This window comes from Triticum aestivum, chromosome 5D (assembly GCF_018294505.1).
Source record: "Triticum aestivum cultivar Chinese Spring chromosome 5D, IWGSC CS RefSeq v2.1, whole genome shotgun sequence".
NCBI classification, from domain to species: Eukaryota; Viridiplantae; Streptophyta; class Magnoliopsida; order Poales; family Poaceae; genus Triticum; species Triticum aestivum.
In genome coordinates this window covers 500,238,017-500,382,195 of record NC_057808.1, presented here as the reverse complement: position 1 = coordinate 500,382,195, position 144,179 = coordinate 500,238,017, and the positions used below count along the sequence as shown (strand labels likewise).

Sequence of the window (144,179 nt, the reverse complement as noted above, 5' to 3'; positions counted from 1 at the left end):
GTCTCAAGTGATTCAAAATCAAGTGAGTCCAAACGATCCATCTGCATGGAGTTTCTTCATGCATATATACCAATAGACATGGCTCGCATGTCTCAATCTTTTCAAAACGAGTGAGTCCAAAGATCCATCTACATGGAGCTTCTTCATGCGTTCTATACCAATATGACTCAAATGGCAGTGCCACAAGTATGTGGTACTATCATTACTATTTTGTATCTTTTTGGCATGAACATGTGTATCACTACGATCGAGATTTATTTTAGGTGCAAGACCATTGAAGGTATTATTCAAATAAACAAAGTAACCATTATTCTCCTTAAATGAATAACCGTATTGCGATAAACATAATCCAATCATGTTTATGCTCAACGCAGACGCCAAATAACAATTATTTAGGTTTAACACCAATCTCGATGGTAGAGGGAGCATGCGATGCTTGATCACATCAACCTTGGAAACACTTCCAACACATATCGTCATCTCACCTTTAGCTAGTCTCCATTTATTCCGCAGCTTTTATTTCGTGTTACTAACACTTAGCAACCGAACAGGTATCTAATACCCTGGTGCTACTAGGAGTACTAGTAAAGTACACATTCATATAATGTATATCCAATATACTTCTGTCGACCTTGCCTACCTTCTCATCTACCAAGTATCTAGGGTAGTTCTACTTTAGTGACCGTTCCCCTCATTACAGAAGCACTTAGTCTCGGGTTTGGGTTCAACCTTTGGATTCTTCACTAGAGCAGCAAATGATTTGCTGTTTCATGAAGTATCCCTTTGCCCTTGCCCTTCTAGAAACTAGTGGTTTTACTAACCATCAACAATTGATGCTCCTACTTGATTTCTACTTTCGCGGTGTCAAACATCGCGAGTTGCTCAAGGATCATCATGTCTATCCCTGATATGTTATAGTTCATCACGAAGCTCTAATAGCTTGGTGGCAGTGACTATGGAGAACCATCACTATCTCATCTGGAAGATTAACTCCCACTCGATTCAAGCGATTGTGGTACTCAGACAATCTGAGCACATGCTCAATGATTGAGCTTTTCTCCCTTAGTCTGCAGGCTTAAGAAACTTGTCAGAGGTCTCATACCTCTGGACGTGGGCACTAGTCTGAAATCCCAATTTCAGTCTTCGGAACATCTCATATGTTCTGCGACGTTTCAAAACCGTCTTTGGTGCCACAATTCTAAACCGTTAGCATTACGCACTGAACTATCATGTAGTCATCAAAACGTGTATGTCAGATGTTTCGCAACATCTACAGACGACGCTGAGGTTCAGCACACCGAGCGGTGCATTAAGGACATAAGCCTTCTGTGCAGTAATGAGGACAATCCTCAGTTTACGGACCCAGTCCGCATAATTGCTACTATCAACTTTCAACTAAATTTTCTCTAGGAACATATCTTAAACAGTAGAACTAAAGCGTAAGCTATGACATAATTTGCAAAGACCTTTAGACTATGTTCATGATAATTAAGTTCATCTGATTATTTAATGAACTCCCACTCAGATAGACATCCCTCTAGTCATCTAAGTGATACATGATCCGAGTCAAACTAGGCCGTGTCCGATCATCACGTGCGACGGACTAGTCATCATCGGTGAACATCTCCATGTTGATCGCATATACTATACGACTCATGTTCGACCTTTCGATCTCTTGTGTTCCGAGGCCACGTCTGTACATGCTAGGCTCGTCAAGTCAACCTAAGTGTTTCGCATGTGTTCCGAGGCCATGTCTGTACATGCTAGGCTCGTCAACACCCGTTGTATTCGAACGTTAGAATCTATCACACCCGATCATCACGTGGTGCTTCGAAACAACGAACCTTCGCAACGGTGCACAGTTAGGGGGAACACGTCTCTTGAAATTTTAGTGAGGGATCATCTTATTTATGCTACCGTCGTTCTAAGCAAATAAGATGTAAACATGACAAACATCACATCCAAATCATAAAGTGACGTGATATGGCCAATATCATCTTGCGCCTTTGATCTCCATCTTTGAGGCGCGGCATGATCACCTTCGTCACCGGCATGACACCATGATCTCCATCATCATGATCTCCATCATCATGTCTTCATGAAGTTGTCTCGCCAACTATTACTTCTACTACTATGGCTAACGGTTAGCAATAAAGTAAAGTAATTACATGGCGTTTTCTTTGACACGCAGGTCATACCATAAATTAAGACAACTCCTATGGCTCCTGCCAGTTGTCATACTCATCGACATGCAAGTCGTGATTCCTATTACAAGAACATGATCAATCTCATACATCACATATATCATTCATCACATCCTTTTGGCCATATCACATCACATAGCATACCCTGCAAAAACAAGTTAGACGTCCTCTAATTGTTGTTGCATGTTTTACGTGGCTGCTATGGGATTCTAGCAAGAACGTTTCTTACCTACGCAAAAGCCACAACGTGATATGCCAATTTCTATTTACCCTTCATAAGGACCCTTTTCATCGAATCCGATCCGACTAAAGTGGGAGAGACAGACACCCGCTAGCCACCTTATGCAACTAGTGCATGTCAGTCGGTGGAACCTGTCTCACGTAAGTGTATGTGTAAGGTCGGTCCGGGCCGCTTCATCCCACGATGCCGCCGAATCAAGATAAGACTAGTAACGGCAAGTAAATTGACAACATTGATGCCCACAACTACTTTGTGTTCTACTCGTGCATAGAAACTACGCATAGACCTAGCTCATGATGCCACTGTTGGGTAACGTAGCAGAAATTCAAAATTTTCTACGCATCACCAAGATCAATCTATGGAGTAATCTAGCAACGAGGGAAGGGGAGTGCATCTACATACCATTGTAGATCGCTAAGCGGAAGCGTTGCAAGAACGCGGATGAAGGAGTCGTACTCGTAGCGATTCAGATCGCGGTTGGTTCCGATCTAAGCGCCGAACCACGGCGCCTCCGCGTTCAACACACGTGCAGCCTGGTGACGTCTCCCACGCCTTGATCCAGCAAGGAGAGAGGGAGAGGTTGGGGAAGACTCCGTCCAGCAAAAGCACAACGGCATGGTGGTGATGGAGGAGTGTGGCACTCCAGCAGGGCTTCGCCAAGCACTGCGAGAGACGAGGAGGGAGAGGGGTAGGCCTGTGCCAAAGAGAGAGGAAGTCTCATGTCTATGGCAGCCCCAAAACCCCCACTATATATAGGGGAGGGGGAGGGCGGCGCCCCCATCTATGGTTCCCCCCAAGGGGTGCGGCCAGCCCTAGATGGGACTTGGAGGGGCGGCCAAGGGGGGACAGAGGGGGGCGCACCATTAGGTGGGCCTTAGGCCCATCTGAGCCTAGGGTTTCCCCCTTCCCCCTTTCCCTGCGCCTTGGGCCCCTTTGTGGGAGGCGCACCAGCCCACCTAGGGGCTGGTCCCTTCCCACACTTGGCCCATGCAGCCCTCTGGGGCCGGTAGCCCCACCTGGTGGACCCCCGGGACCCTCCCGGTGGTCCCGGTACGTTACCGATAGCACCCGAAACTTTTTCGGTGACCAAAACAGGACTTCCCATATATAAATCTTTACCTCTGGACCATTCCGGAACTCCTCGTGATGTCTGGGATCTCATCCGGGACTCCGAACAACATACGGTAACCACGTATATCTATTCCCTATAACCCTAGCATCATCGAACCTTAAGTGTGTACACCCTACGGGTTCGGGAACCATGCAGACATGACCGAGACGTTCTCCGGCCAATAACCAACAGCGGGATCTGGATACCCATGTTGGCTCCCACATGTTCCATGATGATCTCATCGGATGAACCACGATGTCAAGGATTCAATCAATCCCGTATACAATTCCCTTTGTCTACCGGTATAGTACTTGCCCGAGATTCGATCGTCGGTATCCCGATACCTTGTTCAATCTCGTTACCGGCAAGTCTCTTTACTCGTTCCGTAACACATCATCCCGTGATCAACTCCTTGGTCACATTGTGCACATTATGATGATGTCCTACCAAGTGGGCCCAGAGATACCTCTCCGTTTACACGGAGTGACAAATCCCAGTCTCGATTCGTGCCAACCCAACAGACACTTTCGGAGATACCTGTAGTGCACCTTTATAGCCACCCAGTTACGTTGTGACATTTGGTACACCCAAAGCATTCCTACGGTATCCGGGAGTTGCACAATCTCATGGTCTAAGGAAATGATACTTGACATTAGAAAAGCTCTTAGCAAACGAACTACACGATCTTGTGCTAGGCTTAGGATTGGGTCTTGTCCATCACATCATTCTCCTAATGATGTGATCCCGTTATCAACGACATCCAATGTCCATGGTCAGGAAACCGTAACCATCTATTGATCAACGAGCTAGTCAACTAGAGGCTTACTAGGGACATGGTGTTGTCTATGTATCCACACATGTATCTGAGTTTCCTATCAATACAATTTTAGCATGGATAATAAACGATTATCATGAACAAGGAAATATAATAATAACCAATTTATTATTGCCTCTAGGGCATATTTCTAACAGCGAGGCCACGGGTGACTGGCGCGTGGGCGTGGCTGCGGCGGCCTTGCGCGGCAGCAATAGCAGCAGCGACTATCGCTGGGAGCAACACCAGCAACGGTAAACGGCGAGCAGGGCGACGGTGGGGCTGCCGGTCGGGATGGACGGTAGCGAGGCCATTGCGAGCGGACGGTGCGAGCGCCTCGGGGCCCGGGGCTAACAGGGGTGGCCGGGAGCGGGGCAACGCGTTCGGTCGAGGCGCGACCCGGCACGGGCAGAGTTCTACGGCGCTAGATATGGAGGAGTAGGAGGAGGGGGAGCACGTGGTGCTCACCGGGAGCCGGTAGTGGTGCAAAGCCAGCTCAGGGAGGGCTTGAGGTGGCCGGATTCGATGGAGCTCGCCAGCGAACATAGTGGAATAAGATGGCAATCCAGCGATGGAGAGGCGATGGGCTTGCGGTCTTTGGTGTAGGCGAAGCAGTGGACGCCGGCGGTTCTACTTGACGAGGTCGCAGGCGGTGGGGAGCTCGGTGGGCGCGGGATCGAGCGTGGCCATGGCAACGGAGTTTTCGAGCATCGCAAAACTGAGAGGCAGAGAGGGGAACGAGGGGGAATGGGCGTTAGGGTTCGGGGGCGTCCTGAGTGTATTAGTAGGGCGCCAGGGGTGACGTGGCCTCATTAGCAGAGAATTCACCAGTAACACCTATGAATTATTTGCCCGAGTTTGCACATTTTAGTTTTGACTTTTGACAAATTTATTTTTGACTTTACTTTTAAATTTGAATTCGAACTGTTTTGAATCTAGACGAGATTAGCAACAGTAACAGCGGTGACGTGGCCTCATTAGCAGAGAATTACTGTAGCTTAATTATCCAGGCGTCACAATAGTCAAGATTATTTGAAGTTCTATCAATTGCCCAACAGTAATTTGTTCACCCACCGTTTGCTATTTTTCTCGAGAGAAGCCACTAGTGAAACTACGACCCCCGGGTCTCTTCTTTATTATATTTGCCTTTGCGATCTATTCTTATTTGCTTTTATTTTCAGATCTATAAAATCAAAAATACAAAAATACCTTGCTGCACTTTATTTTATTTGGCGACCCATCTATCAATTTATTACAACTTTCTCACGTCCATTTGCCAATTTCTGGCGTCGTTGCACGAAAGGGATTGAAAACCCCTTTAATACGTCGGGTTGTGAGTATTTGTTATTTGTGTGCAGGTACCGTTCACGTAGTGTTGCGTGGTTCTCCTATTGGTTCGATAATCTTGGTCTCATCACCAAGGGAAATACCTATTGTTACTGTGGTGCATCATCCCTTCCTCTTTGGGGAAATACCGACGTAGTTCTAGCAGACATCAAAAGAAATTTCTGGCGCTGTTGCTGGGGAGACATAATCAACATCTACCAGGTTCCTAATCACAAATCTCATCTCCTTGCAATTTACATTATTTGCCATTTGCCTCTCATTTTCCTCTCCCCCACTTCACAAAAATTTGCCATTTATTAAGGATAAGTTCGACCGCTGTCATATTATCCGTTTGCCGTTTTCTTGCCGGATCTGTTTTTGAGTGCAATCTTGTTGCGTAGTCACAATGACTAAAGAGAACACCAAGTTGTGTGATTTCTCCAATACCAACAACAATGATTTTATTAGCACTCCGATTGCTCCTCCCGCCACTAGTGCGGAGTGATACGTCTCCAACGTATCTATAATTTTTTATTGTTCCATGCTATTATATCATCTATTTCGGATGTTTAATGGGCTTTAATATGCTCTTTTTTATATTATTTTTGCGACTAACCTATTAACCGAAGGCCCAGTGCCAATTCCTGTTTTTTTTTGCCTATTTCAGTGTTTTGCAGAAAAGGAATACCAAACGGAATCCAAACGGAATGAAACCTTTGCGATGATCTTTCTTGGAACAAACGCAATCTAGAGGACTTGGAGTGGAAGTATGGAACTCCGCGAGGCGGCCACGAGGCAGGAGGGCGCGCCCAGGGGGGTAGGCGCGCCCCACCCTCATGGTGAAGGAAATATGCCCTAGAGGCAATAATAAAGTTATTATTTATTTCCTTATATCATGATAAATGTTTATTATTCATGCTAGAATTGTATTAACTGGAAACATAATACTTATGTGAATACCTAGACAAACAGAGTGTCACTAGTATGCCTCTACTTGACTAGCTCGTTGTTCAAAGATGGTTATGTTTCCTAGCCATTGACATGACTTGTCATTTGATTAACGGGATCACATCATTAGGAGAATGATGTGATTGACTTGACCCATTCCGTTAGCTTAGCACTCGATCGTTTAGTATTCTGCTATTGCTTTCTTCATGACTTATACATGTTCCTATGACTATGAGATTATGCAACTCCCGTTTACTGGAGGAACACTTTGTGTGCTACCAAACGTCACAACGTAACTGGGTGATTATAAAGGTGCTCTACAGGTGTCTCCGAAGGTACTTGTTGGGTTGGCGTATTTCAAGATTAGGATTTGTCACTCCGATTGTCGGAGAGGTATCTCTGGGCCCACTCGGTAATGCACATCACTATAAGCCTTGCAAGCATTGGAACTAATGAGTTAGTTGCAGGATGATGTATTACAGAACGAGTAAAGAGACTTGCCAGTAACGAGATTGAATTAGGTATTAAGATACCGACGATCGAATCTCGGGCAAGTAACATACCGATGACAAAGAGAACAACGTATGTTGTTATGCGGTTTGACCGATAAAGATCTTCGTAGAATATGTAGGAACCAATATGAGCATCCAGGTTCCGCTATTGGTTATTGACCGGAGACGTGTCTCGGTCATGTCTACATAGTTCTCGAACCCGTAGGGTCCGCACGCTTAAAGTTCGATGACGGTTATATTATGAGTTTATGTGTTTTGATGTACCGAAGATAGTTCGGAGTCCCGGATGTGATCAGGGACATGACGAGGAGTCTCGAAATGGTCGAGACATAAAGATTGATATATTGGAAGCCTATATTTGGATATCGGAAGTGTTCCGGGTGAAATCGGGATTTTACCGGAGTACCGGGGGTTACCGGAGCCCCCCGGGGGTTTAATGGGCCAAGATGGGCCTTAGTGGAGAAGAGGAGGGGCAGCCAGGGCAGGCCGCGCACCCCCTCCCCCTCTAGTCCGAATTGGACAAGGAGGAGGGCGGCGCCCCCCTTTCCTTCCTCTCTCCCTCCTCCTTCCACCTTCTTCAACTCCAACTAGGAAAGGAGGGAGTCCTACTCCCGGTGGGAGTAGGACTCCTCCCTGGCGCGCCTCCTCCTGGCCGGCCGCCTCTCCCCCCTTGCTCCTTTATATACGGGGGCAGGGGCACCTCTAGACACAACAATTGATCTCTTGATCTCTTAGCCGTGTGCGGTGCCCCCCTCCACCATAATCCACCTCGATAATATCGTAGCGGTGCTTAGGCCAAGCCCTGCATCGGTAGAACATCATCATCACCATGCCGTCGTGCTGACAGAACTCCCCCTCAAAGCTCAGCTGGATCGGAGTTCGAGGGACGTCATCGAGCTGAACGTGTGCTGAACTCGGAGGTGTCGTACGTTCGGTACTTGATCGGTCGGATCGTGAAGACGTAGGACTACATCAACCGCGTTGTGCTAATGCTTCCGCTTTCGGTCTATGAGGGTACGTGGACAACACTCTCCCCCCTCGTTGCTATGCATCACCATGATCCTGTGTGTGCGTAGGAATTTTTTCGAAATTACTACGTTCCCCAACAGTGGCATCCGAGCCTGGTTTTTATGCGTAGATGTTATATGCACGAGTAGAACACAAGTGAGTTGTGGGCGATATAAGTCATACTGCTTACCCGCATGTCATACTTTGGTTCGGTGGTATTGTTGGATGAAGCAGCCCGGACCGACATTACGCGTACGCTTACGCGAGACTGGTTCTACCGACGTGCTTTGCACACAGGTGGCTGGCGGGTGTCAGTTTCTCCAACTTTAGTTGAACCGAGTGTGGCTACGCCCGATCCTTAAGAAGGTTAAAACAGCACTAACTTGACAAACTATCGTTGTGGTTTTGATGCGTAGGTAAGAACGGTTCTTGCTCAGCCCGTAGCAGCCACGTAAAACTTGCAACAACAAAGTAGAGGACGTCTAACTTGTTTTTGCAGGGCATGTTGTGATGTGATATGGTCAAGGCATGATGCTATATTTTATTGTATGACATGATCATGTTTTGTAACCGAGTTATCGGCAACTGGTAGGAGCCATATGGCTGTCGCTTTATTGTATGCAATGCAAACGCCCTGTAATGCTTTACTTTATCACTAAGCGGTAGCGATAGTCGTAGAAGCATAAGTTGGCGAGACGACAATGATGCTACGATGGAGATCAAGGTGTCGCGCCGGTGACGATGGTGATCATGATGGTGCTTCGGAGATGGAGATCACAAGCACAAGATGATGGTGGCCATATCATATCACTTATATTGATTGCATGTGATGTTTATCTTTTATGCATCTTATCTTGCTTTGATTGACGGTAGCATTATAAGATGATCTCTCACTAAATTATCAAGGTATAAGTGTTCTCCCTGAGTATGCACCGTTGCGAAAGTTCTTCGTGCTGAGACACCACGTGATGATCGGGTGTGATAGGCTCTACGTTCAAATACAATGGGTGCAAAACAGTTGCACACGCGGAATACTCAGGTTAAACTTGACGAGCCTAGCATATGCAGATATGGCCTCGGAACATTGAGACCGAAACGTCGAGCGTGAATCATATAGTAGATATGATCAACATAGTGATGTTCACCAATGAAACAACTCCATCTTACGTGATGATCGAACATGGTTTAGTTGATTTTGATCATGTGATCACTTAGAGGATTAGAGGGATGTCTGTCTAAGTGGGAGTTCTTAAGTAATTTGATTAATTGAACTTAAATTTATCATGAACTTAGTACCTGATAGTAGATAGATGGCCCGTGTTGTTGTTCCGTTGAATTTTAATTCGTTCCTTGAGAAAGCAAAGTTGAAAGATAATGGTAGCAATTACACGGACCGGGTCCGTAACTTGAGGATTATCCTCATTGCTGCACAGAAGAATTACGTCCTGGAAGCACCGCTAGGTGCCAGACCTGCTGCAGGAGCAACAGCAGATGTTATGAACGTCTGGCAGAGCAAAGCTGATGACTACTCGATAGTTCAGTGTGCCATGCTTTACGGCTTAGAACCGGGACTTCAACGACGTTTTGAACGTCATGGAGCATATGAGATGTTCCAGGAGTTGAAGTTAATATTTCAAGCAAATGCCCGGATTAAGAGATATGAAGTCTCTAATAAGTTCTACAGCTGTAAGATGGAGGAGAATAGTTCTGTCAGTGAGCATATACTCAGAATGTCTGGGTATAACAATCACTTGATTCAACTGGGATTTAATCTTCCGGATGATAGCGTCATTGACAGAATTCTTCAATCACTGCCACCAAGCTACAAAAGCTTCGTGATGAACTATAACATGCAAGGGATGGATAAGACGATTCCCGAGCTCTTCGCAATGCTAAAGGCTGCGGAGGTTGAAATCAAGAAGGAGCATCAAGTGTTGATGGTCAATAAGACCACCAGTTTCAAGAAAAAGGGCAAAGGGAAGAAGAAGGGGAACTTCAAGAAGAACAGCAAACAAGTTGCTGCTCAGGAGAAGAAACCCAAGTCTGGACCTAAGCCTGAGACTGAGTGCTTCTACTGCAAACAGACTGGTCATTGGAAGCGGAACTGCCCCAAGTTTTTGGCGGATAAGAAGGAAGGCAAGGTGAACAAAGGTATATGTGATATACATGTTATTGATGTGTACCTTACTAATGCTCGCAGTAGCACCTGGGTATTTGATACTGGTTCTGTTGCTAATATTTGCAACTCGAAACAGGGACTAAGGATTAAGCTAAGATTGGCTAAGGATGAGGTGACGATGCGCGTGGGAAATGGTTCCAAAGTTGATGTGATCGCGGTCGGCACGCTACCTCTACATCTACCTTCGGGATTAGTTTTAGACATAAATAATTGTTATTTGGTGCCAGTGTTGAGCATGAACATTATATCTGGATCTTGTTTGATGCGAGACGGTTATTCATTTAAATCAGAGAATAATGGTTGTTCTATTTATATGAGTAATATCTTTTATGGTCATGCACCCTTGAAGAGTGGTCTATTTTTATTGAATCTCGATAGTAGTGATACACATATTCATAATATTGAAGCCAAAAGATGCAGAGTTGATAATGATAGTGCAACTTATTCGTGGCACTGCCGTTTAGGTCATATTGGTGTAAAGCGCATGAAGAAACTCCATACTGATGGACTTTTGGAACCACTTGATTATGAATCACTTGGTACTTGCGAACCATGCCTCATGGGCAAGATGACTAAAACGCCGTTCTCCGGAACTATGGAGCGAGCAATAGATTTGTTGGAAATCATACATACAGATGTGGTCCGATGAATGTTGAGGCTCGCGGCAGGTATCATTATTTTCTCACCTTCACAGATGATTTAAGCAGATATGGGTATATCTACTTAATGAAACATAAGTCTGAAACATTTGAAAAGTTCAAAGAATTTCAGAGTGAAGTAGAAAATCATCGTAACAAGAAAATAAAGTTTCTACGATCTGATCGTGGAGGAGAATATTTGAGTTACGAGTTTGGTCTTCATTTGAAACGATGCGGAATAGTTTCGCAACTCACGCCACCCGGAACACCACAGCATAATGGTGTGTCCGAACGTCGTAATCGTACTTTACTAGATATGGTGCGATCTATGATGTCTCTTACTGATTACCGCTATCGTTTTGGGGTTATGCTTTAGAGACGGCTGCATTCACGTTAAATAGGGCACCATCAAAATCCGTTGAGATGACACCTTATGAACTGTGGTTTGGCAAGAAACCAAAGTTGTCGTTTCTTAAAGTTTGGGGCTGCGATGCTTATGTGAAAAAGCTTCAACCTGATAAGCTCGAACCCAAATTGGAGAAATGTGTCTTCATAGGATACCCAAAGGAAACTGTTGGGTACACCTTCTATCACAGATCTGAAGGCAAGACTTTTGTTGCTAAACTTGGATCCTTTCTAGAGAAGGAGTTTCTCTCGAAAGAAGTGAGTGGGAGGAAAGTAGAACTTGATGAGGTAAATGTACCTGCTCCCTTATTGGAAAGTAATTCATCACTGAAACCAGTTCCTGTGACACCTACACCAATTAGTGAGGAAGTTAATGATGATGATCATGAAACTTTAGATCAAGTTGTTACTGAACCTCGTAGGTCAACCAGAGTAAGATCCGCACCAGAGTGGTACGGTAATCCTGTTCTGGAGGTTATGTTACTAGACCATGACGAACCTACGAACTATGAAGAAGCGATGGTGAGCCCAGATTCCGCAAAATGGCTTGAGGCCATGAAATCTGAGATGGGATCCATGTATGAGAACAAAGTATGGACTTTGGTTGACTTGCCCGATGATAGGCAAGCCATTGAGAATAAATGGATCTTCAAGAAGAAGACTGACGCTGACGGTAATGTTACTGTCTATAAAGCTCGACTTGTTGCTAAAGGTTTTCGACAAGTTCAAGGGATTGACTACTATGAGACTTTCTCACCCGTAGCGATGCTTAAGTCTGTCTGAATCCTGTTAGCAATTGCCGCATTTTATGATTATGAAATTTGGCAAATGGATGTAAAAAGTGCATTCCTGAATGGATTTCTGGAAGAAGAGTTATATATGATGCAGCCAGAAGGTTTTGTCGATCCAAAGGGACCTAACAAAGTGTGCAAGCTCCAGCGATCCATTTATGGACTGGTGCAAGCCTCTCGGATTTGGAATAAACGCTTTGATAGTGTGATCAAAGCATATGGTTTTATACAGACTTTTGGAGAATCCTGTATTTACAAGAAAGTGAGTGAGAGCTCTGTAGCATTTCTGATATTATATGTGGATGACATATTGCTGACTGGAAATGACATAGAATTTTTGGTCCCCCATACCACAGCGCGAGCTCACGCCACGTGGTGGGCCTTTAGTGGCGGTTCGTGCCGAACCGGTACTAAAGGGGGGGGGCTTTAGTCTCCACTCTTTAGTGCCGGTTGGTTACAATGATGTGGTGAAGTTGAAATTATTTCCGTTTTCTTTGCGAGATCGTGCAAAAATTTGGTTTTCTTCTTTGCCTCGCAATAGTATCGATTCTTGGGATAAGTGCAAGGATGCTTTCATTACTAAGTATTTTCCGCCCGCAAAAATTATTTCCCTTAGAACCCAGATCATGAATTTCAAGCAACTTGAACATGAGCATGTTGCACAGTCTTGGGAAAGGATGAAATTGATGCTAAGGAATTGCCCAACTCATGGGTTAAATCTTTGGATGATCATACAAAAAATTTATGCGGGGTTGAATTTCGTTTCTCGTAATCTTTTAGATTCCGCCGCGGGTGGTACTTTTGTGGAAATTACTTTGGGTGAAGCCACCAAATTGCTTGATAATATCATGGCAAATTATTCACAATGGCGTACCGAAAGAGCTCCTACTAGTAAAAAGGTTAATTCGATTGAAGAAATTTCTTCTTGGAGTGAAAAAGTGGATGCTCTTATGAAATCGGTTGCTCATAAAAGTGCTCCTATTGATTTTAATGATGTGCCTTTGTCTACTTTGATTGAGCAAAATAGTGATGCCATAGATGCGAATTTTATCTCTCGAAATAATTTCAATAATAATGCTTAGAGGGGTACTTTTAATCCTAGGCATTTTCATAGTAATTCGACTAATAATTATGGTAATTCCTATGGTAATCCTTCTTATAATAATTTCTAGAGGTCTGAAGGGGTCGGCGATGGGGACGACTGCGGGGATGAGGCAGGGGCAAATACTTGATTTCTGCATAAACAAAATATATTCTATCCACATGTATCCACTACTAGGAAAAACCCTAGTAGTAGCGCGGGTTTAATGCCCACTAGTAGCGCGGGACACCGCGCTACTAATAAGACGCTACAGCTATTACTTAGCAGTAGTGCGAGCGACACGCGCTATTTCTAAGACACATAGCCGCAGCGTTTGTTCTCTCCCGCCCTGCTGCTAATCTAGCTAGTAGTAGCGTGTTTACTATCCATCGCTACTAGTATTCTTTTTTTTATTTTTTTTATTTTGAGTGTATTTATACGCCGTTATACAAATTTTGGTACAATACCAATTATGAGGTTTATATCATTATGTCCATAACAGTGTGTCAAATGAAGGTGGATTAGGTTCAAGTGGAGGCAATATGTGGTGCATGTCAAAAGTATACTACTAATCCAAACTTGATCTAGTTTGGACTAGTAGTACTTTCGATGTGCACCACATGTTGCCTCCACTTGAATCTAATCTGCCAACACAAGCTATTTAATCATCATCATAGTCATTACCACCAACAGTAGTTATTTAATCATCATAGTCATAGTGTAGCACATCATCATCTTCAAACTCATTCTAGCTAGCTAATCACCACCAACACTAGCTGCAGTAGCTATCTAATCACCACCAACACTAGCTAATAATAATCATCATAGTCATTACCACCAACACTAGCTATTTAATCATCATAGTCATAGTGTAGCACATCATCATCTTCAAACTCATTTCTAGCTAGCTAATCACTCCCCCTGCTCTCTCAGGTAAAATAACATAAAACATGTGTAGCACTCCTGCTTCATCAAGTTGGAGCATGCAGATGAACCTGTCTCCTAATCATGGACTGCGCTTCTCATTACTGCCCCCTAGTACTTCTCTGCGATCGTTCACAATTTTGCTCCAGTCTTTCACTATTAAGTATTCCTCGCTATTAGAAATCCTGAATGCACTAAAGTGCATTGTAGGATATCTTGGTCGTAAGCTAACAATTCTCATGCGACCTTTAGTATCGATCCAATGAGGCACAACATTCATCGGGAGTCCCTGTTGAAGATAAACATCGTATAGTAACATACTTAGCAATGAAGTTTAGCTTAAAAAATAATGTATGCAAAATATGCACTGAGGACAAATTGTAAAAATCTTACCATCTTTCCTAAATAGATGTGACCGTAGTTCAGTACGAACACTATTGGTCGCATGTTTTGAGTTCTAAGATTTTTAAGTCCAGAAAATTAATTTGTCTTGACAGTATGAAGATCCTCAAGCCATGAAACATAATGACTTATCTCCTCGCAGTTTAGTTCAGCCCCGGGACAGTAGTAGGTCCTGTCTACCAAGCGCTGGACATGTTTGCTTGAATGGAAATAAGCTGTCAATAGAAATTAGTTGTCAACTATTTTTGAATAAACAATATCAAAGACATAAATATGGTTGAGAAACTCACATAATGGTATAACTGGAGGCGTCTGCACATCGACCCAGATGTCGATATTACCTTCAATATCATCTTCCGGACGAATATCAAAGGTGATACCATATCAGGCTCAAATGCATAAGTCTTGCATAGTGCTTGCCAAGTTTTGCATCCAAAATAGGTGTAGGTGTCTGCGTTGTATAATTTTGCGTGGAAAATACAACCATGCTCGGTCTTCAAGTAAACTCTCTTTACCTCCATAGTAGTTTTCATAGGACTGAAACCTATCTTATCCAAGACAAAAACTCTTGCATGGCAGGGGATACGCTAGTAGAATAGTAAAAAATTAAATTATAAGTTGAAGCAAATGAAGCAGATGTCATGCTTAATTACGAAAAAAGACTTGTCGTTGTGACTTACTGTATCCACTTTGAAGTTCTCGTCTAGCTTGATGCTGAAGCGCCTATCATCATCTAGGAAGATTCTGTCGCACAGGCCGCGCTCGTCTTCGCAGTATTTGCAAATACCGAAATCCTTTTCGTCGTCAGACATTTCCTATGTTCATAGTTGAAACATTAATTGAAAATCGATCGAAGACAACTACCAGGATACTCAACACACAAATCCGGGGCACTCGATATTTCCTACATATTCTGGCACAAGTCATGCCAAAATTCACGGAAAAATCCGGCATGACCTTTGCTAAAATAGGACATATCGAGCGCCTGAAATTTGCCGGAACGGAAATGAATCAACACTCCGGCAAAACATAGGCCACTCGGAGGTGTAACCTGCAAACATGACCGGCCACTTGGGCAAGCACATATCCTATTTGAGCAACACAAGATATACATTTCAAAATATCTTATAGGACTCATATTGACATGAGCATTCAATAAGAAAAACCAAATCATAAAATAAATAAGTATTCAAATTAGCATGCATTCAATAAGCAAAAGTAAATCATCTCATGCATCCGTACATCGTCGAATATTATCACTAATACATCCCGAATAGTATCATACATATAACATCACTAATACAACTAAAACCCTAGCGCACGACGGGTATCGGCGCGGGCGGTGGACACCCAAACAGAAGGAACCATCACAGGATCATAGCTCCAGTGAGATCCCTGGAGAACCTGTGCTCCAACGCAAACGAGTAGTGACGGACGTGCGCGTCCTCCTCGCTGACACGATGACGTACCACCTCCACGGGGTCCTCAAGCCTCTGCACCGTCACTGGCCCACGCGACCGCCACCAAAGAAGGTTTGGGTCAACGATGGGCTGGCTCCTCACCAAGCTGCGCCCCCGGTAGGTAGCGCCTCCCAGTACCAGCCCGGCGGAGCCCAGTCTCGGACATGGCCCATCTGGTCAAGCAGGTGTCCTCCGCCGAGTCGACGACGAGGATGCGGGATAGGCATCGTCGACGTTGATGCGAGAAAATTTGCTTTAACTAAAAAATAACAACAAATGTGACATGTTCAACTAGTTCTATTAATTCAACTAGTTCTTACTAAAAATAAACTTACTATAAATAAAAATAAACTAGTACCTAATTAGTACCTAGTTCTTACTAACTAATTAGTACCTAGGAACTACTGGCCTAATTACCATCTAATTTGATGAACCTAGGGGTGGAAAGTGGTAGCGAATATTCCAATTATCCAATTTAAAGTGAAATAAGTTGTCAAATTTTACTCGTTTTATTATGCATTACAATAGTGTTTATTCATCATCTAAGAAAACATCCAAGCCGCATCCATATCCGATAACATCCGCATCCGATTCGTTTCCACCCATAGATGAACCCTAACTAATTTGATGCAACTAAAATTTGAAGAACCCTAGGCAGAGGTAGGGGAGGGGGAGGAGCAGGCGTGCTCACCTTGGGTGCCTGCGGCGAGGGAGGGGCAGGCGGAGTCGAGGTCAGGGTCGGGGCTCGTGCGCGCTGCGAAGGGCGGCGTCGAGGTCGGGGTCGGGGGTGGCGTCGAGGTCGGGGGCGGCGTCGAGGTCGGGGTCGGGGGCGGCGGCGAATCTGGGGTCGGGGGCGGCGTCGAGGGTGTGCGGAGAGCGACGGGAGAGCGAGTGGCGGCCGACGGCGGAGTTGTTGGATTTGGGGGAAGTGGCCGTGGGGAAGAACGAACCGCGCGGTTAAGTCAGAAGTAGAAGTAGCGCGTTCCAGGAAGTGCTCTACTGCTAAGCTAGCTACAGCGCGTTCCTCGATACGCGCTACTGCTATTCCTTTCTCTTTTCCCCCTTTTTCATTTATTTTTCTTTACATTTTATTTTTTCCTTTCACCTTTTTCTATTTCTTTCATTTTCATTTACTTTTCTATTTGCTTTCCATTTAATTTTATTTCCTTTAGCAGTAGCGCCTTTCATCGTAAACGCGCTGCTACAAAGCAAGTAGCGGTAGCGCGGTTCTACGTAGATCGCTACTACTATGTGTAGCCTATCGGCTAAGCCGTGGGAATTTTAGTAGTAGTGCTTTTACCGTAAGGCACGCTACTGCTACAACTGTATCTGTAGCGCGGTTTACACCAGCGCACTATTGCTACTTAGCACCAGCGTGCTTTTTTAACATGCGCTACTGCTAAAGTTCTGTGTATAAGGTTTTCCCTAGTAGTGATCTGAGTAGTATTAACAAATAACATGATATTTTTTCATGTTATTAGTGTTTAAAAGTATCTTTTGTTGTACTAGCTGATAATCTTGTTGGTGGCTATCAAATACATATGCACCTATGCTTTAAGTTGATGTGGTGTTCCTATAAGATGTTGTTGAGAGCATGGAAACTGAAATTGACCAAAGTGATTTAAGTTAATGTGGTGTCACCAAACACAAGTTGTTATGTAAACTTACAAACCATCATAGTTGACCAAAGTGATTTGATAAATATGTATACTTCTACAAAATTGGGGAGGAACAATATTTAAACTTTCAACCATCAATTTTCCAGTCTTTAATCACTTATGTTCTGAAGCATTTTGTTTTCTTCAAGTTACAAAATTTAATAAAATATTGTTAAGTGGGGGGGGGGGAGGAGGTAGGAGGAGTGGTGGCCAGAGGTGGTAGGAGGGAGGAGGGAGAAGGAGGGAGGAGGGGCGACGGATGGAGGAGGGAGAAGGAGGGAGGAGGGGTGGCGGCCAAAGGAAGGAGGCGGAGGGAGGAGGAGTGGAGGCTGGAGGTGGTAGGAGGGAGGAGGGAGAAGGAGGGAGGAGGGAGGAGGGGCGGCGGATGGAGGAGGGAGAAGGATAGAGGAGGGAGGAGGAGGATGGGGAGGCTTACCGGCGGCGGCAATGGCGCGACAACGGAGGTGGCAATGGGCGACGGTTCGTGAGAGAGAGTGAGGGCCAGGAAGAGCGGCGGGCCTTGAGGATAAGGCTTAATATATAGTAGCGCCGTACCAAAGAAACGCGCTACTACTAGCTCCTTAACAGTAGCGCGGTTAGCAGAAAGGCGCTACTACTAAACCTAGCCTGTCGGCAACGGTGTGACAATTATAGTAGTAGCGCGTTCTATGCTGACCCGCTACTGCTAAGTTGGTAGCAGTAGCGCCCTTACTGGATAGGCGCTACTGCTAATTAGCAGTAGCGCACCCATTTAAAACGCGCTACTGATAAGCTTCTGTGTATAAGATTTTTCCTAGTAGTGGACGGGCCGTGTCAATCAATGGAACAACAATCCTCCGCGTGGAGTGCCACTTAACGAGTATGATGCGTACATCCAAGAGCTATATAAAGCATAGGGACATAAGAAATGCGAACAAGGCATTCACTTTGCACCATTATTTTGCAAGGCCCAAGGGAAAAATGGGAAGTGTGCGAAGATAAATTATGAAACAACACCGACGATGTCAAGATTGAGCATCTCCGGCTCCATTGATCACAAAGATGAAGTTGATGAAGATGGGGGAAGCCCCACTCCTACCTCTCGTAGGATGGGAGAATTCAAGAGAATGAGAGGAATAAGAATGTTGGAATGGGTGCATACAAAGGGTAATTCAACGGAATGATCGAGACGAATAAGGAGCTGGCGAACAACCGCGAGCAAGGGAAGATGGCGAGAGGTGGATGGAGCTCGAGCGACTTGGGATGAGAGGTTGAGGGTGAAGTCCATGGCCAAGGCACACTTGTTGGAGGTTGAGGGCAGGAAGGCATGTGAGGAGGAGTGTAGCCTTACTATCGGGGAGCATCGGTCGAAGATTGAGGTCAAGGCAGATATGAACGCATGTACAATTCTCGGTGAGATCGGCGTATGCTGGCCGGTTTTGGGGACGTGAAGTTGTGCCAACGTTAAAGCTGACTTGGAAATGTCAGGCGCCTTTGCAGTGCCGCTTCTTTGCTTGGTTGGCCCTAAGGAACCGGTGTTGGACTTTGGATCGCCTGGCCAGGACAGGTTTACCACATCAAGACACATGTTCGTTTTGTGACCAGGAGGAAGAAACAATAAACCATGTTCCGCTCACGTGCGTGTTCGCTAGGATGATGTGGACAACGGTTGGAGAGGCCTTTGGCAAGTGGGACTGAACGCCGAGCCAGCAAGATTCCCTTGGGGCTTGGCTATGTAGCAAGAGTGGAGATACCTCGCTCGGCACCAAGGACCTGCATACCATATTGCTTCTCGTCTTGTGGGAGCTATGGAAGCATCGTAATGCCATCGAATACGACGGCGCTTCGTCCTCGATCGAGAGGCTCATCGCCAAGGTGAGGTCAGAGATAAAGTGTGGGCTTCGGCAGGGCTGCTCAAAGTGGAGTTGGACGATTTTCTAGGTGGATTGCATAGGTGAGCTGGCTGGGAGTAGAGTCTATTCATGTACGTGGAGTGTGTACGGGAGTAACGGTCGTATGGAGTTGTATGTGTAACTTGTGGTGGAGGCATTCTTTGCCTTACTTCTTTAATATATGATATGCACACTCATGCATATTCGAGAAAAAAAAGGCGGATATGAACAAGAGGAGAGAGCAATAGTTTTTTTTTGCGGGAAAGCAATAGCTAATGATCACATCCATTGATTGGAAATGGTTGGATGAAACCACAAAAGAATATTGGGAGCTCACTCATGGATAGATTGTGGCTTCCACTATGGTAGTGAAGTGGTAATGGTAGTGTAAATGTGGGTGCTTGATTCATGTTGGTTTGATGAACTATGTTGTATGTGGTATTTGGTGGCCTTTTGTGAACTATGATGCGCATGGTGGCTTTTGGATGCTCTATGTTGATGTTTTTTGTTGTTGAATTGTTGTTTAAATTTGTGTATTTTGAAATGTTTGAAGCGTTGTTGAAAGGTATGAATTGTCTAGTGTTGAAATGTATCAGTATCGTATAAATAGCAATTGATAAAGTATAAGGAGTTAAGTTTAGGAGAAGAACAAAATCCATATAAACTCAACTTCTCAAAATTTAGAGAGTTTATTTTAGGGACATTTTTTCAGAAAGGTGGCATAAAGGGTTAAATCCCCCCGCCCCCGAAAAAAAAACTCGAAGAAGCAGCGCCGGCACACTCTCCTGGCACGTACAGGATAACCGCGGCCACCCCCTAGAAAACACACACACAAAACCGCGGCCACCGGCCACCGTCATTTTTGTCGGCGCTGGCGTGCCGTCGGTTGGCCGTTCACATGAGGCATTGCGACTCCGACCTTCTCGGCGTGGGCCGTTGGAGTACTGCAAGCACGGCAGTAGGCAGCGGATCGGCGGCCACACCTCGTCATGTCCCCGTGACAAAGCGAGCGCGCATAGGTGTTCGGGGAAATGCCGCAGCAGAGGGTGGTGGTTACTGTTTCTTCCCAGAAGGGCGGAGTGAGGTGTGCACGTCAAGGCTCAGGTACGACAAGGGCGTGTTTGGTTACCTGCATCGTTTTTTGCCCTTTTGCATACTTGTCCCAGTTGGGCCTGGCTGAGCAAATGCAGGCCAAAAACCAACATCTGCACTTAGTTTGGTTGTCTGCATGTCGTCTCCCTGCATCGTAATGCTGCCTCTATGCACCACGTTTGGTTGCTCGCATTGCATGTGATCAGATGAGTGCATGTTGTTTGGTTGCTTGCACAAAATATGATTAAGACTTAATAGCTACCCATAACACACAATGTTACACTAGAGTGCCTCGCGACAACGGTAGGCGGTGGTTGCGGCGCCGCGTCCCACACGACGAGCATGGAGTCGCGAGTGAGCGACCTCATCGGCGGCGCAGTGAACTATTTGCTAGCGCCATCGCCGCAGAGAAAGTCTGTATGGACTAACAAATATAAGGGCGTTGAGGCAGAGGATGATGAAGGAAAAAATATAGTGTGCCCGCCATGGCGGCTTCAGTGTAGTAGGACGGGGAGGAGGAGGCCGAAAAGAATGGCCATGATGACGGGGCCAGTGTAGTAGGACGCGGGGAAGGAGGCCGAGAAGAACGGCGATGACGACAACGCCATTGTAGTAGGACGTGAGCGAGAAGGTCGAGAGGAACGACGTCAATGATGGCTTCAGTGTAGCAGAACATGGGAGACGACACAGAGAGGAATGACAACCGAGCGAGTGTAGTAGGACGTGGGAGAGGAGGTTGAGAGGAACGACGCTAACGATGGCGTTAATGCAACAACACGCGGGAGGGAACAACGATGGCGACGACACCATTGTAGTAGGACGCGAGCGCGGAGGCTGAGAGGAACGACGCCGGTGATGGCTTCAGTGTAGTAGGACATGGGAGAGAATGCAGAGAGGAACGACGACCGCGCGGGTGTAGTTGGACATGGGAGAGGAGGTTGAGAGGAACGACGCCGGCGGTGGCGCTAGTGTAACAGCACGCGGGAGAGGAGGTTGAGAGGAACGACGCCGGCGGTGGCGCTAGTGTAACAGCACGCGGGAGAGGAGGTTGAGAGGAACGACGCCGGCGGTGGCGCTAGTGTAACAGCACGCGGGAGAGGAGGCCGAGAGGAGCGACGCCGGCGGTGATGCCGGTGTAGCAGGACACGGGAGAGGAGACCAAGCTTAAGGAGTGTCATTAAGACAAATCACGAGGAAGAAGTCAGATTTAATCGTCTACGATCCTCGAAACAGAAAATGTGCAACACAAAAGTCGTGTGAAACTGTAAGATGAAGCTACTGATCAAAGAAGAATTCAAACGGTCGACCGTGCGCAAGGAATCTGACAAAATTCATCCAAAACAGCTCCAAACATGAACACGAAATTAAACATTTACGGTCGACGAGACTGCGAACTAATCACAAAAATGGAACCATAACATCAGTGCGCATCTTTTTCATGTAGAGCTTATCTCAAATTGATGCACCGTTGTGTGGATTAGAAGAGACCTAAGAAAGAAGATTAGACAAGAAGCTTACCAGACGTGGAAGAAGAAACAAAGTACATGGTGTATAGGCTCGCATGGTCTGGTGCAAGAGGGGCCACCATGTGCGCTTGAAGTTAGCACGCCTCAGCCTGGCCCGGTAAAAACGGCCGATTTAAGCATTTCTCTAGATACAGGCTAAGAGGTGCTTTGAGTTCCGTGCGGGCCAACTTTACCATGCAACCCAGGTATCCAAACAGGCAGGAAATATCCCGTGCGGGCCTGGCTGGGCCTAATGTAGGCTACCAAACACCTCCAAGTGTCTGCCAAAATGACGCATCCACTGGGCTCCGATTTTTTCTGATGATTTACGTCATCTTGGATTGGGTGAAGTACATCAGCCATGCATGTTCTCTACGCAGGCACTCAGCTCTGTTGCAAGCAACCAAGATCGCTCTGTGGAACGGCATGGAATTGGATAGGCTGCCACTGTCGTGCAGCTGGTCGGGGTGCGCGCACAGGTGGACTCGTCTCACTGATGCGCGGACGGTTCATCGGAATACTGAGGAGCGCCAGCAGCTTGTGTGCCATGTGTGGCGATGATCGCTGGCCTTCTACAACACGTGCCCAGCTTGTTTGCTCTTAGGATCCTACAACTTTATTTGTTCAAACAAGTAATGTCCCAACGGCCACATTGTGGTAAATGAAGTACTTCACCTAAGGAAAACCATACATAGGAGATTACTGAATCGGTTTTATCGAAACACACAAGAATGTCAGCTTAGATTTGTTTCAGAAAATAATGCAGACTGGTATGTTGAGTCATCTATTTTGGAACGGAGGAAGTACTTGTTTGCAAAGATGACATAAGTTTTACTTGTTCTGCTATTCTCGGTTCAAAACACATCACCGTTATTCGCAGTCACAACCTTACATAATTTGCAGATCATGTGATACCTGACACGAATGATGCACCTGAGTAAATCTTCTCCAGCAGTGACTAGTCTCTACCGTAAGACTGCATCTTCCTCCTGCTTCTCCTCTGCTGCGGCTGCTCTGCGCTTATTCTCAGTGAAACTAGGTCTTTTTGGGACTGGTAACTTTTCCTTGCCAAATGGAACCCAATCTAGCCGCCGTGACGCTCCTGCAAAGTGCAAATCAACTAACCATTCATTAGAACATGTCGATCCCAGTGATCAAACCCGAATGGATGGACGGATATCCTCGCATCCACCACTACGCCACAGTACTATTCGTAGGTTAACTATATAATCGATAATTATCAGCGGAAACGTACCCTTGATTATCTCGGACAAGGTTTCATTGGGCATATACTCTTCAACCACCATATCCCCCGGGCCATAGAGGCAATATCCCAGAGTTGTAACCACGTTTTCATGCTGGAGCCATAGTGGGAAACCAATAGCACATTCACCACGAGCTCTCTTGATGGGAACCTTGCGCCCGTAGGGTAATACACCCTGAGAAGCTCACACAAGTAGTTAAATCACACATTCCTCTTAATTAGAAGATTGAGAAGGCAGTTTTATAGTTTTATAAGGGTTAATGTTGTAATGATTAGCAAACCGAGCATATATGGAGTACCTTGTAGACGGTAAAAAGGCTATCTTCTCCAATCAAGTTCTGTTCTGAAAAGTAATTTGTAGCGGCCTCAATCCGGATGAATTTGTTGCCGATTCAAAGAATAGGGGTATATGAGACAGCTTCAACATACGAGAGGATGATTTTTTGTGTGATACGTGATTGGCCACTGCATCGATCCGGTCCATGACACGGAGCAAAAGGGCGCAACATTTTGGGCCAACATTCATACTTGGTTTCATGAGCACAATAATTTCGAGCCCTACCGTGACGAACTCATCCGCAGCCGAGAGACAAAGTCGCTCAACCATCGATGATACATCATCCAAGAGGCGTGTGCAAGTATTGTGGCCATTTCAAACTACTAATCGGTCGGTGGTCCAGTGGTGCGCAAATCACCGAGCAAGTAAGTTGTTATATGTGTTGGTCATTTGGCCGGATATGTTCTATGTGTTGGTCATTTGGCCAAATATGCAAGTTGTTCACAATGTTTTTCTTTGTAGCCCATGCGTGTAACTTGTTCTAGAAGGTGAAGAAGAGGACCTTCGTCCTCTCGCATTTTTGATTGAAGTTGAGTGGGCAACTCAAGGTGCAGAAGAGAAAATGACCAAGCTCGAAGAGAAGAGGTTGAGATCGCGGTCGCTTTGAAGGATTCGAAGATGTTGACCTTGAAGATAGAGGAGTTGGATGGCGATGCAAAAATGATCGTGCAAACCATCCATCTTAGGACGTTGAAGCGCTTGAAATAGCACCTGGAGACGAGGGAGAAGGAGGTGGCCGAGAAGGAAGCGGATGGCGAGGATGAGCCGGCGACAGAGTGAGCATGGAGGCTCGGATACCCGGTCCGACATGGACTGCCAGACTGTGATACTTTTGTGATCGGGCATGTAAAAACTATGAACATCGGCTTTTTTTGGTTGTGATCGGGCGCTATATGATCACGCGCTATGCATTTGAAATTCAAATTGACTTGGTCTGGACAAACATTTAGGGGATGCAGTTGGATGGCGGCTCCTTCATCCATGTCCGTGGGCTAATCTGGACCAGTTTACGGACAAATAATGTGACCGGGTCAGCATTGAAGAGGCCCTAACCACCATACGCCCACACACCATAACAGTAGGACTATTGCGTTGTTCGGTATCGCTCTGCTCCACAACTCGGGGAACGGAGTTGGCGGAGTTGCAGTTTCTCCGCTCCGCAGATTCCGGAAGTGGGTGATTACCGAACATGGCCTATATATTGATTAGTAGGGTTTTGAGCTGATTTTTTTTGGTAGCGAGGCACAAACAAGTACCTTACTCAACATAACTATATATTCATCCATAAGCACCGCACGTACATCAATACAAGTTACAATATATTTTTTGCGCGGATTAATACAACTTACATGGATCGTAATAATATCCATAGCCAGTGTTAACATCTTATCAAAGTCGACTGTGATCATCACAGCTCAATTATTTATTCAATATATATACGCTGCTACGTACACGTACGTATAGCTTAGTATGGGCTCTGCCCCAAGAGGTTGCCCGGCGGGTTGTAGCTGCAGATGATGAAGACGCCGAAGCCGCTGGCACACACGACGCGGGCGCAACCGATGGCTGTCGACTCGCGCCACACCACCTGCGTGTAGGTCAAGCACGACTTGAGCGGCGGCGCCGAGCAGGTGTTGCTGTCGTGGTCGTAGTACTGCCTGTTCGACACCCACAGCGTCACGGCGTCCGCCGCTGTCCAGTCGGTCCCACTCCCACTGCCTCTGAAGAGGTTCTCCCCGTACGGATGGCCCGCCGGAGAAGTTTTCAGCCGGCAGTCGCCGCGGCGCTGCCTCGCGTACGCCTGCGCGTATGCGGCCACCGTCTCGTTCCAGATCACCGGCCCGACGCCCACGTCTGCGCGCGCCGCGTTGTGGGCTTCCACGAAGTCGTCCGGCGAGTTCTGGGCCGTGACCACCATGACGGACGCGAGGGCTAAGAGCAGTACCGCTGATAGCTTCGGCGAGTACTCCATCGCTAAGCTTCACAAAATTAAGGGTGGGAAGATGTATATGCGAATGTATCTGTAAGGATGATATAGGCTGCCACAGTGAGCTGTGTATTTATACTGCCTGAACAACATCAATGGCTTCTCTAACTCTAAGCTAAGTTTGTAAACTCTGATAATAGAATTTTTCTTTCAGATAACTTAAAATTTGCAAACCGTGGCGGAATAATTCAAGCTGATGGAACAGAATGCATTTTATCTGCAGTTAGTCAGTCATCGTGACACCTGTAACGCGTTATTTCTTCTGAGATATGATTGTTCCAAAACGCATTTTATCTGCAGCTGTCCAGCTCACCGAGTTAGTCGGTCATCTTTTTTAGAGTAGCGAAGATACTCCTCTAAGAGCATCTTCAATAGATGGTCCAAAATTTGGCGGTTCAAAACCGGAGATGTAAAATTTGGACCGTCAAAAAATGCGTTTTGGAGCTCCGGAAAAAATTCATCTGCAACAGATGGTCCAAAAGAGCAACTCCAATAGATGGTCCAAAATGAAAATGTAAAACGACATACTACTAGTCCATTCAACATAGTTCAAACATCAAATTCAACATAGTTTCATACGTCAACTTCAACTACTACTTATTCAAACCACTAGATAAACTACTCCTCATCGGAGCTACGGAACTGCTCCCAGAACTCCTCCTTCGTCGGGTCGTCGCACCCCTCCTCCTCCTCCTCCTCCGAGAAGTCTGCCCAGTCCTCCTCAGAAGAGGACTCGATGGGGATCAGCGTCGAGGGACCGGCCTCATCCTCCTTCTTCGGCCCCTTCTTCTTCTGCTTCGCCTCACGCTTCCAGTAGTACTCCAGCTCGGCCTGGACGTACTCCGGATGCTCCCAAGCAAACCTCGCCATCGCCTCCTCATCGGTCTCGCCAGCACTGACGACAACCGACGGCTTCTTCTTCTTCTTCTTTGTCGTGATCTCCTTCATGTTGATGCCCTGCGGCACAAGCATCTCCGCTTCCGCCCGACTCTCGATCTCTGGAAAGTTGAGGTGCGACCGAGGCCTCTCGGCACGCCACACCGCCGCGTCGTAGGCACGCGCGGCCTCGTGGGCGGAGGGGTACGTGTCGATCCACCAACGCCTTCCGGCGTCGGAGAACTCCACACCCCAGTTGCCGAAGGGCTTCTGCCTCACGCCGAAGAAGCCCGACTTGCCCTTCGGCGTCTTCTTCGGCGCCATCGGGAGCGGCGTACGGCCGGGGCGGTGGCGGACGGAGCCGGGCGGGGCGGTGCTGCGGGGCGGCGGTGGCGGGCGGGGCGGTGGCGGACGGAGCCGGGCGGGGCGGATCTGCGGGGCGGCGGCGGCGTGCAGGGCGTTCCTGCGGGGCGGCGGTCGGCGGGCTGCGGGGCGGAGCTGCGGGGCGGGCGGGCGGCGACGCGGCGTGGAAACAGCGGCGGGCGGCGGGGCCGAATCCGCGGCGGGCGGGCGGCGGGGCGGCGTGGAAACAACGGCGGGGGGCGGGGCGGCGCCGGATCTGATGCGGGCGGCGTGCGGCGGGGCGGCGGCGGGGTGTGGAGGCGGCAGGGAGACGGCGGACGGGCGGGAGGTCGCGGGCGGGCGGGCGGGAACGGAAATGAAGTGGCGGTTGGGCGTTCGCGAGCGGCGGCTGGTTTTGGACCAGATGCATCTCGTGATGTATATTTGCATCGCGAGGTGTTGCATTTTACATCACGAGGAGTCCGCGGTCCATTTTTTTTGCATATGGACCGTCTGTTGGAGCAGCGTTTTTTACCCCAAACGGTCCAAAAGTTAGTTATTTTTATATTTGAACCATCTATTGGAGATGCTCTAAAGGATACTAGATGGTTTACTCATCTAAATTATAGGGAATCGGTTAAGGATGCTCTTATGCACATTAGTCAAACCAGCCAGGAGAATCCTTAAATTATCCTGGATTAAATCTACATTGATCACTTCTAACGGCCTTCTGTGGATAATCAAAATTTAGTGGCGGCTTTTAAGGTCTCCTAGTTAAATATCTTCGCCTAATTTAGATGATGATGCACTATGGATTGCTGCCATTCTATGAAATTATCTTCCAATCAGACGAATCATATGGCATCATCTATGGAGACAAAAAAATTAATTTAGATGATGATGCACTAACGACATTTGTTGCACTTTGCTTACATCTAACGGGTGATCTTGAGGTGACTACATTATTATCTGAATGTGGTGATCAATTTCTCTTTGAGAAACATCACTCCATAGCCTACATCAATCAAAGTTTAGGGGAAAAGAAACTATAAAATTAGGGCAAATAATAATACTGCCCCTTCCTAGGCTATAAGACGAGTAGAGGGACAATGTGCTCTCGTTATCTTCAATCTAGACTTCGATCGCCGGCCTCTGTAAATGGCCAATCTGCTCTTGCCGTCTTGCCACCGCAACGGGAGAGCCGAGAAGGAGACGGGAGATTGAGAGAGTTGCCAAGTTAGCAGGGAAACAAATCGGGAAACAAGAGGCGTGCGGCGTGTCACCTCTTTTTTTACATCGTGCGGCATGTCACGCCCTTGGGGGAGGGGGCGATGGTGAGCTTAGTGAGGGCCGGGAAAGCAGAACGACGAGGATAGCGAGGTGGACGTGTCATTGGCCGGAGCTCGAGATGTAGTGGACGAAGGCGAGGTGGAGGATGCAACCTATGCATTGTTGTCTCCTGGGCGGACCAAGCCAATGTCAGGGAATAGAGGGACATGGTCGCACGTCCTGGGTTCACCGATGACGCGTCCTCCTCATCGGTGTTGCTCATCCCGACATGGTCACCATCGTCACCGCTCGCCGTGAAGACGTATAGCAAGTGTTCGACGGACTGTATGAGCCAAATGTAAGTTTCAGGGAGTTAAGTTTAGGGGTTAGGTTAGAAACCACACTTTTTTAGAGGATTAAATGTACTCCTCTAAAGGATACTCGGGAGTTTAATCATTTAAATTATAGAGGATTAGATAGAGATGCTCTTATGCACATTTTCACGGTACTCAAGCCAACCACCACAATCCTTAAACTACTCTGGTTTAAGTCTATGTTGATCTGTTCCAGCGCCCTTCCGTGGATAATCAAAGTTTAACAGTGGTTTGTAAGGTATCATAGTTCAATATCTTCGCCTAACTTAATCTTGCTTCCACTAATAGGGAAAAACCTAGCAGTAGCGCGGGTATTTAGTGTATCAGTAGCGTGGGGTCCCGCGCTACTAATACGGCGCTACAGTTAACATGTATCAGTAGCAATTTCTGCCCCACGCTACTGCTATACATGGCTAGCAGCAGCGAGCTTTAGTTCAACGCGCTACTGCTAATAGCTGCAACGCTTTTAACTTGGGCGCGCTATTGGTAAGAGCACGCTGGTGCTAACTTTTTCCCCCTCGCTAATGTTAGTTTTATTAGTTTTTTTTCTACATATTTGTTTTGTATTAGAACATGCTTTATACAATAATCTTTAGCATATCATACACATACAAAAGTAATCATACCATCAAATCATGTCATCATCATAATCATCATCCAACAGAAAGTGGTCTCTCGTCATCATCTCGTTACGAAAATAACGATACAAGTCTCGATTACTTGCAACTACATCGTCATCCATCTAAACAATGATTTACGCGAGAAGAGCTATCACTATGAGTGAGAGCAGAACTATGCAGTACATGAGTTCGTATCCCTCTCTCGCATTAGCGTGAACCTAAACTAACTACTGGCTGTCGATCGGAAACCGGTACACTTGGGCCTGACACTTCGGCCACTCATCGTATACTCCTGGCGTTGCACTTCTTCGTCATTGATGATCTATGCACCTGCATCGTCACATGAGTCGATGATATGCAACATACATAGTTGAGCAACAGAAAGAGACAGACTTGGCAAAAAAAGCAACATATCATAAGCATAAATAACAAAGTTCATCGTACCCAAAATGCCCTAACCAGAGTGATCTTCGCTAGTTGAGGAGGACGGTTTAATTACATCACAAATAAAGTTTCGTCGTGCATAACTCAAAGTTTCGTCATTCAGAAAGAATGGACCAAACGAACACATTGTCAATCACTCCAACATGTCGTTCCATCCATCCAAGTTAGGGAGATAGTCCCCGAGCTTAGTGAAAGGCTTCAGGTCGAAACGCTGAGCAACTACGCGTGTTCGGACGTCTTCCCGCGACATTTGCCCTTCCTCGTAGAATAGACCTGTGTTACCTCTTGAGCACTGCGTTGGTTTTCCCTTGAAGAGGAAAGGATGATGCAGCAAAGTAGCGTAAGTATTTCCCTCAGTTTTTGAGAACCAAGGTATCAATCCAGTAGGAGGCCACACGCAAGTCCCTCGTACCTACACAAACAAATAAGAACCTTGCAACCAACGCGATAAAGGGGTTGTCAATCCCTTCACGGCCACTTGCAAAAGTGAGATCTCATAGACACTAGTGCAGAACAGGCCTTTATCACCGGTTCGTAAGGGCCTTTAGTGCCGGTTCTGCAACCGGCACTATGGAGTGGAGACTAAAGGCCCCCCCCCCTTAGTACCGGTTCGCCACGAACCGGCGCTAAACTGCCACCACGTGGCACGAGCCAGGCCCGGGTGCTGGTAGACAATTAGTACCGGTTGGTAGCACCAGCCGGTACTAAATGTTTGGGGGGCTTTTGGTTTTTATTTTTATTTTTCCATTAATTTTGTGTTTTCCATTTAATTCTTTTTTGTTTGCTGGTATTTTACGATACTACATATTGTACACGTTATGCATATATATAAATAGATTTTCTCGTAGAATCGATTATATATATATATAATCGAATGTCTCACAACCACCATTAATTATTCACACATACACATGTATATATATACAATTTCTCCTACATGTTGCCTTGGTGCCTTCGGAGCACGATGACAAGTGGTTCATGGGGGCGGTAGCGGGTAATAGTATTCTTCTTTGGGATTTATGACCTGGTCGAGCAAAAATCCCGCTATTTCCTCCTGAAGTGCTCGTATGCGCTCCTCTGATAGGAGCTTGTCCCGCACCTCTTTGAACTGTTAAGAAGGAGATCAATATGCATGTGTATTAGTTGTGTGACTAGATATCGACAATCATATAAGATTTGTGAATAGTATTCTGGCAAACGTACCCAGTCCTGTCTATCAGATCTGCTCCTTTCGGACGCCATCATGCGAATGTTCTCGCAAACGTAGTATGCACACACTTCAGTCCCCGGTGCCTGCTTTAGGGTCTTTACGACAATAGAATTTAATCAGATAATAATTAATCAAGCATGTTAATTAATTAATGGTATTGAAACAAGAATTAAAGAGATGGTAGCTAGCTAGCTAGTACTACTTAATTACTTACCTTGGGTCGATACCAACTTAGCTTTTGTCGCCATTTTCCTGGAGTCACTTTGATGTACTTTGCCCAAGCCCTACCCGCCGGCAAAGAAAATTAATAAAGGAGTTATTAAAAATAGTTCATATCAGGAAATGACGAACTAAATAGGCCGAGATATAGTTAATAATGATTGAAATAACATGTCGACTATCCCCTTCACGATACTGTAGTCACTATTTTTTTAAGTAGTGAGTCCAGTATTTCAACTTTTTCTTCATCAACTTTAATGTCTAACAAGATCCAGTGGAAGCTGCATGCGCATACGTTTGCATGTATAAATTAAGCGGGCATGTGCATAACACTAATCAACTATAATCCTAAACCCTATACACTTATTAACATCTAGCTAGTAAGCAAAAACAGAATTTGTAGTACAAAGACAGTGTGACTCACTCGAAGTTCTAAGGAAGTAGTATATCTTCATTGCTATTGAGGCGCTTCAAGAACTCTAGCATGCATTTCTCTACATCTTGTCTACATCATTCCAATTTCCATGTGTATTCATTAACGGTATTTGGGTCAATGAACCCAATGCCATAGCGTCCAGCTTTTTTCATTTCATACATCTTCATGCTGCATAATACCACAGAAAAGAATATATAGTGAGGATATATAATTACAGGTAATTAATGATCAATCAATGAGCACTAGAGCTAGCTTGAGACTTAAATTACAGAAAGAAATCACTTACAGACAATAGCAACTGATGACAGATTTGTCGAGTGCATCTTGATTGAATAACTGAAATAGTTCTGAATACTCAACGGCCAGAGCTTTCTTATGGAAGTAATGATCTTCCTCGACTTGCACCATGAGGGACTCTCGATTGGAAATCTTGGTAATTTTCATGTACCAATCATGCAATTCATACATTCTCGTTGGGAGGTTCTTGACCTCCTCGGGCTCGACCAAAGGTTGGCCCCGGACATATTTTCGTTTTATTTCCTCCTCTCTAAGCAGAGACATGGGCTCGATCTCGAGGAGTTGTCCAACAGTGATCTTGAGCATTTCAGCCTGCATTATATGCTCCTCGGTTATTACCACATCGCCCAGCTCGGGAACGTAAACGGTTTCCCCACAATAATATTGGGCGCGCGTACTCTCATGTGTTGTTGGCACAACAAGCGGGGGGGTCGATTGCGCCGCCTGTTCTCCCAGCTGGGGAACGGTTTTCCCGCATTTTTTGACAGCTGCTTGTTGGCTCGAGCTCGAGCTCGCTTCTTTCTGTAGTCGTGCTCGATGTGCCTTCCTGATTTGGCGCTCATAGTCTGAGTCAACAGGCTTGGGAGCTGGTGGTCTAGCCATACGAATGAAGTGGTCAATCTTTTCCTCAGGCACTTTCTCCCTCGGCGGCGTTGCCGGTTTTGGTCGAAAATGAGTGTCCACTTCGGCCCGCACTATTGCATCGTTTTGCTCCTCGTTCATGTCGTAAGGCCTCTGAGGAAGAGGAACGAGGCTGCTTGGACCGTGTTTAGGTTCTGGAACTTTTTCTCTGCCATGTTTATTATTCCCTTTATATTCGACGAGAAGCCAGACGGTACCTTAATACTGAGCAGGCATTCAAAGAAGATTTCCTTCTCTTCTGGTAAGAGCGTAGCTGGCATGACCCTGATGTATGCCGTCTTTTCCATCCATACGTTGCTAGTCCTCCCGTGCCTCAGGTGTATCTTTTGTCTTCCCATACACGCCCAAGAAGCCAAGCAGGGTCACGCGAAGATTCTTCGTCACGTGCATCACGTCGATTGCAGAGCGGACCTCTAGATCTTTCCAATAGGGCAGGTCCCAAAATATAGATTTCTTCTTCCACATGGGTGCGCGTCCGTCAGCGTCATTCGGAACAGGTTGTCCGCCAGGACCCTTTCCAAAGACTACCTTCAAATCCTTGACCATATCATGTACATCAGCACCAGTACGGTGGCGAGGCTTCGTCCGGTGATCCGCCTCACCTTTGAAATGCTTGCCTTTCTTTCTTACGGGATGCCTGCTCGGAAGAAATCGACGATGTCCCAGGTACACATTCTTCCTACAATTGTCCAAATATATACTGTCAGTATCATCCAAACAGTGCATGCATGCGCGGTATCCCTTGTTTGTCTGACCTGAAAGGTTACTGAGAGCAGGCCAATCATTGATGGTCACGAACAGCAAGGCCTTTAGGTCAAATTCTTCCCCCATGTGCTCATCCCACGCACGTACACCTGTTCCATTCCATAGCTGTAAGAGTTCTTCAACTAATGGCCTTAGGTACACATCAATGTCGTTGCCGGGTTGCTTAGGGCCTTGGATGAGCACTGGCATCATAATGAACGTCCGCTTCATGCACAACCAAGGAGGAAGGTTATACAAACATAGAGTCACAGGCCAGGTGCTATGGTTGCTGCTCTGCTCCCCAAAAGGATTAATGCCATCCGCGCTTAGACCAAACCATACGTTCCTTGCGTCATCTGCAAACTCCTTCCCATACTTTCTCTCAATTTTTCTCCACTACGACCCGTCAGCGGGTACTCTCAACTTTCCGTCTTTCTTATGGTCTTCTCTGTGCCATCGCATCGCCTTGGCATGCTCTTTGTTTTGGAACAAACATTTCAACCGTGGTATTATAGGAGCATACCACATCACCTTGGCAGGAATCTTCTTCCTGGGGCGCTCGCCCTCGACATCACCAGGGTCATCGCGCCTGATCTTATAGCGCAATGCACCGCATACCGGGCAAGCGTTCAAATCCGCGTACTCACCGCGGTAGAGGATGCAGTCATTAGGGCATGCATGTATCTTCTGCACCTCTAACCCTAGAGGGCAGACAGCCTTCTTTGATTCGTACGTACTCTCGGGCAATTCGTTGTCCTTTGGAAGCATATTCTTTATCATTACCAGCAACTTTCCAAATCCCTTGTCAGATACACCATTCTTTGCCTTCCATTGCAGCAATTCTAGTGTGGTGCCCAACTTTTTCTTGTCAGCTTCGCAATTCGGGTACAACAATTTCTTGTGATCCTCTAACATGCGCTGCAACTTCTTCTTCTCCAAATCACTTGCGCAGTTTCTCTTTGCATCGGCAATGGCCCGACCTAGATCATCAGCGGGCTCATCTGATGCCTCTTCTTCAGCTTCTTCCCGCATTGCCGGCTCAGCTTCTTCCCCCATTGTTGTATCATTGTATTCAGGGAACCCATGGCCAGGATAGTTGTCGTCGTCCTCTTCTTCTTCATTGTCTTCCATCATAACCCCTCTTTCTCCGTGCTTGGTCCAAACATTATAGTGGGGCATGAAACCGGACTTAAACAGGTGGACGTGAATGGTTCTTGACGTAGAGTAATTGTGATCATTCTTACAGACTAAACATGGACAAGGCATAAAACCATCCGCCCGCTTGTTTGCCTCAGCCGCAAGCAGAAAAGTTTGCACGCCATTAATGAACTCGGGAGAGCATCGGTCATCGTACATCCATTCTCGGCTCATCTTCATTACACAACACTGAATAGACCAAATTAATACAAGTTCATACATAAAGTTCATACAAGGCTTAAATGCAACAAACAAATAACTCTCTAACTAAAGAATTTAAATGCAACAACAAATGCGATCAAGATCGCAACTAAGGTAACAATTGATCCAACAGCAGAATGATACCAAGCCTCACTATCAATGGCATATTTTCTAATCTTTCTAATCTTCAAGCGCATTTTCTCCATCTTGATCTTGTGATCATCGACGACATCGGCAACATGCAACTCCAATTCCATCTTCTCCCCCTCAATTCTTTTCAATTTTTCTTTCAAATACTCGTTTTCTCTTTCAACTAAATTTAACCTCTCGACAATAGGGTCGGTTGGAATTTCCGGTTCACAAACCTCCTAGACAAAAATATCTATGTCAACTTGATGGGCATAATTTGTCATAAACACGAAATGCAACAACTAGTTTTAAAAGAGAATATACCACATCCGAATCATAACAAGGACGAGGGCCGACGGGGACGGATATCAAAACCATGGCACTATGTATAACAAACAACGTACAGGTAAGATAATTATACGAGTAACTATATATCCAAATCACACAAACATCAATTTGGTAATGTAAAACATTCATGAACAAGAGGCTCACCACAAGGTGGTGCCGGCGACGGAACGGTGCGGGCGATCGACTGTGGTTACGACGGAGATTTAGAAGGCACTAAGTAAACCACACCTACATATGCAAACTAAGTGTTAGTTTTGACCACAAATTGCATATAAATCAAATACTAGCACACATATTTTCTACCAAATTACTAAACTCATAAATTAATCACTATACAAAGCATTGCAAGAGCTAATCTAGCAATGAGAGATGAAAGGACAAAGTTGCTAACCTTTGTGATCATTTGAATGGATGGGGGCCTTCAAATCTTGACAAATTTTGGGCAAAATGTGTGATGAGCTCGAGAGGAAGAGGGGAAGAACAGAGAGGAGAGGGGAAAGGGGAAGAACAGAGCGAGCTCGGGTGGACGAAGGGCTTATGTAGGACAACCTTTAGCACCGGTTCGTGCCATGAACCGGTACTAAAGGTGCTGGAGGGGCCCCGGACTGACAACATCCTGCCACCACTCACTTTAGTACCGGTCCGTGGCACGAACCGGTGCTAAAGGTCGGCCACGAACCGGTACTAATGAAAGCGGCTGGCTAGCCGTTGGAACCGGCACTAATGCACACATTAGTGCCGGCTCAAAAGAAAACCGGCACTAATGTGCTTGACATTTGACCCTTTTTCTACTAGTGAGAGATGATAAGATAATATTTTTGGTATTTTTATGATAAAGACTAAAAGTAAAGATTGCAAGGTAAACGGTAATAGAAATAGCTTGTTGACGGAAGATTAATATGATGGAAAATAGACCCGGGGGCCATAGGTTTCACTAGTGGCTTCTATCAAGATAGCATAAGTATTACGGTGGGTAAACGAATTACTATCAAGCAATTGATAGAATTGAGCATAGTTACGAGAATATCTAGGTATGATCATGTATATAGGCATCACGTCCGTGACAAGTAGACCGACTCCTGCCTGCATCTACTACTATTACTCCACACATCGACCGCTATCCAGCATGCATCTAGAGTATTAAGTTCATAAGAACATAATAACGCTTTAAGCAAGATGACATGATGTCGAGGGATAAACTCATGCAATAAGATATAAACCCCATCTTGTTATCCTCGATGGCAACAATACAATACGTGTCATTTCACCTACTGTCACTGGGATCAAGCACCGCAAGATTGAACCCAGAGCTAAGCACTTCTCCCATTGCAAGAAAGATCAATCTAGTAGGCCAAACCAAACTGATAATTCGAAGAGACTTGCAAAGATAACCAATCATACATAAAAGAATTCAGAGGAGATTCAAATATTGTTCATAGATAATCTTGACAATTCATCGGATCTCGACAAACACACCGCAAAAGAAGAGTTACATCAAATAGATCTCCAAGAGAATCGAGGAGAACTTTGTATTGAGATCCAAAGAGAGAGAAGAAGCCATCTAGCTAATAACTATGGACCCGAAGGTCTGAGGTAAACTACTCACACATCATCGGAGGCTATGGTGTTGATGTACAAGCCCTCCGTGATCAATGCCCCCTCCGACGGAGCGCCGGAAAAGGCCCCAAGGTGGGATCTCACGGGTACAGAAGGTTGCGGCGGTGGAAATAGGGTTTTGGCTCCGTGTCTGATGGTTTGGGGGTACGTAGGTATATATAGGAGGAAGAAGTAGGTCGGTGGAGCCACGAGGGGCCCGCGAGGGTGGAGGGTGCGCCCAGGGGGGCTAGGCGTGCCCCCCTGCCTCGTGGCCTCCTCGGTGATTTCTTGACGTCCATTCCAAGTCCTCTGGATCACGTTTGTTCCAAAAATAACTCTCCCGAAGGTTTCATTCCGTTTGGACTCCGTTTGATATTCCTTTTCTGCGAAACACTGAAATAGGCAAAAAACAGCAATTCGGGCTGGGCCTCCGGTTAGTAGTTTAGTGCCAAAAATAATATAAAAGTGTATAATAAAGCCCATTAAACATTCAAAACAGAATATATAATAGCATGGAACAATAAAAAATTATAGATACGTTGGAGACGTATCAAGCATCCCCAAGCTTAATTCCTGCTCGTCCTCGAGTAGGTAAATGATAAAAACAGAATTTTTGATGTGGAATGCTACTTAGCATAATTTTCAATGTAATTCTCCTATTTGTGGTATGAATATTCAGATCCGAAAGATTCAAGATAAAAGTTTAATATTGACATAAAAGTAATAATACTTCAGGCATACTAATAAAGTAATCATGTCTTCTCAAAATAACATGGCCAAAGAGAGTTATCCCTACAAAATCATATAGTCTGGCTATGCTCTATCTTCACCACACAAAATATTTAAATCATGCACAACCCCGATGACAAGCCAAGCAATTGTTTCATACTTTTGATGTTCTCAAACTTTTTCAATTTTCACGCAATACATGAGCATGAGCCATGGATATAGCACTATAGGTCGAATAGAATGGTGGTTGCGGAGAAGACAAAAAGGAGAAGATAGTCTCACATCAACTAGGCGTATCAACGGGCTATGGAGATGCCCATTAATAGATATCAATCTGAGTGAGTAGGGATTGCCATGCAACAGATGCACTAGAGCTATAGGTGTATGAAAGCTCAATAATGAAAACTAAGTGGGTGTGCATCCAACTCGCTTGCTCACGAAGACCTAGGGCATTTTGAGGAAGCCTATCATCGGAATATACAAGCCAAGTTCTATAATGAAAAATTCCCACTAGTATATGAAAATGACAACATAGGAGACTCTCTATCATGAAGATCATGGTGCTACTTTGAAGCACAAGTGTGGAAAAAGGATAGCAACATTGTCCCTTCTCTCTTTTTCTCTCATTTTTTTTATTTTTTTATTTTTGGTGGGCTTCTTTGGCCTCTCTTTTTTATTTGGGCTTCTTTGGCGTCTTTTATTTTTCATCCAGAGTCTCATCCCGACTTGTGTGGGAATCATAGTCTCCATCATTCTTTCCTCACATGGGACAATGGGCTATGGAGATGCCCATCAATAGATATCAATGTGAGTGAGTAGGGATTGCCATGCAACAGATGCACTAGAGCTATAAGTATATGAAAGCTCAACAAAAGAAACTAAGTGGGTGTGCATCCAACTTGCTTGCTCACGAAGACCTAGGGCATTTTGAGGAAGCCCATCATTGGAATATACAAGCCAAGTTCTATAATGAAAGATTCCCACTAGTATATGAAAGTGACAACATAAGAGACTCTCTATCATGAAGATCATGGTGCTACTTTGAAGCACAAGTGTGGAAAAAGGATAGTAGCATTGTCCCTTCTCTCTTTTCTCTCATTTTTTTGGTTGGGCCTTTTTTTTATGGCCTCTTTTTTTTCTTAGTCCGGAGTCTCATCCCTTCTTGTGGGGGAATCATAGTTTCCATCATCCTTTCCTCACTTGGGACAATTCTCTAATAATGATGATCACCACACTTTTATTTACTTACAACTCAAGTATTACAACTCAATACTTAGAACAAAATATGACTCTATATGAATGCCTCCGGCGGTGTACCGGGATATGCAATGAATCAAGAGTGACACGTATGAAGATAATAAACGGTGGCTTTGCCACAAATACGATGTCAACTACATGATCATGCAAAGCAATATGACAATGATGGAGCGTGTCATAGTAAACGGAACGGTGGTAAGTTGCATGGCAATATATCTCGGAATGGCTATGGAAATGCCATGATAGGTAGGTATGGTGGCTATTTTGAGGAAGGCATATGGTTGGTGTATGATACCGGCGGAAAGTGCGCAGTATTAGAGAGGCTAGCAATGGTGGAAGGATAAGAGTGCATATAATCCATGGACTCAACATTAGTCATAAAGAACTCATATACTTGTTGCAAAAATCTATTAGTTATCAAAACAAAGTATTACGCGCATGCTCCTAGGGGGATAGATTGGTAGGCAAAGACCATCGCTCGTCCCCGACCGCCACTCATAAGGAAGACAATCAATAAATAAATCATGCTCCGACTTCATCACATAACGGTTCACCATACGTGCATGCTACGGGAATCACAAACTTTAACACAAGTATTTCTCAAATTCATAACCACTCAATTAGCATGACTCTAATATCAGCATCTTCATATCTCTAAACAATTATCAACCATCAAACTTCTCTTAGTATTCAACACACTTATAAGAAAGTTTTTACTAATCTTGGATGCCTATCATATTAGGACTAGTTTCACAATTAAAGAAAATTACCATGTTGTTTTGTAGGACTCTCAAAATAATATAAGTGAAGCATGAGAGAACAATAGTTTCTATAAAACAAACCACCGCCGTGCTCTAAAAGATATAAGTGAAGCACTAGAGCAAAAACTATATAGCTCAAAAGATATAAGTGAAGCACATAGAGTATTCTAATAAATTCCGAATCATGTGTGTCTCTCTCAAAAGTGTATTCAGCGAGGATTATTGTGGTAAACTAAAAGCAAAGACTCAAACTATACAAGACGCTCCAAGCAAAACACTTATCACGTGGTGAATAAAAATATAGCTCCAAGTAAAGTTACCGATGGACGAAGACGAAAGAGGGGATGCCTTCCGGGGCATCCCCAAGCTTTGGCTTTTTGGTGTCCTTGGATTTACCTTGGGGTGCCTTGAGCATCCCCAAGCTTAGGCTCTTGCCACTCCTTGTTCCATAATCCATCAAATCTTCACCCAAAACTTGAAAACTTCACAACACAAAAGTTAACAGAAAATCTCGTGAGCTCCGTTAGCGAAAGAAAACAAAACACCACTTCAAGGTACTATAATGAACTCATTCTTTATTTATATTGGTGTTAAAATTACTGTATTCCAACTTCTCTATGGTTTATAAACTATTTTACTAGCCATATATTCATCAAAATAAGCAAACAACACACGAAAAACAGAATCTGTAAAAAAAAACAGAACAGTCTGTAGTAATCTGTCACTAACGCAAACTTCTGGAACTCCAAAACTTCTACCAGCATAGGAAGACCTAAATAATTTGTTTATTGATCTACTGCAATTGGAATCAGTATTTTATCACGTTCTGGTGATTTTTAACAATTGTTTTCGTGAACATAAAGTTTCTGGAATTTTCAGCAAGATCAAATAACTATTATCCAAGAAGATCCTATAGGTTTCACTTGGCACAAACACTAATTAAAACACACAAACAAATCTAACCAGAGGATAGATCAAAGATTTATTCCTAAACAGGAGCAAAAAGCAAAAAACTAAAATAAAGTTGGGGTGGCTCCCAACAAGCGCTATCGTTTAACGCCCTTAGCTAGGCATAAAAACAAGGATAGATCTAGGTATTGCCATCTTTAGTTGGCAATCCATAAGTGGCTCTCATAATAGATTCATAAGGTAATTTTATTTTCTTTCTAGGAAAGTGTTCCATGCCTTTCCTTAACGGAAATTGGAATCTAATATTTCCTTTCTTCATATCAATAACTGCACCAATCGTTCTAAGGAAAGGTCTACCAAGAATAATAGGACATGAAGGATTGCAATCTATATCAAGAACAATGAACTACGGGCACATAGTTCCTATTTGCAACAATAAGAACATCATTAATTCTTCCCATAGGTTTCTTTATAGTGGAATCTGCAAGATGCAAGTTTAGAGAACAATCATCAAATTCGCGAAAACCTACCAAGTCACACAAGGTTTTTGGAATCGTGGAAACACTAGCACCCAAATCACACAAAGCATAGCATTCATGGTCTTTAATTTTAATTTTAATAGTAGGTTCCCACTCATCATAAAGTTTTCTAGGGATAGAAACTTCCAACTCAAGTTTTTCTTCATAAGATTGCATTAAAGCATCAACGATATATTTGGTAAAAGCTTTATTTTGACTATAAGCATGGGGAGAATTTAGCATGGATTGCAACAAGGAAATACACTCTATCAAAGAGCAATTATCATAATTAAATTCCTTGAAATCCAAAATAGTGGGTTCATTGATATCTAAAGTTTTGACCTCTTCAATCCCACCTTTACCAATTTTAGCATCAAGATCTAAAAACTCCGAATTTTTGGGACGCCTTCTAACTAAAGTTGACTCATCTCCAGTCCCATCATTATCAAGATTCATATTGCAAAACAAAGATTTAATAGGAGACACATCAATAACTTTTAGATCTTCATCTTTATTCTCATAAAAACTAGAAGAACACGCTTTCACAAAGCAATCTTTCTTAGCACGCATCCTAGCGGTTCTTTCTTTGCACTCATCAATGAAAGTTCTCATGGATTTGAGAGACTCATTGATATCATGATTAGGTGAAGTAGATCTAAGTTTCAAAGAATCAACATCAAGAGAAATTATATCCACGTTCCTAGCAAATTCATCAATCTTAGGCAATTTTTCTTCAAGCAAAGCATTGAAATTCTTTTGGGAAATCATAAATTCTTTAACACTAGTCTCAAAATCAGAGGGCATATTATTAAAATTTCCATAAGAGTTGTTGTAGGAATTGCCATAATTATTAGAGGAATAACTAGGATACGACGTAGAATTAAAGTTTCCTCTATAAGCGTTGTTACCAAAATTGTTCCTATCAACAAAGTTCACATCCATAGATTCATCATTATTCTCAATCAAGGTAGACAAAGGCATATCATTAGGATCGGAAGAAACACTCTTATTACCAAATAATTTCATAAGTTCATCCATCTTTCCACTCAAAACATCAATTTCTTCTATCGCATGCACTTTTTTACTAGTAGATCTTTCAGTGTGCCATTGAGAATAATTAACCATAATATTATCTAGGAGTTTGGTAGCTTCTCCTAACGTGATTTCCATAAAAGTGCCTCCCGCGGCCGAATCTAAAAGATTTCTAGAAGCAAAATTCAATCCGGCATAAAAAAATTGTATAATCATCCACAAATTCAAACCATGAGTAGGGCAATTACGTATCATTAGTTTCATCCTCTCCCAAGCTTGTGCAACATGTTCGTGATCAAGTTGCTTAAAATTCATAATATCGTTTCTAAGGGAGATGATTTTAGCGGGAGGAAAATACTTAGAGATAAAAGCATCTTTGCACTTATTCCAATAATCAATACTATTTTTAGGCAAAGACGAAAACCAAGTTTTAGCACGATCTCTAAGTGAAAAAGGAAACAACTTCAATTTAACAATATCATTATCCACATCTTTCTTCTTTTGCATATCACGCAAATCAACAAAGCTATTTAGATGGGTAGCGACATCTTCGCTAGGAAGGCCGGCGACTTGATCTTTCATGACAAGATTCAGCAAAGCAGCATTAATTTAACAAGATTCAGCATCGGTAAGAGGAGCAATCAGAGTGCTAAGAAAATCATTGTTGTTGGTATTGGCAAAGTCACACAATTTAGTATTGTCTTGAGCCATCGTGACAAGCAAGCAATCCAACACACAAGCAAACAAGAGGCAAGCGAAAAAGAGGTGAACGGAAAAAGAGGGCGAATAAAACGGCAAGGGTGAAGTGGGGAAGAGGAAAACAAGAGGCAAATGGCAAATAATGTAATGAGAGGGATAAGAGTTTGTGATGGGTACTTGGTATGTCTTGACTTGTGCGTAGACTCCTCGGCAACGGCGCCAGAAATCCTTCTTGCTACCTCTTGAGCACTGCGTTGGTTTTCCCTTGAAGAGGAAAGGGTGATGCAGCAAAGTAGCGTAAGTATTTCCCTCAGTTTTTGAGAACCAAGGTATCAATCCAGTAGGAGGCCACACGCAAGTCCCTCGTACCTACACAAACAAATAAGAACCTCGCAACCAATGCGATAAAGGGGTTGTCAATCCCTTCACGACCACTTGCAAAAGTGAGATCTGATAGAGATGACAAGATAATATTTTTGGTATTTTTATGATAAAGACTAAAGGTAAAGATTGCAAGGTAAACGGTAATAGAAATAGCTTGTTGACGGAAGATTAATATGATGGAAAATAGACCCGGGGGCCATAGGTTTCACTAGTGGCTTCTCTCAAGATAGCATAAGTATTACGGTGGGTAAACGAATTACTATTGAGCAATTGATAGAATTGAGCATAGTTATGAGAATATCTAGGTATGATCATGTATATAGGCATCACGTCCGTGACAAGTAGACCGACTCCTGCCTGCATCTACTACTATTACACCACACATCGACCGCTATCCAGCATGCATCTAGAGTATTAAGTTCATAAGAACAGAGTAACGCTTTAAGCAAGATGACATGATGTAGAGGGATAAACTCATGCAATATGATATAAACCCCATCTTGTTATCCTCGATGGCAACAATACAATACGTGTCATTTCCCCTACTGTCACTGGGATCGAGCACCGCAAGATTGAACCCAAAGCTAAGCACTTCTCCCATTGCAAGAAAGATCAATCTAGTAGGCCAAACCAAACTGATAATTCGAAGAGACTTGCAAAGATAACCAATCATACATAAAAGAATTCAGAGGAGATTCAAATATTGTTCATAGATAATCTTGGCAATTCATCGGATCTCGACAAACACACCGCAAAAGAAGAGTTACATCAAATAGATCTCCAAGAGAATCGAGGAGAACTTTGTATTGAGATCCAAAGAGAGAGAAGAAGCCATCTAGCTAATAACTATGGACCCGAAGGTCTGAGGTAAACTACTCACACATCATCGGAGAGGCTATGGTGTTGATGTAGAAGCCCTCCATGATCAATGCCCCCTCTGGTGGAGCGCCGGAAAAGGCCCCAAGATGGGATCTCACGGGTACAGAAGGTTGCGGTGGTGGAAATAGGGTTTTGGCTCCGTGTCTGATGGTTGGGGGGTACGTAGGTATATATAGGAGGAAGAAGTAGGTCGGTGGAGCCACGAGGGGACCACGAGGGTGGAGGGCGCGCCCAGGGGGGTAGGCGCGCCCCCCTGCCTCGTGGCCTCCTTGGTGATTTTTTGACGTCCACTCCAAGTCCTTTGGATCATGTTTGTTCCAAAAATAACTCTCCCGAAGGTTTCATTCCGTTTGGACTCCGTTTGATATTCCTTTTCTGCGAAAGACTGAAATAGGCAAAAAACAACAATTCGGGCTGGGCCTCCAGTTAATAGGTTAGTCCCAAAAATAATATAAAAGTGTATAATAAAGCCCATTAAACATCCAAAACAGAATATATAATAGCATGGAACAATCAAAAATTATAGATACGTTGGAGACGTATCAACCTGCTTTGTCGAGGACCTCCTTCATGATGACTTGGGCAAGTTCACGTTGGATGTGATAGAACTCACCTCAAAGTAAATGATTCGGGATATCTCCTACGTTCTTTGCCCATTGCAGAATATGGGCATAGCCGGATTTAGGTAACATGCGAAGGTTCTGCTGATCCCGTCTGTACTCCAGTATGTGGTGTAGGACATAGAATCCATCGCTAAGAGTATCACTCGGTTGCTGGATGCAGCAGAAGTCGGTCTTATGGCTGAAGGCGGGCCTGCCGTCCCTTTTCTTCTTGTCCTTGACCTCTCCACTCTGTGCGCCATAATAAAACATAGCACTGTCGAGAACAGACTTGATGTGGGTGTAATCTTTTTGTTCATGTTCTTCGACGAGTCCAAGTAAAGAGCGTGGGAGTATCGAGGGTAGAGGATGATGAGGACGGCGCGCACGCCGCTGCGCAATATAAGTACACCTCAAATTAATTAGCCTCCACCGTGCGAATGAATGATTGAAATCGAAAGAAGGATATCCGCATGGATGACTTACACAGGATGATAAGGCACGAGAATCGTCTCCTTGTCCTTATTGGCGACCATGAAATTGGTGATGTAGTCCCTCGCGTATTCACGGTGCTCTGTGCAGACTGCCAAGAAGCTCTTGTGCATGAAGTGTTGGAAATATGCCCTAGAGGCAATAATAAAATGGTTATTATTGTATTTCCTTGTTCATGATAATTGTCTATTGTTCATGCTATAATTGTATTAACTGGAAACCGTAATACATGTGTGAATACATAGACCACAACATGTCCCTAGTAAGCCTCTAGTTGACTAGCTCGTTGATCAATAGATGGTTATTGTTTCCTGACCATGGACATTGGATGTCATTGATAACGGGATCACATCATTAGGAGAATGATGTGATGGACAAGACCCAATCCTAAGCATAGCACAAGATCGTGTAGTTCGTTTGCTAAGAGCTTTTCTAATGTCAAGTATCGTTTCCTTAGACCATGAGATTGTGCAACTCCCGGATACCGTAGGAATGCTTTGGGTGTACCAAACGTCACAACGTAACTGGGTGGCTATAAAGGTGCACTACAGGTATCTCCGAAAGTGTCTGTTGGGTTGGCACGAATCGAGACTGGGATTTGTCACTCCGTATGACGGAGAGGTATCTCTGGGCCCACTCGGTAATGCATCATCATAATGAGCTCAATGTGACTAATGAGTTAGCCACGGGATCATGCGCTACGGAACGAGTAAAGAGACTTGCCGGTAATAAGATTGAACGAGGTATGGGGATACCGACGATCGAATCTCGGGCAAGTAACATACCGATAGACAGAGGGAATTGAATACGGGATTGATTGAATCCCCGACATCGTGGTTCATCCGATGAGATCATCGTGGAACATGTGGGAGCCAATATGGGTATCCAGATCCCGCTATTGGTTATTGGCCGGAGAGGTGTCTCGGTCATGTCTGCATGGTTCCCGAACCCATAGGGTCTACACACTTAAGGTTCGGTGACGCTAGAGTTGTTATGGGAAATAGTATGTGGTTACCGAAGGTTGTTCAGAGTCCCGGATGAGATCCCGGACATGACGAGGAGCTCCAGAATGGTCCGGAAGTGAAGATCGGTATATTGGACGAAGGGTATTGGAGTCCGGAATTGTTCCGGGGGTACCAGGCTATGTCCAGCATGTCCGAAAGGGGTTTCGGAGGCCCCGACAAGCGTTGGGGGGCCTTATGGGCCAAGGGGAAGGGGCAAACCAGCCCACTAAGGGGTTGTGCGCCCCTCCCAACCCCTCTCACGTAACCAGGAGAGGTGGGGGCGCCACCCCTAGGCCAGCCGCCCCTCCCGGCTTGGGGGGCAAGTTTCCTAGGGGGTGGGGGCGCCCAAACCCATCTAGGGATTCCCCTGGCCGCCGCCTCCTCCTCTAGATCCATCTAGAGGGGCAGGCCCCCTCTCCCCTTCCCCCTATATATAGTGAGGGGGTGGGAGGGCAGCCACACCCTTCCCTTGGCGCAGCCCTCTCCTCCTCCAACTCCTCCTCCTCCTCCGTAGTGCTTAGCGAAGCTCTGCCGGAGAACCACGAGCTCCATTGCCACCATGCCGCCGTCATGCTGGAGTTCTCCCTCAACTTCTCCACTCCCCTTGCTGGATCAAGAAGGAGGAGACGTCCCCGGGCTGTACGTGTGTTGAACGCGGAGGCGACGTCCGTTCAGCGCTAGATCGGATCCTCCGCGATTTGAATCGCCGCGAGTACGACTCCATCAACCGCGTTCTTGTAACGCTTCTGCTTAGCAATCTTCAAGGGTATGAAGATGCACTCCCTCTCTCTCGTTGCTAGCATCTCCTAGATTGATCTTGGTGACACGTAGGAAAATTTTGAATTATTACTACGTTCCCCAACAGTGGCATCATGAGCTAGGTCTATGCGTAGATTCTATGCACGAGTAGAACACAAAGTAGTTGCGGGCGATGATTTGTTCAATTTGCTTACCGTTACTAGTCTTATCTTGATTCTGCGGCATTGTGGGATGAAGCGGCCCGGACCGACCTTACACGTACTCTTACATGAGATAGGTTCCACCGACTGACATGCACTTGATGCATAAGGTGGCTAGCGGGTATCTGTCTCTCCCACTTTAGTAGGATCGGATTCGATGAAGAGGGTCCTTATGAAGGGTAAATAGCAATTGGCATATCACCGTTGTGGCTTTTGCGTAGGTAAGAAACGTTCTTGCTAGAAACCCATAGCAGCCACGTAAAACATGCAACAACAATTAGAGGACGTCTAACTTGTTTTTGCAGGGTATGCTATGTGATGTGATATGGCCAAAAGGATGTGATGAATTATATATATGTGATGTATGAGATTGATCATGTTCTTGTAATAGGAATCACGACTTGCATGTCGATGATTATGACAACCGGCAGGAGCCATAGGAGTTGTCTTAATTTATTGTATGACCTGCGTGTCAATGAAAAACGCCATGTAATTACTTTACTTTATTGCTAATCGTTAGCCATAGTAGTAGAAGTAATAGTTGGCGAGACAACTTCATGAGACACGATGATGGAGATCATGATGATGGAGATCATGGTGTCATGCCGGTGACGAAGGTGATCATGCCGCGCCTCGAAGATGGAGATCAAAAGGCGCAAGATGATATTGGCCATATCATGTCACTTTATGATTTGCATGTGATGTTTGTCATGTTTACATCTTATTTGCTTAGAACGACGGTAGCATAAATAAGATGATCCCTCACTAAAATTTCAAGAGATGTGTTCCCCCTAACTGTGCACCGTTGCGAAGGTTCGTTGTTTCGAAGCACCACGTGATGATCGGGTGTGATAGATTCTAACGTTCGCATACAACGGGTGTAAGCCAGATTTACACATGCGAAACACTTAGGTTGACTTGACGAGCCTAGCATGTACAGACATGGCCTCGGAACACAAGAGACCGAAAGGTCGAACATGAGTCATATAGTAGATACGATCAACATGGAGATGTTCACCGATGATGACTAGTCCGTCTCACGTGATGATCGAACACGGCCTAGTTGACTCGGATCATGTATCACTTAGATGACTAGAGGGATGTCTATCTAAGTGGGAGTTCATTAAATAATTTGATTAGATGAACTTAATTATCATGAACATAGTCAAAAGGTCATTGCAAATTATGTCATAGCTTACGCTTTAGTTCTACTAAGATATGTTCCTAGAGAAAATTTAGTTGAAAGTTGATAGTAGCAATTATGCGGACTGGGTCCGTAAACTGAGGATTGTCCTCATTGCAGCACAGAAGGCTTATGTCCTTAATGCACCGCTCGGTGTGCTGAACCTCGAGCGTCGTTTGTGGATGTTGCGAACATCTGACATACACATTTTGATGACTACGTGATAGTTCAGTGCGTAATGTTAAACGGTTTAAAATTGAGGCACCGAAGACATTTTGAAACGTCGCGGAACATATGAGATGTTCCAAGAGCTGAAATTGGGATTTTAGGCTCGTGCCCACGTCAAGAGGTGTGAGACCTCCGACAAGTTTCTTAAGCCTGCAAACTAAGGGAGAAAAGCTCAATCGTTGAGCATGTGCTCGGATTGTCTGAGTACTACAATCGCTTGAATCGAGTGGGAGTTGTCTTCCAGATGAGATAGTGATGGTTCTCCAAAGTCACTGCCACCAAGCTACTAGAGCTTCGTGATGAACTATAACATATCAGGGATAGATATGATGATCCTTGAGCTATTCGCGATGTTTGACACCGCGAAAGTAGAAATCAAGTAGGAGCATCAATTGTTGATGGTTAGTAAAACCACTAGTTTCAAGAAGGGCAAGGGCAAGAAGGGATACTTCATGAAACGGCAAATCAGTTGCTGCTCTAGTGAAGAAACCCAAGGTAGAACCCAAACCCGAGACTAAGTGCTTCTGTAATGAGGGGAACGGTCACTGAAGCAGAACTACCCTAGATACTTGGTAGATGAGAAGGCTGGTAAGGTCGACAGAAGTATATTGGATATACATTATATTAATGTGTACTTTACTAGTACTCCTAGTAGCACCAGGGTATTAGATACCGGTTCGGTTGCTAAGTGTTGGTAACTCGAAATAAAAAGCTACGGAATAATGGAGACTAACTAAAGGTGAGATGAGGATATGTGTTGGAAGTGTTTCCAAGGTTGATGTGATCAAGCATCGCATGCTCCCTCTACCATCGAGATTGTTGTTAAACCTAAATAATTGTTATTTGGTGTTTGCATTGAGCATAGACATGATTGGATTATGTTTATCGCAATATGGTTATTCACTTAAGGAGAATAATGGTTACTCTGTTTATTTGAATAATACCTTCAATGGTCTTGCACCTAAAATGAATGGTTTATTGAATCTCGATCGTAGTGATACACATGATCATGCCAAAAGATATAAGATAGTAATGATAGTACCACATACTTGTGGCACTGCCATTTGAGTCATATTGGTATAAAACGCATGAAGAAGCTCCATGTAGATGGATCTTTGGACTCACTCGTTTTTGAAAGGATTGAGACATGCGAACCATGTCTATTGGTATATATGCATGAAGAAACTCCATGCAGATGGATCGTTTGGATTCACTTGATTTTGAATCACTGGAGACATGCAAATCATACCACATGGGCAAGATGATTGAAAGGCCTCGTTTTCAGTGAGATGGAACAAAAGAGCAACTTGTTGGAAGTAATACATTTGATGTGTGCAATCCAATGAGTGCTGAGGCACGCAGTGAATATCATTATGCTCTTACTTCACAGATGATTTGAGTAGATTCTAAGTATATTTACTTGATGAAATACAAGTCTGAAGTAATTTCAGAGTGAAGTAGAAGATCTTCGTGACAAGAGGATAAGATGTCTATGATATGATCATAGATATGAATATCTGAGTTACGAGTTTGGTACACAATTAAGACATTGTGGAAATTGTTTCACAACTAATACCGCCTGGAACACCATAGTGTGATGGTGTGTCCGAACATCATAAATGCACCCTATTGGATATGGTGCATACCATGATGTCTCTTATCGAATTACCACTATCGTTTATGGGTTAGGCATTAGAGACAACCGCATTCACTTTAATAGGGCACCACGTAATTCCGTTGAGATGACACCGTATGAAATATGGTTTAGAGAAACCTAAGCTGTCGTTTATTAAAAGTTTGGGGTTGCGACGCTTATGTGAAAAAGTTTTAGGCTGATAAGCTCGAACCCAAAGCGGATAAATGCATCTGCATAGAATACCCAAAACAGTTGGGTATACCTCCTATTTCAGATCTGGAAGCAAAAGTGATTGTTTCTAGAAACGGGTCCTTTCTCGAGGAAAAGTTTCTCTCGAAAGAATTGAGTGGGAGGATGGTGGAGACTTGATGAGGTTATTGAACCGTCACTTCAACTAGTGTGTAGCAGGGCACAAGAAGTTGTTCCTGTGGCACCTACACCAATTGAAGTGGAAGCTTATGATAGTATCATGAAACTTCGGATCAAGTCACTACCAAACCTCGTAGGACGACAAGGATGCGTACTACTTCAGAGTGGTACGTAATCCTGTCTTGGAAGTCATGTTGCTAGACAACAATGAACCTACGAGCTATGGAGAAGCGATGGTGGGCCTAGATTCCGACGAATGGCTCGAGGCCATAAAATCCGAGAGAGGATCCATGTATAAAAACAAAGTATAGACTTTGGAAGAAGGGACAATTGCATTTTTGCCCCTAGTTGATTCCTACCCACGGGTTTTGCCCTTACTTTTCGAGCTTGCTCAGTTTTGCCCTTACTTTTTCCGTCGTGGTCCCTCGAATGCCCTTTGACCGTTTGACCAAAACTTTGAAAATTCATAACTAATTCATATGAACTCAGAAAAATGCAAATAAGATATTAAAATGTTCAGATAAACATTACCTTTATGTGCATATCATTTGCATTCAGGACAAAAGCACCCTTTAAACTACCTAAGGTAATTAATGTTATTAACATTATTAAAAAAGGTATAAACAATATTTTTTTCATGAGTAAAAATTACATGCAAATGTAAGTGATGTTTTCTGAACATCCAGATATCTTATTTTCATTTTTCTGAGTTCATATCATCATGTTATGAATGTTCTAACGACTTTGACCATTATTTGTAAACTTCATAACAAGTTGATACGAACTCAGAAAAATGCAAATAAGATATCAGGATGTTCAGAAAACATCACCTACATTTGCATGTAATTTTTATTCATGAAAAAAATATTGTCTATACCTTTTTATTTTTAATAATGTTAATAACATTAACTACCTCAGGTAGTTTAAACGATGCTTTTGTCCTGAATGCAAATGATATGCACATAAAGGTAATGTTTATCTGAACATTCTGATATCTTATTTGCATTTTTCTGTGTTCATATGAATTAGTTATGAATTTTCAAAGTTTTGGTCAAACGGTCAAAGGGCATTCGAGGGACCTCGACGAAAAAGTAAGGGCAAAACTGAGCAAGCTCGAAAAGTAAGGGCAAAACCCGTGGGTAGGAACCAACTAGGGGTAAAAATGCAATTATCCCTTGGAAGAACTACTTGATGGTCGTAAGGCTGTTGGGTGCATATGGATTTTAAAAGGAAGACGGATAATGATGGTAAGTGTCACCATTAAGAAAGCTCGACTTGTCGTTAAGATGTTTTCCGACAAGTTCAAGGAGTTGACTACGATGAGATTTTCTCACTCGTAGCGATGCTAAGAGTCTGTTGGAATTATATTAGCAGTTACTGCATTATTTATGAAACTTGCAGATAGGATGTTAAAAACATTGTTTCCTCGATGATTTTCTTGAGGAAAGGTTGTATGTGATACAACCAGAAGGTTTTGTCAATCCTGAAAGATGCTAACAAGTATGCAAAGCTCCAGCAATCCTTCTAAGGACTGGAGTAAGCATCTTGGAGTTGGAATGTACGCTTTGATGAGATGATCAAAGATTTTGGGTTTTTACAAAGTTTATGAGAAACTTGTACTTCCAAAGAAGTGAGTGGGAGCACTATAGAATTTTTGATGAGTATATGTTGTTAACATATTGTTGATCAGAAATGATGTAGAATTTCTGAAAAGCATACACGGTTATTTGAAAAGTGTTTTTCAATGGAAGACCTGGATTAAGCTACTTGAACATTGAGCATCAAGATCTATAAGGATAGATAAAAAACGCTTAATAGTACTTTCAAATGAATACATATCGTGACAAGATTTTGAAGGAGTTCAAAATAGATCAGCAAAGAAGGAGTTCTTGGCTGTGTTACAAGGTGTGAGTATTGAGTAAGACTCAAGACCTGACCACGGCAGAAGAGAGAGAAAGGACGAAGGTCGTCCCCTATGCTTTAGACGTAGGCTCTACAGTATGCTATGCTGTGTACCGCACCTGAAGTGTGCCTTGCCATGAGTTAGTCAAAGGGTACAATAGTGATCCGGGAATGGATCACATGACAGTGGTCGAACTTATCCTTGGTAACTAGTGGACTAAGAAATTTTCTCGATTATGGAGGTGGTAAAAGAGTTCATCGTAAAGGGTTACGTCGATGCAAACTTTGACACTAATCCGGATGACTCTGAGTAGTAAACCAGATTCGTATAGTAGAGAAATTATTTGGAATAGCTCCAAGTAGCGCGTGGTAGCTGCATCTACAAGATGACGTAGAGATTTGTAAAGCACACACGGATCTGAAAGGTTCAGACCCATTGACTAATAACCTCTCTCACAAGCGAGATACAAACCCCATGGGTGTTGGATTCATTACAATCACATAGTGATGTGAACTAGATTATTGACTCTAATGCAAGTGGGAGACTGTTGGAAATATGCCCTAGAGGCAATAATAAAATGGTTATTATTGTATTTCCTTGTTCATGATAATTGTCTATTGTTCATGCTATAATTGTATTAACTGGAAACCGTAATACATGTGTGAATACATAGACCACAACATGTCCCTAGTAAGCCTCTAATTGACTAGCTCGTTGATCAATAGATGGTTATGGTTTCCTAACCATGGACATTGGATGTCATTGATAACGGGATCACATCATTAGGAGAATGATGTGATGGACAAGACCCAATCCTAAGCATAGCACAAGATCGTGTAGTTCGTTTGCTAAGAGCTTTTCTAATGTCAAGTATCGTTTCCTTAGACCATGAGATTGTGCAACTCCCGGATACCGTAGGAATGCTTTGGGTGTACCAAACGTCACAACGTAACTGGGTGGCTATAAAGGTGCACCACAGGTATCTCCGAAAGTGTCTGTTGGGTTGGCACGAATCGAGACTGGGATTTGTCACTCCGTATGACGAAGAGGTATCTCTGGGCCCACTCGGTAATGCATCATCATAATGAGCTCAATGTGACTAATGAGTTAGCCACGGGATCATGCGTTACGGAACAAGTAAAGAGACATGCCAGTAACAAGATTGAACGAGGTATGGGGATACCGACGATCGAATCTCGGGCAAGTAACATACCGATAGACAAAGGGAATTGAATACGGGATTGATTGAATCCCCGACATCGTGGTTCATCCGATGAGATCATCGTGGAACATGTGGGAGCCAATATGGGTATCCAGATCCCGCTATTGGTTATTGGCCGGAGAGGTGTCTCGGTCATGTCTGCATGGTTCCCGAACCCGTAGGGTCTACACACTTATGGTTCGGTGAGGCTAGAGTTGTTATGGGAAATAGTATGGGGTTACCGAAGGTTGTTCGGAGTCCCGAATGAGATCCCGGACATGACGAGGAGCTCCGGAATGGTCCAGAGGTGAAGATCGGTATATTGGACGAAGGGTATTGGAGTCCGAAATTGTTCCGGGGGTACCAGGCTATGGCCAGCATGTCCGGAGGCCCCGACAAGCGTTGGGGGGGCCTTATGGGCCAAGGGGAAGGGGAAAACCAGCCCACTAAGGGGCTGTGCGCCCCTCCCAACCCCTCTCACATAACCAGGAGAGGTGGGGGCGCCACCCCTAGGGCAGCCGCCCCTCCCGGCTTGGGGGGCAAGTTTCCTAGGGGGTGGGGGCGCCCAAACCCATCTAGGGTTTCCCCTGGCCGCCGCCTCCTCCTCTAGATCCATCTAGAGGGGCCGGGCCCCTCTCCCCTTCCCCCTATATATAGTGAGGGGGTGGGAGGGCAGCCACACCCTTCCCTTGGCGCAGCCCTCTCCTCCTCCAACTCCTCCTCCTCCTCCGTAGTGCTTAGCGAAGCTCTGCTGGAGAACCACGAGCTCCATTGCCACCACGCCGTCGTGCTGCTGGAGTTCTCCCTCAACTTCTCCTCTCCCCTTGCTGGATCAATAAGGAGGAGACGTCCCCGGGATGTACGTGTGTTGAACGCGGAGGCGCCGTCCGTTCGGCGCTAGATCGGATCCTCCGCGATTTGAATCGCCGCGAGTATGACTCCATCAACCGCGTTCTTGTAGCGCTTCCGCTTAGCGAGCTTCAAGGGTATGAAGATGCACTCCCTCTCTCTCGTTGCTAGCATCTCCTAGATTGATCTTGGTGACACGTAGGAAAATTTTGAATTATTACTACGTTCCCCAACATGAAGCACGGGTCAGCGACACACATATAAGGTATCTGCTCAATCCCGATGATGTAGTTCATGTACAAGGCATAAAGGCGGAAAAACATAAAATCCAGCTTCTTCAAGTGAAACATGTCGAAGATGTAATCAATCGAAGGAAGAACTTGTCCGCGGCGCATGTGTGGACGTACGAACTTTGCCGCGGCACGTTAACCACGTAGAGTGGGTATCCTGGATTTTTCGAGGCGATGAGGCTTTTCTCTCTCCTCAGCACATCGTCATGAAGTCTCCTTAGATAGCCGTGTGTGGCCTCTAACGCTGCCTTAGGTAGGATTGGTTCACCGGCGATATGCCATTTTGCCGCACCGGGGATAGGTATACGGTCTTGAACCCGAGGCTGCTGAGGCGGCTGGATCATAGAAGCAGCTTTGTTGCCTTTCCTCGGTCTCTTCCTATGCTTCTTTGGTACTCGAAGGTCGTCTATAATATGTTCAGCCTCCGGAGGCGGCAATTCAGGCACCGACTCATGACGCTCAAACCCTGAGTACTCATCATAGGCGCCAGTATTGAGATACTGTTGAGTGTCATCGTCATCCTCATCCTCATCTATGGCGACGTCATCAGCGACTAATGGAGCCTCTTCCTCACCCCGACCGCTATCACCCAGCACGGCAGCCGATGCTAATTGGTAGGTGGGGTGTTGATGTTCATACAGTGCTGACGCTGCGTGCTCGTGGGTGTGCTCCCGGCCGCCTCCAGACGAAGCAGACTCTTTGGCCACAACAGGACCCACCCATTGCAACCACCAAGTCGCCGCGGGGTCTCGTCGTCATCCCCCTATTACCGGAGGAGCCAAATTCTCATGGCCCAGTTTGACACTGACCACGGAAACCTTGAAGACGTCACGGGGGTCGGCCGGTTGTGGAACAATGGTTCCTTCGGCTTCATTATCGTCGCCTTCCCCACGTCCACCTTATGGTCGCCGATGGTGTACAATATGGGGCATGGGGTTACGTCGGACTGCAAAGACATGTCTGCGACGTGAGACATCCGAAAGGTAAAGGAAACGGGAGATTATACATTTATTGAAGAGGGCCGGTGTGACAGATACCGTGAGGGCGTCGAGCTCAGCCAAAGATGAAGCACTGCCGAGCACGTCCGGTGCCGGAGCCGGTGCGGGAGCCGGTGCGGGAGCAGGTGCAACGTTAGTCGAGCTGCTCCCGAAGAAGGCAGCAAGGGGAAAGTCCGCTGCATTTTTTTTCTGGATTTTGCCTGCTCCAATTGAAAACGGTCGGAACCAAGACAGTAGACATATCTGCAATCACCTGTTTTGCGGCAGCTACCACTATTGCGACTGTCTCAGATGATTTCTTCTCAACCGCAATCTCAACCTTTCTTGTCGATGTTTTCTTCAGTTAACCTCCGTCTTTCCTTTCTCTCCTCCGTGGTCTCATGGTAGTACTTCTTCCACGTGGCGCCGTCTCCGACACCGTGCATGCGTCCATACGACGGCTGAGTGTCCATCGGGAGTCCTTGCAATATGTTCAACGCCTGGTTGAATGGAGTGTCCCACTTGGGCCTCGCCAACGCCATAGACGGCGAGTCGCTTTCGGTCGCAATCTTGTGCTGCTCTCTCTGCAAAAGGAACAAGGACCGTTTACAAATATGACTAAACGTGCAGTCGAATTGATCAGAAACTAAAATTACCAGCAGTCTCATGAACTTCGTCATGACCGGGTCCGTCTCAAAAACCTTCTTGACTGAGTCCCAATGGTGTCGTGCCCTGAGGACGTCACGCTCCTGCGGGACGGTGAAGTCCGCCAAGGGGTCTGGGATGCCAAGACTCTCGCGTTCCGCGTCCTCCTTGGCCCATATGGACCTCTTCCCATCGTAACCACGGCTTCCGAGGTGGTGGCACCCCATGTTCCTCTGTTGAAGCCCCTTCATGTACTTCGACTTTTTTTGGCAGCTTCGGCCTCTCAAGCCGCCTTGAATATTTCAAACTGCTCTTCCGTGATTGTCGGATTATCCTTTACAATCTCGGAGTAGGGTTCCTTTTTGTTGACGATCCGACGTTGCACCCTTGCTTTCTAGGCGGCCAACGCGTCGCTAAACTTGGTCATGGCGTGTTTGTTTATCTTCTTCATTGTCGGGTCCTTATCTGGATTTTTATAATCCTTTTTATTCCGGCCCGGGAACAAGAATATCTTGTGCAGCTTCTTTAGGAGGGAGGGCCTCATATTATCTATCTTCTTTAGTTTCTCATTGTTGATGGTGGCAGTTGTCCGTACGATGCAGCCTATTTGATTGTCGTAGCACAATCGCGCTTCCTCGGGCGCTATTGGCTCAAAAATGCCGTCGTCCATCTCCGTGACCACCAGTCTAGTAGTCATGAGCTAGTTTGGGCACCGTGGCCTCTTTGCTTTCGATTCTAGACTAGCTCTGCTAGTCTCGGCGCCGGTCTCAGCGCCGGTCTGCATGTCGGTCTCAGTCCCCGATGTGACAGGTGGGCCCAGCGACAACATCCGTTGATCATCGGCAAGGCTCAAAAATTCGTCTGCTGCTAGGTAGACGTCGTCGCAATCACCAGAACCCTGTCCTTCATCGTTGCTAGCCATGTTTCCTATGATTAAATCTATTCAATTAATTCTAGACCTAATAAAATGAATAATGACATAAAAAGGCCTATGTTTTGCAGAAACGTTGACTCCTTCCCGGTGTGGCAAATCCCGGGCACTCAATATGTCCTAGTTTGTAGCACAATGATAACCCACAAGTATAGGGGATCAATTGTAGCCTCTTTCGATAAGTAAGAGTGTGGAACCCAACGAGGAGCTAAAGGTAGAACAAATATTCCCTCAAGTTCTATCGACCACCGATACAACTCTACGCACGCTTAATGTTCGCTTTACCTAGAACAAGTATGAAACTAGAAATACTATGTAGGTGTTTTTGGATAGGTTTGCAAGAATATAAAGAGCATGTAAATAAAAACTAGGGGCTGTTTAGGTAAAGAAGCAATAAAGTAAATATAGCGAGTGTGGAAAAGTGGTGGTAGGAGTTGCGAAATTGTCCCTAAGCAATTGACTACTTTACTAGACCAATAGCAAGTTTTATGTGGGAGAGGCCACTGCTAGCATGTCATCCCTGACTTGGAATTCTATGCACTTATGATTGGAACTATTAGCAAGCATCCGCAACTACTAAATTTCATTAAGGTAAAACCCAACCATATCATTAAGTTATATTGGTCCCCCTTCAATCCCATATGCATCAATTTCTATGCTAGGTAGAAGCTTATGTCACTCTTGCCCTCCAATACATAGTCCTATCAACATACAACTAACCCTATGGTGTGATCCATGCGCGCGCTCATATGATGGGCACCAAAGGACAGCAACATAACCACAAGCAAATTAAACCAACCATAGCAATTCATCAACCACCGATAGGACAACGAAAATCTACTCAGTCATCATAGAATGGCAACACATCATTGGATAATAATATGAAGCATAAATCACCATGTTCAAGTAGAGGGTACAACGGGTTGCGGGAGAGTGGACCGCTGTAGATAGAGGGGGGAAGGTGATGGAGATGTTGGTGAAGATGGCGGAGGTGTTGGTGAAGATCGCGGTGATGATGATGATGGCCACGGCAGCGTTCCAGCGCCACCGGAAGAGAGGGGGAGAGGGGCCCCCTTCTTCTTCTTCCTTGACCTCCTCCCTAGATGGGAGAAGGGTTTCCCCTCTGGTCCTTGGCCTCCATGGCATGGGAGGGGCGAGAGCCCCTCCGAGATTGGAACTGTCTCTCTGTCTCTCTCTGTTTCTGCGCTCTGGTTTCTGCCTTTTCACCGTTTCTTATATATCCGGAGATCTGTAACTCCGATTGGATTGAAACCTTCGCCAAGATTTTTTTCGAAAATTAGCTTCCTTGTGGCAAAAGAATAGCAGCAACCGCCTTACGAGGGGCCCACGAGGGTCAAGGGCGCGCCCCCTGCCTCATGGCCACCTCGGGCACCGTCTCGCGTTGATTCTTCCTCCCATATTTCCCAAATATTCCAAAAAAATTCTCCGTCCATTTTTATCCCGTTTGGACTCCGTTTGATTTGGGGTTTCTGCGAAACATAAAACATGCAACAAACAAGAACTGGCACTGGGCACTGGATCAATATGTTAGTCCCAAAAATAGTATAAAAAGTTGCCAAAAGTATATGAAAGTTGTATAATATTGGCATGGAACAATCAAAAATTATAGATACGACGGAGACGTATCAGCATCCCCAAGCTTAATTCCTGCTCGTCCTCGAGTAGGTAAATGATAAAAAGATAATTTTTGATGTGGAATGCTACCTAGCATAATCTTGATCATGTATCTAATCATGGCATGAATATTAGGACACGAGTGATTCAAAGCAATAGTCTATCATTTGACATTAAGACAATAATACTTCAAGCATACTAATAAAGCAATCATGTCTTTTCAAAATAACATGGCCAAAGAAAGTTAGCCCTACAAAATCATATAGTCTGGCTATGCTCCATCTTCACCACACAAAGTATTCAAATCATGCACAACCCCGATGACAAGCCAAGCAATTGTTTCATACTTTTGACGTTCTCAAACCTTTTCAACTTTCACGCAATACATGAGCGTGAGCCATGGACATAGCACTATAGGTGGAATAGAATAATATGATGGGGGTTATGTGGAGAAGACAAAAAGGAGAAAGTCTCACATCGACGCGACTAATCAATGGGCTATGGGGATGCCCATCAATTGATGTCAGTGTGAGGAGTAGGGATTGCCATGCAACGGATGCACTAAGAGCTATAAGTGTATGAAAGCTCAAACTGGAAACTAAGTGGGTGTGCATCCAACTTGCTTGCTTATGAAGACCTCGGGCATTTGAGGAAGCCCATCATCGGAATATACAAGCCAAGTTCTATAATGAAAATTCCCACTAGTATATGAAAGTGATAACTCAAGAGACCCTCTATATGAAGAACATGGTGCTACTCTAAAGCACAAGTGTGGTAAAATGATAGTAACATTGGCCCTTCTCTCTTTTCTCTCATTTTTTTAGTGGGCTTCTTTGGCCTTTTTTTATTTGGGCTACTTTGGCCTCGTTTATTTTGATAACCTCACATGGGACAATGTTCTAATAATGATGATCATCACACTTTTATTTACTTACAACTCAATATTACAACAAAGATATGACTCTATATGAATGCCTCTAGCGGTGTACCGGGATGTGCAATGATCTAGCGTAGCAAAGATATCAAAAAACGGACAAGCCATGAAAATATCATGCTAGCTATCTTACGATCATGCAAAGCAATATGACAATGAATGATCAAGTCATGTATATGGCGATGGTGGAAGTTGCATGGCAATATATCTCGGAATGGCTATGGAAATGCCATGATTGGTAGGTATGGTGGCTGTTTTGAGGAAGATATAATGAGGCTTATGTGTGATAGAGCGTATCGTATCACGGGGTTTGGATGCACCGGCGAAGTTTGCACCAACTCTCGGGGTGAGAAAGGGCAATGCACGGTACCGAAGAGGCTAGCAATGATGGAAGGGTGAGAGTGCGTATAATCCATGGACTCAACATTAGTCATAAAGAACTCACATACTTATTGCAAAAGTCTATTAGCTATCGAAACAAAGTACTACGCACATGCTCCTAGGGGGATAGATTGGTAGGAAAATACCATCGCTCGTCCCCGACCGCCACTCATAAGGAAGCCAATCAATAAATAAATCATGCTCCGACTTCATCACATAACGGTTCACCATACGTGCATGCTACGGGAATCACAAACTTCAACACAAGTATTTCTACAATCCATAACTACCCACTAGCATGACCCTAATAACACCATCTTTATATTGCAAGGAATCAAACATATCATATTCAGTGATCTACAAGTTTATGTAGGATTTTATGACTAACCATGTGAATGACCAATTCCTGTCATCTCTCTAAATAGATATAAGTGAAGCAAGAGAGTTTAATTCTTTCTACAAAAGATATGCCCACGCTCTAACAAATATAAGTGAAGCAAAAGAGCATTCTACAAATGGCGGTTTTCTATGTGAAGAGAAACAGGCAATCCAAACTTCAAATGATATAAGTGAAGCACATGAAGCATTCTATAAAGCCATACTCAAAAGATATAAGTGAAGTGCAAAGAGCATTCTATAAATCAACCAAGGACTATCTCATACCAGCATGGTGCATAAAAGAAAAGTGAAAACTAAATGCAAAAGACGCTCCAAGATTTGCACATATCGCATGAACGAAACGAATCCGAAAACATACCGATACTTGTTGAAGAAAGATGGGATGCCTTCCGGGGCATCCCCAAGCTTAGACGCTTGAGTCTCCTTGAATATTTACTTGGGGTGCCTTGGGCATCCCCAAGCTTGAGCTCTTGCCTCTCCTCCTTCTCCTCATATCGAGACATCCTCGATCTTCGAACACTTCATCCACACAAAACTTCAACAGAAAACTCGGTAAGATCCGTTAGTATAATAAAGCAAATCACTACTCTAAGTACTGTTACAAACCAATTCATATTTTGTTTTTGCATTGTAGCTACTGTAATGTAACTTTTCCATGGCTTAATCCACTGATAGAAATTGATAGTTTCATCAAAACAAGCAAACTATGCATCAAAAACAGAATCTGTCTAAAACAGAACAGTCTGTAACAATCTGAACATTCACCATACTTCTGGTACTCCAAAAATTCTACCAAAATTAGGAAAAATAAACAATTTGTAGAAAGACAGTGCAAAAAGAATCAGAACCATTTGACGTTCGAGTAAAAAATGTAAAAACGTGCACTACAGCCAAAGTTTCTGTCCTGCACCGCACAAACCAACAAGCATTGTAAACATCCTAAAGGCAAACCTTGGCACATTATTTTTATAATACAATGGAATTGTACAAGGGGATAATTATTTTTGTTAAAAAGTTTCTGTAATCAAGATTCAAAAAGTTTCCGTGAGCATGAACAAAGTTCAAGGAGCTCCCCCACTTCAACAATGCTTGTCTCTCTCACTTTCACTTTCCTATTTGAAAAGTTTTGGGTTCCCCTCTTTATTTTTTTTGTTTTTAAACTATATGAAAGCACTCAACAGAAATAAATGACTCTCTAAAACTTCCGAGTTGTCTCCCTGGCAGCGCTTTCTTTAAAGCCATTAAGCTAGGCATATAGTGCTCAAGTAATGAATCCACCCGGATCCCAAGGTATATCGAAGCCAATTTTAATTAACAATGATTTGTAATTTAGTAGTGAGCACAAAGTAACATATATCATGTAACAACGAAGTCTAACTCTCTTCCTATGCATCGGCATGTCATAAAAGAACAATTCATGCACACAAAGTAAAGGCCAATGCATAGTATAAACAGTTTCTTGCAATTTTTTCGTGTTGGAAACATAAAGAGGTGGAGATATAGTTCCTCTCTCATAATAATTGCAAGTAGGAGCAGCAAGCACATGCATATTATATCTATCAAAATCATCATGTGTAGTAGTAAAACGCAACCCATCAATATAATCCTTAATAAAGGGCAAACTTCTCCGATATAGTGTAGTCGGAAGAATTCAAAAAGATAATAGGACTATCATATGTGGGTGCAATAGCAACAATTTCATGTTTAACATAAGGAACTATAGCAAGTTCATCTCCATAAGCATAATTCATATTGGCATCTTGGCCACAAGCATAGCAAGCATCATCAAAAAGGGATATTTTAAAAGAATTAACGGGATCATAACAATCATCCTTCGGTAAGCACGAAGGGAAATTAAACAATGTATGAGTTGAAGAGTTGCTCTCATTAGAAGGTGGGCACGGGTGATCAATCCGCTCTTCCTCCTTTTGTTCTTCGCTCTCCTCCTCATCTTTTTCATCCAATGAGCTCACAATGTCATTAATTTCTTCTTCCATATGCTCCTGCAAAATATTAGTCTCTTCTTGGACAGCGGAGACTTTCTAAATAAATTCATTAATATCGGAATTGAATTCATAATTCTTATAGCAATATTTAGCTAAATTTTCAGTTCTATAAACAGCATCATAAAGATTTTCACACTCTTTGAACAAAGATTCAATTTCATAAGAACCCATAAAAGCAACAAATTCTTCTATTTGTTCCACATCATAGTAATCATATATACCATTAGCATAAGAAGCCAAGGTTTTATTATCATTAAATTTGCATAAAAAGGGAAGGTGTGGAGCCTTCATCCTAGAGCAACAAGTATAATCATAACTCAAGCATACTTGCCGAGCATACCACTTCAACATATAAATTTGATCCCATAATAGTTTCCCTTTTTGAGTCAAGCGATAATCCCTAAAGTATTCACGTTGATCCAACGTGTCTCCCATTACCAGATTGAATGGGGTTTTCTCCGGATTATCAAAGTAGTACATAATATCTGTCACATAACGAGCATCGAGGGTTTTAGGAGGTTCCCCATCTCCATGAGTAGCAAGTAAACCTGATTTTTTTGGTATTTCGTGTTCCATATCCATGACTAAAGATAGAAAACAACTTAGAACAACAAATAAAAATTACTTAGTGATAAAGCAAACAAGCACACACGAGAATATTCACCCCACACTATGGCTCCCCGGCAATGGCGCCAGAAAAAGGTCTTGATAACCCACAAGTATAGGGGATCAATTGTAGCCTCTTTCGATAAGTAAGAGTATCGAACCCAACGAGGAGCTAAAGGTAGAACAAATATTCCCTCAAGTTCTATCGACCACCGATACAACTCTACGCACGCTTAACGTTCGCTTTACCTAGAACAAGTATGAAACTAGAAGTACTTTGTATGTGTTTTTGGATAGGTTTGCAAGAATATAAAGAGCACGTAAATAAAAACTAGGGGCTGTTTAGGTAAAGAAGCAATAAAGTATATATAGCGAGTGTGGAAAAGTGGTGGTAGGAGTTGCGAAATTGTCCCTAAGAATTTGACTACTTTACTAGACTGATAGCAAGTTTTATGTGGGAGAGGCCACTGCTAGCATGTCATCCCTGACTTGGAATTCTATGCACTTATGATTGGAACTATTAGCAAGCATCCGCAACTACTAACGTTCATTAAGGTAAAACCCAACCATAGCATTAAGTTATATTGGTCCCCCTTCAATCCCGTATGCATCAATATCTATGCTAGGTAGAACCTTCTGTCACTCTTGCCCTCCAATACATAGTCCTATCAACATACAACTAACCCTATGGTGTGATCCACGCGCGCGCTCATATGATGAGCACCAAAGGACAGCAACATAACCACAAGCAAATTAAACCAATCATAGCAATTCATCAACCACCGATAGGACAACGAAAATCTACTCAATCATCATAGGATGGCAACACATCATTGGATAATAATATGAAGCATAAAGCATCATGTTCAAGTAGAGGGTACAGCGGGTTGTGGGAGACGCTGTAGATAGAGGGGGGAAGGTGATGGAGATGTTGGTGAAGATGGCGGAGGTGTTGGTGAAGATCGCGGTGATGATGATGATGGCCACGGCAGCGTTCCGGCGCCACCGGAAGAGAGGGGGAGAGGGGCCCCTTCTTCTTCTTCCTTGACCTCCTCCCTAGATGGGAGAAGGGTTTCCCCTCTGGTCCTTGGCCTCCATGGCATGGGAGGGGCGAGAGCCCCTCCGAGATTGGATCTGTCTCTCTGTCTCTCTCTGTTTCTGCGCTCTGGTTTCTGCATTTTCACCGTTTCTTATATATCCGGAGATCCGTAACTTCGATTGGATTGAAACCTTCGCCAAGATTTTTTTTCTGAAAATTAGCTTTCCTGTGGCAAAAGAATAGCAGCAACCGCCTTACGAGGGGCCCACGAGGGTCAGGGGCGCGCGCCCTGCCTCATGGTCACCTCGGGCACTGTCTCGCGTTGATTCTTCCTCCTATATTTCCTAAATATTCCAAAAATATTCTCCGTCTGTTTTTATCCCGTTTGGACTCCGTTTGATATGGGGGTTTTGCGAAACATAAAACATGCAACAAACATGAACTGGCACTGGGCACTGGATCAATATGTTAGTCCCAAAAATAGTATAAAAAGTTGCCAAAAGTATATGAAAGTTGTATAATATTGGCATGGAACAATAAAAAATTATAGATACGACGGAGACGTATCACACAAGTCATGCCGAAATTCACGGAAAATTTCGGCATGACCTTTGCTAAAAAGTGGACAAATCGAGTTATTGAAATTTGCCGGAACGGAAATGAATCGATATTCCGGCAAAACATAGGCCAGTCGAAAACTCAAGAAAACATTTGCCGGAACGAAAATGTTTGACACTTCAAGAAAATCTACACAAATCTCATGCTCTCTCAAACTCAATTCAAAAACCAAATATAGATTATATTTAGTTAACTACTGAACTAAATTTTACTATAAACTAAACCCTACTGCCCTAATTAACATCTAGTTAAACAAACTCAATTCAAAAACTAAACCCTACCGAACTAATTAACATCTACATTATCTACTTAACATCTGTTATTACCCTAACTAAAAAACATCTACTATTAACCCTACTGCCCTAATTAACTAGTACCACCACTACTACTACTAAAAAACATTATCTATGAACCCTACTACTAATTAACATCTACTACTACTGCTAATTAACATGGCAGGAAGAAAATGCAGAGAGAGAGGAGGGGTGGGGGGCTTACAGTGAGGGGAGAGACGGTGGCGGGGAGGTGCTCGGCGACGGAGGCAGGGGCGGGGAGGGCGGGCTCGGGCTCGGGCAGCGGCGGTCCTGGGCGGGCTCGGGCGGCGGTGAGGTCGAGGGCGGCCTCGGGTGGCGGCGGTGAGGTTGAGGGCGGCCTCGGGCGGCGACGGTGAGGTTGAGGGCGGCCTCGGGGGGAGACGGTGAGGTTGCGGGTGTCGACGTCGGCAGGAGACGGCGACGAAGTGGGGCGACGGCGAATTGGGGAGAGGGCGGCGAAGTGGGGCGAGGGATTTGGGAAAGAAGTGGTGGCCGGGGGGAGGGAAACCGCTGGTTAAGTCAAACATAGCGGTAGCGCGTTACGGAAAACACGCTATAGTTAAGTTAGCTATAGCGCGTTTCAGAAAACGCGCTACTGCTATGCCTTTGTCTTTTTTTTCCTTTTTCATTTATTTTTCTTTACATTTTATTTTTTTCCTTTCTCTTTTTTCTATTTCTTTCATTTTCATTTACTTTTCTATTTGCTTTCCATTTTATTTTATTTTCGTTAGCAGTAGCGCCTTTCTGCGTAAACGCGCTGCTACAAAAATATTAGCGGTAGCGCTGTTTCTATAAAATCGCTACAACTATGTGTAGCCTATCGACTTAGCAGTGGGAATTTTAGTAGTAGCGCTTTTATTGTTAGACGCGCTACTGCTACATATGTATGTGTAGCGCGGTTTTCCCCAACGCGCTACTGCTAGTTAGCACTAGCAAGCTTTTTTAACAAGCACTACTTCTAAAGTTCTATGTATAAGGTTTTCTTTAGTAGTGTTTTTAGGATTGCTGGCCTACTATAAATTATCTTCCAATCAGCCGAATCATATGGCATCATCCATGGAGATAGATAAATTAAGTTAGATGATGATGCACCAACAACATTTGTTGCACTTTGCTTACATCTTTTTCTTTGTTGAGCTGGGCACTTTGCTTACATCTAGCGGGTGGTCTTGAAGTGACTATACTATTATCTAAATGTGGGGATCGATTTCTCTTTGAAAAACATCACTCCATGGCCTACATCAATCAAAGTTCAGGGAAAAGGAGACACTTTTGCTAAAGCACATCTATATGTCTTTCATTTTCCACATCTAAGTCCTACGTCCTAGATCTAGCGAGTATAACATTTTGTGAGCACATGGTCAACATTTTTTATAAACACATGTCACATTTTTCAAATACTTGTTGAACATTTTTTTCAAATGACAATGTTATATACATGATCATATTTTTCATCATTTTTTAACACACAGTGAACATTTTTTCTATACACATTTAATATTTTTCAAATGCTTGATTAACATTTTTATATACATGATCAATTTGTTTTCATTATTTTTTAAATACATGGTCAAAAAAATTTCTGTACACATTTACCATTTTCCAAATGCTTGCTTAACATTTTTAAACACTTGTAATATAAACAAAATTAAACAAAAAACAAAAACGTGAAAAACCCAAAACAGAAAACGAGGCTATTGTTTTCCTCGCGCCTGGGCCGGGCCAACTCGCGGCACCCAAACTTCAGCGAGACAACGTCCTCCAACAAAGCGGATTCCAAAGCCCGTCGTTGACCGCCTGGGCCTCGACATATGGCCCAACGAAGCCCAATCCCACATCCAGAAGAAGAAGCGAGCAGGAAAGGAAAAGCCCAAGCCTACGTCGGTCGGATTCCTCCTTCCCCACGGACTTCCCCGCGCCCCCGCCGCCTCTTCGATTCCCCAATCCCCACTTGCCCGTCTCCTCCACGGACCCCCCAAAAATCCCAAATTGCCGACGGAACCCTAGCTCCGGCGCTACTGCCAGATCAGGACACCTCCTCCGGCGGAATCGGCGGCTCCTTCCCGGCGCCACACCTCGGAGGCCTGCGCTGCTCGGCGCTTCCTTCCCCCCTCGCGTCCTTCCTCCGGCTACGCCTTCATGATTCGCGCCGCTCGGGTCCGAGGGCTCTGGAGCTTGCTGTTGCTGCCGTCCTCCGATAGTCACCTCTACCTGCCGCAGCCGCGTATCCCGGTAAGCTTGTGCAACCATCCATCGCAAATTTCCCTTTTTGACTCGGCTTCAGCGACAGTCTCGCTGATCTTAGGTAATGAACATTCTCTCCACTTACCTGTCAGACGGGCGTTGCTTTGATACTTTGATCTGGAAAAGATGACACACTAGGACGTAGACAGAAATTTTTAGGTTAGTTTGTACATGATCGATTCCGCAAAAATTGACGATACATAGTTGGCAGGAAAATCTGTGAGGGGCTAAAACTGCAGTCTTCCCTTACCGCCCAATGCAAGTTCCTTCTGGATTATTATTGTAGCCTTTAGGTTCAGTTTTTATTTGGTAAGCATATAGCACCCTATTTACAATGAAGTGCATCCATCAAGCAAATTGTCTGACAGTTAATATACAGAGCAAAAATATCAGAATAGGTTATATCCATTGGAAATTGCTCCCATTAAGTTAAGATCAACTTAGTTACTAGGGACCTGAACGCCCTGCAAGATACAGATCTATCATGTGAGACCTAGAGATGCATCCTTTTATTCAAGGATTCCTGTCTGCTCATAATATATTGTGGTTTGAATGTGGGGTTTAAGTGCACAACTGAACTTTAGCTTCGAGCAAACAATGGTATGTTGGGTCTGTACAAAGCCGGACATTTTTGTTGCATTCCATGCTTTATCGATCAATGATTTTGACATGTTCATCCAGCATGTTTATCTTTTTTATAATGAAGGATGTCTTCTTCTTAGCAGTTATGAACAGAGGGTAGTATTTGTTCATCGCCCTTCTGGCCTGCACTGTCTTGCCGCACCACCACCCGCACTACGGCTCTCCCGCTTGTCCGAAGGCGCTCCCGGACCAGTTAGTGATGAATTACCAAAGGATACCAGCGAGCAGCGTCCGGCACTCCAAGCGTCACATCAACCAACTTGATGGTAATTGACTGACGTATTTTCCCTTGAATCATAGTGTAAAGCATCCTCTGATGTTGGTAGCAAAAAGGAGCCAATAATGATCAGACAGAGTAAGATAAATGTATAACCCACCTTTTGATTTTCTTCATGCATGCTCATTATATCTGTAGCAGTAATCGACAGTTGTGAAGATCGGTAAATGGAAACAAACACATATTTCTAGACGAATATTCAGGGTGTTGTTGTGGTTGCATTCATGCACTGCTGGATTAAACATAAGTCTTTGTAGCAGCAGTGATCAGTATTAACCTTGTTTTCCACTTTGTTTGGTGATTATAGTATAAATTCTCGCAACAGTGCAAGGGTTAGCTTCCTTCGTTCTGTTGCTCTATATATATTTTCCCAAGATATACCTTCTATGCTATGTGTTCAGGTCATGGGAACATATTATATAGGATGAGGAAATCTAGAATATTTTTCAGTTGGTTCAGTGTTCAGTTGTATAGTATGTCTGATCATTATGTTCTCAACCATTTCCTCTTGCACAAAGTACAAACACGAATTACTTATCTCATGGTGTCCTACTTTATTTATGTATGGTAAAGTAAAACATCCCAATTGAAAATGGTATGCCGTTGTTGTGGTACCCATGTTTGGTTAACCTTAACTGATTTCTTTCAAAATAATACCTATATGACGAAAATAATTATCATGGTAATTGGTACGTACTAATACTATTGTCTTTCTCTAATTATTTTCTTTCACACTGTACATATTTTTTATTTCACGAAAATAATTATCATGATAGCGCATGAGCCACAGATTTACTGCAAAAACATAGGTATTGTTGAGATATTAATAATTACTCTAAGGTTTCATTACCCTCGTAGTTATAGAATTGGAAGCAAAGATGTAATTATCTGATAACTTATGAGTTATGACACATGTTCTTGTCATAGATCAGATACATTAGCCATGGCTTCTGGCTATCAATAGAAGTACGCAAAAGTTCCCTAAGCACATTACTGATAAAATCCAAAACAATGACCTCATGTTAATGGCCGGCTATGTCTAAATACCATATTTAGTCCAAGTACTATTGCTTGTTTACCAGAGTGGGTTTTCTCTCTGGTAATATTTCCAATTCTTTGTTATTTAGATGCTACATGTTATAGTCTCAGGTTTATATTATTGTCCATTGTAGGTGTTATCTGTTCATGTGCAAAGCAGGACGATTACGCCATCAACAGGTACCGGACACGGACTCTTCTGCCCTCCTTTGCCACTGTTGTGTCATGTTCGAGCACGGCATCAACTTGTGACGGACACGAACTCCACATGAACTCCCTCCTTTGCCACATAATAGGCATCGAGCGCTCTACGGAAGCATCCAATCTCGCTGTTCTAACAACTTCGCCGGAAATACAGACCGCCAGTGCTCCAGCTGAGGTACGTTGGATCACATGCCAAGCTAAATGCGGCTCTGTTGTTTTAAAAAAGACATGATTTTTTAGCATCCATCGTTAGTACCTTGCCATGTACGGACAGTCTGCAGAGTTTGCAAACAAAAAAGTGAAACCTATAATGACGAGTGATGACTATGGTATTATAATTACCAGAATTAAAAAGGAATGTAGTATAGAGACGGACATATCAAGTTTACTATGAACTCAAACAGGACAGGTTTAACAAACAACACACTTAAGGCTCTTTAATTGATTATTATTTTAGGGAGCAACGATGCACACCTGCCTTTCTTGCACTGTGCTGGGAGTATATAGTTTCATTCTGACCACCTTGTGGGTTGGTGTGCTAGGTTGCCGCCCTAACATGTTGTCGATTATATCTAATCAGTATACACTATGTTTCTGTGTTATGCTAATGGATTTTAATGAACATAAATCAATGGTGTATATTTACATGGCCTTGTACTATGCTTTTCAGCTAGGTTGTTTTCAACTGGAGACAAATCAGTGTTATTGTCATGCATGGAAGAAGCGCTCGACCTTATTACTAACTAACATGTAAACAGCTGTGTTGCCTTCCTAGTCCGATCATGGATTTTAAGCATACTACTAACAAAATGTTGGCGAGTGTGGCAGGTTTTATCTAATTCAAAACATGGCCAGTACTGAATTTCTAGGCATATGTGCTAGTCTATTCCAAAAGAGAATCATGTTTTTTTGAAGGAGGCTAGCTTCTATAGACTTGCATATGTTTGTAACGTTTCCTTTTGCTACCTTGTCAAAGTGCAAAGTGCAAGTTTCCAGTTTGTGTGTGCCAATCCATTTATAAGCTGTTTTATGCTACAGTTTCAAACAAACTATGACAAATGTTGTGGTAATGAATCCTTGTTATTATTTACTGAATTTTTTGCCCTTTCCTCCATCTCTCAGTTCAAAGGTTGGCAGATTCTTACTATTCTGCTTTGGTCTGTATGTAGGTTGTTTCTCGAGTATTTCTTATTGCAGACCATGCTGTAGAGACACACAAACCGTACGGCTGCTTTTGCTTTGTTACATTTTCAGATCTGCAGGTAGTTTAAAGTATAACTTGCTCCTGTGGTTAGGCCATATACCCAATAGATATTCAAATCTTCTATGTGCTGCATGGTAAATGCACTGTCAAGCACCATCTTGGTGGTTGCACAGTGTTACAATTCTCTGTAAGGTCATTAGTAAAACAGGCAAGTGTAACTCCTTTTTCCCCTCATTTCCTACAGATAGATCCGCTGATGGATTTAAGTTTTCATTCACCAACTTCAAATACTCAATTCCTTGGAAATGAGGATCGTTCTGCAGCTCATGTGAGTTCTCTCTATAAGCATGATACAACATGCATGCATATTTGTTCGACACCTTATCATTAATATCTTCCTTTTGAAATCGCAAACATAGCTATTTATTTGAGTTACAATTACTTCTATAAGTTTTTGTCAAAGTTTGAAAGATTTTTGTATTTTCCATCATGTAATGCACGCCCTAGGTTGGAGTAGAGATTGCCTTCTGGAGGATGGTGATAAGTTAAGGCACACCCTTGTATTTACGTGTGATATTATAGAGTACAGACATGGGCCTAGACATCTAGTCAAACCTACATACGATTTCTAAAATGATATAATTGTAACTGTAAACCTACATCAGAAGAATCCACAACACGTGGACCAGCAGTGTAGTGAAGAGGATGAGGAGGAATCATCAGGGAAGCCTTAAGGGACAAGTGAGGTGAGGTAGCCCGAGGTAACAAACAAGGTGGTGTAGCGGGAAGACACAGTGGGATGGGTGGAAGAGGGCAATACATGAGTGATAGGTGTATCGAGGACATTGGGGAAAGAAATATCGTTAATGTGGGAGGCCAAAGGAGACGATGGACTTGGATAGAAAGGACGAGACTCATGAAAAGTCACATACCGAGAAATGCGCATCCGACTACCGATAGAATCCCAACACCAATAGCCCTTGTGCTCATCACTAGACTCTAAGAAGACACATTCAACAAGCTGAACAGTTAGTTTGGGGCGTTCACAAAGGTTAGAAGAACGCTGCAAACGCAATAGAACAAAAGAAGCGTCAAGTAGTCATGAGGACGACCAAAAAGACGCTCGAGAGGAATCTCACCCTGCAGAGCAGAGGAATCGTGAATGTTGAGATAGGTCGAAGTAGAAATAACCTCAACCCAAAAGTGAGGAGGAAGAGAGGCGACGACCATCAATGCACCAGCCACCTTCGTCTTAACCTTCTAGATCCACTGCCAAGTGATGTCGGAGGAAGAGAAATGAGATCCCACACGTTGATGCAGGCAAGAGCATCAATCTTCGATGCCATTTAGGATGAATAACAACGTCACAATAAGAAGTCCGTCTCGGGAAGAGCGACGCAATAACAATATCTGTAAGTAGGCAGAAGTGGGCGAGCTCGGAAGCCATAAGTGGTCTGAGCTAGAGGTAGTGCGTTGCCAACAGAAGAAGACATAGTAGTCAAGGGAGATGGCTCATGAGAAGAATCCACAACACGCAGACAATCAGTGTAGTGAAGTCGAGGATCATGATGAAAAGAAGAAACATGAAAAGACAAAGTGCCAAGAGTGCCTCTACTAACGATGAAAAGAAGAAACATGAAAAGACAAAGTGCCAAGAGTGCCTCTACTAACAACTGGGAGGGAAGTACCATTAGTAGTAAGAACATGAACAAGAGAATCTAGAGGTGGAATGGAGGGCAAATTAGAATTATCATAAGTTGTATGAAAAGACGCCTGAGTACCATGGATCCATGGAGGCGTACCTGATATTGTAATAAGATTTTGTAAAAAAGTGGTCTCTCCGTACCACTAGAGGAAGTAGCAAAACTTGTGCAAAGCCTGGGGAACCAAAATAAGCAGCTAGCAGACACCTACATCGTGTAATCAATCTCCAGCCTAGCCAGGGGCTCAAATAAAGAGGTCAATGAAGAAGCATCACGTGGTGAAGAACAAGAAACAGTCTTTTAGAAGTGATCGAGGATCGTTCCAACCGGTTTTTTCGTTTCTTATTTTTATACGTTTCTCTATATCTTTCTTTTGTTTTTCTTTTGGTTTCTTCCTGTTAGTTTTTTCATTCCTTTTCTTTCTTAAATCTTTTGAACATTTCTCAAATTTGTGAACAAATTTCAATTCGTGAACTTCTATTAAATCAACAAACATTTTTTGAAATTGATAAAAAGTTGATTTCCCCAACATTCTTCAAATTCATGAATATTTTTTGAATGTTTTCAACCTTTTCCTATTCGTTAATATTTATATGTGAACATTTTTTGAATACATGGGCCAGTTTTGGAATTTGTGAATCGATTTTAGAATCCGTGAACATTTTATGAATTAGTCGCCAACATTTTTCAAATTCCTGGACATTTTGAATTCGTGAACATTTTTGGAAAAACGCGTGAACTTTTTCTCGAATATGTGAACATTTTTGGAATTCGTGAGCATTTCCTTAGAATCTGCAAACAGTTTTTGAATTTGACGCAAACATTTTATGAATTCATGAACTTTTACTGAATAGATGAACATTTTTTGAACACATGAACATTTTTTCAAATTCCTAAATAATTTTTGAATTCACAAACTTATTTTGAATATGTGAACATTTTTCGAATATGTTAACATTTTTTAAATACGAGAACATTTTTGGTATCCCCAAACTTTTTTTAGAATCCATGAACATATTTTGATTTTGCCATGAACATTTTTTGAATTTGTCAACATTTTTTGGATTGACAAACTTATATTGATTTCATGAATATTTTTTGAATTTGTGAACATTTATTGAATTCGCAAAGACCTCTTTCAAATTTGCCTTTCATGTTAGTAGATTATGAAAGTATGTTGTGATGTATAAAGAATTACGGTCAATGCTATGTTTAGTGTTTGGGTCAAATTAGTATTTGAAAGCAAGGGTTAAACGTTTGCCAAAAAAAGAGATTATCATTTGGCCTTGATAGACTATGACTATATCTCACTCGGTCTTGTTTGCATCAAAAGCGTGTCCCACTTGGTAGTGGGTCAAACTCATCTCAACGATTCTGTTTAGGCCTCGTTCCCCTAATACACTAGTCATCATCTCCTTTCCTGTATTTTTGTTAGTCTCACTCACAGGCACTTTGATCCACGGGTGGGAATGCCAGCAGCCATAGCGGCATTGTCCCCTCCATGAGAGAATGAAGGCTTTAGCGACATTGTGTGAGAGGCATGAAGGCTCTATCAACATTGTGTGAGAGGCACCGGCGCTAGCGAGTTTTCCACCATCCTAGCCACAACGACAATGCCGAAAAGCATATAGTGGAGGGTAGAGGTGCACTTGAACAGGGCACTGTACTCGGTTTCCTCTTTCGGGCGAGTGACAGCTAGATAGATAAGTCTCCCGACAAGATGAAGGTAACACGTTGGATCAGACAAAGTGTCACCATCAGTAGCATGGATGTGAACATTGAGCTCCATAGGAGTAGTAAGAGCAGCACAAGCAAGAAGATCTTGGATTACTTTTCTTGAGCAAGAAGAGACCGTAATCCCAAGAAAGTAGCGAAGTAGACCAATATCAGACATAAGAAACTACTCACTAAGACGTGCCTTCACAAAACCAATGACAACCACTACAGAGGCAAAGCACTCCAACCAGGCGCTAGGGCTTGCTTATAACTCCATAGAGAGCGAGGACGAAGATGTAGCATGTCGTCAGGAACAGAATATCCAAGTGGTGGTTGCATGTAAACCTTCTCACGTAGCTCACAATTAACAAAGGCATTCTTAGCATCAAGTTGGGCCACAACAAAAAGTGTGTGAATAGTGGTCATATGGTTCACAGAAGCAAAAAGTCTTACCGGAATCAAGATTGTGCTCCTGCTGAAAGCCACGTGACACTAGATGAACTTTGTAACGCTCAATAGAACCATCCGAGCGAGTCTTAACCTTGTGGACCCCTTATAAGTGATGGGATGAAGATGAGGAGGAAGAGAAACATGATCCCACATGTCGGTGCGCTCAAGGGCATCAACCTCCTCTACCATTGCAATGTACGGGGATGAACAACATCATGATAAGAAGCCGACTCAAGAACAGTAGCGCTAGCGCTTGGAAGACCAAGGCGGTCAACAGGTGGAAGGCGAACGAGCACGCAAGCCGTAAGTAGGCTGAGACGGGGAAGATGGCATATTAGTAGACACATCTACAACACGTGAATGGCGTGTATAAAAGTGAGGAAAAGATAAAAGAATATGAGCAGGAATCATCTGGGCAATCTCAGGTGGTTGTGACAAGGAAGCCACCGGTGATGAAGGTGTTGAATTCTTTGATAAGCTAGGTGTGGAATCATAGGAGGTGATGTTGGCTTTGCAATAATTTAAGAAGCATGAGCAGTATGATGAATGGATAAGGGCTCAACAGGAGTGATGGGAGTGTCGGGAAAAGTCAGGAAAGAGATATCCTCCATTGAAAAGGTTAAGGAAGATGGACGTGAGTAGAATGGACGAGACTCGTCAAGTCACATCTCGAGAAATAGGCATCAGATGACCAACATGACCACAACAGAGAGATTCCTTATGCTCATCGTTGTATCCTATGACGACACACTCAACAAGCCGAGTAGTCAGTTTGGTGCCTTCACGAGGGGCAAGGACATAGCAAACACAACCAAACAAATGATTAGACACTTGAAAGGAATGCCACCCTATGGAGCTCTGGATGGCTGAAGGTTGATGAGCTAGATGGAAGTGGTGACAGACTCAGCTAGAAAGTGCGGTGGAAGAGAGGCGACGACCATTAACACGAGCCGTCTCAAGAAGGTAACGATGCTTGTGACGCCATTTTGAGCATGAGCACCAGGAAAAGAGATTTGAGCAAGAACTCCACGCAAGAGCTTGGAGATATACTCTCACAGAGTCATCACATGACACAGTAGATGTTGATAATGGAATGTGAACCATGTCAGCAAAACGCTTATATATATAGATAAGACCTCACTACGAAAAGAAATAAAGTATATCGAGGTGTGGAGAGAAATCATCTATAAATATAATATACTAGCGATGACCTCAAGGCGGTGATGTCATTGATGAAAATTACTGGTAAACAAGGCAACAGAGGTAGAGAGATTGGCGGTAGTGGCAGCAGACGGATTTGATCCAGCATCCCACATGCGTGTGCACTCTTTGTTCCTTGTTGATCCGGCTTGGTTTTCTTGTCTTGTTTGCGGGTTTTGTGTCACGCACTTGATTAAGCATCCCACTTTCTCCTACTATGCGCCCTTGCCCTGACGATAGGTAGCGCCGTGTTCTCGGGCGTGTCCCGTGGGTAAAATCAAGGTATGCGCCGATTGTCCGAGCTCCTGTTCACCATTGGTGGTGCTCGAGCGTGCGGTTTTGGTGTCGCCCAGCAAGGGAACACGGGATGTGGGATCGAGACAGCACACATAACAACTCGCCACCAGGGAAAGGATGCCCATCCGGACTTTTACAGGGAGCGGAGGTGGACACAAAGGTGGATGTTGAAGAGTCTAAAGAGTGTGCTCATCAGTAAGAGCAGCACGAGCAAGAAGATCCTGGATATACTTCTCTTAGGAAATAAAGAAGTTAGAGGTAGAAGAAACCTCAATCTCAAGGAAGTAGGGACGAGGACCAAGATCAGACACAAGAAACTCACTATGACGAGCCTTCACAAAGACAATGTACTTAATAGTCGTCGCCAGTGATGATTGACATATAGTAGTGTTCGACCACGAGTTGAATAGTGAAGCGGCATGTGATGATGGCATTGGGTCTACAATAGTACAGGAAGACATGGTGGGATGGGTGGACGAGGGTAATACTTGAGTGATAGATGTATCGAGGAAAGAAATGTTGTTGTTGGGGGGGGGGTGGGTGGGTAAAGGAGACGATGGACCTGGATAGAAAGGACCGAGACTCATGAGAAGTCACATACGGAGAAATGCGCATCCGACTACGGATAGGATCCCAACACCAATAGCCCTTGTGCTCATCATTAGACTCTAAGAAGATGCATTCAGCAGGCTGAGCAGTTAGTTTGGGGCGTTAACAAAGGTAAGAAGAACGCTGCAAATGCAATAGAACAAACGAAGCATCGTGTAGTCACGAGAATAACCAAAAAGGCGCTCAAGAGGAATCTCACCGCAGAGGAAGGTTGAATGTTGGTGAGATAGGCCGAAGTAGAAATAACCTCAACCCAAATGTGTGGCGGAAGATAGGCAATGACCATCAACGCACTAGCTTCTTAAGGTAACGATGCTTGCGCTTAGTAACACCATTCTGAACATGAGCACCAGGACAAGAGAACTGAGCTAGTGTGCCCTGCTTAGCAAGGAATCCACGAAGCAAATGAGAGATATACTCACGAGTAGAATTTGCATGGAAGACACAAATAATACTCCAGAAGTGAAGAAAATTGGGTATGAACCTTGGCGACAAACTTCCTATAGATAGATAAGACCTCACAAGAAGGCGTAAAATATATCCATGCGCGTCGAGAGAAAATGTGGTAGTATAGTAGAGATGGCCGACTTTCAAGGCAAAGGGAGTTGGACCCCAAATATCAGAGTAGAGATTGCAAGGACATCGAGATACAATCTCGCTATGAGGATAATCTAATCGAACTTATTTACCAAGTCGACAAACTTGCCAGTCTAAAGACACATTGCTAACAAGACCACATCAAACCAAGGATGGGTGACTAGAGCCACACAAGTGAAACAAAATGATGATGCTACCGAGAAGTGCTAGATGAGATATTAGATGTGGAGAGATTGGCGGCGATGGCAACAGAGGGAAGGTGAAGCCAGTCAAGATTGGAAGAACGCGAAGATAGTCTTGCTCTGAGGATGAGCTAACCGGACTTGTTACAAGTCAACAAACTTGACAGTCTGAAAACACATTGCCAAAGATAGATCCAAGGACACCACACCAATTCTTTTCCACATTCGGGGACTTTTTCAAATTTGTAAACTTTTTCCAAATTCCTGACCTTTTTTCTTCCAAATTTAGGAACTTCTTACCGAATTCGTGTTTGAAAGCCATAGGAAGGGTAGAAACTCGCGAACTTTTTTTCTTCGAAATTCATTACCAAATTCACGGTGGCGCCCGAGCATTTGGCTATTGTGGCGTCCATCAAGGGAACAGATATGTGGTATCAAGGAAGGGCACAAAGCAACCCGCAGCTAGGCAAAGGATGCCTAACCGGACTGGCAAGGAGCGGAGAGTGCATTGGAGGTGTGAGGGAAGAGGGCACTGGGAGGAGAAAGACATTCTTGACATCAAGTTGAGAGACATACCAGCGGCGAACAAAAGGCACAACAAGAATTGTGCAAAGTGTGGTCATGTGGGCCATATGAGCAAATGTCTCATCGTGGTCACAACCATGTTTCTACTGAAAGCCATAGGCCACAATACGAGCTTTGTAACACTTAAGAGAACCATCAGTCTTAACCTTGTAGACCCACTTGCTTACAAGTGATGGGATGAGCATACGGAGTAAGGGAAATGAGATCCCACGTGATGGTGCGCTCAAGAGTAGCAATCTCCTCTGCCATCGCATGCTACCGTTCAGGAGAACAATGGCGTCACGATAAGAAGTCGTCTCGAGAAGAGCGGCGCAGAATAACCATATTGGTCAATAGGCGGAAGCGGGTGAGCGCGAAACCATACGTAGGTTGAGCTAGAGGTGGTGAAGCCGCGGGTGATAATGGCGTGGGTCTACAACAGTAGTACGGGAAGAAACTGTGGGATGGGTGGCGAGGACAATACATGAGTGATAGGTGTATTAGGGATATTGAGTAAAGAAATATCTTCAATGGGGAGGCAAAGCAGAGGATGGGTGTGGATAGAAAGGACGAGACTCATCAAAAGTCACTTATCGAGAAATGCACATCCGACTTTTGACAACCCTTGTGCTCATAACTGTAACCTAATAAGACACATTCAATAGACTAAGTAGTCAGTTTGTGTGTTCACGTGTAGCAAGAAGAATGTAGCAAAAGCAAGGAAATAAGTAATAAATGTCCAAACGAAGATATCGTAGAACACGGAGGAGGTGACTAGCGGGTCGAAGCAGGGGTGCAGACAAACTGACTTGGAATTTGACGGGATATGAAATGTTCGAGTGAGTGACATCTAAATAGACAAGACCGTTAACGAGATGACAATAGTACATCAGATCAGACAAAGCCTCACTATTAGAAGTACAGATGTGGATGTTGGGGTCCATAGGAGTCTTAATAGTGCGCTCATCAGCAAGAGCAACACAAGCAAGAAGATCCTAGACATACTCTTGAAAAGAAAGAAGAAACCTCAATCGTAAGGAAGTAATGAAGAAGACCAAGATCAGGCATAAGAAACTACTCGGTAAGACGAGCCTTCACAGAGGCAATGTACTTAGAGTCGTCGCGAGTGATGATCATGTCATCGACATGTAGAAGATTTTGACCATGAGCGAAAGGTGGATATAAATTGCAGATCATGAGCACTCGACAAAACTGATTGTAGTCACCATTGAGACGAAACACTGAAACTGAAACCAGGCAGGAGGAATTTGCTTAAGGCCATAGACAGGGCGACGAAGACAGAAGATCGTGCCATCAGGAACAGAATACCTAGGTGGAGGCTACATGTAGGCCGTCTCGTGTAACTCACCATTAAGAAAGGCATTCTTGACATCAGCTCAGAGACAAACCAATGGCAAATAGAAGCCACAACAAGAAGTGTGCGAAAAGTGGTCATCTGGGGCATAGGAGCAAATGTCTCATCATAGTCACAACCATTTTCTTGCTTAAAGCCATGGACCACAGTATCAGCTCAAGAGAACCATCAACGTCTTAACCTTGCAGACCCACTTACAAGTGATGGGATGAGCACGAGGAGCAAGGGAAATGAAATCTCACATGTTGAGAGAAATTGTCTATAAAGGTAGTAGTAGTGATGGCCTCCTTTCGAGGCAAAGCGGGTCGGACCCCAAATATCGGAGTGAACAAGATTGAGAGGACGTTGAGACACAATCTCACTATGATGATAAGCTAACTGAACATGTTTACCAAGTCAACAAACCTCATAGTCTAAAGACACACCTTCAGCCTACAGACACATTGCCAGAGATAGATCCAAGAAGACAACGTTGAACTAACGATGGGAGTTGAGTTCCACACAAGTGACCAAAATGATGATGCCAAAAAGAGCTGGTAGACGAGGTAATAGAGGTGGAGAGATTGGCGTTGACGGTAGCCGAGGGAAGGTGAAGCTAGTCAAGCTCCTAGAGGCCCTAGGAGTCACAACATTGAGGGCCAGCACCAAGTAGTGTACCCGTGTGACGACCCTAATCATAACCCCTTGGCTCCTGGCAAACATCTGAAGTTTTTTTCTTCTCAAATTCAAGAACTTTTTTCAAATTTGTAATTTATTTCCAAATTCATGACCTTTTTTTCTTCAAATTCACAAACTTCTAGAATTCATGCGTGACCATTTTTCGAGTTCCTGAACCTTTTCAACTCTGTGATTTTTTTTCCAATTTGTGAGCATTTTTCACCTCTTTCCCACGCCAAACCTTATTCAACGCTTTAAGGCACCACGTTCTATTTTTTTGGTAGAAAGCGCACACCCTGTTTGACCTTCGGCCTTGGCCCATTTACTTCTTCGCACCGCATGCTCGTATGTTTCTTCTCATTTTACAATTTTGGGAATCTTTTGGGCCTTCTAGAAGGTACCCTAGGTTTTTCTGGGCCGTTTCCAGTGCTTTTTTACTCTGTTTTGACTGGTTTTCAGTGTGTGTCTGGGGGGGGGGGCATGGGAGAGGATGGACGTGGATAGAAAGGACGAGACTCATCAAAAGTCACATATTGAGAAATGCGCACTCGACTATCTATAGCCCTGGTTCTCATCGCTGTAACCTAAGACGACACATTCAATAGACTGAGTAGTCCTTTTGGTGCGTTCACCGGGTGCAAGAACATAGCAAACACGTTGAATCACGTGATAAGTGTCCGAACGAAGATATCATAGAACGCGGAGGAGGTGACTAGTGGGTTGAAGCGGGAGTGTAGACAAACTGACTTCGATTATGACGGGATATGAAATATTCGGCCGAGTGAGATCTAAATAGACAAGATTCCCAACAAGATGACAGTAGTGTGTCAGATCAGACAAAGCCTCACTGTTAGAAGCACGGAGGTGGACGCTGAGGTCTATAGGAGTCTGAATAGTGTGCTCATTAGTAAGAGCAGCACGGGCAAGAATATCTTGGATATACTTCTCTTGGCAAAATTAAGAAGCCATCAGAGGTAGAAGAAACCTCAATCCCAAGGAAGTAGTGAAGAGGACCAAGATTAGGCATAAGAAACTACTTGGTAGGATGAGCCTTCACAAAGACAATGTAGTCAGAGTCGCCATGAGTGATGATCATGTCATCGACATATAGAAGATTCCGACCATGAGCAGAAAGGTGGATATAAATTGCAGATCATGACCACTCGCCAAAAACCAACCGCAGTCACCATCGAGACAAAATGCTCAAGCTAGGCACGATGGGTTTGCTTAAAGCGATAGACATGGCTACGAAGACAACAAATCATGCCATCAGGAACATGATACACAGGTGGAGGTTACATGTAGACCGTCTCATGCAACTTACCATTAAGAAAGGTATTTTTGACATCAGCCGAGAGAAACTAGTGGTGAATAGAAGCCACACCTAGAAGTGTGCAAAGAGTGGTCATATGGGGCATAGGAGCAAATGTCTCGTCATAGTCATGGCCATGTTTGTGCTTAAAGCATCATACCACAATAGGAGCTTTGAAACGCTCAAGAGAACCATTATAGTCTTAACCTTGCGACCCACTTACAAGTGATGGGACGAGCATCAAAAAGTAGATAGAACCATGGTCGTTGGGGGGGGCATAGGAGAGGATGGTCATGGATAGAAAGAACGAGACTCATCAAAAGTCACATATCGAGAAATGCGCACTCGACTATCAATAGCCATGGTGCTCATCGCCGTAACCTAAGACGACACATTCAACAGACTGAGTAGTCCTTTTGGTGCGTTCACCGGGTGCAAGAAGAACATAGCAAACACGTTGAATCACGTGATAAGTGTCCGAACGAAGATATCATAAAACGCGGAGGAGGTGACTAGTGGGTTGAAGCGGGAGCGTAGACAAATTGACTTCGACTATGACGGGATATGAAATGTTCGGCCGAGTGAGATCTAAATAGACAAGATTCCCAACAAGATGACAGTAGTGCGTCAGATAAGACAAAGCCTCACTGTTAGAAGCACGGAGGTGGACGCTGAGGTCTATAGGAGTCCGAATAGTGTGCTCATTAGTAAGAGCAGCACGGGCAAGAATATCTTGGATATACTTCTCTTAGCAAAATTAAGAAGCCATCAGAGGTAGAAGAAACTTCAATCCCAAGGAAGTAGTGAAGAGGACCAAGATTAGGCATAAGAAACTACTTGGTAAGATGAGCCATCACAAAGGCAATGTAGTTAGAGTCGTCATGCGTGATGATCATGTCATCGACAAATAGAAGATTCCAACCATGTGCAGAAAGGTGGATATAAATTGCAGATCATGACCACTCGCCAAAAACCAACCACATCACCATCGAGACGAAACGCTCAAGCTAGGCACGATGGGTTTGCTTAAGGCGATATACTTGGCGACGAAGACAACAAATCATGCCATCAGGAACAGGATACCCAGGTGCAGGCTACATGTAGACCATGTCATACAACTTACCATTAAGAAAGGTATTTTTGACACCAGCTGAGAGAAACTAGTGGTGAATAGAAGCCACATCTAGAAGTGTGCAAAGAGTGGTCATGTGGGGCATAGGAGCAAATGTCTCATCATAGTCATGGCCATGTTTGTGCTTAAGCCTCATACCACAATACAAGCTTTGAAACGCTCAAGAGAACCATTAGAGTCTTAACCTTGCGACCCACTTATAAGTGATGGGACGAGCGCGGTGAGAAAGAGAATTGTGTTCCCATGTGTCGGTGCACTCAAGAGCAGTAATCTTCTGTGCCATCACATGTTGCCATTCAGGGTGAGCAACAACTTCACGATAAGAAGTCGTCTCTATCAGTTAGATGACATGATTACAAATTTTACAACACTAATTACAATCTCTTCAATTAGTTTATGTGCCAATTCTCCATTCTGTTTTTCATATTGCAAATGCCTAAGTCATATCTCTGCCTATACGTGATACATATGTACTTTCAGAAGTCGTACACAACGTGTGATCGTTTCTACCGTCCAAATGAATTTTTATATTCAATAAATTTGAGGCTGCCTCGAAGCCTCCACCAAGAGTAGAAAGGTAAAAAGTCCCACATTACTTCAGAGGTTCATAGACCTTCAGTCAACATGCATATTTGTCTACTGTTATTTAGCTCCGAGGTAGATTTCCATTTCTTGGAGGCTCGAATGAATAAGACATTTCAATTATTATCTTATTTTATATTGTGGTGCAGTATATAAATCTAGAAGATGACAATAGTAAAAATATTTTGTTTGTATTGTTGAAGATCAGCTTGATTTTTTGACAGGCGCAATGTTGGACTTAATCGGCAGAAGCAATTGTACTGACCTGCTACTTCATTACTTAATTAACTAGTTTCGGATAGGTGAATTTCTTGTTTACCATCCTACAACATTTCTGCGAGAGTAAGGACAATTCGTGTTTTTATGTATGTACCAAGCTGGGATTGCTATATATTGTTTGTGTTGTCCAACATACTACCCATTTCTTCAACCTTGCTTTGCCAGAGGTATCATTTACTTATTGATATGCTTGAAAAGTTTTTTTTTCTGTAGTTGTTTCCGGCATAATCTTCTACAAGTGAAATCATATTGTTCTGTTAATTAATATTTTCATTTGATTATGAGGATTGAGGCGTGAGTTTCATGATCCAGCACTCCAGTATGATGTTTGTGTTGATCCGTCCTCTTATTTCTAACGAGGTAAGCTAGATGACTGCTAGCACTAAATTTACATTAGATAGTTTTTTCTTATGTCGACATATATACTTAATCTCAGTTGCCGTATGTTTTTTTGCTGCCATGGTAGGCCAAATTTTAATTTTAGGTTGTATTGTGCTATGGTTTTCATCGTCCTCTCAGCTAATGGGGTGGTTTGCAATAGTGGCATGTTCAGTTTCCACCATATAACTAAACTATATTAATGTACATTGGATGAATTTACCACTGTTTCATTACCAGCTCTTTCTCTATCTATCAACTCTATTGGATCCTACCAAATCTTTGTAAATCAGGCAATCCAACATGAAATGATAAAATTCAGGATTTACTGAGGGAAGAGAGTACATCCAAATTTTGCTGCCACGATAGGCCAAATTGTATTGTGCTACATATTTTCATCTTCCTGTTCAATGTCCACTGTATAACTAAAGTATATTCATGTACAGCCGTATGATTTTACAACTGTTAGTTACTAGCTCTTTATATGTTCACTCTATTGGATTCCTCAAGATCTATGTAAATCAAGGAATCAAGTATGAAACAGTAAAATTCAGGATTGACCAAGGGAAGAGAGTGAGGTTTACGATAAGGAGGCATGTGCAGAAACAACAAAGAACCAAGGTAGCACATACTTGCACTTTGGAATTGAATTTTCAGTTGTTCGACATGTACTAACATTCAGATTATCCAGTAAGTACGGTGCATTTAATTATGCAGCACAACACCAAGCCTTGCAATATTAATGTAAGTTAGCGAGCTTCATGTCTAGCAACATAGATCCATGTTATATTGTTTAGGTAACAATGATTGTTCTTCTGATCAGCAAGTGTACCAGTTGCTTTCTTATTTGGTCGATGTGCAACATATATGCCTCAATTCTGAATGGACAATTTTTATTTGATCTTTTCTTTACAGTGAGAATAAAGCTTATGCTGCCATCATATTTTCTCATTGCTGTTGCAAGCTCTCCACATGTATGAATTGACAACATCTATAGAAAAATACATGAAAAAGAGACATAGATTTTATCTCGAGATTTATGGTTAAAGAGGAAAAAGAAGAAAACAGGATTCAGCTGAATTTCTAGTATTCAGATTCACCACTAAGAGACGGAGATTTGCTTACTTCACATTTGGAATAAGTTGACATTGATGGATTCACTTGAGTTGAAGTTCACTTTCTTTTCTTTAAGCATGTAGTCATTTTCGTTATATTTCATCATTTTTCTTTTGTAGGTTAGTGTAAATTATGACACCATGTATACGGAATTTTGTTTTGATTAATCTTAGAGGAGTGCCTGATGAGGAAACAAATACTTTTTCCTGTCACTAATAGTAATATCTGTGCATCCCCAGTTTGTTTGCCAATCCTGTTATGCATGCATGGTAACAGTAGTAAATATGTACCAATCTCAGCAAAAGAGCTTGTTCAGGCGATCATGGGCAATTCATGTGTTAGGGAAGAGTGACTCATAACCAAATCCATCCATCAGGTTCTCCAAGAGCACTCTAGGTTTGCTATGCCATGTCGGCGACCTTTTTGGCAGGAAATGAAATGCTCATTTTGGGACTGGGGGCTGCGGATCTCGGTCTTGAATCCAGATGTTTCCATTGACTACAGACCTGGTGATTTGATATTTGCTGGACAATGGAGCGCTTGTCGGATTGTTTGTCCGATCCTCGCAACCTCTGCAACCCTCGATAAGGACGAACCGCAACTGCTACCGACAGTAGCTTGTTCGTGGAGCTTAGGTGACACCGACGATGTGACGAGAGGTTCTCTTGATCTCTTCTACAGAAACCAAGAGTTGTTAAAATCTGGATACTTATTTGCCACAGCACCGACTACAGGGTTAGATCATCGTCTCATATTTGGATAATGGCTGCTATTGTATCTACAAAGCTTGATGAACGCCATATGGCACTGCTAACATTCACCATGAAGGCTTCCGCATTCACAAGCTGATCACCAAGATAGTCGTGCAGAAGTTTTTGAATACGCTTCTCTTGCTATTTGTTTGGTGGCTGAGGGAATTGCAGCTGCAACACTCGATGTCTGGGAAAACCGATCTTGCTCGTTACACATTAGTTGCTGGTTGCAGGGGACACATGCCTTTTGTCATATTTCCATGTCTCAGAAGGGTCGGATCCGATCTTGGCATTCTTGCCCTTACTTCACAAACAGAAAGTGCGGTTAAACTATTTTCTGTTGAGCACACTTGTTTCATCGTGCTGTTTCTGAATTGCTTCCGTGTCATGGTTTGCGGAAGAAAGGCAACTCACTATAGCGTGAATCTGGCCTGCTGAAATCTCGCATCATCGCTACTGAAGTCCACATTTCAACCCTGAAGTAACCACGCGGTTCGATTTACAATCCTCAACTTCAAAACCGGTCGAATTACACCCTTAACTTATCACGAAGTTCAAAAGACAACTCTGGTCTTGTTTTTTGGTTGGTCAACCAGTTTTGACTGCAGTCCTCGCTGACTGAGCAGGCCAACTCAGCAGGATAAAAAAAGATGGATCGGTCTCCTCTGTCTCCACTCAACCCCAACCCCCTTCTGCTCCCGCGACAGAGTCACCACCACGGCCGTGTCCGCCGCCTCGCCGCACCTGACTCCGGCCACCATCGGCAACCGGCAAACGGCGCCGCTGCATCTCCGCCGCCTGCCCTACCCGCCAGCCAGCTTGAGCCCTGCCCCACCCCACCAGAGCAGCCGCCACCACCTCTGCCTAGGATGCCTCACCCCTGATCCAGTTTCCGCGTGGTTCGGCGGCGGCCGGAGAGCGAGGGGAGAGGTCGGGGAGGACCGGGAGCTCACCCTGATGAAGACAGCGATGGCAGGAAGGCAAAGGGAGCTCAGAGGCGTCCACCTCGTCGTCAATGGCGGGCATCGGGGCATGGGCGCATGGCGAGGTAGGCTCGGGGACGCGGCGCTGCCTGTGAGCGCGCCAGGAGTTTCGCGCGGACGTTGCGAGGCTGAGGGAGCAGACGGTGAGGGCAGTGTCGAGGTAGCGACGGAGATCTACGACAGACGATGATCGGTAGGAGGCGAAGAAGATGGTGTCGGATGGCTTGATTGGGGGCACCCCGCGTCAATCACCTGGACAAGGATGAAGAGGGGGGCGCGGCGGAGCTAAGGGACATGGCGGCGCTTCGAGGGGTGGCCGGTGGCTACGATTGCGACGGTCGGAGACGGTGACTAGCTCGCGGGTACGTCCATGGCGTCCGGCGACGACATAATTGTTTCTGGACCGGGGCGATGGTGAGGGAGTCGGGCTTCGGGCCAGCGCGGCGGAGATGCAACGCCGCCACGCGTCGGTCGCGTTGGTCGCCGGCGGCGGCCGCTGCTGTGAGAGGAGGGGTGAGGTGGAAGACTCGGGCTCGGGGCCCACGCGGAGGATGTGCAGCACCGCCACTTGTCGGTCACTCCAGTCGCCGGCCGCCTGGTGCGGCGGGGAGGCGGGCACGGCGGCCGCGGGTCGGAATGGAGGCGTGCCAGGCAGCGGCAGCAGCGTGGACCGGGCTCGGGCTCAGGTGAGAAAACGAGAGACTAGGTTTGGTGGGCTGCTGAATTGGCATGTCCAGTCAGCCTTGACTCCGGTCAAAACCGGTTGACCAGTCCAAAACCAAGACAAGGGTTGTGTTTTGAACCATGTGGTAAGTTTAGGGTGGAATTCGGATGGTTTTAGAGTTGAGGGTTGTAAATCAAACCGAGTAGTTAGTTGAAGGTTGAAATGTGGACTTTTTTCTTATTTATGCAATATATTGGCTGCTACGTACATGCACGAATGCATGCATAGCCTAGTACGGGCTCACCCCCGGGGAGGTAACCCTATCTTGAACCCCCCCTGGTTGGCGCCAGACATATCCTGACCTCGCACAAGCAGCATCTCTTGGATCGCTGTTTCGTGGATTTTGAGGGCACTCTGCCGAAATGCCTTGGCAGCATGCAAATGATGCAACACAGAGGATCTCCGCTGCCCTTTCTCCAGTAGTGTTTGCTAAGGCATCGGCAACACTTGCCTTTGAAGCGGCTTAAGAAGGCCTCGCGGCCCGGTGCACCATTGATGTCCTGGAGTAGGTCCGAGCGGTGTAGCTGTAGGCACGCACTAATACCCGATGGCTCCTTGTGCATCTATTCCTTTGGGATTAAACCTCCGTCCATCCCTCCTCCTCGCCCGAAGAGGAAATGATGAGGGCGGAGGGCATGGCCATGGTGGATTTTAGGCACTACTGCTCAATCCAGGGTGATGCGCCCAGATCCAAAGTATCACAGGCATGCGTGGCATGGGATGACTCTCCCTGCGGCAGGAATCGCGCCGTCGAGGCCAGATCTACTGCAGACACGAGCGGGGACGCAAGCGAGTCTGAAACCTGCGACGGAGCGCTGGGCGAGAGTGAGCTTGCACGAGACCATGGACCGCGGCTGGAGCTGGATCCAGAGCGAAACCTAGGAGGGGATGGGCGAGCCATAATGCCAGAGTGGGTGGCCGTCGCGGTCGGAGTGGCCTATGGCGCGGAGGAGGGAGCAAGAGTCTTAGGAACGAGACCTAGCGTGCCCTCTCAAGATCTACTCCGTTTGTCTGTACGAGTTGGGATCCGAAAAAGAAAATACACAACATAGAGAATAAGTGTGAGATGACAAAATGGAAGAAAGACACTTTGATTAGTGGTTTCTATGTATGCTGGTTTTTTTTCACAGCGAGGTACAAATACCATACTCGTATAATAGTAGAACCATATATTAATCCATAAACACTGCTTGTATAATAACACAACTTATTACCTGAATCATAATAGTATATATATACAGCCGGTCTAAATAATATATGGCGTCAAATCCGGCCGGCTGGTTAATTATATATCACATCTGATCACACACACTGTGGTCATCCCAGCTTAATCATTTTATTTATGCAATACGCCGTACGTACATGCACGCTCGCATGCATGCGTGCATGCATGATGCATATAGCCTAGTACGGGCTCACCCCGGGGAAGTTGCCTGGCGGGTTGTAGCTGCAGATGATGAACACCGTTTCTCCTCCGGTGCTGCCCCCCCTGGCTGAACGCGAGGGGGAGAAACACAAGGACGGCTGAGATTTGTCAAAAACGATTCGTGAAGAGGGGCACAATCGTCTTTTTATGCCCGCGGAGAGCGCGCGTACAGCCCTGTACAAGCCCGCACCGGCCCGATTATTTTTGTACACCGAGGGTATACATGTATTGTACATGGGCGTATCGTTTTCCCTTGTCACGTGCGGCGGTCGTGGGTTAGCCACGCGGCCACGCGGCGCACGAAAACTTCCAAAACGTCACATCCCATAAAGAGGGAGGGGAACCACCACCGGCCGCATCGCCCCCACCATTTCCCCACAAATCGGCTCACTCCCTCTCTCCTTGCCGCATCATCTCCCCCTCGTCTCCATCGCCCCGCCACCGCACCTACTCGCTCAACCCCACCACCTCCCTCTCTTCGGTGGGTTCTCTTAGGCTTCGATGGCGCTGCCGCCGCTGCGCACGGAGTTGCGGTCGAGGCCGCGAACACCGCGGCAGATGCCGTCGAAGAAGTGGCTGCCGTCGGCGGTGCGGGAGATGCTGCACCCGCAGTCGCTGGATCGGTCGCTGCGGCGGCGGATCTGGTGGAGCAGGGGGTGGTGGGCTCGGACTCCGTCGTGCCGGACCTGGTGGTGACGGCATCTGGCGGCGCACTGGATGCAGGTGTGGAGGCGAGCGACAAGCAGGTGGTGGATGTGGTAATCCTTCTCGTTCCCCTCCTCTCTTAGTTGTAGTTGTTAAGCAGAAGATTTAGTAGATAGGGTTTATTATTGTAGATTTTTGATTGAATGCGGCACCCCCTTCTGCTTGTTAGGGTTTTTTGATTGAATGGGGAACCCCATTTGAGAGTTAGGGTTTTTTGTAGTTGATTCGTGGTTGAATGCTAGAGAGATCATAATGAGAATTAGGTTTTTTATATTAGAATCTGGATTGCCTCATGTGCTCAGATTTTGTTCTGTGATGTATATGTTGTTAGATTTGTTTTGCATATTCCCTCAGTGGGCCACGGCAGGGGCTGAGCCGCCACCCAGTGTATCTATTAAAGTTGATATTGTACAAATGAGGTTAAAATCCTACTTTGTTCATTTGAAGTCTATCAATTAATTGTTGAAATGAACACAGTACGTTTAACTAGTGCACAATTTCAAAATAGTTAGGAGCTTCACTTCATTATCCATAAACTCAAATTGTAGGTAGGTTTATTTTTGATCTGTAGGATTCCTGTACTTATAAAGTGAACCATAAGTAGGTTTGCTAGATATGCAACTATGCCAGATGACCAACTCATATTAAATTGTTGTTGTATAACTCCATGCATGAATGTCATATGAATCATCCAGTAGATGTAGTAGTTAGGGTTTTTTAATTAGATGTTTAGTTAGGGTTTTCTTGTATTGGATTCATTTATAGCCAGTTATATGTATGATCTATGATTGAATCATCCAGTAGATGTAGTAGTTATGGTTTTTTATTAGTTGATTAGTTAAGGTTTATTTGTATTATTCATTTATAGACAGTTATATAGATTCTGTGATTGAATGATGTAGTAGATGTACTAGTTAGTGTTTCTTAATTAGATGTTTAGTTAGGTTTCTTTTGTATTGGATTCATTTATAGGCAGAGATAAATGTAATTAAATGGTGTGACTGAATGATGCAGTAGAAGTAAGAGTTATGATATTTTAATTACATGTATGAGTTAGTGTTATTTGTAGTGGATTCATTTATATCCAATGATATATGTAAGTAAATTTTGTGATTCAATGTTCCAGTGGATCTAGGAGTTAGTGTTTTTTAATTAGATGCTGGAGTTAGGGTATTTTAATTAGATGTAGGAGTTAGGCTTCACCATTTCACTTATTCTGACATATGATTGCTCATTAAGAACTGCTCTGAACTAATTATTTATTAATATTTACAAATGAAATGAAAACCTGACATGTTTGTGAAGTTATATATAAAGGTCCTATTTGCATTGTCTGTCAAAAACTGCTATCTCATTGGTTAATAAGAGAATGGTATTCATTTATACCTTCATATGCATGTTCAAAAGCAAAATCTGAATTTGTATGTCCATATGAATGAACTTGTATGTTCATAACCCTATTGTTTAGTATCTATATAGTTTCATATATAGTCTATGAATTAGTTGTTGAAATGTACATACCAACTTGTTTGTAAAATCAACTGGTTTGTAATATCATTATTTGAACTGCAATTCAATTCCTTGTAAATGACTTGCTTAGTTGACAATATAGCAGAAGGAGGATCTTATTGGCAACAAGAGGAAGTTTGACTCATCTGGGTACTACCCTTATGACAGTGATGAGGATGAGCCGTACGAGGTAAGGCCTAGTTGAAATGTTATTTGTGCATTGAGTCAGTGTTAGATGTTTATAGTATTTGAATGCATAATGTATTAATGTCAGTCATTAATGTGTGCAGTATCAATCTGGAGATGATGTGGTCGAGGGGAACGTCGAGTCCTTTGAAGAGAAGGTGGTGCAGAAGATCAGGGCCCAAGGATCTGCTATGTACTACAACTGGAGGACGGACAAGTACCGGTGCCCCTACTGCAGCAGGCACAGGCCCAGGTCTGGGTTGCTGGAGCATCTGATGGAACATTGTCGGGCTACATCCATCAACAGTGATGAGTACAAGATCAGGGCTCAGCATTCTGCCCTCCACAAGGTCCTGAGAAACCCTAACATGTAGTTGCCCTAGACCCTGGTTGTCGTATGATGGAGGAAGCCTCAGTTATTTTGGTGAACTTTATGTGGTAGTCTGATGATGGAAACTTTTAGTGGTAATGTAGTATGAACTTTATCTAAGTGTAGTACTGTGATGTGTGGTCTAAACTTATCTAATATGCTAGTGGTGTGAACTTGGAGGTGTCTGCATCAGCAAGTGTGCTATGTGGATGCTGCTATCTATGGTAGTAATATATTGCTATCTATATTTGTGTCCCTTAAATTTGCCATTATGGTTCCTTAGATGTATGGTTCCTTAGATGTATGATTTGCTTGAATTTACCTGCTGCAATGATCAGACATCCCGCATCAGTGTTGCTTCACTGATCAGGCATGCTGCAAACACTTCCCATGTTGTGGCCATGTGGAGCATGCTGTGGCAATGGTGCAATAAAATCCCATGCTGTGGCCATGTGCAACATGCTCTGCCCATAAGCAAATCAGACCAAATGTAAAACTTTGCGTTAAGTTAACTAATGTTGTTTAGTGAAGTAAGTGGAAATTGTTCATCCACACATATGACATCTTTCCTTCATTTGAGTAAGCAAAAATAGCAAATACTCCACCATATGATCAAATATCCCAAAAACTGAGCACATATTCCATCATTTCATCAAATAGTAATAATAAAATAGTTAAAGATGGTGTGTGTGTGTGCAAAAAACAACATTTGAATAAAGATGTAATGATTATTTGTAATATGAAGGAGTTTTTTCATGAAATGCAAGTTGATTATTTGTAATATGAAAGATCTCCTTTTGTACAATTTATAGTGGCTCCGTGAAGCCGCATGTTTCGAGCTGGCATTGGGCAGGGCATAAAAAATTCAGAAAAAATTCAAAAATTATGACCCAAATTTTATTGCACATGGTGACCCACGTGTGCCAAACATGCCTATGAAAGAAAATTTGGAAAAAAGAATATTTTACAATGCCCCCTGAGGTATAGACCGATGTTCTGACCAGTCAGTCTAGAGGGCATTATAAATTAATAAAAAATTCAAAAAAATATAAAACCTTGGAAACCTAGCTTTGTTTTTGTAAGAGATCATGTGTGCCAAAACTGAGGTGATTTGGAGGTGGTCGAAAAAATGACCGCATCCCGGAGGGGCCATTTGGTTAACTTAAGCCAATTTTTGAACAAATGTGATTTTTTCCCACCACCTCCAAATCACACAAACTTTCTTTAACATGGTGACCCACATGTGCCAATCATGCCTATAAAAGAAAATTTGGAAAAAGAATATTTTACAATGCCCCCCTGAGGTATAGACCGATGTTTTGACCAGTCAGTCTAGAGGGCATTATAAATTAATAAAAAATTCAGAAAAAATATAAAACCTTGGAAACCTAGCTTTGTTTGTGCAAGAGATCATGTGTGCCAAAATTGAGGTGATTTGGAGGTGGTCGAAAAAATGACCACATTCCGGAGGGGCCATTTGGTCTAACTTAAGCCAGTTTTTGAACAAATGTGATTTTTCCCACCACCACCAAATCACCCAAACATTCTTGAACATGGTGACCCACATGTGCCAATCATGCCTATGAAAGAAAATTTGGAAAAAGAATATTTTACAATGCCCCCCTGAGGGGATTATAAATTAATAAAAAATTTAAAAAAATATAAAACCTTGTAAACCTAGCTTTGTTTGTGCAAGCACTACTGGAATCAGCTAATTTGCCATCTGCCAGCTCTTTGCCGTCTGCTAGCTGACGGCAAAGAAGCTCTTTGCCATCAGCTACCAAGAAGCTGACGGCAAAGAAGTGGCAGACGGCAAAGAAGCTCTTTGCCATCTGCGTGCTTCTACCAAGAAGGAGAGAGGTGGCCCCCACCCTCCGCCCGTTTGGGGAAAACTTAACGCCCCACCTCTTTGCCGTCTGCCAGCGGACGGCAAAGAGGCAAAAGGGCGGACGACAAATAGTGGCGGACGGCAAAGAGGAGACTACCTAACGGCCCGTACCCCCTGCCCGTTACTCTCTGTTCTCTCCCTCTCTCTCCTCGCCGACGCGCACTACATCCCACCACACATCCCACCCCACATCCCACCCCCACCGCCGCCGCCCGGCGCGCCGCCGCCCCCAGCACTCGCCGCCGCCCGGCGCCCCGGCCCCACCGCCCCGTCGCCCCGGCCCCCCACCGCCCCGGGGCCCCGCCGCCCCGCCGCCCCGGCCCCCCACCGCCCCGGGCCCGGCGCCGCCGCCCCAGGCCGCCCCGCACCTCTCCTCCACCGCCACCTCTGTGACGCCCCCGATTTGACCGTACACTAATCATGCACGCAAATGTGTACGATCAAGATCAGGGACTCATGGGAAGATATCACAACACAACTCTAAAACATAAATAAGTCATACAAGCATCATAATACAAGCCAGGGGCCTCGAGGGCTCGAATACAAGTGCTCGATCACAGACGAGTCAGCGGAAGCAACAATATCTGAGTACAGACATAAGTTAAACAAGTTTGCCTTAAGAAGGCTAGCACAAACTGTGATACAGATCGAACGAGGCGCAGGCCTCCTGCCTGGGATCCTCCTAACTACTCCTGGTCGTCGTCAGCGGCCTGCACGTAGTAGTAGGCACCTCCAGTGTCGTAGGAGTCGTCGTCGATGGTGGCGTCTGGCTCCTGGACTCCAACATCTGGTTGCGACAACCAGATAGAAAGGAAAGGGGGAAAAGAGGGAGAGAAGCAACCGTGAGTACTCATCCAAAGTACTCGCAAGCAAGGAGCTACACTACATATGCATGGGTATATGTGTAAAGGGGCATATCAGTGGACTGAACTGCAGAATGCCAGAATAAAAGGGGGATAGCTAGTCCTGTCGAAGACTACGGTTCTGGCCATCTCCATCTGGCAGCATGTAGAAGAGAGTAGATTGAAGTCCTCCAAGTAGCATCGCATAGCATAATCCTACCCGGCGATCCCCTCCTCGTCGCCCTGTTAGAGAGCGATCACCGGGTTGTATCTGGCACTTGGAAGGGTGTATTTTATTCAGTATCCAGTTCTAGTTCTCATAAGGTCAAGGTACAACTCCGGGTCGTCCTTTTACCGAGGGACACGGCTATTCGAATAGATAAACTTCCCTGCAGGGGTGCACCACATAACCCAACACGCTCGATCCCATTTGGCCGGACACACTTTTCTGGGTCATGCCCGGCCTCGTAAGATCAACGCGTCGCAGCCCACACGATCACGGCGGTTACGTCAAAGCGGTCCAACACGGCGCGCGCCACTCAGTCGCTGACGTCACGAAGGCTTCGGCTGATACCACGACGCCGGGATACCCATAACTACTCCCACGTAGATGGTTAGTGCGTATAGACCAAATGGCCAAACTCAGATCAAATACCAAGATCTCGTTAAGCGTGTTAAGTAACCGCGAACGCCGACCAGGGCCAGGCCCACCTCTCACCTGGGTGGTCTCAACCTGCCCTGTCGCTCCGCCACAAGGATCCACTTGCGGGTACTCCTACGAGCCGACCCGACTTTAGTCATCACATGTGTCATGTATTTAGTATATAAGTATATACCCGTGATCACCGCCCAGGTGATCACGGCCCGATAGTATAGCACAGCAGACGGACAAGAATGTAGGGCCACTGATGGAAACTAGCATCCTATACTAAGCATGTAGGATTGCAGGTAAAGGTAACAACAGTAGTAGCAAGGATAGGCTATGCATCAGTATAGGATTAACGGAAAGCAGTAACAGGCTATACTACTCTAATGCAAGCAGTATAGATAAGAATAGGCGATATCTGGTGATCAAGGGGGGGGGGCTTGCCTGGTTGCTCTGGCAAGTAGGAGGGGTCGTCAACTCCGTAGTCGAACTGGGCAGCAGCAGTGTCGGTCTCGTAGTCTACCGGAGAGAAGAGGGGGAAGAAACAGTAAATACAATGCAAACATAAACATGACGATGCGTGACATGACAATGAGCGGTGCTAGGTGTACCCTAACGCGACAGTAGGTGGTACCGGCGAAGGGGGGAACATCCGGGAAGTATTCCCGATGTTTCGCGTTTTCGGACAGATGAACCGGAGGTGAAATGTTGCAGGTTCACTATGCTAGGGACGTGTGGCTGACAAACGGACTACGTATTCGGATTCGTCTCGTCGTTCTGAGCAACTTTCATATACAAAGTTTTTCCATTCGAGCTACGGATTATTTTATATTAATTTTTAAAGATTTAAATCATTTTAGGATTTATTTAATTAATTTATTCAACATTATCCAGAACAGTAAAATATGACGTCAGCATGACATCATATTAACGTCAGCATGACATCATATTAACGTCAGCAGTCAACTGTGCATTTGACTGGGTCAACTACGGGTGGGTCCCGCATGTCATACACTTCTTAGCTTAATTAGGGTTTAGCTAAATAATTACTGTTTAATTAACTATCTAATTAATTAGATTAATTTGATTAGGATTAATTAACTTAATTAACTAATTAATAATTTTATTAATTACATTTTTATTAATTAATTTATTATCATTATTATTATTTATTTTTATGAATTATTTTTATTATTTATTTATTTATTTTTATTAATTATTTTTATTATTTATTTATTTATTTAATTCCTTTTCCTTTTTTAAAAACGTTTTAGGGGCGGGGCCCATGTGTCATAGGCCCCAGGGGGCCATAGTGGTTTTGGGCACGGGTGCGGGCACGCAGGCTCGTGGCCACCAGAGGGGCACCGGCGACAGGAGGGCACGGCGAGGCCGGTCGCCGGAGGCGACAACGGTGAGGCCACGGCGGTGCGGCGACAGGAGGGCACGGCGAGGCGGGTCGCCGGAGGCGACAACGGTGAGGCCACGGCGGTGCGGCGCCAGGGCGCGACGGAGAGGCCTCAGCGGGGTGAGGCGCTGGGCGCGGCCAGCGCGCGGAGCGCGTACAAGCAGATGGGGGTTCGGGAGCATGGTGCTCGTCGCCCATGGCGGCGGCCGAAGCTCGGTGCTCAACGGGATGAGGGCTAGGCAGCGGAATCGAGCACGGGGGGGGGGGAGAGGGATTTCGCGGCGGAGCTCACAGTGGAGCCGTAGGGCATGGCAGCAGGCTCGAGGGAGGCTCGGGGTGGCCGGAGTCGGTGGCGGCGTGCGGCGGCCCGAGGAGGAAGCCCAGCACGGGGCGGCGTCGTGGGGGCGTCGGGGAGGCGCGAGATCCCGCCATCTCTTGGTGAGGACAGCGGCGCAAGGACGGAGGAGTCCGGCGAGGAGGCGCGGTCGAGGCGGAGGACGAAGACGGGCGGCGGGGTCCGGCGGTGAGGTGGCCTCGGCGAGGGGCGCTGGCGTGGTGGCGGGGACGACGTGCGACGCGGAAGCAGGCCGGCGGGGAGGGCGTCCGACGAGGCGGCAGCGTCCAGGTGCGGGGTGAGGACGACGCAGGGGAGGATGACGGCGAGGCGGCGACCTGGTGCGGGGGAGGCGACGGGTGATCCGGGCGGCGGTGGCGGTGGGGTCGGGGAGGCGACGAGCACGGCGTCGGGGCGGGTCCGACGAGCGGCGGGTCCAGGCCAGCGACGGGCGACCCGGGCGGCGGTGGCGGTGGTCCGGCGCGCGCGCGCGACCCCGATCTGGAGGAGGGGAACGACGTGGGGGGGGAGTGTGGGATTGAGTAGGGAAGGGTTAGGGTTTGGTCGAGCGGTGGCCTAATAGGCCAGGGGCAGCAGGGGGGTGGGCCGGCTGGGCCGGCCTGGCTTGCCCAGTGGCCAGCTGGGCCGAGACCCAACCGGGGGGGGGGGGTTGTTTCCTTTTTTTTGTTTTGCATTTTCTTTTATTTATTTTCTTTCACCTTTTAATCCGTTTTAAAATACTTAGGCATTTTCTAAAAAGGAGTTTTCTCCACAATAATTACCAGTGTATTATTTGGCACCCACCGAACATTTTTGTTTTGATGTTTGAAAACTTTTATCGTTTGATTTAATTTTAAATTTGAATTTGACTCCGTTTCGAAATGCTGCGAGGTTAGCAACAGTAACGGAGGTGACGTGGCAAGATTAGCGTGAGATTACTGTAGCATGATTATCCGGGCGTTACAAATCTCCTCCACTACAAGAAATCTCGTCCCGAGATTTAAGAGGGGAGTCAGGGGGGAAGGTTTGGTAACGAATCTAGCGGGTCTTCTCATCCTGGCTTGCTCTTCTCGAAGAGGCTGGTCCAATACATTGATGTCTTCATTCTGCTGTTTCAGATCATCATGATAAAGTTGTCGTCCTTTCTTCGGGAACTCCATCGTACTTACGACAGAGTAAGGGGGTATTCTGGAAGAACGGACTTATGCAGGGTTTACTATCTGGTCAATATCATCGGGGAAGGTGGCGGAAAGTATCTCTCGAACTAAACCTTAAGAAAAGCCGAGAGCAAGTAAGAAAGTACCATGAGATGTTTCAAACGGGTAGGCAATCGTTCGAAGCCTGAAACAAAGTGTGAAAGGGGTTCAAAGCAATCGGAATAAGTATTATGTCTGATGCTAGTATAGATCAGTAGGACGATGGTCCGTGAATTACATACGAGGCCACGCGTGATGAATAAATTTGGGAACAGGGGGTGCACAGGAGAGTCAGGTTTCGATCCTGTGGAACTGTGGGTTATGGGCCCACCATGTGGGTTAAAAGTCGGAAGGGCGGTGACATCTTGCACGATCATGATAGCAAGGCATGTCAGAGGGTAGCCTGTCAGTTATATGCCAGCAACATCGTCGGTACCAAGGGCGAGGGACGAAGAGAACCATTTTCCTGCTCGTTGAAACGAGGCGGATCATTAGGCAAAGTTCTCGTCCATCGGTGGTTACCGAAATGTCACCAACAATAATAACAGGGTCTTACTGACAGAGTTGTACACCGAGGTGTTTACATAAGCAGGAGAATATTACTGCTTAGATCATATAGATCACCAGAAAGGTTAAACCAAACAATGGAAAGGAAAATATGATTATTAGATTAAACAGAAGAATGGAAAGGAAAATGTGTTTAAACACATATTTCAAGGGTATATCCTTCCCAAGGACAAGCAGAGCATGATATCCATGACGTGATATAATGTAGAAAACTCTTTAGGTACGGGAGAGAAATTTCATGACATTACCCATACAACGGTGTGTGGATAATTGAGCAGGAAACAATTAGCTTTGGGCTTCAAATGTTCCTGTTTAAAATCAGAGTACCATAGACATGCTTCGAGATAGCATTGACATGGTCAACAGGTGAAGATCAGACTTTGGAAACAAAAAGGATCCATCAGGAACAACTTATAGAGTAAGTCTTACAATTTCCTCATGGAAGAATAGCTAACCTTGCTAAAAAGTAAAACTTATAACAATAGGTCCTCCCGCCAGGTGTGTTAGGCATGACATCACCTTACCGGGTCATAAATAGGCCAATGTTATAACTCTTGGAAATATGTTCCAACCATCATATCTGACCGAGATTCAGATCTGATTGATGTCAGGATAACTCAGACTCAGGATCCCTGAGAAGAAAAGGTGCAACACAAATTGTCGAAACGACATCGAAGATTCTCGGGAGATGAACTATGGAAGCGAGTTCCGAACAAGGGTTCATAATTAAATCAAGGAGAGGTGAGGAGGTGACTGCTTGACTCAGCGACAATCCATTGAGATTTCCAAAAGATGGATTTCCACCACTATGTGAACAAGGAGATAACATTAGCTAGATCGAATGACTTAATGATGTATGCTCAAGGAAAACATACACAGTTAAACATTGGTTGAAATGTGCACCCGAAATATGGGCTAGGTAGCACAATCAATGTTCGAATCATGATTCATTAAGCCATAGACGTAGAATGAAACTATAGACCAATGACTTCAAAGCAATAGGGTTGCTAGAAGTTTAGAATTTACACATCACAGACCATTTGTTGGTATTCCTTTTAGAAACAACACGGGGACCAAGAAAGAATGGTGATGGGGAGAAGTATCACTGTACCAAGATGTCATGCGAGGTGGTGAAATTCTTACGACATACTTGACATAAAAGATGGTAATACTCCAAGGTAAAGAAGAACAATTGCTGGATAGCAAGGAACTCAAGGTATAACACCAAACACGAACAAGCTTGTGTTGGTGGGAAGGCAATAAAGTGGTCGATGATAACACAGATCATCGAGGGCAAGGATGGTATTTCTCATCATGAACTCAATCGATATCCTGGAAGAGCGCATAAGGTTGATGATGATCACGACACATTTGTCGAGAGATTTCATGAAGATGTAATCAATCAGCGACGACATCAAGTCAAAGGAATGATGAAGTAGACGGTTATTGGAACCATGGGTAGGACACACGCTTGAAATCAAGCTTGTTGTTCAAGGTGAAATGGTATGAGAGGAAGATCGGCGTAAGCTTAGCTCATCATCGAAAGTTGTGCTCCGGGGTTAAGGACCAGGTAGCACAGTTAAAATTTAGCACGCTAATGATATAGCCGATCAGGCTAGGAATGACTTAATGATTATTAAACTCGTAAGCAACGAAAATTACCTAGAGTTATTGAATCGGAGTGCGGACTTGATTCACTATTCGGTGTTCTCGGTTGACAAACAACCCAGAGACCATGAAGTGACAAAGACAATGTAAGGTAGTACTTCATCAAAGTTTATAAGATGTAGTGCACTGGTAAGATATCCCCGAGATACCAGGGGTAATACTCAAAGGTAGATAATAATAGAGGTTGGGCAGGCGTATTGACCTGCAGAAGACAAGTGATTTAACTTGTCCAAGAAATGTATTTAAAGGAGAACATGGTCGGAACCACGATTGCAAAAGGCCAGATCCCGGATATAAGATGAACTTATACCAAGGTAATAATTAATTTAAGAGAAGCTTTTAATGATAAGATCTACATCGTGTCCATGGGCATGAACACAGGGTTCAAGGTCGACTCCCACTTGTTCAACGCATAACCTTCATTTACTTCTCATTTTTCAAAGAAGTAGTAGGGTTGAAATTTTATTTGGAAAAATACCAGAAGAGTATGACTCATGAAAACTTTCGAGTTCACACATACTATGGAAGGCATAGGTTCAACCCATCGGGGCATCGTGGAAACATATACCACAAACTTCGGAGTAAATAATACAAGCTCGAAAGTAGAGCATGGTTCACAAAACAGATGATACAATTTACCAAAGGCACTATATATCCATGGAAAGGCTCACAAGGTTCTTCAATAGGAAGGACACTGTCGAATAAAATCCAACAAAGGAACCGATGGTCCACAAGGGATCTGATGTGAGCATCGGTACTCAACCAGAGGAAGAAGAATGCAAGGAGATCTGATTATAGAAACAACTGACTAACTCAAGGTTCAAATGCAAAAGAATTAAGATTTCCAAATCAGGGGGTCAGAAGCAACGCTCTGATCAAGGATGGATAAGTTGAGTAGGCTTAGGGGTACAATCGATGGCAATTTGATAGGTCGAGATCCAGCATCATGTTAAAAATGATGTCTGAGCCGGAAGGATGAATTCTAGGATCTGATTGAGGATTGCGAGCATTCGCAACATATTGAATCAATGGACTCAAAAAGATAATGACAAGGGGTGCCAATAAGATTTCGGGACTTATGGGATTAATCATAATGCTAGTAAGCAAGAATTTCAAGAGCAATGGGCTCCTGAGGATTTTCGGAAGATCGAATGTCATTCTGAACACTTTTGTGATATACTTGAATCCACTGGGGATGAGCGGATACTCGGTAAGTGCGAGAATTATCCGTAGGGGTATTCAGGTGACAAAGAACAGCAAGGCAGTAAGCTCAATGATTCTCGGAACAACAGAGATAATATCGGGGTATCTTGTAATAACAAGATCAACTAGGAAACATTGTATGAATGGCGAGTATACGTGGTTATTCATAGGAGTTTATCGATGAAAGGGAATTGCAAAAGCAATGAACACAAGTTCTCGGGTTATCAGCGGAGAGTATCTTCAGGGTCTTCACGTGCAGCAGACGATCATCAGTAATAAGGGGCTCTCCGGGTGAAAGTGATAACGAGATCCTAATGTTAGATTTAGTAAAATTCACTTAACCCGAATAGAAGAGAGATCAGAGTCCCAGAGTATAGACAAGGAGTAAAAGATCCTAATACCACCCAATGGCGACGTGGGCCCGTAAGACACACAGCCATGTTAGTAAAAGTTTTTGCAATGTCTATACTCGACTTCGGCCAAGGAGTTGGAAAGGGGGATTCCTACAGGCAGTTGGCTCTGATACCAACTTGTGACGCCCCCGATTTGACCGTACACTAATCATGCACGCAAATGTGTACGATCAAGATCAGGGACTCACGGGAAGATATCACAACACAACTCTAAAACATAAATAAGTCATACAAGCATCATAATACAAGCCAGGGGCCTCGAGGGCTCGAATACAAGTGCTCGATCACAGACGAGTCAGCGGAAGCAACAATATCTGAGTACAGACATAAGTTAAACAAGTTTGCCTTAAGAAGGCTAGCACAAACTGTGATACAGATCGAACGAGGCGCAGGCCTCCTGCCTGGGATCCTCCTAACTACTCCTGGTCGTCGTCAGCGGCCTGCACGTAGTAGTAGGCACCTCCAGTGTCGTAGGAGTCGTCGTCGACGGTGGCGTCTGGCTCCTGGACTCCAACATCTGGTTGCGACAACCAGATAGAAAGGAAAGGGGGAAAAGAGGGAGAGAAGCAACCGTGAGTACTCATCCAAAGTACTCGCAAGCAAGGAGCTACACTACATATGCATGGGTATATGTGTAAAGGGGCATATCAGTGGACTGAACTGCAGAATGCCAGAATAAAAGGGGGATAGCTAGTCCTGTCGAAGACTACGCTTCTGGCCATCTCCATCTTGCAGCATGTAGAAGAGAGTAGATTGAAGTCCTCCAAGTAGCATCGCATAGCATAATCCTACCCGGCGATCCCCTCCTCGTCGCCCTGTTAGAGAGCGATCACCGGGTTGTATCTGGCACTTGGAAGGGTGTATTTTATTCAGTATCCAGTTCTAGTTCTCATAAGGTCAAGGTACAACTCCGGGTCGTCCTTTTACCGAGGGACACGGCTATTCGAATAGATAAACTTCCCTGCAGGGGTGCACCACATAACCCAACACGCTCGATCCCATTTGGCCGGACACACTTTTCTGGGTCATGCCCGGCCTCGTAAGATCAACGCGTCGCAGCCCCACCTAAGCACAACAGAGCGGTCAGCACGCCGGTCTAATCCTAAGCGCGCAGGGGTCTGGGCCCATCGCCCTATGCACACCTGCACGTTGCGAACGCGGCCGCGAGCAGACCTAGCAACCCACACGATCACGGCGGTTACGTCAAAGCGGTCCAACACGGCGCGCGCCACTCAGTCGCTGACGTCACGAAGGCTTCGGCTGATACCACGACGCCGGGATACCCATAACTACTCCCGCGTAGATGGTTAGTGCGTATAAACAAAATGGCCAGACTCAGATCAAATACCAAGATCTCGTTAAGCGTGTTAAGTAACCGCGAACGCCGACCAGGGCCAAGCCCACCTCTCACCTGGGTGGTCTCAACCTGCCCTGTCGCTCCGCCACAAGGATCCACTTGCGGGTACTCCTACGAGCCGACCCGACTTTAGTCATCACATGTGTCATGTATTTAGTATATAAGTATATACCCGTGATCACCGCCCAGGTGATCACGGCCCGATAGTATAGCACAGCAGACGGACAAGAATGTAGGGCCACTGATGGAAACTAGCATCCTATACTAAGCATGCAGGATTGCAGGTAAAGGTAACAACAGTAGTAGCAAGGATAGGCTATGCATCAGTATAGGATTAACGGAAAGCAGTAACAGGCTATACTACTCTAATGCAAGCAGTATAGATAAGAATAGGCGATATCTGGTGATCAAGGGGAGGGGTTGCCTAGTTGCTCTGGCAAGTAGGAGGGGTCGTCAACTCCGTAGTCGAACTGGGCAGCAGCAGTGTCGGTCTCGTAGTCTACCGGAGAGAAGAGGGGGGAAGAAACAGTAAATACAATGCAAACATAAACATGACGATGCGTGACATGACAATGAGCGGTGCTAGGTGTGCCCTAACGCGACAGTAGGTGGTACCGGCGAAGGGGGGGGGACATCCGGGAAGTATTCCCGATGTTTCGCGTTTTCGGACAAATGAACCGGAGGTGAAATGTCGCAGGTTCACTATGCTAGGGACGTGTGGCTGACAAACGGACTACGTATTCGGATTCGTCTCGTCGTTCTGAGCAACTTTCATATACAAAGTTTTTCCATTCGAGCTACGGATTATTTTATATTAATTTTTAAAGATTTAAATCATTTTAGGATTTATTTAATTAATTTATTCAACATTATCCAGAACAGTAAAATATGACGTCAGCATGACATCATACTGACGTCAGCAGTCAACTGTGCATTTGACTGGGTCAACTACGGGTGGGTCCCGCATGTCATACACTTCTTAGCTTAATTAGGGTTTAGCTAAATAATTACTGTTTAATTAACTATCTAATTAATTAGATTAATTTAATTAGGATTAATTAACTTAATTTATTAATTAACTAATTAATAATTTTATAAATTACATTTTTATTAATTAATTAATTTATTATTATTATTTATTTTTATGAATTATTTTTATTATTTATTTATTTATTTTTATTAATTATTTATTTATTTAATTCCTTTTCCTTTTTTTAAAACGTTTTAGGGGCGGGGCCCATGTGTCATAGGCCCCAGGGGGCCATAGTGGTTTTGGGCGCGGGTGCGGGCACGCAGGCCCATGGCCACCAGAGGGGCACCGGCGACAGGAGGGCACAGCGAGGCCGGTCGCCGGAGGCGACAGCGGTGAGGCCACGGCGGTGCGGCGCCAGGGCGCGGCGGAGAGGCCTCAGCGGGGTGAGGCGCTTGGCGCGGCCAGCACGCGGGAGCGCGTACAAGCAGAGGGGGGGGGGTTCGGGAGCGTGGTGCTCGTCGCCCATGGCGGCGGCCGAAGCTCGGTGCTCAACGGGATGAGGGCTAGGCAGCGGAATCGAGCAGGGGGAGAGGGGTTTCGCGGCGGAGCTCACAGTGGAGCCGTAGGGCATGGCAGCAGGCTCGAGGGAGGCTCGGGGTGGCCGGAGTCGGTGGCGGCGTGCGGCGGCCCGAGGAGGAAGCCCAGCACGGGGCGGCGTCGTGGGGGCATCGGGGAGGCGCGAGATCCCGCCATGTCTTGGGCGAGGACAGCGGCGCAAGGACGGAGGAGTCCAGCGAGGAGGCGCGGTCGAGGCGGAGGACGAAGATGGGCGGCGGGGTCCGGCGGTGAGGTGGCCTCGGCGAGGGGCGCTGGCGTGGTGGCGGGGACGACGTGCGACGCGGAAGCAGGCCGGCGGGGAGGGCGTCCGACGAGGTGGCAGCGTCCAGGTGCGGGGTGAGGACGACGCAGGGGAGGACGACGGCGAGGCGGCGACCTGGCGCGGGGGAGGCGACGGGTGATCCGGGCGGCGGTGGCGGCGGGGTCGGGGAGGCGACGAGCACGGCGTCGGGGCGGGTCCGACGAGCGGCGGGGTCCAGGCCAGCGACGGGCGACCCGGGCGGCGGCGGCGGTGGTCCGGCGCGCGCGCGAGCCCCGATCTGGAGGAGGGGAACGACGTGGGGGGGGGGGAGTGTGGGATCGAGTGGGGAAGGGTTAGGGTTTGGTCGGGCGGTGGCCTAATAGGCCAGGGGCAGCAGGGGGGGTGGGCCGGCTGGGCCGGCCTGGCTTGCCCAGTGGCCAGCTGGGCCGAGACCCAACCGTGGGGGGGGGGTTTGTTTCCTTTTTTTGTTTAGTTTTGCATTTTCTTTTATTTATTTTCTTTCACCTTTTAATCCATTTTAAAATACTTAGGCATTTTCTAAAAAGGAGTTTTTCCACAATAATTACCAGTGTATTATTTGGCACCCACCGAACATTTTTGTTTTGATGTTTGAAAACTTTTATCGTTTGATTTAATTTTAAATTTGAATTTGACTCCGTTTCGAAATGCTGCGAGGTTAGCAACAGTAACGGAGGTGACATGGCAAGATTAGCGTGAGATTACTTTAGCATGATTATCCGGGCATTACAACCTCCTCCACCGCCCCGCCCCCCTCCTCCACCGCGACCTCCTCCACCGGCCCTGCCTCAGGTGAGCTCTACCCCTTTTTTCCTTTTTTTCTTCTGTTTTTTAGTTTTAGGTTTAGTTTTAGTTTAGTTTTAGGGCCGCAAACAACACACTAAAAAAAGTTCGTACATAAAGTAGTTCGTACATAAATAGTAAAAAAACTACTCGACGTCGCTATCTAGGTCAATCACGGCCAGGCCGTTGCCGCCGTCATCGTCGCTGCTGGACCGGTTCGCGACGTCGTCCCAGTCCACCGGGACGTCGTCCGAATCCTCTTCCTCCTCCGCCGTGGGCGCCTGCTGCCACTCCGGCGGCGCCATCGCCGCCTGCAACGCCGCCTCCTCCTGGGCCTCCAGCGCCGCCTGCTGCGCCGCCATCGCCGCCTGCAGCGCCGCCTCCTCCTGGGCCTCCAGCGCCGCCGCCGCGGCGGCCTCCTCCGCTGACTGCGCCAGGATGGCGAGGAGCCCGGGCGTGTCCTTCGGGTCGCCGTCCTGCTGGAGCGCCGCCTGCTCCGACGGGATCACAACCTCGGCCGGGGCTGGTGGGGCGGGGCCAGGAGGCGGGGCGCGCCCACGCCCGCGCAGGCCGGAGGGCCCGGCTTCGCCTGTGATGTCGCCGACGGGGAGCCCACGGGCGGCGCGCTTGAAGGCGCCGATGACGTCGTCGAACCGCTTGCCCTTCCAAAAATGGCGGCGGCCCTTCCGGTTGTAGCGTCCCCCGGGGTGCGCGCGAAGCTCTGCCGGCGTCGCCGGTCCGCCCTGCGTGGGGAATCCGTCCGCGGAGATCCTCCACGGCCGCGGCAGCTTCACCGCCGGCGGCACGTAGAGGCCGAACCGAGCGAGGTCCTCCGTCTGCCCCAACGTGAGGCTCGACGGCCAGTGGCCGCCCGGTGCCGCGCCGTCGGAGTCCGAGTCGCTGGACGCCATCCCGCGAAGAGAACGCCGGTGTGAAGAGGGAGAGGAGGGGGGCGGGGCGGTGGAGGAGGTGGCCGGTGTGACCAAACTCGCCGCGCAGGGCGGGTTTTATAGCGCCGGGATTTAATGCGGCAGGGAGGCGCCGGGCCGCGGAAGACGAGAGGGCGGCGGGTGGAAGACGAGATGGCCGCGCGGAAGACGAGAGGGCAGCGGGCGGAAGACGAGATGGCCGCGCGGAAGACGAGATGGCCGCGCGGAAGACGAGACGGCGGCGCGCGGAAGACGAGAGGGCGGCGTGCGGAAGACGAGATGGCGGCGTTGACCGCGAGGCATCGGGGCACGCGGGGCAGGCGAGGCGGCAGCCGGCAGCGCGGCACGCGTGCAGCGCGGCAGCGGGAAGCGGGGGGCAGGAGGCGTCGGGGCACGCGGGGCAGGCGAGGCGGCAGCGGGCAGGGGGGGCAGGCGGCAGCGCCTCAGCGGGGGCGGCCGACACGGCGGCCGAGGCGGAAGTGGCGCCGCAGGCCGAGGCGGAAGCGGGGGCGGCCGATGCGGCGGGCGAGGCGGAAGCGGACGGCAAAGGCACTAGAAAGTTTGCCGTCCGCGGCGGACGGCAAAGGCCTGCCGTTAGCCACTTAACGGACTGAGAGCACAATTATTGCCGTCTGCTCTCGTTGCCGTCCGCGGCAGACGGCAAAGGTCCTTTGCCGTCAGCCGCCAGGAAGCAGACGGCAAAGCAGCTGTTTACCGTAGCCTACTTTGCCGGAGCCTTTTGCCGTCCGCGGCTGACGGCAAAGGCCTTTGCCGTCCGCCGTGGCAGACGGCAAAATAGCTGATTCCTGTAGTGAAGAGATCATGTGTGCCAAAATTGAGGTGATTTGGAAGTGGTCGAAAAAATGACCGCATTCCGGAGGGGCCACTTGGTTAACTTAAGCCAGTTTTTGAACAAATGTGATTTTTCCCGCCACCTCCAAATCACACAAACTTTCTTGAACATGGTGACCCACATGTGCCAATCATGCCTATGAAAGAAAATTTGGAAAAAGAATATTTTACAATGCCCCCCTGAGTTATAGACCGATGTTTTGACCAGTCACTCTAGAGGGCATTATAAATTAATAAAAAATTCAGAAAAAATATAAAACCTTGGAAACCTAGCTTTGTTTGTCCAAGAGATCATGTGTGCCAAAATTGAGGTGATTTGGATGTGGTCAAAAAGATGACCGCATTCCAGAGGGGCCATTTGGTCTAACTTAAGCGAGTTTTTGAACAAATGTGATTTTTTCCACCACCTCCAAATCACCCAAACTTTCTTGAACATGGTGAATCACATGTGCCAATCATGCCTATGAAAGAAAATTTGGAAAAAGAATATTTTACAATGCCCCTCTGAGGTATAGACCGATGTTTTGACCAGTCAGTCTAGAGGGCATTATAAATTAATAAAAAATTCAAAAAATATAAAACATTGGAAACCTAGCTTTGTTTGTGCAAGAGATCATGTGTACCAAAATTGAGGTGATTTGGAGGTGGTCGAAAAAATGACCACATTCCGGAGGGGCCATTTGGTCTAACTTAAGCCAGTTTTTGAACAAATGTGATTTTTCCCACCATCTACAAATCACCCAAACTTTCTTGAACATGGTGACCCACATGTGCCAATCATGCCTATGAAAGAAAATTTGGAAAAAGAATATTTTACAATGCCCCCCTGAGGTATAGACCGATGTTTTGACCAGTCAGTCTAGTGGGCATTATAAATTAATAAAAAATTCGAAAAAATATAAAACCTTGGAAACCTAGCTTTGTTTGTCCAAGAGATCATGTGTGCAAAAGTTTAGGTGATTTGGAGGTGGTCGAAAAAAAACCCTAGAACACTGCCCCGGCGTGACGCAACGTGCGTTTTGTGTCCGAATTCGTGCACACCTTGCCTGGGGGGCCACATTGGCCATGCTCACATGCTCCCAAAAGTTGGGGTCATCTCATGCATGCCCCCACATGCACCATGTACAAGCCGGACCATTCGGGTCTGCCGGAGGGCATGTTTGAAAGAGGTTTTCCTTGCCGGACCCACCAAATGATCCCAAACTTTTTGCACACCCTACCATGACCATGGTATGCATGTGGGAGGAGAATTCATACACCACGGCCTCATTTTTGTTGAAATCCCATTAATATCCATGTGTATTACATGTAAGTGAGCATGTGTATAATTTATTAGATGACTTGAAGGTCAAAACATTAACTTGTCATATATGCAAAGAAATGTGTATTGAATGCAAGTGAGCAGGTGTATAATTTAGTGTGTGATTTGAAGACCAATACACATGGCAATATGCCAAAAAAAGTGCCCACCTACCAGAGCAGGAGAATTCATACTCCACGGCCTGCATACGACTAGGAACCCTGCCGTGCATGGGCCAGGATGCAGGCCCATGGTGCAGAATATCTCTGCTGCTAGTAGGCCCCACGGGGCAGAGGGGACGAGAGTTAGGCAATGTACATCCTGCAATTGATAGGAGCTTGGGAGGGGAGTCGTAGCCGGGTATATAAACCGGTGCGGCGCTCTATCGCTTGGCGAGGTGGGACTAAACTCCCACCACCCAACGCCTGTGCGCTGCGATGTGCCCTGCGCGGCTCCGCCTTGGGCCCAATTCGGGCGGGTTGGCCCGGGGCAGCCTTACCCGCGCGCTGATCTGTTTGATATTCTCTTTGTTTTTCACTTCTTAACTCCAAAATTTCTTTTCTTGTTTATATTTCTAATATTTAAAATCAAATCTCTTTTTTTCTATATTATTTCTAACAGTGTTTACTAAAATTAAAAAATTATGCCAAATTCTGTTGTGTTTTATTTCATTTGTTCGTTCTCTTTTGTATATTGATAATATTTACGAAATATAAACTAAAATGGTGTGTTTTATTTCAATTCTTCATTCTAATATTTCTTATCTTTATTATTTTTGTAATATTTTTAGTTTGTAAGATAAAATGTTCGGTTTTATTTCACTTCTTCATTCTAATATTTGTTCTCTTCTTTATATTTGAAATATTTTGAAAATGTAAGATAATATGTTATCTTTTATTTCACTTCTTCATTCTAATAGATCTTATCTTTTTTATATTTGAATTATTTTTTAAATGTAAGATAATATGTTGTCTTTTATTGCACTTATTCATTCAAATTTTTCTTCTGTTTTCTATATTCTCCTCTTTTCTTTGTTCTGACAGTTATAAATTTAAATAATGTATGATATAATGTTGTCTTTTATTTCACTTTTCATGGTTGTGTTTCCTAATTATAAATTTTCTTTTCTGTTTCATACTTGAAATTTTATTAAATCAAATATAGTTGGGACAATCGCATGTATGCCTCCACTTGCACCATGTACTACAAGGATTTTCTTCTTGGTCTCACCAATTGATACCAAACTTTTATGCACACCCTACGATGAGCATAGCAAGCATGCATGGCAACTACTGTTCATTTCCGACACTCTATGCATTTTGTAGGCGTTTTGCGGTGATAAAACCCAAGAACAGTGCTCCGACGTGACGCAACGTGCGTATTGTGTCCGAATTCGTATACACGTTGCCTGGGGGGGCCACATTGGCCATGCCCACGTGCTCCCAAAAAGTTGGGGTCATCTCATGCATGCCTCCACATGAATCATGTACAAGCCGGACCATTCGGGTCTGCCGGAGGGCAAGTTTGAAAGTGGTTTTCCTTCCCGGTCCCACCAAATAATCCCAAACTTTTTGCATACCCTACCATGACCATGGCATGCATGTGGGAGGAGAATTCATACACCACGGCCTCATTTTTTTTTGAAATCCCATTAATATCCATGTGTATTACATGTAAGTGAGCATGTGTAAAATTTATTAGATGATTTGAAGGTGAAAACATTAACTTGTCATATATGCAAAAAAACTGTATTGAATGCAAGTGAGCATGTGTATAATTTAGTGTGTGATTTGAAGATCAAAACACATGGCAAAATGCCAAAAAAATGTGCCCACCTACCAGAGCAGGAGAATTCATACAGCCCGGCCTGCATACGACTAGGAACCCAGCCGTTCATGGGCCAGGAAGCAGGCCCGTGGTGCAGAATTTCTGCTGCTAGTAGGCCCCACGGGGTAGAGGGGACGGGAGTTAGCAATGTACTGCCTGCATATGATAGGATCTTGGGAGGGGAGTCGCAGCCGGGTCTATAAACCAGTGCGGCGCTCTCTCGCTTGGCGAGGTGGGACTAAACTCCAACCACCCCACGGCTGTGCGCTGCGCTGTGCCCTGCGCGACTCTGCCTTGGGCCCAATTCGGGCGGGCTGGCCCAGGGCAGCCTTACCCGCGCGCTGATCTGTTTTATATTTTCTTTGTTTTTCACTTCTTAACTCCAAAATTTCTTTTCTTGTTTATATTTTTAATATTTAAAATTAAATCTATTTTTTATATTATTTCTAATAGTGTTTACTAAAATTAAAAAAATATGCCAAATTTTGTTGTGTTTTATTTCATTTGTTCGTTCTCTTTTTTAGATTGATAATATTTACGAAATATAAACTAAAATGGTGTGTTTTATTTCAATTCTTCATTCTAATATTTCTTATCTTTATTATATTTGAAATATTTTAGTTTGTAAAATAAAATGTTCTGTTTTATTTCACTTCTTCATTCTAATATTTGTTCTCTTCTTTATATTTGAAATATTTCCAAAATGTAAGATAATATGTTATCTTCTATTTCACTTCTTCATTCTGATAGATCTTATCTTTTTTACATTTGAATTATTTTTTAAATGTTAGATAATATGTTGTCCTTCCTAATTATAAATTTTATTTTCTGTTTGATACTTGAAATATTATTAAATCAAATCTAGTTGGGACAATCGCATGCATGCCTCCACATGCACCATGTACTAGAAGCAGGTTTATCTTCTCGGTCTCACGAATTGAGACCAAACTGTATGCACACCCTACGATGACCATGGCAAGCATGCATGGCGAGTATCATTCATTTCTGTCACTCGATGCATTTTCTAGGGTTTTTCCGGCGACAAAACCCTACAACACTGCCCCCACATGACGCAACGGGCGTTTTGTGTCCGAATTCATGCACACCTTGCCTGGGGGGCCACATTGGCCATGCCTACATGGTCCCAAAAGTTGGGTTCATGTCATGCATGCTTCCACATGCACCATGTACAAGCAGGACCATTCGGGTCTGCCGGAGGGCAGGTCTGAAAGTGGGTTTCCTTGACGGTCCCACCACATGATCCCAAACTTTATGCATACCCTAGGATGACCATGGCATGCATGCATGACAAGTATCGTTCATTTCCGACACTCGATGAATTTTCTAGGGTTTTTCCGGCGAGAAAACCCTACAACACCCGCCCCACATGACGCAACGTGCGTTTTGTGTTCGAATTTGTGCACACCTTGCCTGGGGGGACCACATTGGCCATGCCCACATGGTCCCAAAAGTTGTGGTCATCTCATGCATGCCTCCACATGCACCATGTACAAGCAGGACCATTCGGGTCTGCTGGAGGGCAGGTCTGAAAGTGGTTTTCCTTGCCGGTCCCACCAATTAGGAAGTCATAAATAGGACAACATTTAATCATACATATTTGAAATGAAATTGAAAACAATGAGAAGAAGTGATATGGAATTATGAAACATGAACAAAAAATAGGAATAAGAAGGAGAAAACATAAAATAACAGGAAAACCAAATTAAAAGGAAAAGAGGAACAATACATTTGAATGTATAATATTGTAGAAATGATAGAGATACTATAAATATTGTTGAACATATACAAGTATACAATAACTAATAGGTGTCACAAAGAGTTTTTTTGAGGGAAGAACCAATGATATTTATTTTGAGGGAAGAAACAATGTAGGTAGGTGGGCCGGCCCAGACCGCAAATAACTGTCGGATCTATATTGTGGGGGCCCACAACGCTGCGCTTTCCATGCACGTCGATCACAAGCACGTCGACGGGAGTAGTTGCCGTTCTGTTACACAATTCTGGGGTCGTGCTAATCCATATGTTCCTAATCCCTATGATTGAGGAGCACGTTCAGCCTTGCTTCAACGGAGGAAAATATAGATCGCGAGATTGGCCACAGGGAAGTTACGACGACCTAGGAGTCGACCTCGTATATAATCTCCTCCTTGCACATGTCATCGACTAGATCGCCTCCTGCCGACGAGTGGTCGACAGCTCCGTCCGCCGCATCCCACACGCCACAAAAACCCCGAGAAGATCAAGGTCGTCCGCACGTGCAGGCCGACCTCGACGAACTACGTCGACAACGCATCGCCGACTTCTTTCATCTTCGTCGACCGATCAAGTAAATTGTCCTCCTTACCTCGCGCCTTCATAGCAAGCTAGTTCCTCCGTCTCGTTGCTTTGATGGACTTAGGTTTACCACATATTTTCAACTAGTATCAACTCGACTAGATGCGTTCTGACCAGATGGCGTAGATGAAAACAATCTTTGGTTCTTTCATAGCATGGTAGAATAAGATGTTGTTTCTCGAGAAGCATGATGCAATAGATTTTTTGTTACATGATCCAATTATATTTTTGTCACACGATCCAATTACATTGTTGTGCACATAGAACATTAAAGAGTTATAAGCATTAGATGTTGATGAACCTCAAATAGGTACCATTGCTATAGACTCTAGTTATTTACAGCTGATCAATTTGTCACCCTGTTAATAATACAACTAGACGAATTAGTAACAGTTTACCATATTAAATTTATTGATTATATAATTTATCTGATACTCAAAGAACTTGATCAGATGCAAGTAAATTCAATTACCAATTGTAGTTATTTTTTTATTGCCTCATGTCAGCACACACTTGGCTGCATGTTGCAGTATACATGGTGCTAGTTTTATATTTGCATTAGTGTTATTTTTTCATTATTGTTAGCTACCGCCAGAAAGTTTTATATTTTTGCATGTCTATTGTTATTTTTGCTTTAGTGTTCGCTAATGTCACAAAGTTATATATTTTCTTTCAACAGGATGGACGAGCTGAATGGAGAAATAGTATGCGCCGTTGAAAAATGGTGCAAGCTTGTTGCAGCTCTATCGAGCGGTCAACGCGCTAGAGTGGCTGATACAACATTGCGCAACATGCTGCAGATACCATCTATTAAGATGTGTACCCTACTGATTAGGTATAGGATTGAGAATTTTCAGGCCAGCACGGCCAGATTCATTATACAAGAGCAGGTTGGGGAGGTGACTCTCGGTGCGGTCGACGTCGAGTGCATCTTTAACCTCGAGAACCAAGGACTGTCCGCTTCGGACATTCTGACTGAAGAAGGCGAGGACATCAAGGAGCGGGTGCTGCCACAATTTCTCAGTAAGACATCAGAAAACATAGTGATAGATAATCTCATTGAGGACCTAATTAAAAGTAAAGCCACCGACGACGATTTCCTTCGGAAAGTAGTCCTTGTCCTGTTAGGAACAATTATATCTCCCATGTCGAGCAAGATTGTGCCAAAGCAGTACTACGCTTTGGTCGATGATGTGAAACGTATTTCAAAGATTAACTGGAATGCCTTCACCCTGCGTGTTCTCCTTGATTGCCTTCGCATAGTGAAGAAAGGCAAACACCTCCGCCAATGGCTGAAAGGCAATTTGGCTCTCTTGCAGGTACACATATGAGACCTGTTGCATAATGTCAATTATCATATCATTGCAATTTTATGTGATGTATTGTACTAACTCTAAATCCTTATATTTTTTTGTAGTACTTGTACTGGGAGAAGGTGCAACCGGTCGAAGGCGAATGCGCCTATAATCCCAACTTGTCCATACAACCTCTTATGAGGAACTGGACCGAAGGTGTAGCCACTAGGAGAGATCGGTTCGACTATGACAATGGGCGCGGCCGTGGTAACGTCAGGGTAAGTCATTGTGTTCCGTCTTTCTTAAATGTTTTGTAACTTAATAATATTTATTTTTTATTCATCACATGTACTTCAATATCGCATGCAGATCGAAAATAATATCACCCAGGAGTATAGGGCTCAGGAGCCCAACATCCCAAATAATGCGCCTACCATGAAGCCAAAAACCAAGCGTGCAAATGGAAACGCAAAGAAGTCGACGACAGCCCCAATGTCGGAAGATTTGATGGAGCTTCTAATGAAGCAATGCATGGACTTCATACACACCCAGATAAGGCAAATCCCTGATCAAGTTGCTGAGGTGTCACACCCAAACTTTATAGTTTACATTATGTTTTGCTGTTTTAAACCATGCTAGCATTACTAAATTTATATTTCTATTGCAGAGGTTGTTGGAGAAGTTGAACAAATCAGGTGTCATACATGCCGGCTGCTGCCGTGCCATCCGCGGACAATGATGTGGATGAAGAACTGGATTCGTTCGAGAACGGTCCATATGAAAAGAAGGAATTCGTGTACAAGGATGACATAGACTCACGCGGAGAGCCTGTCATTGACATGACGCAGCCTGATGAAGTGGTTCCCAACCATAAAACCGTACCTGAGGTACTATGTATATATATTTCTGTCTATAATTTTCTCCTTTAATTTATTTACGTGCTGAAATGTTCACACGATTTTGTTTGCCAAACAGAAAACCCCACCGAAGATGAATGGACACAAGGAAGCTTCACCTATTAGGCGTAATGATGAATGTGGCGCTACACCCGAAAACCCTTGGGTCGTTGGTACTTCTACTCAAGCACTTTCATCGGACATAGACATTTTTCCATCTTCTGTCAGCAAGTTCATGGCTAAGGCGAATGGAAAAAAGGGTGCAACAATCGATAAGGATGAGGAAGTTATGTCCGGTAAGCGCAAGAGGACCGTTCCTAAGAAATTTGAATCCCCCTACGCACTTGACAAGCCCAGCAGGCGTACCAACCGTGGTCAGAAACCCTCCGGTACTTCTACTACTACTAGAGGTATCGTAACTAACTTTCTTATTTTGTTATATACTACGAATGCATATGATCACCATTGTTGACGTTCATATTATTTCATGCAGCTCTGTTTTGTGAAAATCATGAGCCGGAGGTTGTGGCAGATGAGTTGACGCCGGAAATAATTGATGCAACTGTTTCATTTGTCGAGTTAGCTGCTAGCACCGAGAAGAATAAGGGGAAGAAAGTTTACTACAGTGAAGGGTGTGGCATATCTCTGACTTCCGAAAGGATTCGACCGGTACTAACTCACAGATGGTTGTCGGACGATATAAGTACTACTTGCATGTCCTGTTATTAAAATTCTCAATAATCTATGTCTCAACTTTCAACATGTAATGCCCTGATATTTTATGAAGGTTATTGATGCTTATATGGGACATTTGGAGCTACGCGTTGGTCATGATCGTTACCTCTGTCCAGCGTGGAGGTCCAAATTCCTTGTAGATCATGCTATCGCACGAGACGATCCATTGCTGTCGAGCTGCAACATGGATAGTGCTCTGTCCAAAGCTGGAGCAGTTAATAGAGTCACGAAAGAGTATACTGTGCGTGATAAGGTACGTCATGTTTGTAATTCTTCACTACAGGACATTTCATCAAGTATGTCGTTTGATCCACAATGGTTTTTTGCACTGTAGATGTATATCGCGTTGAATATCGACAATGCCCACTAGATGACTGTGGTCATGCACATGATCAAGCAAGAATTCCAAGTTCTCGATTCGCTCTATCCTCTGGACCTGACAGAAAAGACTGTGAAAGCACTGGTAATATAACGAACATTTGTACCATTGGTCTTACATGTTGTTTATTATCCGTCTTTAACACTATCCTCTTTATAGCGAATGGCTATAGCACACGATATGCACCTAGCTAATCTTATTACACCAGAGAAATATCCGGACGTAAGTAAGTGACCTATCAACGAGTATGACATGCCCCAGCAAGAGGATGGGTGAGTTAATAGGACATCATGCACATTCAAACAACAACACACATGTTCGTATTGCCCACCGCTAATGTTTGCATATGTACCAGGAACTCTTGTGGCCTTTTTGTCATAGAATGTCTAGAACATTGGGACGGGGACCGAATGACCCGCCATTTTTCACAGGTATGCTCTTATTTACGTTTGTAGAGTAGCTAGTATGGTCGTGTAGCAACTTCGGTTGATGTAACATTTATGTCATTTTTTGCAGGCCACCGCTGACGCAAGGAGAAGACGTTTCGTCGCCGAGTTGATTATGTCACCTTCGAACACGATGGAGTGTGTGAAGAACAAAATTCGCGAAATCGCAAGGAAAAGGCGTGCCTGAAGAATTCATGCGGCATGCAAGATTCAAGTTTTAGTGGTTTGGATTTAGTCCGGTCGAAGGTTTCGACGGCATGATTATCTTAGGGTTTCTATCATTTTTATGTAATAAACAGGGCATCTCGAATATTGTGACACATACATGTGTATGTGTCTGTCAGACAACTCGCTCCTACCAGACAATTCGGTCATACAATTCGCTCGGAGAAGACAATTTGGTCGTACCAATAAAGTTTTGGCTTCACTTATCAATTGTTCTTGCTTAATATTTTTCTCGTTCTCCAATTTTTTATAATTGTATTTTTCACATTAATAGTATTCACATTCTATTTTTCTCTTCAACTGCTCTCGTAAGTTTCATATTTTCACATTCTTTACTTTTTTTAAAACTCTACCAAGCTTAGCCTTCTGCCTTAGCTATCTGCATATATCATCATCTTGCATAATCTCCTGGTAATTCCCCCTCATCACATGATTATGAAAAGTAGTCATGTTAGCTAAGTAAATATATCGAGCCAAAACGTAATATTACACAGATGAAAATTAGTCATGTCAGCTCGTTGGCTCTATCGCGTGTTATCAGGCATCATGTTTTTCTATTTTGTTTTACAAACCCGTTGTTTTTTTATTGTATGTATAATTAACTTTTTTTGTACTCGCCATGATGCCAGGCACGACCCATCTAACCACGTGAAGGGCCCCACAGGCGGCCTATCATGCCGGCAGCGCTACACCAGCCCAGTTTGCCAGGTTCACATCGATCTTTCCCCTTTTCTCGTTTCCCTTTCCAAATCCCTAGCCCTCTCTCTCCATTTGCGCCTCCAAATCTCGACGGCGAAAGCATGACAGCGAGCTGGGCGTTGGGCGGCGGCGGCTGCGGTGAGAAGAGCGGTGGCGACCGCAAGTTAGGTCGAACCCTGGGTCCTGGAAGTAGGTGGGGCGGATCCAGTGGCAAAGGAGGCAGCGGCGGCGGATCGAGTGGAACAGGGGACGGGGGTTTCGTGGGTGGCGGCGGGCCGGGAGAACCCACGGCTAGGGTTTCTTCAGTGCTACACTTTGGTGGCAAAAAGGTAAGTTCTTTACCGTTGTTCTTTACATCCCAGCATTATCGCCCACAATTCATGACCTGTGGCCATGACAAGCTCCATCTATGTGGTCATCAGGAAACTCCTGGTGGCCGTGTCTGCATAGATGAAGACAATTTTGGCAGCGCATTCGTGGGATGTGTGTTTGAGGTTAGTCTACTGAGCATGATCTTCAAACTAGTACTGCTATTGCGGTCAAGCTGCAAAAAAGTTCAGTGTTTAACGCTTGCAGTGACAAGTTCAGTCATAAAATGACTTGAATTGCTCATGATTTATTTAGGATGATATCACTTCTGAGTATGTTGAATGGGTTGATGGGGAGTGGGATAGCAAAGCAAAGTCAGTCATTAAGTATCTTGCCATGAAGAACAAGAAACTGGAGACTAAGATTACAGAATATGAAGCTGAAATTAAAAGGAATGAGAAAGAAAAGAGGGCAATGGTTAAGATGCACAAGGAAATATTGCTCTATAGGGATAGGATTTTAGGATTTGGAGGTCTTCTGTATCTTGGCCTGCTTGCCATTATGATTGCTGTCATAGTTAGCAAGTAGATTGTTCATAAAGTTATTGACATCATTGTAATTGACATGATGAAATGCTGGTGAATTATTTGCTATTCAGTTTATGGGCAAAGTGTAACAGAGATTGCAGCATAAATAACATGGGGCCATCATGATTGGTAGACAATGCACTTTTGGCATGATCTATATTTGGCAGACAATGCACTTTTGGCATGTTCTATATTTGGCAGACAATGCACTTTTGGCATGTTCTATATTTGGTAAGTGATGCACATGTGCACATCACCTTGCAACACTACTGATTTATGCAGCAGCCCAGTTCATTGTGTTGTTGCAATATAGGAGCAACATCTAGCAGCACCTACACCTTTGATGCAACACTGAAGCAAAGCAATAGTACATATTCAATATTCTGAAATTTAACTGAACTTGACACTTAGGGTGAGCAATAGATATTCAGTTCTTCAGCCACAAAGAACCCGACCAAACCGTACCGATTGCATAACTTATATGCTTACATATAAAAGCATACCTAACCAACATCAAACCCAAAATAATGTTAACTTATATGCTGAAACATATAACAGCATAACTAACTTAAGATAACCAGCAGCTTCCTCCTCCTTCAGCAACTGTGCCCATCTTCACTTCTTCAGAAATTTGAGTCGGCGTGAGCGGCGCACCACACACGGAGAAGCCTTCTTCTTCACCGCCGTCCTGTTCGACAGCTGCGCCACCTGATCCTGAGCCACCTGATCCTGAGCCACCACCTCTTCTTCCACCTTCACTATGTCAGGGAGGAGGGGAAGGAGCTCGACGTCGATAGGCATTGTCTTGCCACTCTCGACGGCTACCGGCGCTACCATCTACACGGCGTCCTCCTCGCCCTCCTCATGGTCATCAGGGATGACCAGTACCTCCTCCACGTCGTCCTCCACGACGTCGGAGCCCAACGGCAGGACTGGCTTTGGCACGTGGCGGACCTGGTAGTCCGGGCTGACGGGCGCAGGGAGAGCGAGCTCGACGTCAACGCGCTCCGCCCTCGACGCGACGCGTGCTGGATCTGGCCGCAGCGTCATGGTGGTGGAGCAGTACATCCACCACCTTGCGCGGTGAACAGGGGAGTCGCTCAGCGTGGCCTCTCGCATTGCCCACACGAGGAGGAGAGCCGGCGCACGCCGCGGCCGTAGGGGAAGGCACGCTTCTTCTCGGCGTCGGTGAGGACTTTGACGAGGCCACGCGCGTGGTTGACCAACATCTCCGTGCTAGGGAACCAGCCGCACACCTCCGTCAACTGCGCGCGCCACCCCTCGTCATCGCCGGCGAGGTCCATCATCGCTCTCTGCCAGCCGAGGCTTCTCTCCATCGAGGTGGCTGCAGCGGTCGCCGGCGAGGGTTTTCTCGATCTACTGTAGGTGGTGATAAGAGGGGAGTTCGAACCGGCGCCCGTGGGAGGTGGGTGAGTGTGTGGTGGGGAGAAGAGTGGTACAGTTACTTATTTAATGGCATTTAGGACGTGGGTAGGGGAAATGTACAATATTCTTTCTACCTCCCGCCCTGGTCATAACACAGTAAAGAATTTTTTTGATTTTTGTTTAGAGGGAAACATCTTACTTTATTTAAACAAAGACTGGGATCTCGTCTGCTAATACACTAAGGATACAATCAGGGGCCGAAAGCCTCCAAACCAAAGAAACACAATCGCCTACAGCTACCTTAGCCAAAGTATGAGCCGGCCGATTAACACAGTAAATAATTGAAGCAAGTGTTCTACTCTTCTTCCTTCTCCACTTTTCTGCACATGATAAAAGACAAGCTAAGTTAATGAATGATACAAAATTTAATAATCTACAATGCATACAAACACTTACTTCTGATTTAGTTTGCATTTCTTGCTACGTCTAGTGTGTCCTACCAATTTGCAAGCGCCGCACCGGGTTTTCAACTCATCAAAAGAGAGCGGTCTACCATTTTTCAAGACAGGGCGGCTCTCATCTACCTTTGTTGCACCTTTGCTTGACACTTTCATAGGATCTTTAACCGCAATCGTGTTGCCTTCACCATCGTCCACATATTCAACTACACACTTACTAATGTCATTTGTTTGCTTCAACAAATTTTCCTGTAGCAGATCATACTCATGACTCTTAGCTATCACAGCCTTCAAACTCTCCTGTAACTGATCCCACAAAGCAGGGTGTTTGCATGCCGCATGCATAGCTTCAGACGCTAACACACTGACCTGGCTATATTTCATTCTTTCCCCGGCCCCAGTCCAACCAAATCCCAACAAATCGCTTGTGCGCCTCGCGGGCAGTCCCAACCTTGCTTCTTTCGTGAACCGAACAAGAACTAAACACTTTGGTATTTCAGATATGTTCAAGTGCTTCAGTACATGGAATATGTGCTTGCAAGGTAGACCCTTTCGAATCATTCTTCTGCAGCTGCACCTTATAGTTTCTGCGGAATTTACTGGTGTATACTTCACCCAAAAACGGCGCTTCCGGTTATTCTTTCAGGCCACGATGTACTGCTGTGATCTGTCTCCCAACTTAATTTCTACAATCTCCATGCCATCAATTTTTCTAAGATCATCTTGCAACATATAGAAGTTTGCTGGAGTGAAGAAGTGAGAAGCAGCTATCTCAAGTTGCCTCGAGCTAGTAACTGGCACCGGTAAACTCTGTGAGGCCGTGCAGTCATCTCGCGCCTTATTTTCACGAATACGCACAACGACGTTCTCATAGTGCAAAATCATATCCACCAGGGTCATTTCACTGTCTAGGTGGAGGTGAAGGCATGAGTTCAGGCTTTCACTCCGCGGGTTGCTTTTCATGCCAAGCCAAAACCCCTCTGTTAGATAAGCCGCGGCCCACAGTCTCCTCTTCTTATACATCCGTCTCAACCATGTTATAGTTTTTTCCGACTGCCATCTTTTGGAAAATGCGTGCCATCTCTCCTCAAACGTGGCCGTGGACGTGCTGCAGTACAGAAGAGTTCGGAACTCCTTCAAGGACTTGTGACTGAGGTGAATCTTCATATTTTTCTCTATGTGCCACGTACATATACGGTGCCACACGTCTGGCAAGACTTCGCGAATTGCCTTGATCACCGCAGCGTCGGCGTCTGTGATAACACTCTTAGGCATCTTTTGACACATCGACCTCAAAAGAGTCTGCAGAAGCCACACGTATGTCTCCTCGGTCTCGTCCGAAACTATGGCACAACCAAAAACAGTGGTCTTCCGGTGATTGTTAAGACCAACAAAAGGTATGAATGGCATACCATAGCGGTTCATCTTGTACGTGTTGTCAAATACAAGCACGTCGCCGAAGTCCTCATAGTCATGACGAGACTGGGAGTCGCACCAGAACATCCTATTCAAATGTCCTTCCTTATCTAGCTTGTACTCGAAAAAGAAGCTAGGATCCCTGTGTTTCCTACTGGCCATGATGCCTATGGCTGTGGCAGCATCACCTTTTGAAAGCAGCTTCCTCTTCTCCTTGGCGCAAAGGTTTTATATTTCACGCCTGGTAAAACCAACACCGCCGTACCATACATGTTTGCTGATGAAGCAATCCATCATGTCGTGAATTCTAATCCCTGCAGCTCCCATGGACATTATCTCATGCTTCTGGTACTCTTTGATTTTTCTGTGGGACCAAAGAAAAGGTACCTCGTTCGGTCCTGCCAACATATGGCTATGCTTGTCCTCAAAACTTTCAACATACCAAACCCCATGCTTTTGGTCAAGCTTGACGGTCAGGTGCGCTTCGCAAAAGCAGCGTGTCTCGGCTCTGAGCCTACGGCTGTGTCCTTCCTTGGTTAGCAACTTGCTGTCACGTTTCCCTTGTCTGGAACAATCAAACCGCCTATAACGCATATGACGTGACTCCGTTTTGCTATACCTGACCTTATTCTTTCTAATGCTGAAACCATTATCTTTAGCATAGCTGTTGTAGAAATCATACGCAGCATCGTGAGACGTAAAGGTCATTTCCATTATCTGCATGAACATATCCCTCTTATCATCTGCACTGGGAGTATCTTGGACATTCTTTGCCCCATCATCTTGTGTCACCTACACAATCAAACCACAACCATGAAAACAGTTTTCTATGGTTTAACATTACTTACTTCCATAGAACATTGATTACACACATACCTCACTCATGATGACCGACGACTGGGACTCCCCAGAATCAGGTGCATCTAATGATTCGTCGTTAAGGCCTGTCTCCGCGTCGGATTCACCGTAATAGTCGTACGCATTATGACATTTGGAAATGAACTGAAAAATACAACACAAATACATAATTACTTATCATATAATATTCCAGAAGAAATTCAATTTGCAAGCCAACAAAAATTTTCACTTACGTACCTAACTAATGTAATCTTCATTCGAGAGCTCCGAGTTGTTTTCGTGATCATCATCAAGCTCATCGATCTATAAATTTTCAACACAAAGATTTAATGTTGTCGGATGCCACCAAAAAATTACAACATGACAATGCCACTCACATTAAGATCGTCCCATTCGTTTCCATTCTCTGACCGATCTTCACGATCTGAATTTTCATCATCTGACCAATCTTCTATCCAGTCTTTCATCAGTTCTCCAAACTCCATGTCTACCATGATATCAGTTAACTCCTCGTCCGCCATTTCCTACAACCAATAATATGTATCATCACATGTGCAAACATTATCAATGATGAAATATACAACACATAGCACACGATCACGGATGTAAACAACCGCAACCGAGGCCATTCAGATCTGCCAAACTTAGTAAGGAAGATGGCCACGGCACCCGTCGTGATCACTTTCAATCGCGAGGAACTGCACGATCTCAAAACCTAGCTAGATCTGTGATTACCTCTGCCGCCGGATACCTAGGTTAGCCGCCACATCAAACAACGATACTGGTGGTGTGCACAGCCGACGGCAACCGACGCTACGTGAACCCAGATCACGAGGAGCAGCACTACCGGAACAAGATCCACGATCGCATGCGCCGCCAGGTAGCTAGGTTACCCGCCCCGCTAGGTTAACCACTACCACTGGCGGCGGCAGTTCGTTCGATGTGGCCGCGAGCGAGACTAGAGGGGGGACGCGGGATGCGGTACCTGTGCGCGCTCGTTGGAGATTCACGACGTTGTCGCGCCCGCTGTCCGACGAGATCGCCGGCGACGAGATAGCCGCCGCTGGAGATCTACTACGTGACTTATGGAGCTGCGTTAATGCTCGCGAGATTGATGGAGCTGCGTGAATGATTGGATTCGGCAGGTCTTACGTGGACGTGGGGTCGTGTGATGTTTTTTTTTGACCAGGGTACTATACGTATACGGTCTGGGTTATACAGGGCTAGACAGGGCTTGGATCTGGGCTACGGCGGGCCAGGAAAAAAACAAACTCGCGGGACAAAAATACCCCTCCGAAATTAGGTTAGGGGGAGCACCGGAGCAGGTCTCGATGAACACACCGTCGCCGCTGTCGCAGACGACGCGGGCGCAACCGATGGCCGTCGAGTCGCGCCACACCACCCGCCTGTAGTGCCCGCACGACTCACCCTCTGGCGCCGAGCAGGTGTTGCTGTCATGGTCGTAGTACTGCTTCTCCGACACCCACGAATTCACGGCGTCCGTCGCCGTCCACTCGGTCCCGCCGCCGCCGCCTCCGTAGAGGTTCTCCCCGTACAGGCCGGCCATCAGGAGTATGGATCAGCTGGCAGTCGCCGTGGCGCTGATCCGCGTAGTCCTGCGCGAAGGCTGCAAACGTAGCGTCCCATGTCACCTCCCCAAGGCCCACGTCGGCGCGCGCCGCGTTGTGGGCGTCCATGAAGTCCTGCTCCGAGTTCTGGGCCGTGACCGCCATGGCAGACGCGAGAGCTACGAGCAGCACCACTAGCTTCGTCGAGTACTCCATCGCTGATTAAGCCTTATACAAAACTAATCAAGGAAGATGTATCTGTAACGATGAGATAGACTGCCACCATGCGTACGTTGTGTATTTATACTGCCTGCACAAGATCGATTGCTTCTCTGAGGTATAACTAAGCTTGGAAAGTTTCATAGAAAAAGTATATCTCGACGAATTACACTGGTCAAATTCGAAGCACATGTGCGCGCGTTGAGGTAGTCATATATCATCGTGGGCGGCCTGTTATTTCTTCTGATCGAGATTACCTCTGCCGATGTGGCGGAACTTCGTCATTTGATCTCGTGGCACGAACCTACCTAATAACTCTATCATCTTCATTATCCGAGAAGAGGTCAGGTCGTACTAGTTGGGACACACGTACCTAGTAGCTAGCCAACTAGGTGCTAGTGGTACCTAAACGTGTAAAATGATTAAGTTGAAGAATATTTCTTACGGGTTCAAGTTGTACAATTTGTTAAGTCAATTGGTACTCGCACATTCCCCGCAAAAAAATAAAATAAAAAATTTGGTACTCGCACATAAGAACCTTTTTTTTGCTTGTAATTGAGTCATTCTAATACTGTGTGCCGGTTGGTACATAGGATTTATTTTTCCGTTGGCGATAATATATGAGCAGCTAACATATCTCTTTTATTTTTGCTTTGTCATGCCTCTGTCATTTTCATGTGGATTGCAACTTTGGTAACATCCCCCTACCCCCCTCCCATGTACCATTTTTTATTATGTATTGTGGCTAGAAGCCAATTTGTGCTTCTCCCGGGAACAAGACAAAAGTCAATTTGTTTTTTAAATTGGAATGTTGTTTGTGGTCCTTGTTGTTAGCCAAATGAGTGCTAATTTTCTTGTTCAACTTCACGTGAGATTGATTTAACCTTGGCCTTGGTCGCGGAAATCTTCTTTTGAACGTGTCACAACTTGCTTTATATATAAAGTGGGGCGTGAGCTTTTTCGGTAACGTGGAACAACTCAATCAGCGGAAAGTTGTTTTTGGCTCTTCTTTTGTCTTTCTAGCTATACTGCAACATTATGATCATATTGATGTCCTAGTGCATGGTATTTGGAGATAAGAAAAACTCGGCAACTATACAATGTGTGCAAGTAGGAGTGATGCAAAGTGATATGCCTCGGCAAAGTGGTCGATCGATGATGCAACCGTGGTTGAGCAGAAAGAGGCACGAGACAAGTAAAGAGAGTGTCGAAGACGACAGGAAACATGACTAAGATTGGCTGGAGTGGTGGAAGTTGTCCGCATGACCATATAGGGCAATGATTTGCCGAAGTAGTGGGATACAGAGTGTGTGTGCATTATGACAAAGTGGTGCATCGTGTGATGTTGTCAGTAGAGCGAGAGAAAGAGCTGACCGGCAAGAAGAGGAAGGAAGGTCGGTAATATTATGCTGAGTGTTTCCAGTTTTCGCTCGGCAAATTGGATTTTATGCTGAGCACCCCATGTAATAACACTCGACATACAACCGACCACTCAGCGTATGCAGTTTTCCTTGTGGTGAATGGCAACATGAATTTTGTCTGTACGAGTTGTATCCGAATAAAGAGAATGCACAACATAGAGAACAAGTGTTAGAGATGAAAAAAATGAAAGAAATAAACTTTCATTAGTGGTTTCTATATGTGCTGATTTTTTTCCATAGCAAGGCCACAAATCCCATAATCAACATAAGAGTAGAACTATATATTCATCCATAAACACTGCTTGTTCAATAACACAACTTACTTGAATCATAGCAATACATATCCATCGCCGGTCTAAACTATACTAGCTGTGCGAAGCCGCGGCGGCCTGCCGTGCTTGTGAAATTGCCCATCGTCGGTTTAGCTGTGATTTGTCCGACCGTTGTTTTGGTGTGAGAGATCAAATCAATGTAGCATAGAAGTTTTCTTCTATTGTAGAATATCAAAAGGGAGAGTATATTTGTTGCTGCCGTTCATTGAAAGTATATCTCTCAATTTTCTGTCAAGGGCCTCAAAATGGTTGCGGTGTACCATTGGAGCACCATCCCAATGTAGCAGACATGTTTCTTCAAGCAAAAATGCATGAACAAAGCCCCTAGTATCCTAAAATCCCATGCTACAATCTAGTCCCACGAGTGCCTTGCACTATTTGCTTTAAATTATATATATAAATTGGTTACTTTCACTATTTTGGACAGAATTGGTCACCTAACTCCCAGGCATCTATCTGTCTATCTATTATATTATTATAATGATAGAAAACGAACGGTGAAGATTTGAAATAATAGAGTGATGACAAATAAACGGCAGAGATTAGTTAAGCTCTTCTCGCAAAAAGAAAAAAAAGATTAGTTGACCTCAACGTGGCAACGCCAAGCGATATGCAAACAGAGTACACACATACGTCTTTGGAGGCACATAAGCAAAAGGAGTCCAGAGTCCATACGCTGCCCAACCTTCGCCAGCGATAGGCAAACAGAGTCCACACGTACGTCTACGTAGGCAAGGCCAGCGTCTAAGCAAAAGGAATCCATATGTTTTTTGCGATGAAGCAAAACGAGTCCATATATGCAAGGAGTCCATAGCTCAACCTATTCCATGAAAGCACACGCGGATTCCAGTTGAAGTCCAATTAGTAGTTCTTTTTTTAATACATGATGATGATGATGTGTGTGTGTGTATGAGGACGTGTTATTGTATGACCACGGCACTACAAAAATGCATGGGTGAACAAGAAACACGGCCGGACTACATCGATGTAATAAGAAAGTCAAGCAAAGCTAGAAAACCTCTTACAAATGTCATGATTGATACCCGCTCAAGGAAGTGTGGAAATATATTATATAATAAAAGCAAAACTAATCCGTGTCAACCAATTTTTTTAAGAGGAGCGTCAACCATTTTTAAGCGTAAGATTTAGTTATATACGTTAGATAACTGAATGAACATCTTTTTAAAATGCAATACACAAGCATCGACATCTACAACAAGTGTAGACAGAGACCGGGAGTTATCCTTCTTTAAAAGAAAAAAACTACAACAAGTGTAGAGGGTCGAACGGGTTCAATGGACCAAAACTACATACATTAGATAACTGAATGAACATCTTTTTAAAGTGCAATACACAAGCATCAACATCTACAACAAGTGTAGCCTGATACAGAGGCCGGGGGTTATCCTTCTTTAAAAAAAACTACAACAAGTGTAGAGGGATGAACGGGTTCAGTTTACCAGAAATTAAATGGATGTAAGAACCTTGGAGGTTCTACCAGGTTGATCCATGTTGGCAAATTATTTGGCTCTGCTGTTGATTGTCGCGATTATAATGTACAATTGTGTATATGCATCGGATTTTTCTTAGATTATTATATATAGCAAATTTGTTATTAGGTAGACATAAAATAAAATATTTTAAATATGAAATTTGATATCAGGATCTGCAAGGAAATTATCACTTTAATGTTTTATTAGGTGGACAAGTATTAGGCTATTTTATATATAAGAAATTCAAAATAAAAAGAGAAGGAAGCTACATTAAAAATTCTATACATTATTTTATCGGGGTTGCTAAATCTCAATCGACTAAAACGTAACGAAGTCTCAGTCGATGCTATATTGCTTAGATATTACTTGAATATCCGTGTAAAAAATAAATATTTTTCTTTCTTCCTTTTGTATGTTCTCTCACTTGATTGAGACTTTGTTAAATCTCAATCGACTGAGATCTAGCCACACCCTTATTTTATTAAAATGGAAAATAGGTAAGATTTAACGATAGAAAAGAATGGTTTGAATTAAAAGAAACTGGAAATCTTCACGTTGTAGTTTGAAACTTTCTGGCCAATAGAGTTGAAGAGCCTTGATTAGATTAGGAAGATACTGTTACCTAACAGCCGGATGAGACCAAGAAACATGGCAACATCCCTGGAAAAAAAACACAGCAACAACGGGCAGCCTCGCGAGCATGTGCATCCCTCCACGTGTTGTTGGCAGCCTAGCGCGCCCTTCGCACGGGTAAAATCCAGCATAGTACCGCCAACAGGAGAGAGATTCAGCACGCCGCCACAACATGTGCCGCAGCCAGAAGCCCCGCAAAAAGAAAAGCCCCATAGCTATTGTGCGAGCAAAAGAAACTAAAATCTGAAGAGGTGAGAACTCCATACTTCTATAGGTTGTGGCCTATTTGATTAGTGTGTACACCTCTACCCCACATAAGCCATTGCCAAGTTCGCACGTGACAAATCAATCGGCTCTCAAAGAAAGAGTAAACAAGGTGAGCGAGTTACCGGCACGAGCAATATAAGCTATCTAAAAACCTATCAAAAAGGCATGGTTAGCCAGTTGATAAAACCATCCTTGTGAAATAAATAATACTCTATGTTGTCCGTCCTTTTATAATTCATACCAGACAACATTATTATACACTAGTAGAAAACAGGGCTTTCGTTCGGGCATGGCAAGCCCATTAGTCCCGGTTCAGTCACGAACCGGGACCCATGGGGGCATTCGTCCCGGTTCGTGAGCCCAGGTGGCCGGCCGGGGCCTCGTGGGCATTGGTCCCGGTTCGTATGGAACCATTTGTCCCGGTTCGGGGCACGAACCGGGACTAATGGGCCTCGCTCCTGTCCCACAACCATTGGTCCCGGTTCTTGGCATGAACCGGGACAGAAGGCCCAGATTTAGTACCGGTTCTAGCCACGAACCGGGACAAATGAGCTGCCTATATATACCCCATCGCCGCAGCAGAGCACTCCACAGTGCTCTATTTTTTCTGGCCATCGAGGGGAGGGCATTTGGGTGCTCTAGCTCACCTCCTATGCACATGAGGTGTTCGATGAAATGTCTGAGCCACACTAGTTAATCTTTCTCCTCTCGAAACTCGACGTCCGAGCTCCATTTTCCCCGAGATTTGTCTAGGTTTAGCGGTCCGTCACGTCCCGTCCCCGTCTTCACCGCCATCGATCGCCCGCGCCATCTCGTCGCCAGCACCACCGTGGTGAGCCTCTTGTTCTTATCTTCTTTCTGAAAGAAAAAAAAATTCTTACTTCAGATAGATACTTGTCTAATTTTGTTACTTTTATTATTCCTTCTTATTACATAGTGCGATGGTTTTGGTATCCGCCCCCGTCGGCCCTCGTCCTGTCTATAATTCGGATGTGGTATATATTATCTTTTTATAACTATTTGATTCATTTATTATTTATGACAATTATGCCGACCAACGTGACATATATTTTATTTATCTAGGAGGTGGTTGAACCGGAAATTCCAACCGACCCTATTGTCGAGAGGTTAAATTTAGTTGAAGAAGAAAACAATTACTTGAAGGAAAAAATAAAAAAAATTGAGGAGGAGAAGATGATATTGGAGTTGCATGTTGCGGATGTCGTCGATGATCACAAGATCAAGATGGATGCAATGCGCTTGAAGATTAGAAAGATTAGAAAATATGCCATTCATACCAAGGCTTGGTATCATTATGCCGTTGGATCAATTGTTACCTTGGTTGCGATTATGATCGCATTTGTTTTTGCATTGAAATGTTTTACATAGTTTCAATGTATGGTTTAATTAATTAGATGCTCTGGAGAGCTATATGTTGTTAGATGAGAACTATGTATGTACTTTGGTTTTAATGTGATGATGAACTTCTATTAATTTGGTCACTTAATTATCTATTCATGATGTTCTGTAATGGTTTTTGACACACTTAATTATATACAATGCACGCAGATGAACCGGCAATGGATGTACGGTGACAGACACACCTCCGAGTACATTAAGGGCGTGCATGATTTTCTCGAAGTGGCTGAGGCAAACAAGCAGAATGGTTTTATGTGTTGTCCATGCCCTACATGTGGGAATACGAAGTCTTACTCTGACCGGAAAATCCTTCACACCCACCTGCTTTACAAGGGTTTCATGCCACACTATAATGTTTGGACGAGGCACGGAGAAATAGGGGTTATGATGGAAGACGGCGAAGAAGAAGAGGATGATGACAACTATGTGCCCCCTGAATACGGTGATGCTGCAACGGGGGAAGCTGCTGAAGATCAAGAGGAACCAGACATGTGCCCAATGATGCTGCAATGGGGGAAGCTGCTGAAGATCAAGAGGAACCAGTGCCCGATGATGATGATCTCCGCCGGGTCATTGTCGATGCAAGGACGCAATGCGAAAGTCAAAAGGAGAAGCTGAAGTTCGATAGCATGTTAGAGGATCACAAAAAAGGGTTGTACCCCAATTGCGAAGATGGCAACACAAAGCTCGGTACCGTACTGGAATTGCTGCAGTGGAAGGCAGAGAATGCTGTGCCTGACAAAGGATTTGAGAAGCTACTGAAAATATTGAAGAAGAAGCTTCCAAAGGATAACGAATTGCCTGACAGTACATACGCAACAAAGAAGGTCGTATACCCTCTAGGATTGGAGGTGCAGAAGATACATGCATGCCCTAATGACTACATCCTCTACCGCGGTGCGTACAAGGATCTGAACGCATGCCCGGTATGCGGTGCATTCCGGTATAAGATCAGACGAGATGACCCTGGTGATGTTGACGGCGAGCCCCCCCAGGAAGAGGGTTCCTGCGAAGGTGATGTGGTATGCTCCTATAATACCACGGTTGAAACGCCTGTTCAGAAACGAAGAGCATGCCAAGTTGATGCGATGGCACAGTGAGGACCGTAAGAAAGACGGGAAGTTGAGAGCACCCGCTGACGAGTCGCGGTGGAGAAAAATCGAGAGAAAGTACTGGGCTGAGTTTGCAGCTGACCCAAGGAACGTATGGTTTGGTTTAAGCGCGGATGGCATTAATCCTTTCGGGAAGCAGAGCAGCAATCACAACACCTGGCCCGTGACTCTATGTATGTATAACCTTCCTCCTTGGATGCGCATGAAGCGGAAGTTCATTATGATGCCAGTTCTCATCCAAGGCCCTAAGCAACCCGGCAACGACATTGATGTGTACCTAAGGCCATTAGTTGAAGAACTTTTACAGCTGTGGAATGGAAACGGTGTACGTACATGGGATGAGCACAAACAGGAGGAATTTAACCTGCACGTGTTGCTGTTTGTAACCATCAACGATTGGCCTGCTCTTAGTAACCTTTCAGGACAGACAAAGAAGGGATACCACGCATGCACGCACTGTTTAGATGGAACTGAAAGTATATACCTGGACAAATGCAGGAAGAATGTGTACCTGGGCCATCGTCGATTTCTTCCGACCAACCATCAATGTCGAAAGAAAGGCAAGCATTTCAAAGGCGAGGCAGATCACCGGAAGAAGCCCGCCATGCGTATCGGTGATCACGTACTTGCTATGGTCAATGATTTACACGTAATCTTTGGAAAGGGTCCCGGCGCACTAGCTGTTCCGAATGACGCTGAGGGACACGCACCCATGTGGAAGAAGAAATCTATATTTTGGGACCTACCCTACTGGAAAGACCTAGAGGTCCGCTCTTCAATCGACGTGATGCACGTGACGAAGAACCTTTGCGTGAACCTGCTAGGCTTCTTGGGCGTGTATGGGAAGACAAAAGATACACCTGACGCACGGGAGGACCTGCAATGTTTGCACGAAAAAGACGGCATGCCTCCGAAGCAGTATGAAGGTCCTGCCAGCTACGCTCTTACGAAAGAAGAGAAAGAAATCTTCTTTGAATGCCTGCTCAGTGTGAAGGTCCCGACTGGCTTCTCGTCGAATATAAAGGGAATAATAAATATGCCAGAGAAAAAGTTCCAGAACCTAAAGTCTCATGACTGCCACATGATTATGACGCAACTGCTTCCGGTTGCATTGAGGGGGCTTCTACCGGAAAACGTCCGATTAGCCATTGTGAAGCTATGTGCATTCCTCAATGCAATCTCTCAGAAGGTGATCGATCCAGAAATCATACCAAGGCTAAGGAGTGATGTGGCGCAATGTCTTGTCAGTTTCGAGCTGGTGTTCCCACCATCCTTCTTCAATATCATGACGCACGTCCTAGTTCATCTAGTCGACGAGATTGTCATTCTGGGGCCTGTATTTCTACACAATATGTTCCCCTTTGAGAGGTTCATGGGAGTCCTAAAGAGATATGTCCGTAACCGCGCTAGGCCAGAAGGAAGCATCTCCATGGGCCATCAAATAGAGGATGTCATTGGGTTTTGTGTTGACTTCATTCCTGGCCTTAAGAAGATAGGTCTCCCTAAATCGCGGTATGAGGGAAGACTGACTGGAAAAGGCATGCTAGGAGCGGACTCAATAATATGCAGGGACGGGCATTCTTGGTCTCAAGCACACTACACAGTTCTACAGAACTCTACCTTGGTGACCCCGTATGTCGATGAACACAAGAACAGTCTGTGCTCCAAACATCCTGAGCAGTGTGACGACTGGATTACATGTGAACACATCAGGACTTTCAGCAGTTGGTTGGAAACACGTCTCAGAGGTGACACCACTGTTTGTGATGAGTTGTACTCGTTGTCCAGGGGACCATCTTCGACTGTATTTACTTACAAAGGATACGAGATAAATGGGAATACATTTTACACGATCGCCCAAAATCAAAAGAGCACCAACCAAAACAGCGGTGTCCTCTTTGATGCAGCAACCGAGAGGGGAAAGGACACATATTATGGTTACATAATGGACATATGGGAACTTTGACTACGGACATGATTTTAAGGTCCCTTTGTTTAAGTGCAAATGGGTCAATCTGTCAAGAGGCGGGGTATAGGTAGAACCACAGTACGGAATGACAACAGTGGATCTGAACAATCTTGGGTACACTGACGAACCGTTCGTCCTAGCCAATTATGTGGCACAGGTTATCTATGTGAAGGACATGTCTACCAGACCGAGAAAAAGAAAAGATAAGGAAGAGAATACATCATACGATGAGCCAAAGCGCCACATAGTTCTTTCAGGAAAAAGGGACATTATGGGAGTGGAGGGCAAGACAGACATGTCTGAAGATTATGAAAAGTTTCATGAAATTCCTCCCTTCAAAGTCAAGGCTGACCCAAGCATCCTGATAAACGATGAAGATTATCCATGGTTACGGCGCAATAAGCAAATGACACAAGCGAAGAAAAAGTGAAGACTTTCTCCCGCAACTATTATGATGATACCATGCCAACTTTGTAACAGATGAGTATGATACCATTGTCCGTTTTGTACACGAAGTGCATCTAGTTTTTGACGTAACCCTCTCAACTTTCTTGCACATGCTATGTGGATGAAATGATGATACCATGCCAACTTTCAACCTTTTCAGAGTTCATTTGAAATGCTTTTCAATTTTAGGGTCTTATAGCTCAAAATAATTAGTAAATGCATGAAAAATGGTGCATGAAAAATAACAAATAAAATAAATAAGTAATTAGAAACAAAATAATATAAAATTTATTAAAATATATAAGTAGAAACAAAATAAAATAAACTTTAATAAAATTTATGAAACTAAAATTAAGAAAGTATTTTCTGTTCAAAACATTATAAGAAACCTCTAGTATTATTGAAACTAAAATCATATAAAATTGATGCAACTAAAATTATCGAAGTATTTTTTGTTCAAAATCATTAAAAGCAAAAAGAATTTTCATAAAGAACTTTTTTTGATAGAAACTTTAATAGCAAAAAGAATTATCATAAAGTAAAATAAATAAGTAATTCGAAACAAAATAAAATAAAATAAATAAGTATTTTTTTTGTAAGTAGAAACAAAATAAAATAAATAAAGCAAAAAAGAAAACAAAAAAACTGGGAAAAAAAATAAAAAAATGCCACCTACTGGGCCACCACGGCCTGAATACGACTAGAAACCCATCAATGGGCCAGGATTCAGGCCCGCAGAAGGCCCAGCAAGCCCACAGGCGTAGCAGTGCAAGATTAGGCCCGGAGGCCTGCAGTTCAGAGGAGTTCAATGGAGATGGCGGGGCAGGGCTTATAAACAGGTCCTGCCGCTCCTCGGCTAGCGAGGTGGGACTAAACATCCCACCGCACCGTGGCTTTGGCACGCGCAGGACATTGGTCCCGGTTGGTGCCACCAACCGGGACCAATGCACACCTTTGGTCCCGGTTCGTGGCACCAACCGGAACCAATGCCCGCCTTTAGTCCCGGTTGGTGGCAACAACCGGGACTAAAGGGGGGCATTGGTCCCGGTTGGTGCCACGAACCGGGACCAAAGCTTTGGGTATATAACCAACACTTGTGAAAATTTTCATCTTTATCTCGCAGTTGCCCCTGACGACCCCTCGACGACATCGACGCCGCCAGGCTGCCCCGACGCCGCCCGCCGCCCCCGCCGTCGCTGTCGCCCGCGCCCGTCGTCGCCGTCGAACGCACCCTCGCCGTTGCCGCGCCCTCGCCCGACGTCGTCGCCGCGCGCCGTCCCTGCCCCGACGCGCGCCGCCCCTGCCCCGCGCCCTCGCCGTCACTGCGCCCTCGCTCGTCGCCGTCGCCGCGCCCTCGCCCGACGTCGTCGCCGCGCGCCGCTCCTGCCCCGATGTATTTTTTAGATATATGTATTTTTTATGTATGTTCATATATGTATGTATGTATGTATTTTTACATGTTTTTTGTATGTATGTATGTATTTTTTCAACTGTAATGATGTTTTAAAAATACATATATGCAAAAGTTAGATTTTTAGAAAGGAATTTGAATAGGTTTTCAGCAAGGAATTTGAATCTGGTTCAAATTTCATTAGAATGAAATTTGAAAATTTTGAACTATGGATCAGAAGGTTTTTGGTGAAATGGAGTGTGGGTACTGTCATGAAGTTGGAGTAATTTGTGTAGTTGTAAAAGAGTTAGGAAAATTTAGAATGTGCTAAATATGTCAAAAATGTTTTTTTGTTCATAGAAAGTTTTTTGTTCATATACAGAAAGTTTTTATATATGACTATGGATATATGAGCAATGATGATCCATGGATGTATGCATTGATATATATGAGAAACGATGTTCATAGAATATTTACCAAGTATATATGTATTTTTGTTCATAGCATTTTTTCCATTTATATATGTATGTGGCTATAGATGGATATATATGAGAAATGATGATCCATGGAAAAGTTTTATATATGCAAAAGTTACATTTTTAGAAAAGTTTTATATATCTAGCTAGGAAAGGAAGAAGAAGAAAAAGAAGGAGAGGAAAAACGAAAATAAGAAGAGGAAGAAAGGAGAAGAAGAGGAGAGGAAGAAGAGGAGAAATAAATAAGAAGAGGAAAAAAGAAGAAAAAGAAGAGGAGAAGAAGAAGAAAAAATAGAATATCTATTTTTTCTTCTTCTCCTCTATTCCTTTCTTCTTCTCCTCTTTTTTTCTTCTTTTTTTCTTCGATCTTCTCCTCTATTCCTTTCTTCTTCTCCTCTTTTTATTTCTTCTTCGTCTTCTTATTTTTTATCGGGTATGTCGTTGTCGATATACCCCCTCCCCGATAACATTATTTTCCCATGTATGTATGTCGTCGTTGTCAATATATATAACTCCCTCCCAGATAACTTCGACATGATGGAAGATCGATATTTATACCCCCTCTCGACCGTGATAACTTATACCACGGGAGCACCCCCGGGCCCTCTCGCTCGACCAAAACTCTCGAGGACACCCAAACCCTAGAAAAAAACGATGTCGGTCTCCTACCCCCTCCCGCCACGCCCCTACCCTTGAAGCGTTGCCGAGGCCACCCCAAACCCAGAATAAGCTAGGTCTACGTTTGCACTAATATATCCACCTGCTGTCATGTTTGTGTAATAATTGCCATGTTGTAATATTTGCAGAAACAATGGAGCACGGACGAGACGAGCAAGCAGAAGAGGTGTTGGGGGACATAATCTTAGCCGGAGGTGATATCTTGTCGTATCTTAACAACAATGATGGTCTGGAAGAACAGGGTGAAGAAGCAGGCTACGGTGATCGAAGAGTGGAGGAGGAAAGACATGATTATGATGGCTCCGGTGACCCAATGCTGGTGCAAGAAGGAGCCCGTGGTGACGGCTCCGGTGACCGAACAGAGTCCGGCCAGGTAAATATATTAGTTAAGCCTGCGCTGACTAGCTAATTGATGCATTCATTGTTTTGGTATGTACACATATTAATTAACTCCCGTCTTTCTTCTTTTTTCTAGCCCTCGGGATCGAGCACAACTTCGGTAAAGAGACGAGGCCTGAAGAGAAAGTTGCGCTCGGATGAAAGGTTTGAGATCACAGCAATCGCGCGCGACGGCCAACCGATTGAACCCATCCGGACAAAGGATGCATTTGCTGCTCAGTGCGGGGTTCTAGTTAGGGACAAGATCCCGATCAGCATCCACCAATGGTATAAGCCTAAGAAGGAAGACCCTGAGGTGTCTTATGTCAATGATATGTAGAAAGATGATCTTTGGACTGAGCTGAAGGCAAATTTCACCCTACCGCCAGAGGAGGATCCGGAGAAGGCAGTTAAAGAGAAATTAATCAAGTCTCATGCTCTTAAGAAGATGGCAGACCTATTCAGGAGGTGGAAGAATGAGCTGAAAACGTTTGTCGACAAAGAAGAGACACCAGAATTCATCGTCCGGTATGAGAAGATCAGAGATCACTGGCCCGCATTTGTGGCCCACAAGACATCAGAAAAGAGTAAGAAGATGTTAGCGACAAACAAGAAGAATGCTGCGAAGAAGAAGCTTCACCATCGCACGGGGTCAGGTGGCTACTTCAAAGCCCGGCCTAAGTGGGCCAAGGCTGAGAATGATCTGCTTGATAAAGGGATCGAACCACAGACAATGAACTGGCCAGACCGTTGCCGGACTTGGTTCTTCGGGGCTGGTGGAAAATTGGACCCTGTATCAGGGTGGTGCGTTTGGACGGACGAGCTTTTGAGAATACCAGTCAAGAGGATTCAGCAGTATATCGATGCAGCGTAGGAAGGGACGTTCGTTTCAGACAGAGAGAACGACGAGCTCACAATGGCCCTCGGGAATCCCGAGCACCCTAGACGGACACGAGGCACGCCAGGCTCTGTTCCGTGGAAGGCTGGTTTTCCGGACGCAGGCGGTTACAAAAGCCAGGAGAGGAGGAAAAAAGTGGAGCAGACCCAAATTCAGAAGCTGCACGAAAGGGTTCAAGCGCTAGAGGAACGAGACGGCAATCTACATGCCGAAACTACCCCCGAAGCTACCCCACCATCTCAGCGGAGAAGCAGCGTAGCTTCCACCGAGCTGCTTCAGCCGGAGCATGTCTTGACAGCTCCTGCTAGCTACCCCGTGGATGCTATCATGGAGTCTCAACATTGCCACCTTATGACGCAATGGCAGAACTTCAAAGTCAAGGCGGCTATTGGCTCTGTTTTACCTCCTGAACCCGGTGCAACCTACCACTATCGGCCGATTCCAGAAGGATATGCTAGGGTGATGGTGGATGAAATAACGGAGGGATTTGAGGACCTCCGGCTTGACCACCCTACCGGTGAAGGGGAGACTCGGCTGGGTTCTGCTCTGAAGACTCCATGCCTATGGCGGAAGGAGCTCATCAACCTTCCGAACTGGACGCCTCCGGCGAGTAAGGGCACTCCGCCTCCTCCTCCGGCGAGTGATCAGGGCACTCAGCCTCCTTCTCCGGCGCGTGGCGGCACTCCGCCTCCTCCTCCGTCTCCTCCTCCGGCGAGTGATCAGGGCACTCAGCCTCCTTCTCCGGCGTGTGGCGGCACTCCGCCTCCTTCTCCGCCTCGTCAGCAAGGGCGGAAGAGACCCGCCGCCACTCCGATTGCTCCGGCGCGTCGTAGTCCTTCTCCTCCGCCTCGTAAGCAAGGAAAGAAGACAGCCGCAGCCGCTCCGTCTGCTCTGCCGGCGTCTAGCAGTATAGCCAGAGGCGGGAGGCAATACAGATTTGGTCCTTCTCTGAAGACTCCATAGAAGTTACCATACGAGAGGACCGAGGAGGAAACCACGAAGATTGTGCGAGCCGAAGTGACGAACTACTTTGAAGGGGTGAAAGCAAATAAACATCTACCTCCGGAGGAGAAGGTAGATCCGGTGAAAGCGAAGCGCACTCTGGCTGCCCTGACAAAACCACCAAAGTCTCTGCCGAGAGGCAACTATGAGCCCATTCTTGCAAAGACATTTGCCAAAGCGGAGCGGTCGGGAAGTACTGTCAGTGATCAAAGGTTAAAAGAACGACGAGCTGGGAAAAAAATTGCCCACCTCGGCAAACAAGCGAACCAATCGTGCCCCCGGCTCAAGGTGTCTAGCGACATCGTCACTAATGATCCGAGGATGGTGCCCGGTTATAGAAATCTTAGAGATTACCTGCCCGACGATGTACATTATGATATCTTGGAGGTGGACGAACACAAATACCATTACGGGAAGCCTCTCGTCAAAGATGAAAGATCTCTAACAACGATGATGCGAAGATTACATGATTGGTACATGAAAACCTGCAGAGAGTCTGGGGGACGAATACTTTGACGCTGAGAGTTAAACCGGAGCATGACCTCGTTGGAATTGAACTGTTGAATGTTCCATTTGAGGAGTTCTTCCAGTTTTTCAATCAAAAGGCCCTCGATAAATCAATGATCACTTGCTACTGTCTGTAAGTAGTACTACTTCTGTCATTAAGTCTCTCTATATAGGTCAGCTCTTTCATTGCATGTATTTATAATTATCCTCACTGTATTATGCAGATTGAAGATCGCCGAATTGAAGAAAAGACAAATCGGTGATATTGGGTTCATTAACACAAATCTCATAGATGCAACTGAGGTTAAATATCATGCCGAAAATACCGAGGCCAACTTGCTACGATCGTTGGTAATAAATGAAAACAAAGATATAATACTCTTTCCTTACAACTTCAAGTGAGTGTTAATGTCTTGTGCATATTCGGTTTCCCTTATTAGTCCAGGTTATAGTAATGTAATTGATGACTTATGCATGCGTGTGCAGCTTCCACTATATTCTCCTAGAGATTAAGCTTGAGCAGGGAGTAGTAACCGTCTTAGACTCGAGACGAAAAGGTCCCCAGGACTATGCGGACATGACTCAAATGCTCGAGAAGTAAGTTAAATCGATCATTATCCACCATATCAGCAACTTTGTTCATTTCCTGATATCAAGTAATTGTTTTCTTTGTCTGGCAGGGTTTGGAGAAAATTCACCAAAAAAGCTCCGGGACTGCCAAAGAAGCTGCAATTTAAACACCCGAAAGTAAGTACTATAGTAGCATGTTCCGCGCATCTCCTAGTGATTCAAGCGCTAGTTTCATCAATACCATTTAGCATGCTTGCTTATCAGTTTGATTGACCTCTATTTCTTGTAAAGTGGTTGTGGCAGGAACCCGGAAATAATTACTGTGGATACTACATTTGCGAGTCCATCTGCTGCACGACCTGTGAGCGGGGCTACTCTGACGAACAATATGAAGTGCGTAAGCAATAATATTCAAAATTTTATTTTATTACCATCATTTGTGTTGAGTTTCATTTATTCATATATATATATATATATATATATATATATATATATATATATATATATATATATATATATATATATATATGTATTGACCCCCTTCCTTCAAATTAGATCTTTCGGATGCGGGATGAACTCCTAGCACCACATCGTATGCGAGCAATTCAAGAGGAATTGGCGGCATTATTCCTTGACCACGTGATCGCTGAAAACGGAGAATACTATGTGGACCCTGTGTTCTTACAATTTAATTAGGAGATTATATTGTAAGAGATAATTATTGTATATATGTAGCCGGTAGTGTCGGATAGATATACGAGAACTTGTTGTTCGACCAATCTCCATACGTATATAGTACGTAGCGTCGACCAAGCACGGAGATAAGAGAGGACACTTCTCTCTATTAATTAGCCAGCTAACACAATATATGAAACACCTAAATTAACCCCCCAAAACCCCCAACCCCCCCCCCCCCCCTTCAAAAAACAAAAACCCCAGCCCCTGAAATGCTGATGCGTGGATGCCTATTGGTCCCGGTTAGTGCCACCAACCGGGAACAAAGGCCCTCCTGCCTGGGCTCACCGCACCGGCCACGTGGAGGCCCATCTGTCCCGGTTCGTGTAAGAACCGGGACTAAAGGGTTAGGGCATTAGTAACGACCCTTTAGTCCCGGTTCAAAAACCGGGACAAAAGGCCCTTACCAACCGGGACAATAGGCCCTTTTTCTACTAGTGATATAAATAGGTTGGATATGGATGACAAAGAAAGGAAGAATTAACAGCGAGAAGACGTACATTTTACACACACTATCCCTTTTTTAGAGAGGAATTATATTCCTACTTTCAAAAGGGTTGTGCACGTGCCAATATTAAAATAGAAAAAAACACCCGAATATTTTAAACAAAGCACTACCGCCTAGGTGTATTATTCAGTTGTTTTTCGAGGGAAGGTGTATTATTTAGTTCCTAGGTCAAATGGACTATACGACCATAATTTCATGGTGAGCCTGTTTTAGAAATTTTTGATGAATACATATGAACTTTTATTTATATTTCACCTGGTTGGAAAGGTTTTCTATTGGGGATAGAAGAGCGATACCCAATTGAATAGATGAACATGAAAAGGGGAAATACAAAAGGAATCCAAACATAATCTATGTAGATTGGCATGACTCAGTGCTATGGTTTTCGTTGTCACATACAAAATCTTTTACAAACAACTTAATATACACAATAAAACAACAGATATGTCTTTCCTCATGATATATGTATTGACTATAATCTTTTTTATTTTGTATGATATACAAAATAAACAACATCACATGTTAGTAGTTAAATTAAAAACATTTTCCATGTCTGCAGATGACTTTACTGAAAATAGAACGATGACAAATCATTTTCCATATTGTGTATTTGACTATAATTTTTTTTCCATAATTTTGCATGGCAAGCTCAACATCTCATGCAAATATAGGTATGAAAAACTCGTAGGAAATCTAGCCGCGCAGATGCGCGGGTCACTTTGCTGGTTATACTTATAGCCTCTAAAATCAATTTAGTTGTTTAGACGGAACTTAATCATTGCCCTGATCAGTCCAAACGTGAGGGCATGTAATCTCTACTTGGATATATAAAATTGTATAATAATTAATATTGACCAAATAGAAAGAAACCTAAATTATATAGACCCAAAGTGTCAAGAATAACCGAACCATTAGCTGCATTTTTAATTGCCAGAGAGCAACCTGCATGACTTACCCATGGAGTATATGCAAAATATATTTTCTTTTCTAGTTCAGTTCAAACACTTGCCAATCTATACCAAGAGTATCTTTTCTACTGTTTAAAAGCTAGCGACAAAAACCAGACACAACATGTTTGAGAATTTTTTTTGTTATATGGTTTTAAAATTTACCAAATTGATAAGAATCATGCTGGCAATCTTCACAAATTCAGCCCCAAGTTTCCACATCACTATTGTGAAGTCGAGGTCTATTGTGCACTGCATTCTTCAAAGTAGAAACAGCAGCCAAACAATCTGAATGATGGGATGGATTACAACTGTCGTCAGTGCTTTTAGTCCTTAAGTCAGGCAATAATTTCGGTTTCTTCAGCCTCGAGTCAGAACATGTGAGAGAAGACACGGGCAATATGATAGACCCCTCCAGATTACAGTTGCTGCACCAGTGCTTCCTTGTCCAGTATTAGCATCATAACCTGCAACCAATATGATTTATTTTCTGCACATATGCACCCGGAGTATCAAATAGCCATAAATCATTGTCGGCGGGTTAACTCGCAAGAATTGATTGAACTCTTTCGAAGATATTTTGAGATGTTCTATTGAGCAACAATTGCACTAAACAACATTATTTATAAGATTGCAATTTATATCATACTAGAGACAAGCCGGCATCTCCAATACAAAAATTATTTACTTTATATTCTAAAAATATTCCACACTAAGTGTTATTAGCTTCCTACCATACACCTTCACAATCATTAGTAATTAACAACAACACTGGTAAGTTATCTTCTGAAACAAATAGTGAAGTTCATTCGCATTTTATCTCTTTTGGTGGATGAAGGGGTAATTGACCGGCGGTTTAAACCTGATCTTGAACTGGCGCCCTGGTCGGTACCGGACATTGCCTCGCATGGGCAGCCCCTCATGGTCCGCCGTTTCATGGACTTTTAGGGTACCCTCTACCGAAATGCTTTGGCAGCTTGCAAATGACGCAGCCGAGAGGATCTCGGCCTTTGAGGCAGCTTAAGAAGGCCTCATGGCCCGGCGCACCATTGATGTCCCGGCGTCGGTCCGAGTGGTGTAGCTGTACGTGCGCGCTAATTATTGATGGCTCCTTGCTTGTCCGTATGTTCCTTCAGGATTAGAGATTCGTCCATCCTCCGTCCTCGTCTGAAGAGGAAATGTTGACAAGAGCGGAGGGGATGACCACGATGGATTTAGGTACCGCCGCTCAATCACAATGCCCAGATCCGGAGTATCACAGGCATGCATGGCGTGGGATGACTCTCCCCGCGGCAGGATTCGTGGCGCTGAGGTCAAATCTACTGCATTCACGGGCGGGGCCGAAAGGGAGTCCGGAACCTACGATGGACCACTGGTCGAGAGCGAGCTTGCACGGGACCGTGGCCGGAGCTGGATCCGGAGTGAAATCTGGGAGGGGATGGGTGAGCCATAATGGCAGAGTGGGTGACTGTCACGGCCAGAGTGGCCTATGGCGCGGAGGAGGGAGCGAGAGTCTCAGGAACGAGACCTAGCGTGCCCTCTCGAGATCTACTCCGTTTGTGTGTACGAGTTGGGATCAAAAAAGAAAATGAAGAACATAGAGAACAAGTGCGAGATGATAAAATGGAAGAAAGACACTTTGATTAGTGGTTTCTATGTATGCTGGGTTTTTTTCCACAGCGAGGCACAAATACCATACTCAGTATAATAGTAGAACCATATATTCATCCATAAACACTGCTCGTACAATAACACAACTTAATACCTGAATCATAACAGTACATATATACAGCCGGTCTAAACAATATATGGCGTCAAATCCGGCCGGCTGGTTAACTATACATCACATCTGATCACACTGTGGTTATCTCAGCTTAATCATTTTATTTATGCAATACGCTGCTACGTACGTACATGCACGCTCGCATGCGTGCATGCATGATGCATATAGCCTAGTACGGGCTCACCCCGGGGAAGTTGCCTGGCGGGTTGTAGCTGCAGATGATGAACACACCGTCGCCGCTGTCGCAGACGACGCGGGCGCAACCGATGGCCGTCGAGTCGCGCCACACCACCTGCGTGTAGTGCCCGCACGACTCACCCTCCGGCGCCGAGCAGGTGTTGCTGTCGTGGTCGTAGTACTGCTTCTCCGACACCCACGAATTCACGGCGTCCGTCGCCGTCCACTCGGTCCCGCCGCCGCCGCCTCCGTAGAGGTTCTCCCCGTACGGCCGGCCATCAGGAGTATGGATCAGCTGGCAGTCGCCGCGGCGCTGATCCGCGTAGTCCTGCGCAAAGGCTGCCACCGTAGCGTCCCATGTCACCTCCCCAAGGCCCACGTCGGCGCGCGCCGCGTTGTGGGCGTCCACGAAGTCCTGCTCCGAGTTCTGGCCCGTGACCGCCATGGCGGACGCGAGAGCTAAGAGCACCACTACTGCTAGCTTCGGCGAGTACTCCATCGCTGATTAAGCCTTACAAAACTAATCAAGGAAGATGTATCTGTAACGATGAGATAGACTGCCACCATGCGTACGTTGTGTATTTATACTGCCTGCACAAGATCGATTGCTTCTCTGAGGTATAACTAAGCTTGGAAAGTTTCAT

The 144,179-nt window shown here is 44.8% G+C and overlaps 4 protein-coding genes and 1 pseudogene across 16 annotated transcripts; 1 reads left to right on the top strand and 4 right to left on the bottom strand.

The window, feature by feature from the left end:
* Positions 1-25,236: 25,236 nt before the first annotated feature.
* LOC123125764 (pathogenesis-related protein 1-like) lies at positions 25,237-25,743 on the bottom strand. The gene has a single exon (XM_044546223.1). The coding sequence runs from the start codon at positions 25,741-25,743 to the stop codon at positions 25,237-25,239; it is 507 nt and encodes a 168-aa protein (XP_044402158.1).
* A 633-nt stretch (positions 25,744-26,376) lies between these two features.
* On the bottom strand, positions 26,377-26,958 carry LOC123126341 (ethylene-responsive transcription factor 2-like). Its single transcript, XM_044546696.1, has one exon. It carries the CDS (start codon positions 26,956-26,958, stop codon positions 26,377-26,379), a length of 582 nt encoding a protein of 193 aa, XP_044402631.1.
* A 40,041-nt stretch (positions 26,959-66,999) lies between these two features.
* Positions 67,000-87,528, top strand: LOC123123204 (uncharacterized). 13 transcript variants are annotated; one of them, XR_006460560.1, is made up of 9 exons: positions 67,000-67,300; positions 68,038-68,220; positions 69,404-69,648; positions 70,643-70,735; positions 70,922-71,005; positions 82,952-83,048; positions 83,278-84,331; positions 84,402-84,454; positions 84,626-87,528. XR_006460560.1 is itself a non-coding variant. In XM_044543670.1 (6 exons), exons 2-6 carry the CDS (start codon positions 68,154-68,156, stop codon positions 83,293-83,295), a joined length of 507 nt encoding a protein of 168 aa, XP_044399605.1. In that variant the 5' UTR covers positions 67,000-67,300; positions 68,038-68,153; the 3' UTR covers positions 83,296-87,528. The 13 variants fall into 13 exon arrangements, 1 of the variants encoding a protein (XP_044399605.1); XR_006460551.1 differs by having other exon boundaries at positions 69,404-69,449; positions 69,566-69,648; positions 83,278-87,528; XR_006460556.1 differs by having other exon boundaries at positions 83,278-83,310; positions 83,431-87,528.
* Positions 87,529-88,689: 1,161 nt separating this feature from the next.
* LOC123123203 (pathogenesis-related protein PRB1-3-like) lies at positions 88,690-124,408 on the bottom strand (annotated as a pseudogene).
* Positions 124,409-143,288: 18,880 nt separating this feature from the next.
* Positions 143,289-144,083, bottom strand: LOC123125763 (pathogenesis-related protein 1-like). The gene has a single exon (XM_044546222.1). It carries the CDS (start codon positions 144,032-144,034, stop codon positions 143,528-143,530), a length of 507 nt encoding a protein of 168 aa, XP_044402157.1. The 5' UTR covers positions 144,035-144,083; the 3' UTR covers positions 143,289-143,527.
* Between the last annotated feature and the right edge of the window lie 96 nt (positions 144,084-144,179).

What these genes read in the sequence shown, in the direction of transcription:
- LOC123125764 (XM_044546223.1), bottom strand. Translation starts at nt 25,743, where the DNA reads ATGGAGTACTCGCCGAAGCTATCAGCGGTACTGCTCTTAGCCCTCGCG.
- LOC123126341 (XM_044546696.1), bottom strand. Translation starts at nt 26,958, where the DNA reads ATGGCGCCGAAGAAGACGCCGAAGGGCAAGTCGGGCTTCTTCGGCGTG.
- LOC123123204 (XM_044543670.1), top strand. Translation starts at nt 68,154, where the DNA reads ATGAATTACCAAAGGATACCAGCGAGCAGCGTCCGGCACTCCAAGCGT. An exon ending in TCACATCAACCAACTTGATG is followed by an intron (nt 68,221 to 69,403) that starts GTAATTGACTGA and finishes TGTCCATTGTAG; the next exon opens with GTGTTATCTGTTCATGTGCA. An exon ending in CCGCCAGTGCTCCAGCTGAG is followed by an intron (nt 69,649 to 70,642) that starts GTACGTTGGATC and finishes GTCTGTATGTAG; the next exon opens with GTTGTTTCTCGAGTATTTCT.
- LOC123125763 (XM_044546222.1), bottom strand. Translation starts at nt 144,034, where the DNA reads ATGGAGTACTCGCCGAAGCTAGCAGTAGTGGTGCTCTTAGCTCTCGCG.